This window comes from Malaclemys terrapin, chromosome 20, assembly GCF_027887155.1.
Source record: "Malaclemys terrapin pileata isolate rMalTer1 chromosome 20, rMalTer1.hap1, whole genome shotgun sequence".
NCBI lineage: Eukaryota > Metazoa > Chordata > Testudines > Emydidae > Malaclemys > Malaclemys terrapin.
Window position 1 is genome coordinate 13,647,503 of NC_071524.1, and position 104,451 is coordinate 13,751,953.

The following is a 104,451-nucleotide window of genomic DNA, read 5'->3' on the forward strand; positions in this document are numbered from 1 at the left end:
CCCTTCCCAGCCACGTCACCCTCTCCCTAGCCACCAGGATGCCCCACATCCGGCTTCATGCCTTGGGGCTCACTGGGCCGTGGAGGCCGATCCCCGGGGCCCCGGGCCCAGCCCTGCAGGGCTTTCCCGTCATCCCTGTTTGCTTTGCTGCGAAGATTTCCTCCCATGCCTGCGCGAGTGCAAACAACGGATCCTGGGGAACGCCCGGCTACCCGGACACACCTGAGTCAGCCCAGCCCGTGCGGCCCCGGCCGTGTGAAACCGGACCCGCCCCAGGCCAGCGCTGCAGGGCGGGGCCGGGATCCCAGACGGGCTCTGACCTTTCACCCCCGGGTTTGGGGCCCCGAAGCACAGGGAGCCCACCCCAGCTGGGCTTCGCTGGAGGATTTGCTGCTCAGGAACAACTGGACAGGCAGACCCACACATGTACAGAGACACGTACAAAACATGCAGACACACACAGAGACATGTACAAAACACGCAGACACACATGCAGGGTCACAGCTGCACACACGTGCAGAGACACACGCATGCAGACACGGATACACAGACGTGTGTGCGTACACACCCACCCACACAATGCGGTCCCCCGAGTGACACTGCCTAGCTGTCCCGCAGCCCCGGGGCGATGCTCGGGGGGTTACCCCCAAACCCCAGCGGATTGTGCCCCAAGGGGCCAGCCGTGCTTGGAGGGGCGTGACAGAGCAGCAGTAGCGGGGGCAGCCCAGCACCCCCACTATCCGTGCAGCCGTCCTGGATCAAGTGAGTTTCCCTTCGGCGGTGGCGGGCGGGGGGCGCAGCCCGGCCATGGGCAGAGGCGACGTGGAATACCTGCCGGCGGTTATAAATAACCGACAGGACGGCCCGGCAGCCGGCTCCGCTGAGACTACAATGGCCCCTTTGAGGCTCCCAGCCCAGTGCCTCCGTCACGGCCACCCCAGCCCCGTCACTGCCCAGCCGACACCTCCTCCGAACGTAGCCTGGTTCAAAGGCCTCCGGGGCTGGCCAGAAACGGCTCCCCCCATGCGTTCTCCTCTTCCTCCCATCTCTCTATCTCCGCTCTCCCCTCCAGCCTCCAAACACCAGTCCAGCCGCCACAGCCTTCCCCTCAAACTGGGCCAGAGCCAACCCTCAGTGCCCCCCTCCTGCCTGCGCCCCCTTTCCGTCAGTGGGACCTCGCCTTGCTCAGAGGGGAAGGCTGGAAGGGTCGACTGCTAGACACAGCCGGACTCCATAAACTAGAGCCACAATCCTTGCTAGTTACCTTCTCTCTATTCCATGAGCAGCTACAGTCCCCAGGTGAGACCAGGCCCCCCGCACAAACGGGTTACTGTGTTTGTGCAGCGCCTGACACAGGCATAGGGTAACTGATATCAGGGCCCCGTCCGGCCGGGTGCTGCCCAGACACACAGTGACCAAGACCGGGGCCCCGTCGGGCCAGGCGTTGCCCAGACGCACGGTGGCCGAGATCGGGGCCCCGTCGGGCCGGGCGCTGCCAGACGCACAGTGACTGAGATCAGGGCCCCGTCGGGCCGGGTGCTGCCCAGACGCACAGTGGCCGAAATCAGGGCCCAGTCGCGCCGGGCGCTGCCCAGACACACAGCTAGAGACAGCCCTGCCCTGAAAGGCTCACAGTCTGAGCAGACAAGATAGATTATTGCACCCATTTTACAGCTGGGAAGCCGAGCTCATTTGCCCAAGATCCCACAGGGTGTCAGTGACACACCCAGAAACTGAACCCCGGTTTCTTATACCCCAGCCCAATGCTGTGCCACACTGTCTGGGCCTCTCTCTGCTCCCCGTGTATCTCCAATAGGCATTACTTGTGAACCGCGGCCAGTGCACGGGAGGCCTCACCCGTCAGAGGCGCCAAACATCCACAATTCCAGCTGAAGCCAAGAGGTGCCCAGCACCCCTGAGAGTGCGCCCCTCCCCCAGTTGGGTCCCCAATATCTGAGGACACTAGTGGAACAGACTGGCCTGTGTTCTTGCGAGGTGCCTCCCAACTGCCTGGGGCTCCGAGCCAGGGCCATGACCCTCAGCCTGGCTACCATAGAGGAGATGGGGAATTGGCATGGGCACAGAGAAACGGGGCGTGGGTGGGGATCACAGCACCCCCTAGTCCCTGCCATGGGCACTGAGAAACGGGACGTGAGTGGGTGATGGAGCACAGCGCCCCCTAGCCCCTGCCATGGGCACTGAGAAACGGGGCGTGGGTGGGTGACGGAGCACAGCGCCCCCTAGCCCCTGCCATGGGCACTGAGAAACGGGGCGTGGGTGGGTGACGGAGCACAGCGCCCCCTAGCCCCTGCCATGGGCACTGAGAAACGGGGCGTGGGTGGGTGACGGAGCACAGCGCCCCCTAGCCCCTGCCATGGGCACTGAGAAATGGAGCGTGGGTGGGTGACGGAGCACAGCGCCCCCTAGCAGCCTGCTGGGGAGCTGCTCCATGTCTCACGCCCCACTACGAAAACTAAACGACTAAATCTTTCCAGTCTCCTCGGCTCCATCCTTCCCAGGAAGCGGCCGTCGCACTCGGCTCGGCAGCCGCGGGCCCCGCGTGAGGCCAGGCGTTGGGCCGCCCCTGGGCATGCCACGGGCCACTGGGCCAGCTCAGCTCCTGCAGACGGGGCCACGGGCGGGTGTGAAAAAAGCACCTGACCGGCCCTTCTGCCGGGCGAAGCGCTGGGAAGCTGCCGATCCTGCCTTCCTCACATCCTCACGCGGCTTCCCTGAAAACATCCGTCCCCCGGCCCGGCTGCTGGGAGCAGTTTTATATATATCCATACATTCTTAAATCAACACGGGCCCTGTGTGTTTTCCAGGCAGCCAGAGCTGGGCGAGGCGGGCAGGCCGGCTCCGAACACACGGGCCTTTGTCTCCGGCAAGGTGGGCCGGGTGCGGGCACGGCAGCGAGTATAAAGATGCTCCTGTCAGAGCTGCCAGTTTCCTTCCAAGGTGTGAGACAGCGGGACACTGAGACAGGCAGAGGCCGGGGGAGGAAAGGGGGGGAAAAGAAGGGAGCAGTTGATTCCAGGGAGGTGGGTTTCCAAGCCTGGGGGCGGGGGGAGTTAAACTTGCCGTGTTTTGATTCAATGGACCTTTCACGCGTGATGGAATTAGCTCCTTCCGCTCAGTCGGGGGAAGGCGGCCCCAAAGGGCCCTGGCACCCCCAGCCGTGCCAGGGCAGGGTTTGGGGACAGCCCACCACCCAGCCCCGTGGCACAGCCCAGCCCCTGAGCTGGCTGGCTGGGGGCAGGAAGAGTCAGGGGGGAAGGCTAAATATCTCAACCAGTTCTCAGTCTGACCCTTCGCCCGTCCTCCTGCGGCTCGTAGCTCTTAGAGGCAGGGAGCCTCTGTTCTGTGTTTGTACAGCACCGAGCGCGGTGTGGGGAGGGCGGTGCTGGGCCATACCTGTGATCACAAAAAAGGGCTGGGGAGAGGGACGCAGGCCCTGCCAGAGTGGATCCAGTCTCTGACAGCGGCCTGCGGGGAGGGAAGCTGCCCCGCAATCTCCATCCTAGGTCTTTTCCTAATGATCCATCTGAAGACAGGCTTGAACTCCCCAGCCTGGGGGTGAACAGGGGAGGAAGAAGGTGGTGGGCGCCTCCCAGCAGTTCGGCGACCCTAGCCTGCCCGTGGGTGCTGGCAACGCCCCCAGCCAGAGCTAACCGCAGCAGGGTTAATGGTTAACCGGCAGCCGGGGAGCATGAGCCGGGCTGGAGCCGCCTCGCCCTGCGGAGGGTGATGGGAGAGGAGCAGCTGTTTGCCTCCAGCGAGCGCCGGCCCCCCCTCCATCGCCCCGCGGGGCCATCGCTCGGGCACACAAGCTGGGGACAGGGGAGGATGGCCAGTCCCCGGGAGCTGGGCACAGGAGCTAACTGGGTAGGGAAACAGCCCCTTTGGCAAACATGCCCCAGGATGGGAGGGCCCGAGGAGCCCCCAAAGCCCCCCACACTTGTGGAGCCGGTTTCACCTCCCAGTCAGGGACAGGTCAGGGCATTGGCTCAGGAGTGTTGGGTAGAAACCCAGCCAGCGCCCGGGGTTCATTGGCTTATGGGGTGGCCATTGTGTTTTGGGAAAGCCAATTAACACCCATGATTCCTTCGGTCCTGAAGCAGCCATTTTGTTTTAGGACACCCGTCAGCTCCCATGATTCCTTGCCTCATGGGGCAGCCATTTTGTTTTGGGCAACCCAATCAACTCCCATGATTCCTTGGCTCCTGGGGTGGCCATATTTTTGGGGGGGGAAACCCAGTCAACCCCCATGATTCCTTGGCTCGTGAAGCAGCCATTGTATGTTGAGGCGCCCAGTCGGCGCCTGTACTTCTTGGCTTGTGAAGTGGCCATTTTGTTTTCAAACCTCAGACATTTCCCATGAGCCCTTGGCCTGTGCGGCAGCCATCTTATCCTTCCCCTGCTGCCCTCCTAGGATCACATGGGTGATCATTTCGTTACCAACGCTGCTGTGTGGTGACGGGGGGCAGGGCCTGATTTGGGGGCCGCTAGGACAGGCCTGAGACACCTTGGTAAAAAGTGGTGGGCACGTGGGGGTGACCCTGGCTGTGTCCCATACAGGAGCCTGGGCTGCAAGGGGCCATGAAAAGGGACCTTGGTCGAGCCCTAAATTCACCAGGGCCACAACAGGGGCTGCACCTTCCCCCAGGAGCAGCGCCAGCCCCATGCCTCCAGCCCTGCCGTGGGATGGCCCCCTTTGCCGCAGGGAGCTCCCCGCCTGCTATCAACCCTTTTATATCAGCAGCTGCTGTTTGCTCAGGGGGCGGATCCCCGGCTTCAATTAGCTCCCGGGAGCAGGATCCGGCCACCGCCACAGCAAAACCAGCCCGGGCAGGGCCCGCCGATGGGTGTGGGCTGCAGAGTCCCGGTGCCCAGCAACCAAGCAATGATCTGGGGGCCCCGGGCTGGGGCTGCGCCCTGCGACCCATCTCCCCGGGCCCCTGCTGGAGATCTGGGGGGAGCCCAGCACACGGAGAGCTTTGCAGGGGGTGGCGTAGGAGCCCTTCCCTCCCGCGAGGAGGCTGCATCCTGCTGTGCCCGTCACATCCCTCCCCGCACCCCCACAAGCCCAGCCTCTCCATAAACACCTCGGAGACATTTACAAGCTGTTTGCCCAGGGCTTTTATAGGCGGTCATTATGCCGTAAAGGGCCAGGGTGCTGCAGACAGGAGCTGCCCATCACTACCTGCTCTCGGGCACCAGCCCTTCCCTGCAGGAGCACTGCCCACAGCCAGCCAGGCTGCTACACGGCGTGGGCATGGCAGAGGGGCTGCAAGTGTGAATTCTGGCACTAGTGCCCACGTGTGTCAGGCATCTGGCAGCTAACTAGCCCCTGGACCCCACGCCAAAGGCAGCTGCATCTCAGCGCCAGGTGAGGGGTCCCTGTATAAACAGTCCCCACGCCCCACCCCAGAGGTGGCTGCATCTCGGCGCCAGGCGAGGGGTCCCTGTATAAACAGCCTCCATGCCCCACCCCAGAGGTGGCTGCATCTTGGCGCCAGGCGAGGGGTCCCTGTATAAACAGCCTCCATGCCCCACCCCAGAGGTGGCTGCATCTCGGCGCCAGGCGAGGGGTCCCTGTATAAACAGTCCCCACGCCCCACCCCAGAGGCAGCCGCATCCCATTGCAGGAGAGAGCATTCCCTGTAAATGTATAGTTGTCATTTCAAGAGGCAGTCGGAGGCTTTCTGTAAATAATAATAATAAATAAATAGTTGACTTTAATGTGATGCTTTCCATCTTCAGTGAGACATTAACACGCCCTTCCGGCTCCCCTGGGATCCTTGTGAGTATTTCACAGGGAGGGGGGTTGAGGCCCAGTCTGGGGAAGTGACCTTCCCACAGTCACAGCAAGGTGGAGCTGGCATTAGAACCCAGGTGTCCTGACTCCCAGCTCTAACCACTACATCCCACTCCCCTCCCAGACCTGGGAATAGAACCCAGGAGTCCTGATTCCCAGCCTCCACTGCTCTAACCACTAGACACCACACGCCTCCCGGAGTTGGGGATAGAACCCAGAAGTCCTGATTCCCACCCCCCATGCTCTAACCACTAGACAGGGTGCTGCCCTCTCTCCTGCTGCTCGTTCTGAGCTCTCTGTGTTGGAAAGGTGATTTCCCCAGCGACTCCCCCATGTGATCGGATTGGCAGGAACCCTCCCCCCCGCTTACCCTGCCCCCACTGCTATGAGTGCACCTGCCCCCCCGTCCATCATGTGCTTCCCCCCAGCCAGGCTGTTGTTTCCAGGCAGAGACGCAGAAGCCCCGTTCCTTTGCGAGAGCCGGCTGGGACCGCTCTGCGCCTGGCCCGCAGCCTCCCCCCGCCCCGAGCCAGCACACCTGGAGCAAAGGTTAGTGAGCGGGAGAGGCCCTGCCCTTCCCTCACTCCGGCCAGACCAAACAGTGAAGGCTGAATCCCTGCCCAGCTCCGCCCGAGCGCCGGCACCGCCACAATGGCACTGAGCACTGAGCGGGCGCTGCTCAGCCCTGCACTGTGTGGGCAGGCCCCATTATCCCACCATCACAGATGGGGAAACTGAGGCACGGAGCGGTTTGTTTGTTTTTTAAGACAAAAACTGCCCCCCCCCTTGTGTTTGGGTGTCACTTTATTCTGGGGGCTCCCCCGCGGTGGGAGGGGGAGTGGCTGCTCAGTGCTGTTGAACACCCTGAATGCCAGTGGGTGCCATGGGCACTCAGCACCCTGGCCCACCCAGGGTGGCAATCTGGGCTCCTTTCAGGGGCTGCGGCACCACCCACATCTCAACCGGAGTTCTATTCCCAGCACCTCCCCTCCCCGCTGGGGTGAGCCACCTTCCCCCGTGCCTCAGTTTCCCCATCTGTACAATGGGGCCAGCTATGGATGGAAAGCCCTGTTCCTGCCAGGGAGCTAGCGTGAGTTGGGAGCAGGAGCCAACTCGTTAGCCACAGGGCTGTTGCCCCTTAGGCCGAGCAGGGAGCCGACATGCCAGGGGAGAAGCCGAGGGGTGAGTTGTTTATTTCCAGAAATAGCGACGGGGCCCTGGTTCTCTGGCCGGCGGGCGGCATGCACAGCGTCCAGCTGGGTGTGGAGCTCGGATGCCTGTCTGTCTCTGAGCCCCCGCCCCATTTGCTTCTCCTTCTAGGCTCTTGCGGTCGGACCCCCAAGCCAAACTGCCTCCTGCCGCTGAACGCCTGGGCCCTCCCGTTCTCTGGTTACTTAACTCGCAGGTTTTAACGCACCAGCCCCTGAGACACACGGTCTGGACCTCCCTGGAGCTGGACACACTTATATAACGCACCCAGTTGCAATCAGCCGGTGTAAGACCCCCTTCCGGGTCTGGAACGCCACAGTCCGACGCAGTTCTCCAGTCCTCCGGGGAGACTTCCAGGAAAATCAAGTCAGATGAGGCCTGACTAATGAATAGGGCAGAACAAGCACAGAGGGGGGCCCCCTTGGGGCTTTGTGAGCCACCCTAAAGATTAAAAAAACCAACAACCCAGGGTACGATCTCCGTTTTGTTTCCCAGGACAGGTCCCCTTGAGAGGTCGGGGACACAGGTTCCCGGCTGCTCATGGCCAGGTGTTAGCTTATCGGGTGTTTATTTCCCCCTGCCCCGAGGGGTCGGATCTCTCTGCTCAGGACGCTGGCGGAAGATTTAGCCCAAGGATGTTGGATGCCCCCGTGCGCTCGGTCCCTCGCGCTGAGCAGTGAGGACGCAACACAACCGCGGCCTGGGCATGCGGGTGCTGGGGAACACGAGGGAATCAGGAAAGCACCTCCCCCCAAGGAGAAGATTGACTGCGTCTTGTCGTTACAAAGACCACCCAGGGGCATGGAAAACACTCCTCCGACCTAGGAGAGAAGTGGAGTCTAGTGGTTTGCACAATGAGGCCTGACCATCAGGACGCCTGGGTTCTCTTCCCAGCATTGGGAGAGGAGTGGGGTCTATTAGATAGAGATAGTCTCTGCCCGGAAGAATTTATGGTTTAAGTAGACAAGCCAGAGAAAGGGTTGGAGGCGGATGTTAATATAATTCCATGCTATTGACTTGCAGCGAGAAAGAAAATCAGAGTTGTAGCCTTTTGACGCCTTTAATTTTTTTTTAACTTCTTGCTGACGTGTGATGGATATTTGCTAGGAAATATCAGGACGGTCAAGTCTGTTCCTTCCCTGGTTTTCCAGCCAGGGAGGGCCGAGGAATGAGCAGTGGGAGATTGGTTGAATCTTTCACAAAGAACGTTTTTCTCCAAAGTGTTTCTCTGGTGTTTGAGTTAAAGAACAGAGTTTTCAAGCAGACTGACTACGAATGAATAGAGTCCTTCCCATCTCAATGGTCGGCAGTTCGGCGGCGTGGCATCTCTCATGCCAGTTCTCCAGTTATCCGGACAGTCTTGTGGGGGAAGCAGGGTAATCGGAAGCGTAATTAATACCTAGCTCTCGTATAGGGTTTATTTACAGCTCAAAGCAGACAAGCCCTGGGGAGCGAATGGCAAACGCAAGCAGAAAAAATAACGAGAGAGAAAAATAGGTCCGGCGAAAGAGGGCACAGAGCCCTTTCGTAGCATCGCTGCTCCCTTGGCAGGTTCCTGTACCTGTTTGTGTGTGAATCACAGCTCCTCAGGGAGGTGCCTAGCTCCCATGGGAGCCTGGCCGCTAAGCACTAGACACTGAACACACACCTGGAGTGAAACAGCTCCTGCCCCGGAACAGGCGAGCGAGGACCACGATCCCCATGGGACAGATGGGAAAGCTGACACCCAGATCTCCAAAAGGGTTTAGGCGCCTAACTCCCATTGGCTTCAGTGGGTGGGGAGCTGGGCCTAAACAGAGAATCTGGCACCCAGTGCTCCTAAGAGCCCGTCCAGGGCTTTCCCGGCAACCCCACCCCTCCCGGGGAGGGCTCTCTCACAGCCAAGGGGGGCTGAGGGTTGTAGCTGGAGGGATGGGGAAACCAGCCCCCACTGCCTTTCTGTGGGACCCCAGCCCTGCCTGAGGGCTGGCAGGGGACTGCCCAAGTCGGAGGCTGACACAGGGACTCCCGCTGCTGATGGGGATTATTTGGAGCTGGGCTGAGACCCAGCAGACTCGTTCCACACACAAGTCGTCGCGTGGGACTGGCTCTGGGCACCAGCCACTGGGATACTCAGCTGGGACGCTCCAGGTCCCCTTCGCGTTTCGCCAGGAGGCCTGGCCCCAGGGCTCCACTCTCCGAAAGGGTTAAGTGGCTCTGTGCCATGGGACCTGCCCCAGCACGCCCTGCCCAGGGCCCTGGGTGAGTGCTTAGTCACAAGAGGGCTGGGTGGAGCGCTGTGCGGTCAGCTCTCCTGTTCCCAGAACAGGCTGGCAGCCCGGACTCTGGGACAGGAGTGGGGTCTAGTGGTTGGAGGGGCTTAGGAGCCAGGTTCTGTAACCAGCTGTGGCAGCCTGTGGTTTGCGTGGGGGTGGCTAGGCATCAGGACTCCTGGGTTCTGTTCCGGGCTCTGGAAGGGCAGTGAGGTCTAGTGGTTAGAGCAGAAGGGATTCGGAAGCAGGACGCCTGGGTTCCATGCGCAGTTCTGTGGCTCATTGGCTGGGTGGCCTAATGGTGCTCTCCATTCCTCAGTTTCCCCTCTCTGAAGCAGAGTGGATCGCCCAGACCCACAACCCCACCCCCCACACACTTGGCAGTGGTGGGAGGGGTTAGCGAGTGTCCTCAGAGGGCTTTGGCCAGAGACAGGGCTGTAGAAATGCAGACTTGCTCCTGGGTGGATTCAGCCCCCCAGCCCCTAAGTGGAGCACGCTCTGGCGCCCCCCTGCCCCGGCCAGCTCGGGCGATCCTTGGACGCCAGCCACGGGCAGTTCTGCTTTTGTGCCGCGTGCTGGCTGCTCCGCCCCTCTTATTGCCGGGGGGGATTTGCATGGACACAGCAGCCCAGTGTCTCATGGACCTGCTGCCGGCTGACCAGGAGGGCTGGGACACCACCGCCCACACTGGGCCATGCGGCAGCTTGTGCTCTCACACGCAGGGGGCCAGGTGTGAGTTCCTGGGGCCAGACTGGCGGCAGCCACAGACAGGGCTTCCATGGAAAGGCAGTCGGGGCTAGTGAATAGAGCACTGGCCCAGGACCCCTGGGTTCTATCGCCAGCACCACCCCTAACTTACTGTGTGAGCCTGGGTATATTATATCCCCCTCCTGTCTCTCCTGCCACCCTTAGACTAGTTAGCTGGTGAGTTCCACAGGGCAGGGACCATCTCTTGTGATGTCTGTGCAGCGCCCGACGCGACGGGGCCCTGATCTTGGTCGCTGTGTGTCTGGGCAGCGCCCGGCCTGCCGGGGCCCTGATCTCGGTCACTGTGTGTCTGGGCAGCGCCCAGCCTGATGGGGCCTTGATCTCGGTCACTGTGTGTCTGGGCAGCGCCTGGCGCGACGGGGCCCTGATGTCGAGTGAGGTCTCTAACCATTACCATAATACGAGTAATAATAACAACCTGCTAATTCAGTCTGTGTGGCACAAGCCCCTTGGCTTGAGGAGCTCCCTGACTGATATTGGGGCCCTTCCATGCCAGGCGCTGCACAGACACCCAGCGAGAGATAGGCCCTGCCCCAAAGAGCTTCCAGTCTAAACAGAGAGGCATAGGAAGGGTGGATGAGTCTGCCACAAGTGGGGAGGAGTCTGGGGCGAGCAGGGAACTGACCCCTGGACTTCTGAGTCCCAGCCAGCACTCTAACCACAAGGACGCGCTGCCTGTTCCCTGTATCTCTGCCTCTGACACCTTTCTATTTGCTTGCCACCAGTCTCCAGCTGGCAGCATTGTGTCCATGTCTCCAAGCCCTATTACAGGGCGTTATGGAAGCCAGTCGCTGGGCCAGTGATGCCAGCAGGTGCCACCCTGATAAGCGCCCCCCACCAGCTTTGCGTTGGCCTTTCTTCTTCTTTTTCTCTTTCTCGTTCCCCTGTTCGGTCCTGCTGCGTTTGGCGGCAAACAGGAAGTCCTGGTTAATGGTTAACGCCGTCGGCACCGCACTGACAGGTGCGGGCCAAGGACATGGCGAGATAAGGGAACAGACGGTGGCAGCGGTGGGATCGCTGTGGGGACCCGCCCCTGCGATAACACGTCGCTGCCCCGGTTAACTCTTCACTTCCCTGCACTGAAAGGGCTGAGAGTGGGGAGAAATGGGCGCCCGGCTGGATCGGGGCCTAGCACTCGGGGGGATCCAGCTCTAGCCAGACGGGCACTAACGCCAGGCTGGGCTGTTAAATGCATCAGGCGGGTTAGCGGATGGGCCCCACCTGGCCACGTGCACCGGCTCAGCAGCTGTCACCAAAGGCTCCTGCCCTGCAATGGGCTATCGCCCCCTGGTGGAGTCAGGAGGGAACTGTGTCCTCACACTCATTTCCTCCTGGGGAGAGGCCAGCAAAGATCCCAACGTGCTCAGCTCACCCGGGGAAAACTCCCCCCTCCGCACCATGCTGCCCCCCACGGCCGTCACTTTAGAAGATTGCTTGAAGAAGCTAAAATAGGAGTTGGTTCAGCCCTTGGGTCCCCCCCCACTCACCATCCCAAGGGAGGGATCTTATCTGGCAGGAGGCACCTTTCCCCTACTCCCTAGAGGTGAGTGACTGATTAGGAGGCCGGGGATGGACTTTGGCCCCCCAGCCCAGGGGACGTGGGCTCCGTGTTTGCCTTCGGCCAGGGGACCCGTGCAGGGGTCAGCGCCAGGAGCCGAGCCATTGGGAAAGAGGAGACAGCTGAGGGGGGTGGGGATTGACCAGGGCACGGGGTGGGGTGCGTGTGCACGCGTGTGATTGTGTGCACGCGCTGTGTGTGAGATTATGTGTGTGTGAGACTGACTCTGTGTTCACGCACACGTGTCCCTGCTGCCCCCTGCTGGAGAGGAGGAGCCCTGATCTCTCTGTGTGTGTGTGTGTGTGTGTGTGTACATGCATGCTTTGTGCGTATGTGTGTGACTGAGTCTGTGTGTGTGTGTGTGTGTGTGTGTCCCTGCTGCCCTCTGATGGGGTTGCGGGGGGTGGGGGAACGACCCCTGCTCTGTGGGGGGGGTAGGTGTGTGTGTGATTGTGTGCACACGTTCTGTGTGTGTGAGAGAGACTCACTCTGCATGTGTGTCCCTGCTGCCCTCTGCTGGGGGGACGAGCTCTGCTCTGAGTGTGAGTGTGGGTGTGTGTCCCTGTCCCAGATGTCCCCTGCTGGGGGGGAAGGGGAGGGAGATGAGCCCTGCTCTGCGTGTGTGTGTGTGTGTGTGTGTGTGTGTGTGTGTGTGCAGTGTTGTTGTATCTATGTCAGTCCCAGGATATCAGTGGTTCTCAACCAGGGGTACGCGTCCCCCTGGGGGTACTCAGAGGCCTTCCAGGGGTACATCAACTCATCTAGATATTTGCCTAGTTTTACAACAGGCTACATAAACAGCACGAGCGAAGTCAGTACAATTTCATACAGACAATGACTAATTTGTACCGCTCTATGTACTACGCACTGAAATGTAGGTACAATATTTATATTCCAATCAATTTATTTTATAATTAGATGGGAAAAATGAGAAAGTCAGCGACTGGTCAGTAACTGTGTGGCTGGGACACTTTTAGGTCTGATTTTGTAAGCAAGTTGTTTTTAAGTGAGGTGAAACTTGGGGGTAGGCCAGACAAATCCGACTCCTGAAAGGGGTACGGTCGTCTGGAAAGGCTGAGAACCACTGGATCAGACAGACACAGACAAGGTGTGGGAGGTACAGTATATCTTTTATTGGCCCAACCTCTGTTGGCGAGAAGCTCTGAAGCCACACCAGGGCTGGGAGAAGGGCTTAGAGCGTCCCAGCGACATACAAGGTAGACCAGACGGTTTAGCGTAAGGAGTGAACACAGATTTCAAGGGCCCATTCAAGGCAGAGTGGCCTGTTAACGCCCCTGCAGTCACAGGACACAAAGAGGGGTTGGTGGGCTACCGATTGCTGTAATAAGCTCTGTGCTGGGCGCCTGCCAGGCTTCCAGTGGGGAGCCGAGAGGCTGGGCAGCACCCGGGCTCCTGGCGGGGAGTGGGGAGCTGGGCCTGCACAGCCCGTCTGGGAGCTGGGAACCCGGGGGGTAGCCGGGCTCTAGCTGGAGCCCCCCACCCGCTGCGGGGTGACAGCCCGAGCAGCGAACAGTTTTCTTGTCAATTTTGGACGCGGAGCCGTGCTACTGACAAGAACGCCAGCCAGGTAAGCGAGGCCCTGTCTACACAGACGCTGCGTGGCGCTAACGCCGACGGAAGCCCTACGCCTCTCGTGGCGGGGCAGTTATCAATGTGGTAGGGCGCTGACATCAGCGGGACAAGGCCGTAGTGTGGCCGCTGACATCATAAGGCAGTTTACGTCGCCCGAACGCTGGGGTGCAGCCGGAGCTCCCAGGCCGGGCGATAGAAGGTGTTGAAGGTTTATTTGAGGCCGAGGCCAGAGAGGGCAGACGATCGCTGTGTGGACAGTGCTCACCCCCAGGGGCAGGGGTCCGGCTGTTTATTAACCCGGGGGAGTTCACTGGAGAGCGCAGGGGTTGTTTGGTTTCAGGGGCACTGGGTGCGCTGCCTGAGGCACACCACACGTTGGGCTAGGCATGGGTAGGACCCATGGAGCTGGAGCGGTGCCTTGCTGGCGGTGGAGGGAGGCGTCGTAGCCGTGGGGATATGGCTGTGGGTTTTACATCTGTTGTTCTGCCAGGACGCCTGGGTTCTTCCACCAGCTCTGGGAGGGGAGTGGGCAGGGCCGGCGCTTCAACTAGGCAACCCTAGGTGGTTGCCTAGAGCAGCAGGATTTGGGGGGCGGCATTTTGGCGGCGGGGGGGCCTTCCGCTCCGGATCTTCAGCGGAAATTTGGCGGCGGGTCCTTCACTTGCTCTGGGACCCGCCGCCAAAGTGCCCCGAAGACGCGGAGCAGAAGGACCCCCGCCGCTGAAGACCCCAGACTCCCTGAATGCTCAGAGGAGGAGCGCTGCTGCCTAGGGCGGCACAAACCCTGGCACCGCTCCTGGGAGTGGGGTCTAGTGGTTAGAGCAGGGGGGCTGGGAGCCAGGACGCCTGGGTTCTGTCCTCAGCTCTGGGAGGGGAGTGGATCTAGTGCAGAGGTGGGCAAACTATGGCTGGGGGCCAGATCCAGCCCGCGGGACCCTCCTGCCCGGCCCCTGAGCTCCCGGCCCCTCCCCTGCTGTTCTCCCTCCCCCGCAGCCTCAGCTCACTGTGACGCCGGCGCAATGCTCTGGCTGTGAGCTCTTGCCGGGCCGCGCAACTGCAGAGCCTCGGCCTGACCCGGTGCTCTGTGCTGCACGGTGGCGTGGCTGGCCTGGCTCCAGCCGGGCGGCGCGGCTGCCTGTCCTGGTGCTCTGGGTGGTGCAGCTGTAGCGCCGCCAGCCACCGGTGCTCCAGGCAGCACGGTAAGGGGGCAGGGAGCAGCAGGGGTTGGATAGAGGGCAGGGGAGTTCGGGGGTGGTGGTCAGGGATGTGGATAGGGGTCGGGGCAGTCAGAAGGTGGGGAACAGGGGGGTTGAATGGGGGCAGGGGTCCTGGGGGAGCAATCAGGAAGGAGAGGGGGGATTGGATGGGGCAGTGGGGGGCAGTCAGGGGCAGGGGTTCCAGAGGCAGTCAGGGAGAGGGGGTGGTTGGATGGGGCAGGGGTTCCGGGGGGCAGTCAGGAATGAGAGGAAGGGTTGGATGGGGCAGCAGCGGGGAGTCAGGGTACAGGGAGGGGTGGATGGGGCAGGGGTCCCGGGGAGGCCATCAGGGAACAGGGAACGGGGGGGGTTGGATGGGGCAGGAGTCCCGGGGGGGCCATCAGGGGGCAAGAAGTGTGTGTGGGGGGGTCAGATATGGGGCGGGGGCCGGGCCACGCCTGGCTGTCTGGGGAGGCACAGCCTCCCCTAACTGGCCCTCCATACAATTTCAGAAACCCGATGTGGCCCTCAGGGTGAAGTTTCCCCACCCCTGGTCTAGTGGTTAGAGCAGGGAGGCTGGGCACCAGGACTCCTGGGTTCTCTGCCCAGCACTGGGAGGGAAGTGGGTCTAGTGGTTAGAGCAGGGAGGCTGGGCACCAGGACTCCTGGGTTCTCTGCCCAGTACTGGGAGGGAAGTAGGTCTAGTGGTTAGAGCAGGGAGGCTGGGCGCCAGGACTCCTGGGTTCTCTGCCCAGTACTGGGAGGGAAGTAGGTCTAGTGGTTAGAGCAGGGAGGCTGGGCGCCAGGACTCCTGGGTTCTCTCCCCAGCACTGGGACAGGAGCAGGGTCTAATGGTTAGAACAGATACTCGCTGACTCCAGCTGGGACTGCGCCCCATGTTGCTGCTGCCCATGCCGGGGCAGGTGGTTGGAGGGGGCTGGGACATGTCGGGGGAGGGGCAACTCTGAATCCCCTCCCCCATCCTGCTGAGGTTCCCCAGGAGCACAACGGCCAAGAGTGATGGGGTGCTGGGGCCCTGGGCACTGGGCGTGGGATCCAGCCAGCCCTGACCAAGAGGGGATCACAGCTCCCCAGGGTTTATTGGGCAGTGAGGGGGGTGGGCTGTGGGCAGGGGGCAGGGTGGGCTCCATCCTGGCTGAGACCGTCTGGGGCTGGGGTGAAGCAGAGACTGGAAGGGCCTGGGGGCTGCAGGGGGGAGGCGGGGCAACATTGGTTCACAGTGGGGAGGTCGGGGGGACACACTGGCTCACGGGGGGGGGGGGGGAAGTGGCCCAGCTCCCTGTGCCCTTTGGCCAGCACTGCCATCACCGAACCCCCAGGCAGCGCAGCCCCCCTCCCTGCCCCTGGCCCCCAATGCAACCCCATGGCCTCGGCCCCTCTAGACTGCTCTGCACCGACAGCCCATGCCAGCCCTGCCTAACGGGGCACAGCCAGAGGTGGGGGGAGCACAAGACACTGCCCCGGCCCCCCAGGCAACACCCAGGGCCGGTGCAACCCATTAGGCTACCTAGGTGGTTGCCTAGGGTGCTACAATTTGGGGGGCGGCGACCGCGGCGGTATTTCGGCGGTGGGACCTTCCGCCACCTCTGGGGGGGGGCGGCATTTCGGGGCGGGACCTTCCGCCGCCTAGGGCGGCAGAAAAGCTGGCAGCGCTCCTGGCAATATCCCCTCTGCCCCCAGTCCCCCGGATGGACCCAAGCAGGGACACAAGGAAACCACCACATGAGAGCCCAGTTCTGGGATCAAAGTGGGTTTATTGTCCCCCCGTGACACAGGGCACAACCCCCCAGCAGATATCCCAGGATTGGGGGCAGCTCCTCCCCAATCAGGCTCCCCTTGGCAATCACACCCCAGAGCAGAGCTGGATTTGGCAGAAAGACGGATTCTGGTCTCTGTGTCAAACCAGAGTGACTCCATTTTCTTCAGTGGATTGAGCCCAGATCTACATGGCTATTTCTGACATCAGACTCCTGCCCTGTCCCCATTGCAGTTGGGTTGACTCCAGATTGACCCGGTGGGGGGAGGCTGAGATCTGAATTCAGCCCTGTCCCCATTGCAGTCGGGGATGACTCCGGATCGACCCCAGGGGGGCTGAGATCTGAATCCGTCCCTGTCCTCATTGCAGTCGGGGTGACTCTAGATTGATCTGGGGGGAGTTGAAATCTGAATTCAGTCCTGACCCCATTGCAAGTCGGGGTGACTCCGGATTGACCCCGGGGTGGCTGAGATCAGAATCTGATTCCTTGTGTGTCACAGACACGGGACAGTTACGGGTGGGTGGGTGGCGGGGGAGGGTAACGCCTGTTCAGTCTGAATCCCTTCAGCTCAAGCCAAAACGTTGTCACTGGCTGAAGACTTGGTGGAGGCTGAAGATCAGAGGCAGGGATCGGGCTGGGGTGGAAACATCCTGCCTCCCCTCCTCCCATGTTCTGCACAGTCATCCTTTGCCCTTGAACGGAGGTTCGGGTCAGTGCTGGGGACGGGGCCCAGCAGGGGGCGCTCCAAGGTAGAGGGGCCCCAGGGTGGGCCAGCAGGAAGCCCTGGCCTGGAGTGCTAATTGTGCGGCTGGTTTTGAAAGAGAGTTGGGGGAAGGGGCCAGGCTGAGGCCCCCCCCAATTCATTGCACACAGGAGGCACCAAGCAGCCGGGCCGGATGACTCCTGTGTCTGCGGGTGTCAGTCCTGCCCCCGCCCCCCGAGCGCAGTCAGAGTTTGGGGTACACATCCCGGCTGGGGAGTCAAATTCTGGCTGAAGATTTGGGGTGGGAGGGGGACCGGTTTGCAGTTGCGGAGTGGGGGGGGACTGGAGTTTGATGGGTGCCCTGTAACAACAGGGTGGAGGAGGTGCACAGCCCATAGGGGGACCATCGCCCCCAATCCAGGGGCCCCCCAAAACGGCAACTCCAGACCTCTTTGCACCAGAAATGGCCCCGTTGTGATCAGACACCTGAGGCTGCGGCGGCTCAAGGGGGCAGCGTCTTGGCACCGCCCCGCCCTGGCATTGGCGCCCGCCTGAGGGGGGCAGAATGGGCCGGCTCCGCCCCCTCCAGGGCAGTGCTGCTGGTTGGCTGTTCCTTCAGGCAGTCCCGCCTTTCCCGTGCCCGCCGGTTCTGGAACCAGATTTTCACCTTGGAACAAACAATAGCAACAGTCACTGCGAATGTGGCGCCCAGACGGACCGGACACCTCCCTGGGTGCCATCGGCCCCAGCGCACAGACAGGGAAACTGAGGCACAGAGCTAGGGACACAGCTGGGAATTCAGCCCAGGAACCCTGATCCCCAGAGGCTCACTCGGGCCGATGGAGACCCCCCCAGCAGGGAGCGCCGTGGGAGCAGGAAAGCTGGGGACTTCGAGTCACCAAGATACTCCGGCAGGGATCACGGACAGGCTGGCTGCCCCTGGGCTCCCCCTCTTGGGGGATCCCCATCACCGACAGGCCGTCTGCCCCTCTGGTGTCCCTTGCTGGGGGATCCCCCTCGCCGACGAGCTGGCTGCCCCAGGGCACCCACTGCCAGGGGATCCCCCTCGCCGACGAGCTGGCTGCCCCAGGGCGCCCACTGCCAGGGGATCCCCCTCGCCGGTGGGCACTGCCCCTCGCTCTAACAGGTGCTGATAACTGAGAGGATCCGTCTGGGGTTAATTTCCCGCCCAGCTCCCGGGGCCAGAGCCTCCTACCTGGGTCTCGCTGAGCCCCAGCAGTGCCGACAGCTCCCCCACCTGCCCGCTGCTCAGGTAGCGTGTCTGCCGGTAGCTGCTCTCCAGGACGCCGATCTGGGCCGCGGAGAACGGGACGCGGGGGCTGCGGGAGGCCCGGCCGGAGCTGCCCCCCCGCTTCGCCTCTGCTGGGAGGGGAGAGGGAGGAGGTGAAGCGGGGGGCGGGGCACAGCACCCGGAGAGGAAGGACCAGGGCCGCCAGCCCCCCTTGCTGTTAATACCAGCCCCACTCATTTCCTTCCGGAAGCCACAGCCCCAGTGCGGCGCTAGGGGGCGCTGTGCTGCAGGGAGCGGTGGGGAGCTCAGCAGGGGGTGCTCTCCCCTGGCAGGCAGGGCAGGCCCCAATGGGGCACTAGGAGACGCTGTGCTGCAGGGAGCGCTGGGGGGCTCAGCAGGGGGCGCTCTCCCCTGGCGGGCCCCAATGGGGCACTAGGAGACGCTGTGCTGCAGGGAGCAGTGTGGGGTTCAGCAGGGGGCGCTCTCCCCTGGCAGGCCCCAATGGGGCGCTAGGACGCACTGTGCTGCAGGGAGCAGTGTGGGGTTCAGCAGGAGGCGCTCTCCCCTGGCGGGCAGGACAGGCCCCAGTGGGGCGCTAGGGGGCGCTGTGCTGCAGGGAGCAGTAGGGGGCTCAGCAGGGGGCGCTCTCCCCTAGCGGGCAGGGCAGGCCCCAATGGGGCGCTAGGGGGCGCTGTGCTGCAGGGAGCGGTGGGGGGCTCAGCAGGGGGCGCTCTCCCCTGGCGGGCAGGGCAGGCCCCAATGGGGCACTAGGGGGCGCTGTGCTGCAGAGAGCAGTGTGGGGTTCAGCAGGAGGTGCTCTCCCCTGGCAGGCAGGGCAGGCCCCAATGGGGCGCTAGGAGGCACTGTGCTGCAGGGAGCAGTGGGGGGCTCAGTAGGGGGCGCTCTCCCCTGGCAGGCAGGTCAGGCCCCAGCCTGTTGTGGGAGGGGCTGAGATCCTGCTCACTCAAGCTGCTTGGAGGCATCTGGGGGAGCCGGGGGTGAACCCCCACCGTCCCGGCCATGCCCGGTGCCTCGCGGCACTGCCATTCACAGGTGGCTGCAGGGCTCAGTCAGGGGCCCGGGCCACAGTGGGGCTCACCCCAAGGGCACAGGAAGGGGGGGGAAATCTTACTTGCCAGACGAGGCGGCTTGAAGCGGGAGCAGTGGATCCAGGCGTACCCCGGCGGGGTCGACCCCCACGCCGCAGCCCCCTCACCCAGCTCCTCCTCGCGCTCCCCTTCCCCCGGCCCCTCCGAGCTGCCCAGGGCCAGGAGAGAGCAGATGGAGAAGTCGGCCACCCGCCGCGGGGGCTGGGCTGGCCGGGCTGGGGGGAAGCCTAGGGCTGGATCCAGGGGTCCTGCTGGGGGGGCAAAACCGGGGACCCCCTGTCTGAGGAGGAGGGGCCAGGAGGTGAGCACCCCAAGCTGGGCACTGCCCTCCAGGCTGCTGAAACTACCCATGGCTCCTGCGAGTAGGACTAGGGGACGGCAGAGCCCGGGAGAAGGAAAGGGGGAGAGTAGAGATCTGGGGGCCACAGGAGTGTCCACTGGGGGCAGGAGGGCCAGCCACGGGAATGGGGGGCAGGGGGAGCAGAGCCCTGGGGGGCAGGGCCCAGCCAGAGGAGTGGGGGGCAGGGGGAGCAGAGCCCTGGGGGGCAGGGCCCAGCCAGAGGAGTGGGGGGCAGGGGGAGCAGAGCCCTGGGGGGCAGGGAGGTTAGCCGGGGGAGTGGGGGGCAAAGCCCTGGAGGGCCAGCGGGGGGAGGGCACTCTAGCAGCACTGGCTGAAGCCCCGGCCCCTATTTAAGGGCAGAGCGCTGGTGAGAGGAGCTTTAGCGGGATTTACCTGGGACCAATCAGGGCGATGGGATCACCTGGCAGCAGCGAAGGGAGAGGAGGGGCCAGGGACACTGGGTTCCCAGCATGAGTTCCCAGTCCTGGGAGCTCTGGGCCTGAGCCCACAGGGAATGTGGTTCCCCCCCCAAACCTCACAGCTGGACGCTCCCCCAGTGAGGGGGCCTGTGACAGCCCATGGGGAAGGGGGCTGCTGGCATCTCAGCGCTAATGCGAGTCGAGCCTTGCCGTGAATTATGGATGGGTTTCAGGGATCCCTCGTCCGGCGCTGAGATGCAGCCACCTCTGGGGTGAAGCGCAGCAGCTATTTAAAAGATGCAACAACACCACACTGCTGGTTGGAACCGAAAGCGAAGGAGGATCCCATATCCCCGTTCACAACCCCCTATGCGTTTCTAGCCCTGGGCTCCCCCCACACAGCTCTGCCGGTGCCCCTCACTCCCGACCTGCATTCCCCTGCCAGCCCAGCCCTGGGTTCATCGGCTGGCATGTGGGGCAGAGGTTGGTAATGTGACAAGCTTTCTTTCCCCCGTGAGAATGGGCTGAGAACTGTAAACTCATTACCCCTCTGCCCCCGCTCCAACCTGAACCCCAGAGCTCGGGTTCCCAGCAGAGGCCCCCTGCCCTGGGGCCAGTGTATCTCCCCCCTCCAGCTCCCACCTGCCCTCCCCTGGCTGGTTACCTGCCTTTGGCTTCATCTCTCCCCAAGGCTCCTGTTACCCTGCTGGTTCCCCAGTGCCCCGGCCGTTGTCAGGAGAACGCTTGATCCAGCTGCTGGTTTCGGGATTAAGGCACCAGAAGAAGCACAAAAGAGTCTGCGAGCCGAGGGGCCACAATTAACTAATTACCTGCTCGACCTCTAATCCCCGGCGGGGAACGCTGGGGCGCCCGTAACCCAATCGCCCCCCACCCTTCCCATTATACAACGGGGCTCCTGGGAGACCGACTGACGCAGGCACAGCCTCTCGGCCCCTCCGCAGGGAGAGATTTGCTCAGAGCAGAGGGCTCCCTAATCCAGCAGACAAAGGCAGAGCAAGATTGGATGGCTGGGAACTTGAAGGAGAGAAAACCAGGCTAGAAATAAAGTGCACATTTTTCAAAGGGAGGGGAATTAACCATTAGACAGAACCCAGGAGTCCTGGCTCCCAGCCCCCCTGCTCTAACAACTAGACCCCACTCCCCTCCCAGAGCTGGGAACAGAACCCAGGCATCCTGGTTCCCAGCCCCCTGCTCTAACCCACTAGACCCCACTCCCCTCCCAGAGTTGGGAACAGAACCCAGGCATCCTGGTTCCCAGCCCCCTGCTCTAACCCACTAGACCCCACTCCCCTCCCAGAGTTGGGAATAGAACCCAGGCATCCTGGTTCCCAGCCCCCTGCTCTAACCCACTAGACCCCACTCCCCTCCCAGAGTTGGGAATAGAACCCAGGCATCCTGGCTCCCAGTCCCCCTGCTCTAACCAATAGACACCACTCCCCTCCCAGAGCCAGGGAGAGAACCCAGGAGTCCTGAACAATGGGATGGCAGCAAACAGCATCTTAATTTGGGTGGGGTGGGTTTAGTTCAGAAGGGATAAGCTAACTGCAAAGAGAAGGGAAGGGTGGGCGGGGGTCGAGGGGGCTGAGTTGAAGAGACGCTGGGGAGTGGGAAGGTTGGAGCAAACACCCAATCCACCCAGGGCAGAGAAAGCAACAGCAAAACTGCAAAAAGTTCTTTAAATCACAACTGGGCGTCTCTCTATCAAAGTGCCCCTCTAGCTGAACCACCAGATCCGGGCTGGCTGGATTCCCTGACCCTGGCCAGGAAGGCCTCAGGCAGGATAATCAGATCGATCCCTTCTGGCTTGAGAATCTCCGAGTCGTCCCACGTGCTGTGACCCAGGGAGCTGCTGGTGCCGGCTGGCCGCAGATCACGGGGTTCCCTGGGCTGGTCTCTACATAGTTCCTCAGAAGGTGTCGTGTGAGATCTCGTCTCAAAGCCTGCGTCACGCCAGGCGCCATAATCACCGCGAAACCAGCGTGCGGCTAATGCGCAGGGATTTACGCGTCTGCGCTGAAAATCACGCTCGCAAGGGCTGTGTGTTGGGGCCGGTCCCCAGAAGGCGATGAACAAATTTCTTTCAGGCAGGAGACGCTTATCTGTCTGCCTGGCTGCATGTAGCTTGCGCATGGAGTGCTTCACCGTGAGCGCCGGCGTATGGGCTGAGCAAAGTGCGAATTGAGTGAGGGCAAAGTCTGCAAAGGAAAAAACAAGCTGCCCGGTTTACCAGTGAAGACAACGAATTGTTGGAACTACATCCGGGGGTGCAGAGGTACACCCCACTATCCTACCCCTAGCTTGTCTTCTGAACGGAGGATTCCAGCTGGTCCGGCGGTTTAACAAGAGCGGCTTGTTATGTGCAGACTCGAGAATGGGGGCTATGATTTGATTTTATACGTGCCCGTTTGTTTCCATTAATTCTACTTGCTTCTTCTCAAATCTCTATTCTGCGTTAAAGAAACGTACACCTGTTTTCGCTAAGACATATCTAAGTGCTAGACACAAGGTGAGTGAGGTAATATCTTTTATTGGACCAACTTCCGTTGGTGGAAGGTACAAGCTTTCGAGCTGGTGGAATCAGGGAACTGACCCCTGGCAGGCACAAATAAGGTTTCCTTACGGGTGGTAGCGAGGTGTCCCGTAATGCTGGGTATCCCCGGGAAGTGTCGGACATGCATGGGGCAGAGAGACTGGCTGCAAAGCTGATCTAACATGTGGACAAGATTCTCAGGCTACAAACTGCTTTAAACTCGGGAGGGGAATATCTATCACGTCTGTGATTAAAAAAAAAAAAAAATCCCAAATCATCCAGAGAGGAATGTTTACTGTACTCTGTAATCACCAACATCTCCACAGTGGGAAATTCAGGGGAAATTAAAGTGGAAGCTTCCGGTTAAAAAAAAATAAAATTAGAAAATTATTAAAAAAATGTACAGTTGAGGACACCAGATTAACCTTAACTCCACCCCCAGGGTCAAGCAATCTTAACTTCATCCCCTCCCATGATACTTTCACCAAAACAATGGCAAGTAGCAGATATACGCAGGTAACTGCACCAGATCAACCTTAACTTTGTGCTGTATTGAGTCAACCAGCCTTAAATCCACCTCCCTTCCCATCTCATCAAATAACCTTAACTCTGCCTCTACTTCCTGTTTTATTGGAAAATATGAACAATGCACACCTCAACCTTAACTCTGCCCCTTTGTGACAAAACCCCTTTACTCTGTTCTTTTCACCAAACAGCCTTATAACTTTGGGGGCACAGTATACAATAACTGAATTAACTTCCAGAATTAACACCCTCAAGAATGGCAAAGACGCCACTCTTAACGACATTTGTACTGAACAAATAAAATGTGCCGGCCAGCAATAAAAAACTAGTTACTTAAGTTGTTTAACACATGCTCAGTCACATACAAAGTACCCAAGATCTGGCAACAAACACAGGTTGTGGCTCTCCTGAAGCTGGGGAAGGATGCAACGGAGCCAAAGAATGTCAGATCTATATCACTCCTATGTCACCTCTAAAAACTGTGAGTGCCTCTCATCCTAAACCGCCTATCATAATTCATTGAAAAGCATCTAATCCCAGAGCAAGCTGGATTCTGCCCAGGCAAGTCACGCACTGGTCAAGCACTGAACATCACTGAATACATCACAGATGGCTTTGAAACGAGTCTGGTAACAGGCGCCATGTTTGTCGACTTAGCAGCAGCACATGACACAGCGAATCACCGAAGGCTTCTCGCTAACAACATGATGAAAGATCAGTGCCTCGCCCGAATGATACGGTCTCCGCTAGAGACCCAACGTCTTTACGTCGAACTATACGGGAAGTGGAGCCGATGGAGGGCAACAGAAAACCAGCCAACTACAAGGGAGCGTTCTCTCGCCAGTACTCCTCGACATCCACCCGAATGATCAACCGATCCATCTCAGCACACGAAGTTTTATCTATGCCAGACTGAAGCAGCGCTGACATCAGTGCTGTCCGGGCTCTCAGTCTATTATACCAAGAACCAGTTGCGTGCCAACCCAGCCAGAACACAAGTGAGTCTCTTCTATCTGTGCAGCGGTGAGGCCGGTAGACAACTTAACATCTGGAATGGGGTATCACTTGCCCACTGTCACACCCACTGCTGGATTCCTGTCTACCTTGGAGTGACGCTAGCCTGCACTCTCTCCTTCGAGGCACACATGGAGAAGGTAAAAGGCAAAGCGGGACCCAACTGAGAGTGCCAATTCAGGACAAATTGCTTAGAGCAGGGAAGTTACAGCCCAAGGGGTTTCTCCACTTCTAAGGCAAACCAAACCAGCCTAACAAAGAAGATTTTGTTTTTACCCCACTGGCTAACCATAAGTCACACAAGCAATTCCCTTAGACACTCCAGTTTCCCAGTATCACCACCAGTGCCACTGTTATGGGGACGAATAATTATGAAAACCAATACCCCGGTAAAAGAAAAAAGGTTCTCTCGATCCCAAAGGACCAAGCCCCAGACCCAGGTCAATATACCAATCAGATCTTACCTACAAATCACGCTGTTGCCAATCCTTTAGAATCTAAAATCTAAAGGTTTATTCATAAAAGGAAAAAGATCTAGATGAGAGCTAGAAATGGAATCAATTACATACAGTAATGGCAAAGTTCTTGATTCAGGCTTGTAGCAGTGATGGAATAAACTGCAGGTTTAAATCAAGTCTCTGGAGTACATCCACAGCTGGGATGGGTCATTCCATTCTTTGGTCAGAGCTTCAGTTTGTAGCAAAGTCCCTCCAGAGGCAAGAAGCAGGATTGAAGACAAGATGGAGATAATCTTGCCTTTTATAGTCTCTTGCCATGTGGTTTCTGCTTTCTTTGTCCCAAGGACACACCATCCAGCACATGGCATAGAAAAACCTTAGAATTCTGTCCATTAGCAGGTCCCTGCATACCTTGCTGAGTCACAAGGTGTATCTGCCTTCTCTCAATGGGTCAATTGTATAGCTGATGGTCCCTAATGGGCCATCAAGCAGGCTAGGCAGTGCTGACACCAAATTGTCTGGGGTGTCACCCAGAAACATAGCATAAGTTTGAAATACAGACAGTATAGAGCCAATACTTATAACTTTAAATACAAAAATGATACATGCACACATATAGCATAATTATAACCAGCAAACCATAACCTTGTCTTAGACACCTTATTTGACCCCCTTTATACAAGATTTGGTGCCACTACAAGACCTTGGTTTCACCAATGATCTATACGGTCCCAAAAATAACAAGGAGTCCGGTGGCACCTTAAAGACTAACAGATTTATTTGGGCATAAGCTTTCATGGATAAAAAAACCCACTTCTTCAGATGCATGGAGTGAAAATTACTCCTTGTTAGTCTTTAAGGTGCCACCGGACTCCTTGTTGTTTTTGTGGATACAGACTGACACGGCTACCCCCGATACTATACTGTCCCAGTTCATGTCAAGAACGTCACACTAGCACCTGGTACAACATACCCAGGAAGCGTGCCAATTCAAATTCGGGAACCAACCCAGCTGCAAACCACTGCGCTTGCACTTCGCTATTCAATGGCTGAATACACCCGTCCGGCGTGGGAAGATCGGCCCACGTACAGAAACTGGACCCTGCGCTGAATGGGATCATAGGATGTCTAGAACCCACCAGTGTGAACAGCCTTTATGTGCCTGCCGGAATGGCTGCCCCGGATGTCAGGAGAGAGGCCGCAAGCACAATGGAATGATTATGACAAGTTGACCTGGAGCCGGCAGCTTGAAAGTCACCCTGCTATTCCAGCAAGCCAGACTCAGGGGACTATGGCGACCCACGGACCAGCTGTTGGCATGCCAGCTCCCGGAGGAGTCACACACCGTGTAAGATCTCGCCAGGGCTACGTGCCGGGCCGTGTCAAAGGCCGTGGTTGTGGTGGAAGGACATGAGCCGAAGAACCAAACAACCTCCCACCCCCATACAGGTTGGGCCTGATGGGGCCGCCCGCGCGTTGGGAGGGGGCCGGAGTCCTGCCTGGGAGCTGGGTGCAAGGGTGGAGGAAAAAGGTCAAGGTCATCTATGTCCAATGGGGTGGGAGAGAGGGAGATGACTGGGATTGGGGCTGTGGGGTCAGGGGTCAAAGGGCATTGGGGAGTAGGGTGACCAGACGTCCTGATAAAATCGGACTGTCCCAATATTTAACTCTTTCTCCCGCGTCCCAACCAATGTCCGATCGGGACACCATTAGTTCCGATAGTGTAGGGTCGCCAGGCGTCCGGTTGTTGCGGAGCTGATCAGCTCCCTACCCGGCTGCACGCAGCTCCCCAGAAGGGGCCACATCTCCCTCTGGCTCCGAGGCACAGGGGCGGCCAGGGGGACTTAGGGTAACCAGATGTCCTGATTTTATAGGGACAGTCCTGATTTTTAAAAGGCAACAAAGAGTCCTGTGGCACCTTATAGACGAACAGACGTATTGGAGCATAAGCTTTCATGGGTGAATACCCACTTTGTCAGACGCGAAAGCTTATGCTCCAATACATCTGTTCGTCTATAAGGCGCCACAGGACTCTTTGTTGCTTTTTACAGATCCAGACTAACACGGCTGCCTCTCTGATCCTGATTTTTGGGTCTTTTTCTTATATAGGCTCCTATTACCCCCCACCCCGGTCCCGATTTTTCACATTTGCTGTCTGGGCACCTTAGGGGGGCTCCGCGCGCTGCCCCCGCCATGAGCACCAGCTCCGCAGCTCCCATTGGCCGGGAACAGGGCCAATGGGAGCTGCAGGGAAAGCGCCTGCCCACTGGCAGCTTCCTAGGGTTGTGCGCCCCCCTCCCCCATGGCTCCGGGGGGGGTGTGAGCCTGTGGCTGCCCCCCGCCCCCCCCCCTGCGATGTGGTCACCCTATTGGGGGGGGCTGCTGAGATTGGGGTCAGGGGTCAAAGGGCATCAAAGGGAGAGTGCTGTGATCAGGGCAGCGGGGCCAAGGGTCAAAGGGCACCGAGGGGAGGGCGCTGTGGCTGGGTTCATGGGTCAAAGGGCAGGACGGAGCTGGCAGACTCGGTTACCCAGCCCCTCCCCGCGGCGGCCCCGCCCCGCCCCTCAACAGAACTACATGACCCAGGCGGCCTTGCGGCGCGCGCGCCTGCGCAGTGCGCACCGCCCGGGCCGGGGAAAGATGGCGGCCGGGAGGGGGCCGCGGGGAGCGTGAGGGGCCGCGGCTTGGGGCGGGCGGGCGAGTGAGTGAGCGCGGGAAAGGGGGGTTGCTAGGGGGGCGGGGGCCAGCGGGAGGGGGGGTTACGAGGGGGCCGACGGGAGGGCGGGGGGTTACAAGGGGTGAGTTGCGAGGGGGGTGGCCTGGGGGGGTTGAGAGGGGGGTGGCCTGGGGGGGCGGCCTGGCCTGGGGGGGTTGAGAGGGGGGCGGCCTGGCCTGGGGGGGTTGCGAGGGGGGTGGCCAGAGGGGAGGGGGCTGGCGGGGGGGACTAAAGGGGGCTGCCCAGGGGTGATGTGATCCCTGGGGTGGTGCTAATGGGGGCTGGGCTGGGCTGGGCTGGGGGGAGCAGGGGGCAGATAAGTATCCCATGGGGGCAGTGGGGCAGGCTGGGGTTCCTGTGGGGTGACGGGGCATCCAGGCCTGGGTGGTGCCAGGGAGGGGCTGGGGGTATCTGGGTGGGAGGATGTTAGACTGGGGCAGTGGGGTGGCCTGGGCTTCCCTGGGGGGGGGCTAGGGATTGTGTGGGGCAGGGTGCTAATTAGTCTCCTCGTTAGCAGCCGGAGCAGAGAGCCCCTGGGCCGGAGAGACGGAGCTGCCCTCTCACCCATCCAGCCCTGGGCACAGACACCTTGGCAGGGGCATCGACCCGCTCTCGGCTGGGAACGGCTCACGTGCCGGGTGCCCGCGTCGCCATGGCCAGTCGCGCAGGGGAGGGCAGCAACGCCCGCATGAGCATCGCCTCCCAGTTCTTCACCCAGGAGGAGGGCAGCGGCACAGACAGCATGACCACCTCGGAGAGGGTGCGTGGTGCGGGGAACAGTCAGTGAAGGCTGAACGGTCAAGTGGGCTGGGAGTCAGGCCCTGGTCCCTTCTAGTCCTAGACCAGGGACAAGAGAGGTGGCTCTGATCTGGCCCCAGGTCTTGCACACTAGCAGCCCAGGGGTTGGGGTAATGGGATACAGAGCCTTTCCCCTCTAGGGGTCACCACTCCCAGAGCAGGGGGAGCGGCTGGCTCCTGGGTGTTGGGACTGGGATAAGGCCTTTCCCTGTAGGGAGCGCCGGCTCTATTCCAACCCCAGGGCAGGGGGAGTGGCTGGCACCTGGGATTGTGGAACAGGTTACAGTCTGTTCACCTCTCTTGCTAATTACAGTCCAGTTTCGAAGCGTATCGTGAAGGGCTAAATGTTGGGGCCATGTGACATGCCCCTCAGTGATCCTTCTGCACAGTGTGTTTATTGGCTCTGTCTGGTTCTTGCGAGGCAGCGTAGTCCGGGGGCAGGGCACCAGTCTGGGACTTGGCAGACCTGGCATCTATCCCGGCTCTGCCGCTGCCCCACTGGGTGAACTTTGGCACATCCCTTCCTCTCCCTGGGCCTGGTTCCCCTCCCGCCTTTTGCCTGTCTTGTCTGCACGGCTTTTATCCCTGGGGCGGGATGGGTTACTTTTCCTGGTATATTGCACTGGTGCAACCTTGGCGTGGACTCAGTTGCTCTGGCATCAAAGTGCCTTATCCTAGAATTCCCCTTCCCCATACCAATAGAAGCACCTTTACACTGGTACAGCGGCATCCACGCTGGAGGGAAACTAGACTGGTGTGGGTAGCCTAGCACAATGAGCACCTAATCTTGGGGGCTCTAGGCACTACCATAATGCTAGTGGGGTGGGTGTCCGTCACCAGGGCAGCTGTCACCTTTCGTGGCGTACCCGTCCCGAGCTACCTGTGTGTCGCCCCTCTGTACCGGGCAGGACTTCTAACTTCGTTGCCATCTCTGCTTGCGGTGCTGCTTTGTGCCGCATGAGCGGTTAACTTAGGACTGTCCTAAGCTCCCAGCCTAGCTTGGCCCTTGGGTGTTGCCTCCTTTGTCGGTTTGCTCTGTCTTGCGAAAGATTCCTCGGAGCCAGGCCAGTCTTCGATTCCTTTGTGCCTCCTCTCTCTGCAGGTGGTGGATCTGTTAAACCAAGCTGCCCTGATCAGCAACGACTCTAAAATCAACCTCCTCAAACAGGTGAGCTGCTCCTCCCTGCAGCAGTGGGATGACAGCGGGCTGGAATGCAGGGAGCTGGGAAGAGCTGTACAGGGGCACGAGGCCCCGTGCCTGCCTGTCGAAGATGTAGCCAGCAGGGCCAGGGTCAAATAGCATCCGCTTTTCTTTCATGCCCCCCAGATTCCTCCCTGGCCTTCTCCTAAGGACCCACACCTTCCCCATCTCTCTAGCCATTGGCCCCTCTCTGGCTTCCCCGGGATTCTCTGATTCCACCTGGCACCTTGCAGGGACAGGACCTGCTGCTGGGCTCACTTGGCTCTGTGCGGAGCTCCTTGGTGTTGCAGAAACACTGGACAGCGGCTGGGTCCATGGGGCAGGGTGCTGCGCTGGGGGGAGGCAGAGAGGCGATGGCTGATGCCGCAAACCCCTCCATCTGCCTGGGTCTCACCTCCTGCCATTCCGCTTTCCCCACAGGTCCAGGAGCTAATTATAAACAAGGACCCCACGCTGCTGGATAACTTCCTGGATGTGAGTAGCCCTGGGCGCCACGTTGGGGTGCCGGGGACTCCTCTGAAAACTGCCTTTCCTGACTCTCCTTGTGCCCATGGCAAGGGCCGGTGCAGTACCGCTGGTGCTGCAGACCCTTCACTCAGCGCCCCCCACCCCCACCCCCTGACGGCTGAGTGAGGTGGAGAACTCCTCGGATTGACACAGAGCATTAACTGCCTGCTCAGCGGGGCTATGGTGGTGGGGGGGTTTGAGGTATGAGCGGCTGCCTAAAGGCTGCCTGGGTTTCCAGCTGGAGCCCCAGACGCCCCTCAAGCCTGCTGTGTCCTGGGCAGTGCCAGGGCTGGCAGCTTAGACCGCTCAGTGTCAAACACAGGCCCGTGGCGTGTGAATATTCTCACCTGGGCCTCACCTAAAGCTTTCCGCAGCCGCCACCCTGCCCTGACTCAGGGCAGCCTAGCCCTGCCCTGCCCTGGCCCCCTTCCCCCTCTCGGCCAGCTCTGCTGCCTGGTGGGCAGCTGGGGCCGGCCCTGACCGCGTCCCTCTCCGGCTGCAGGAGATCATCGCCTTCCAGGCAGACAAATCCATCGAGGTGCGGAAGTTTGTCATCGGCTTCATAGAAGAGGCCTGGTAAGGACGGATTTGCTGCTGCCTCCCAGAGCCACTGGGTGTAATTCTCCTTCTCCTAGAGCTTCCAAGCCCTCAGGGTGCTACAGGTCTGTACGGCACCTAGTTGGGAGCCCCAGCCAGCCAGCTCCTGCCCCACGCCCCACAGGCAGCAACCGCTGGGACTCTCCCATCCCGCTCCCTACAGCGTCCCCTGCTGGGAGGGACTGAGTCTGGGAGCTCCCTTCAGCCAGCCTAGGAGCGTCCCAGCAGCAGCCTGCAGAAGGGAAGTCAGCTACCTACGGACCGGAGTGACTGGGCTTTTGCCTGGGGGGTGGCATCCGGGGCAGGGCAGGCGCTTATCCCTTGTCTCCAGCTAAGATCCCTGTTGTGAGCAGGGCCTGGTGGGCTACAACGAGGGCTGCGAAGAGTCAGGACTCCTGGGTTCTATTCCCAGCTGTGGGAGGAGAATGGAGTCAAGTGGTGAGGGCAGGGGGGCTGGGAACCAGGACTCCTGGGTTCTACGCCGTGATCTGCCATTGACTCCCTGTGTGACCTTGGCAAGTCCCTCCCCTGCCTCAGTTTCCCCACCTGTACAAGGGGAGAGGTTTCCGTAGAAGCCAACTGCTCTGGTCCAGGATGAGGGTCTGGTTGCTGCAGTAGCTGCTTGCCCCACCTCCAGCCAGCGCTGTCTGTCTCCCCCCTGAGTTTGCTGTCTCTCTCTCTCCCCCCCGCCCCCCCCAGCAAACGGGACATCGAGCTGCTGCTGAAGCTCATCGCCAACCTGAACATGCTGCTGAAGGACGAGAATGTCAACGTGGTGAAGAAGGCCATCCTCGCCATGACCCAGCTCTACAAGGTGGCGCTGCAGGTGAGTGCCCCTCAGCCAGCCTGCGCAGCCCACTGCTCTCCCAGCAGGGGGCGCTGGCTGTCGGGGGAGCTCCCGGTTACTGCAGCCCCGGCCTCTCCCAGCAGGGGGCACTGCAGGGCGCTGGCTGGGGGCGGAGCTCCTGGCTACTCCAGCAGGAGGCGCTGTGGAGAATGGGATGGGGCACTGGGTGTGGGGAGAGCGCCTGGCTACCCCAGGCCCGGCCTCTCCCCGCAGGGGGTGCTGTGCTCGGCAGCCGGCCTCGTCAGTGCTCGGTGGCCGGCCTCGGCGCTCACCCCTCCCTTCTGGCTCCCGGCAGTGGATGGTGAAGTCCAAGGTCATCAACGACCTGCAGGAGGCCTGCTGGGAGATGGTGTCGGCCATGGCTAGCGATATCATCCTGCTGCTGGACTCTGACAACGACGGCATCCGCACCCACGCCATCAAGTTCGTAGAGGGGCTGATCATCACGCTGTCGCCCCGCATGCCCGACTCGGACGTGCCCAAGCGCCACGAGAACGACATCAGCCTCGACCGCATCCCCAAGGACCACCCCTACATCAAACACAGTGAGTGGGGGCCCAGCCGGGCTCTAGGAGCTGGGGCGGCCCCCTCACCCCAACAGCCTTCCCCCACCCCTAACCTGCCTTCCCCCACGTGGCCCCTGGCTTGTGGCCCGTGCCATGACCCTGCCTGCTCCTGCCTTTCAGATGTGCTGTGGGAGGAGGGCAAGGCGGCCCTGGAGCAGCTGCTGAAGTTCATGGTGCACCCGGCCATCTCCAGCATCAACCTCACGGCGGCGCTGGGCTCCCTGGCCTCCATCGCCCGCCAGCGGCCCATGTTCATGGCCGAGGTGATCCAGGCCTACGAGACCCTGCACGGTAAGCGCTGGCCCCGCCAGGCCGGGCTCCGCCTCGGAGACCCCCTCCCTGGCCTGAGCTGCTGGGCCCGGCACTCGGCCGGGGGCTTCCCCTGGGCCCTCTCCGGGGCCTCAGCTGGGGAGCCCAAAGGGCTTTGTGTGTGTTAATGAACGAAAGTCCAATGCTTGTCCTGACTCCCAGCCGCATCCCCCACTCCCTGTCCAGGAATAGAACCCAGGAGTCCTGCCCCTCCCACCCTTTGCACCCCACTCCCTACCCAGGAGTCCTGACCCTCAGCCCCTCCCTCACCCTGCACCCCACTCCCTACCCAGAGCCAGGACGAGAACCCAGGAGTCCTGACGCTCAGCCCCTCCCTCGCCCTGCACCCCACTCCCTACCCAGAGCCAGGACGAGAACCCAGGAGTCCTAACCCTCAGCCCCTCCCTCGCCTTGCACCCCACTTCCTACCCAGAGCCAGGACGAGAACCCAGGAGTCCTGACCCTCGGCCCCTCCCTCGCCTTGCACCCCACTCCCTACCCAGAGCCAGGACGAGAACCCAGGAGTCCTGACCCTCGGCCCCTCCCTCGCCTTGCACCCCACTCCCTACCCAGAGCCAGGACGAGAACCCAGGAGTCCTGACCCTCGGCCCCTCCCTCGCCTTGCACCCCACTCCCTACCCAGAGCAAGGACGAGAACCCAGGAGTCCTGACCCTCGGCCCCTCCCTCGCCTTGCACCCCACTCCCTACCCAGAGCAAGGACGAGAACCCAGGAGTCCTGACGCTCAGCCCCTCCCTCGCCTTGCACCCCACTCCCTACCCAGAGCCAGGACGAGAACCCAGGAGTCCTGCCCCTCCCTTGCCCTGCACCCCACTCCCTACCCAGAGCCAGACCCCAGGCTTAGCCCAAGCCTCCGTCCTACAGCGGGTCCCTTCAAGGGCAGCCCCCCTCCCGCGTACCTGACGCCCCTTCCATGTCGCCCTCCTGCCAGCCAACCTGCCGCCGACACTGGCTAAGTCCCAGGTGAGCAGCGTCCGCAAGAACCTGAAGCTGCACCTGCTGAGCGTGCTGAAGCACCCCTCGTCCTTCGAGTTCCAGGCGCAGATCACCACCCTGCTGGTGGACCTGGGCACCCAGCAGGCCGAGATCACCCGCAGCATGCCCAGCCTGAAGGAGCCGCGCAAGCGCCCGCGGGACGAGAGCGACCCGGCCCTGAAGAAGATGAAGATGGGTGAGGGGGCGGGGCGGGCCTCGCTCTGCTGGCAGGCCCCATTTAGCAGCAAGCGTTCCTGGGGGTGGGGTGCCTTGGGAGACCGGGTGCTGGCAGGTGAGAGCTTGTCCCAGTTCCCAGAGGGAGGTGATCAAGGGAACAGCTCAGTTACTCCAGTCCCAGCCTCCCCCAGCAGGGGGCGCTGTGGGGGGAGCTCCCAGCTACTCCAGTCCCAGCCTCTTCCAGCAGGGGGCGCTGTGGGGGAAGCTCCCAGCTACTCCAGTCCCAGCAGGGGGCGCTGTGGGGAGCAGGCAGGAGCGCTGGCTGTGGGGGGGAGCTCCCAGCTACTCCAGTCCCAGCAGGGGGCGCTGTGGGGGGAGCTCCCAGCTACTCCAGTCCCAGCAGGGGGCGCTGTGAGGGCATGGGAGCACTGGCGTCCCAGATGTCATCTGAATTGGGCCCCGGGGTGCACCCTGCACAGCGAAGTCAGGGATCCAGAGGCGCGGAGCAGCCAGTCGTTTCTAAGGCAGTGAAATCCCTCCCCAGGGCTGGGTAAGGTTGGCAGGGGGCAGCGTGTGGGGCGGAAGCTGCCTCCCTTCTGCTGGGGCCTTACCAGCTGTGGACCCTAAGGTGCCGGTCCCAGGGGCTGCCGGGAAGGTGTAGCTCTGTCTGCCCTCTGCTGCCAGGCCTGGGATGGGGATGGCGCCAGCCCTGGCTGTCTGGGGCTGGCAGTGCCCCTCGACTCGACTCTAACCCCAGGCTCTCCGGCACAGAGCCAGCTCTCGGGGAGGATGACGAGGATAAGGACCTGGAGCAGGCGGCCGCGCCACCGCCCAAGCCCTCTGCCCAGACCAGCACCCATTCGGACACGGACATCACGGCCGAGTTCCTGCAGCCCCTGCTGACGCCGGACAACGTGGCCAATCTGGTGGGTGAGGCTGGGCCCTGGCTCGGTGCTGGCGGGTCCCCGGGCCCCCTGAAATGCACACACACCCCCTCTCCACGCTTAGACACGCTGCCGGGGGACGGGTGTGTTGGGCTGCAACTGCCAGGCCTTGAGCAGCGGCCAAAGAGTGTCAGGCCTGCTGGATGGGAGACCTGTGGGGAAATCCAGGGGGTTCAGGGCGTGGGACAGCTCAGCAGGGGGCGCTCTCCCCTCACAGTCAGTGCTGACCTCAATGCCATGGAGCATGGGGTCGCTGTGCTACAGGGAGTGGGACTGCTGGGGGGTGGTTGGGCGGGGGCTCAGCAGGGGGCGCTCTCCCTGCAGTGTGGTCTCTAACCTGCTGGCCTGGTGGGAAGCTGGGGAGGCCTCGCTGCTGGAAACAGCTCTTGGCCTCAGCTGGCTGGTGGGGGGGGCTGGGCCTAGAGTGCAGGGCCTGGGGCCTGTAAGAGCAGCGCCCTCTGCAGGGCGTCCCCTGGCGGGCTGTGTCACGGCCATGTCCTGCCTCTCCTGCCCCAGGTGCTGATCAGCATGGTGTACCTGCCCGACACCATGCCCGCCTCCTTCCAAGCCACCTACACCCCCGTGGAGTCAGCTGGCACAGACGCCCAGATCAAGCATCTCGCCCGCCTGATGGCCACCCAGATGACAGCCGCAGGGCTTGGGCCAGGTACGTCTGCTGGGGGGAGTGGGAGGCTCCCTTGTAGCACAGGTAGAGCTCTGGGGGAAGGGTAGCTAACATCGGGGAGACCTCAGACTCGTGCCACCTCCCCTGCTTCCCCAGCCTTCAGGAGCCCTCCCCGTCCACAAGATGCCTCGCTGCCTGCTGGGGGTGAGTGCTTTCCAGAGGGGGGCGGGGGCTGAAGGTCGGGAGTGAGGAGCACTGGCTGAGCTGTGGGGGGAACCCAGGGCTGGGCTAGCAGGGGGCTGCAGGTCGGGAGTGAGGGGCACCGGCAGAGCTGGGGGGGGTCTAGGCTGGCAGGGGGCTGTGAATTGGGTTTGAGGGGCGTCGGCAGAGCTGAGGTAGCTGAAGCTCTTGTTTCCCGGCTCCACTCTCCTTTCCTTGGGGCTGGTGCCCGGGGGCCGAATGGCTCTGCCTGGCCTCGCGTGGGCACCGTGAGTGAGCCGGCTCCTTGGCACAGGCTCCTCTCCCCGTCCCCCAGGCGTGGAGCACACCAAGCTGCTGAAGGAGGAGCCGAAGGAGGAGAAGCTGGTGAAGCCCGAGAGCGTGCTGATCAAACGGCGCCTGTCCTCGCTGTCCCAGGGCCAGGCCATCTCCGTGCTGGGGGCACAGGGCTGCGTCACTATCCTCCTGGAGCAAGAGGCCCCCCAAGCCAAGCGGCGTCCGGAGCCCATCATCCCGGCCACCCAGCCCAGGTGAGGCCTTTTCGGGGGAGGGCACTCAGGGTCCGTGCTGAGCCCGGGGTTTATAGTCTCCCGGGAGGTACCCCAAGAGGTCGCGCCCTTTCCAGGGCTGCCTGGCGGCGCTGCAGATACTAACAGGCACTGATCCCCGATGGGGTAAAACCTCTCTGAGCAGGAGTCTGCCCGTCACACCGGCTGGGCAGAGCTCCCGGCGGGCAGCAGGGGGTGCTGCCGAAGAGCCAGCTCTGAGTCCCTGCACCAGAGCATCATAGAATCGCAGGCCCGGGAGGGACCTCGAGAGGGCAACTAGGACCACGTAATAACTCGCCCGCCCCTGCCAGCTGTTCGTCTTAAAAACCTCCAGGGACTGAGATTCCCACCCTCCCTGGGCTTAGCTACCCCGACAGGAACTTGTTCCTAATGTCTGACCTAAACCGCCCGGGCTGCAATTCAAGCCCATTGCTTCTTGTCTTATTCTGAGAGGTTAACGAGAACAATTTTCACCCTCCTCCTTATAACAACCTTTTATGTACTTGAAATTGTTATCATGTCCCTGCTCAGTCTTCTCTTCTCCAGACTAAACAAACCCAATTCCTTCAGTCTTCCCTCATAGCTCATGTTTTCTAGACCTTTCATCATTTTTGTGACTCTTCTCTGGACTCTCCAATTTGTCCACATCTTCCCTGAAATGTGTTGCCCAGAACTGGACACAATACTTCAGTTGAGGCCTAATCAGCACGGAGCAGAGCGGAAGAATTACTTCTCGTGTCTTGCTTACAGCACTCCTGCTAATACATCCCAGAATGATGTTTGCTTTTTTTGCAACAGCGTTACACTGTTGACTCTCTGGCCCCCAGATCCCTTTCCGCAGTACTCCTTCCTAGGCCGTCATTTCCCATTTTGTACGTGTGCAACTGATTGTTCCTTCCTAAATGGAGCACTTTGCATTTGTCCTTATTGAATTTCATCCTATTTACTTCAGACCATTTCTCCAGTTTGTCCAGATCATTTTGAATTTTAATCCTATCCTCCAAAGCACTTGCAACCCTGCCCAGCTTGGTATCCTCCTCAAACTTTATAAGTGTCCTCTTTATGCCATTATCTAAATCACAGAACCGATCCCTGCGGGACTCCACTCCATGTGCCCTTCCAGTTTGACTGTGAACCACCAATATCATTGGGAGGGCTTTAGGTCAGCGAAGAGGCACGGAGGTTATGACTTTGTCCTGGCGGGAGCCATGCCAGGCTCCTGTGGGGTCCCTCACGGGCTCTCTCTATGTCCCCATTGTTAACACACCTCTCTGCCCAGTCCAGAACGTTGTCCTCTGGCTGCCAAGCCCTGTTGAGTTCCTGGTCCTGCTGCCATTAACACTCAGGTGCTGATTTTTCCCAATCCCCCATGACGTATGTTGAGTCCAGCCAGTTCTTGATGGCACGTTCCCACTGCCCAGACGCCTGGCCCCTTCCTGCTTTGCTCAGTGGGTAGTGCTGCCAAGCCGAACGGGTAATCTGAGGCATGGGTGGTTTGTGAGAGCGTTACAAACCATGCCCGCCTCCGGCGCTGAGCCGCGCTCTAACTCCCCGCTCCAGGCTGGCAGGCGCCGGCGGGCGCAAGAAGGTTTTCCGCCTGAGCGACGCGATCAAGCCGCTGACGGACGTGCAGATGGAGAAGCTGAAGCTGGGAGCCGTGAAGCGGATCCTGTGCTCAGAGAGAGCCGTCGCCTGCAGCGGGGCGGCCCAGGTAGGCACCGGCTCGGCCACAACGGGGCAGGGCCTGGGTACCGTCCGTGCCTGACCCTCCCCTTCTCTCGTCCCCAGGCCCGTGTCAAGATCCTCTCGTCCCTGGTGACCCACTTCGACATGCCCCTGAAGAGCGAGGTCTTGGCCTTCATCCTGGACGACATCCGCAACCGGCTGGACCTGGCCTTCGCCTGGCTGTACCAGGAGTACAACGCCTACCTGAGCACGTACCCGTCCGGCTCCCTGGACAGCTACGACGAGTGCCTCATCGGCCTGCTCTCCGGCCTGCAGGAGAAGCCAGACCAGAAGGATGGGTGAGTGGCCCCGCTGTGGGAGAGGAGCTGAGAGGCCGAGTCTTCCCGGCCTGGGTCACTGGTCTGGACCCAGACTAGCCTGGGTCAGGGACACACGCTTGGGGTGAGCTTAGCCTGTCCCATGAGCTGCGACCCTGCTGGGATGTCAGTGCTGCGAGCTTCCTCCCAGCGGTGTCTGCGGCAGCTAGGGCTCCATCCGCGTGACCAGCCGGGATTCCTGCAGCGTAACTAACACTCCTGCTGGGACCAGCTCCCTGCCGTGTCGTGGGACTGCCAGCCTGGCCTTCCCCGCCACGCTAGGAAGGGTTTCCAGGGGGCAGATGTCCCCATCACGCAGCAGTGAGCATCCTCGCTCCATCCCAGCAGGGGGGCGCAAGGGCTCTGGAGCCGGCACTCTCAGCTGGAGACATCTGCCTGCACTTCCTGTCCTAAGCATCCTGGATAATGTCATGGGGCAGGGGTTCTCTCCCTTTTCCAGCTCTGGTCCACCCCAGAGGTGGCCGCATCTCAGGGGCAGGGGAAGGGCCCCTTTTCAAAGGGAACCTGGGGGCTGCAGCCCGGTGGTGATGGTCTGTGTGTGCCCCCTGCAGGATCTTCACCAAGGTGGTGCTGGAAGCCCCGCTCATCACAGAGAGCGCCCTGGAGGTGATCCGCAAGTACTGCGAGGATGAGGTGGGTTCGAGGGGCAGGGAGGGGAGAGCGGCTATTAAAGAGGCACCGTCCTTGCCCAAGAAGATTCTAACCGACTCCACTGATCCCTCTTACAGGGGGGCAGGGCGGGGCTGGCATCTCCCCATCACATGGTGTGTGCACCCAGTATCTGCGGGCAGAGTCCTGTGGTTCCCGCCCCACTGCCCGCGTCCCTCGCCTGGCACTTGCCTGTCCGCATTAGATCAAGCTGCTCTGGCTGAATGCATGGAGCCGAGTCCCAAGCCTGTGCGGGGGGGTGGGGGGTGCCGAGCCGAGCCCCTTGGGGACCATCTGCTCACTGGGGTTGTCTGTCGCAGAGCCGCACCTACCTGGGGATGTCCACCCTCCGGGACCTGATCTTCAAGCGCCCGTCCAGGCAGTTCCAGTATCTGCACGTGCTGCTGGACCTCAGCTCCCATGAGAAGGACAAGGTGCGTCAGGCAGCCGGGGGCCGGTGTCTTGTGGTATTGTCCAGCCCCTCTGTGCATTCATTCAGCCCGGCTCGTCCCCCCAGATACTGCCTCAGGCCAAGAACCCACCACCCTGGCCGCGAAGTCTCCGGAATCCTGCCAGTGAGACCCGTAACTCCGCTCCTCACTGCTCCCCCGGTGTCCTGAGCGAGACGGAGGGTTCCCAGTGGCGTCCTAGCCAGATCCCAGTCTGTCCCCAGCAGCTAGCCACGATTCCCCGCCTGGAGCGCTCGTGTGGCATTGCTGTGTAACTGTCTTCAGCTGCCCCCTGCCCCAGCGGTGGCCACCCCTCAGTGCTGAGTGAGCGCTCCCCTCACACGCCGCGTCTGCCCCGCAGGTCCGCCAGCAGGCGATCCTCTTCATCAAGCGTATGTATGAGAAGGACCAGCTGCGGGAGTACGTGGAGAAGTTTGCGCTGAACTACCTACAGCTCCTGGTGCACCCCAACCCCCCGTCTGTGCTCTTCGGTGCTGACAAGGACACAGGTAACAAGGCGGGGCCACGTGTGGGGTGGGGATGACCAGTGAACGTGGGGTGCTCTCCCTGGGGGGCAGTCCTCAGTGTCGCTAGTTGGTGGGTCAGATCTCCCCTACAGCGCTGGGCTGCGGCACCAGTCGTGTGGGGATCCCCCAGCCTGGTGCTGGTGACTGTTCCCTGCTCGGTGATCAGAGGAAGGAGACCTGTGCTCGTAGCCACGGGGAATTCCAGGGCATCTCAGGCCCATGGCTGGGTCCTGCCCGCGAGCCGGCATTGCCGTGGTTAGCGCTGCAACCCCGCTGTGCTGGTAGCCGTCTGCTGCTTCCACAGCCGCGGATCCGAGAGCCCCTCCTTAGAGTTAATGGGGCCAGCCGCTGGCCCCTTCCTGCAGTCTGAGCCCGTCCCTCGGTTCCCTGCTGGGCTGTCGCCCTGGGTGCAGGCTGGCTCCGGAGGTCGGGGCGGCCGCTGCGCTTCCCCTGGTTCTCCCGCTGCGGTCGTTCGCTGGGAGCCCCGCGACCGATCTCCCTCCCTTGTGCAGAGGTGGCTGCTCCCTGGACCGAGGAGACGGTGAAGCAGTGTCTGTACCTGTACCTGGCCCTGCTGCCGCAGAACCACAAGCTGATCCACGAGCTGGCGTCGGTCTACACGGAGGCCATCGCTGACATCAAGCGCACCGTGCTGCGGGTCATCGAGCAGCCGGTGAGCACGCCGGGAAAGGCTCTGCGGGGACCCCCTGCAGCCGTACAGGGCTGTCTGTGCAGGTGGGACAGAGAACTGTGGCCACTGCAAGGCCGACCCCAAAGCAGGGCTGGAGACCGAATTCCAAGCTAGGCTCTTGGGGCAGGGGCCATCTTCATGCTGTTTGTACAGCCCCTAGCACCGTGGGGGGCTGCTCCGTGACCAGGACTCCTAGATGCGCCCGTAATACACCTAATAGCAAAGCAAAAGTACAGTGCCTCGCACAATGGGGTCCTGGCTGCGACTGTGGTTCCCAGGCACTACCGTAATATACCTAATAATGATCCAGGCAGATGGGTCCCACTTTCTATTAAGGTTCAGGTTAGAAATAAAGGGTTAATGGATGATTGACAGCTGGCTTAAAACTGGGTTGATCAGCTGTTCTGGAGTCCAGAAATCCCCAGCTGGAAGGGGCCTCAGGAGCTCATCAAGCCCAGCCCCCTGCGCTGAGGCCGGGCCAAGTAAGCCTAGACCAGCCCTCACGGGTTCGTCCAGCCTGATCTTAAAATCCAATCTGGACGGGGATCCCACAGCCTCCCTGGGAACCCTATTCCAGAGCCGAACTCCCCTGAGAGTTGGAAAGTCCTAATATCTCACCTCACTCTCCCTTGCTGCAGATTAAGCCCATCACTTCTTGTTCTCCATGTCCACTGAAGGTAGGACGATCGATCCCCGTCCTCTGTATACCAGCCCGTAACGAATTTGACAACTGTTCTCCACTCCCTGCTCGGGCTTCTTTTCTCAAGGCTAAACGTGCCCACTTTTTTTAACCTTTCCTCCTCGGCCAGGTTTTCAAAACCTTGGATCGTTTCTCTTGCTCTTCTCTGGACTCCCTCCAGTCTGTCCACCTCTTTCCTGAAATGCAGCGCCCAGAACTGGACCCCGTTCTCCAGCTGGGGCCTTCCCCGGTGCCGAGTACAGCAGGGCAGTTACGCCCCGTGTCTTTCCTGCGACACTTCTGTGAATACACCCAGAACAATGTTTGCCTTTTTCACGGCTGCATCAAATTCTTGGCTCACGTTCAATGTGCGATCCGCTCTACTGCCCAGCTCCTTCTCAGCAGTACGACCCCCTAGTCATTCCCCATTTTGTAGCTGTGAGTTCGATTTTTTTTTCCTTCCTAGGTGCAGTACTTTGCACTCGTCTTGATGGAATTTCCTCTAGCTGAATTCTAACCCTCTCCTCCAAAGCGCTTGCACCCCTCCCAGCTCGGTGTCAGCGGCAGGTTTTATAATCCCACTCTCCACTCCGTTCTCTGGCTCAGCAATGAAAATACTGAAGGGTAGCGGCCCCAAGACCGACTCCTGTGGGACCCCGATAGAAACGTCCTCTCAGTTGGGCAGCGAACCATTGATAGCGGCGCTTTGTGCCCCCACTTTATAGCAATTCCATGTCGAGCGCGTTTCCCTAGTTTGCTTCTGAGACTGTCAGGTGGGACTGTCAAACCTGACTAAAATCAAGCTGCATCCTGTCTGCTTTCCCCTACCTGTGAGATCAGTACCCCTGTTGGAGGAGGCAATGGTCTTGACAAATCCATGCTGGCCATTCCAGACTGCTCCTGACCATGGCTCAGAGCCATCTCTGGTGGGCAGCCCGCCTGGGGTCTGTGATCTGCTTGCAGCCTCTGTCCACTCCCCTTTGCCTTTTCTGAACAGAACCTAAAGCAGGAGCGTCCCGTGCAGACTCCAGCCTCTGGCAGGGAAGGTACAAACGAAGAGCGTTACCTGGCCGCGCTGCACGGATCGGGTTAGCCGGCTGCTGGGGTCCTAGGAGTGTGCGGGTTTGGGGGTTTGCGCTCCACTGGCTGGGGGGGTGGGGCACGGCCGTGTTGCGCGTGCTGACTCGGCACGGTTGGTTCCTTTCCCCCGCGATCCGTGGTGATTCTCCTCTGAGGCTGCCTCTTCCTTCTCTCCCCCTCCTTGCCCAGATCCGTGGGATGGGGATGAACTCCCCGGAGCTGCTGCTGCTGGTGGAGAACTGCCCCAAAGGGGCTGAGACCCTGGTGACTCGGTGCCTGCACAGCCTGACGGATAAAGGTATCAGGGCCCCGCCCCACACTGCCACTGTTACCCCCCCCTCCCCCAGCAGGCACTGCCCTCTAGATGGGTGGGCATTCGGAGGGCTAGAGCAGGGCTGTTGGCTTTTCTCCCTGGCTGGCTGTCCTGCCCCGTGCCTCAGTTTCCCCTCAAATGGGAATGTTGCTTCCCCAAGTGTTCTTCACACACACACACCCCAGCGCTGGGCTTCCCCGGCTGCTCTCCAGCCCCTCCCCCGGCGCTGACCTGCCCTTGCTCTTGCAGTGCCCCCGTCTCCCGAGCTGGTGAAGCGAGTTCGCGATCTCTACCACAAGCGACTCCCGGACGTCCGGTTCCTCATCCCCGTCCTCAACGGCCTGGAGAAGGTAGGACCCCGTGGGGCCTGGCGGGCGCTGCTGAGCTGGGCAGGGCTCCTGGCATCTTGCCTGGCCCAGCTACTGCCACGGCCGGAGTGGGGGTAGTGGCTGGACAGCCACTGCCTAGGGGAGACTGTTCTTATGGAAGGCAGTGGGCTCTAGTGGTTAGAGTGAGGGGTGAGGTCTAATGGACAGACCAGGGAGTGGGGTGGGAGCCAGGACTCCTGGGTTCCATTGGGAGTGGGGTCTAGTGGTTAGAGTGAGGGGTGGGGGTCTAATGGACAGACCAGGGAGTGGGGTGGGAGCCAGGACTCCTGGGTTCCATTGGGAGTGGGGTCTAGTGGTTAGAGCAGGGTAGGGGGCTGGGAGCCATGATTCCTGGGTTCCATCCTTGGGGAGGGAGGTGGGGGAGCATCTAGGGATTAGAGTGCGGGGGTGGAGGGAGCTGGGAGCCAGGGCTCCTGGGGTCTAGAGGTTAGAGCAGGGTGGGGGGCTGGGAGCCAGGACTCCTGGGGTCTAGTGGTTAGAGTGGGGTGAAGGGCTGGGAGCCAGGACTCCTGGGTTCCATTGGGAGTGGGGGGAGTGGGGTCTAGTGATAAGAATGAAGGGGATGGGGAGGCTGGGAGCCAGGACTCCTGGGTTCCGATCCTGGCTTTGTCACTGGCTCAGTGTGACCCCGAGTCCGTCCTGTCCCTTGGCCGTGCCTCAGTCTCCCCTGTGTTAAATAGGCCGGAGGGTTGTGTGGCATAACCGATCTCTGCCAAGATCTTCCTCTCCCTCTCCCTCCCCCAGAAAGAGGTGATCCAGGCTCTGCCCAAGCTCATCAAGTTGAACCCCATCGTGGTGAAGGAGGTGTTCAACCGCCTCTTGGGGACGCAGCACGGTAGGTGCCGAGCCGAGGGGCCGGGATTTCCCCGTTCTGCGGGACCAGCTGCCGATGTGATGCTGGGAGATGGGCTGGTGCCGACAGACCCCGGGGGGCAATGGTGCCATGACACTGGGTGGGAAGACAATTGGGGTGTCAGTCCTCCCACGTCCATTCCAGGCGGGGGTAGGAGCTTCACGGCCCAGCCAGGGAGAAGCCTGAGCCTGGGAAGTTTCAGGGGCCCCATCTCGTGTCTCTTGTGGGGAGCCTGGGGGAGAAACCGATCTGGGCAGCAGGGCCCTAGGCCACCCAGCACAAGCCTCCCACTAATGGGTCTGCACAGACAGCCCGGCCTCCCCGCTCAGCCTCCCCCTTTGCCCTGTGCAGGCGAAGGGAATTCGGCCGTGTCCCCCCTGAACCCTGGGGAGCTGCTCATCGCCCTGCACAACATCGACTCCGCCAAGTGCGACATGAAATCCATCATCAAAGGTAAGGGGGTGCCGGAGCCCTGCCCCTCCGTGTGTCTCAGCCACACCCCCAAATCCCCGGCGGCCTCGGCTGACGTCATCTCTTCCTCCCACAGCCACCAACCTGTGTTTCGGGGAGCGGAACGTCTACACGTCGGAGGTGCTGGCCGTGGTGATGCAGCAGCTGATGGAGCAGAGCCCCCTGCCCATGCTGCTCATGAGGACGGTCATCCAGTCGCTGACCATGTACCCACGCCTGGGCGGCTTCGTCATGAACGTCCTGTCCCGCCTCATCATGAAGCAGGTGGGAACTCGGCCCTGCGGCCTGGCCAGGCAGCCTAGCGCTGGGACCCCGGCACGAGCTAAGCTGGGTTGGGTTAGCCCCGGAAATCCCAGGGCTTCGAAGGAGTTTATGGAGGGGGTGGTATGATGGGATAGCCTAATTTTGGCAATTAATCGATCTTTGACTATTAGCGGTAAATATGCCCGATGGCCTGTGATGGGACACCGGATAGGGTGGGATCTGAGTTACTACAGAGAATTCTTTCCTGGGTGTCTGGCTGGTGAGTTTTGCCCACATGCTCAGGGTTTAGCTGATCGCCATATTTGGGGTTGGGAAGGAATTTTCCCCCAGGGCAGATTGGCAGAGGCCCTGGGGGGTTTTCGCCTTCCTCTGCAGCGTGGGGCACGGGTCACTTGCTGGACGATTCTTGCACCTTGAAGTCTTTAAACCACGATTTGAGGACTTCAGTAGCTCAGACATAGGTCAGGGGTTTGATACGGGAGTGGGTGGGTGAGATTCTGTGGCCTGCGTTGTGCAGGAGGTCAGACTAGAAGATCATAATGGTCCCTTCTGACCTTAAAGTCTACGAGTCTATGAGTGGGGGGGGATGATCCACTAGAGGGCGCTCTTCTTGCTGAGGCCCTGTTAAGCCAGTGCACTGGAGCTAGGGGGCTCTGGAGCTGGCATTGTCATCTCCCAGCTGAGCCGTCCCCCTAAGATCCCATCGCTGGCTTCTGTTCAGTCCACTGTCCTGGCCCATTCCCCCTCTCCTTTCTTCGGCCTCCCTCAGCCCCACTCCTTGCACTTAATCTGCACTTCCTGTCCTAAACTGCCATGCACTGGTGGCATCTGGCTGTTGATCAGCCGCTAGGTTCCTCCCCAGAGGTGGCCGCATCCTAGCACCAAGGAAAGCGATTTTTCCGAAGTAGGTGAGGGAGGGGCAGCTCTTCACCTGTCCCCCCAGACAGCCCAGGTCTCCATTTCTCAACCCTGCTCCCCTTCGGGTGCGGGCTCCAGAGGTGCATGTGACACTGCCAGGCCTCTGCCCCGCTCCAGGTGCACCTTGCCCCCTTGCTCCTCCGCCAGCCGCCCTGGCTTTCAGCACTGCCTCTGGGTGGGCATCTCCCCAGCTCTGAAAGGGCTGCCGATGGGGATGCAGGTGGCTGGCTGCTTCCCAGCAGAGGGACGCCTGGCTCATGCCCCAGCAAAGCCCTGGCCAGAGCCAGGGTGACCCGCTGACACGTGGAGGGCTGGTTGAATTGGCTGCACCTTGTGCCCACATGTGGGTGTGTGGGGGAGGGCATAGTGGAAAGGCCCCTCTCTTAACCCTCCCCCTTCACCCTCCCAGGTTTGGAAGTACCCTAAAGTGTGGGAGGGCTTCATCAAATGCTGCCAGCGCACCAAGCCCCAGTCCTTCCAGGTCATCCTGCAGCTCCCTCCGCAGCAGCTCAGCGCCGTCTTCGAGAAGTGCCCCGAGCTGCGGGAGCCCCTGCTGGCCCACGTCCGCTCCTTCACCCCGCACCAGGTACTGGCCTGCCCCCTGGAGGGCAGGGGGAGTCGTGCAGAAGATTGGGGGCTGAGTGTAATCTGTAGGGGGGGGGCGCAGGGGAGGGCACACAAGTGATGGTGGGGTAGGCAGCTGCCCTTCCCTTTAATAATTAGGGACAGACTGCAGGGCCCCAGCATGCAGTGCGTCCCTTCAGTCTAACCAAGGTGGGGGTGTAGGGAACGGAGCTTCCTTTAGGGTTTGTTCTCACCCACTTCCCTCGGGGCTCCAGTGCCCCCACCATCACCCTCCTGCCCCCCCTGGAGCCTGATGAAAGTTTGCTCCCTAGTGTGCTGGGCTCTGCCCCTGTTTGGCCGTGTCCCCCCAGCAGTGGGGCTCCCAGCTCTCCCCTAGGGGACATTGCTCCCCAGCCCCCCAGGTGCGGCTTTCAGCCCTTGCTCAGCCTTTAAACTCACCTGCTGCGACTAGTGACTGCCCCCGTGCCAGGGTAGGTCCTTACGGGCCGGCCAGTTCTCTCTCTAGTTGGGAGCTGGCCGTTCCCAGGGCAGGGGAGAGGCTGGAGCTCCGGACCCAGGGCAGCGGGCACTGGGTGCCTGGACCCGTGCTCCCGCATGCCTCACTCACCCGGCCCGTTTCCCCTCCCCACCCCGCACAGCAAGCGCACGTCCCCAACTCCACCATGACCATCCTGGAAGCCAGCAGCAAGCAGGAGGTGGAGGTGAAAGACTCCCAGCCGCTGGTGGAGGTGAGCGGAGACGCCTGGGCTGGGAACCGGGCCGGGGAGGGAGTAAGCCGGTACCCGAAGGCACAGAACAGAGCGTGCGCTCAGGGAGGTGCTGCGGGGGGGCTCTCAGACCAGCCCCGTGGCTAATGCTCTGCTGCAGAGGCCCAGGGGAGCGGGGTCTCCAGCCCAGCCTCTCTGAGGGGAATCCTTTGCTACCCCGACTCGATGGGATGGGGAGGGGTCCCTTCCCTGGCTGACCGTGCTTTGTCCCCGGGCAGGAGGAGCTGGAACCGGTGCCCCTCCTCCCACGCATGTCCCAAGACATGATCGCTCTGCGGCTGGCCCAGGAGAAGGCGCTCAAACGCCAGCTGGAGGAGGAGCAGAAACTGAAGCAGCCGGCCAGCCAGCCGCGCCCTGCCCACGCCCTGGCACCGCTGCCCGCCGAGGAGCCCATGGACTTCCGGGAGGAGGGTCCCGAGGTGGAAACGCCCACCATCTTCATCAGCATGCAGGAGGAAGAGGAGGGGTCAGGCGGAGACGGGTCCCTGTTGGACTCCAGCGTGGAGGGGCCCCTACCTGCGAAGGTACGTTCTGGGGGCGGACGGGCACTTGGCAGAGCTCGTGCGTGGACTCAAGGCTGCACCCAGCCAGGGTCCCATTAACCCCTCGCTGGCCTCAAAGCTTCCTACTTCTTCTTGGCCCCCAGTGTCCCCTAGCACAGAGGCGGGTACGGAGAGCTGTTCTGGCCACGAGGGGGCCCTCCCCAAACACTGCAGCATCAGGGGCCTTGCCCCATGGTGGTCAACGTGGCTCCCCCACCGAACCCCTGTGCAGCCACTGACCCTGCCCTGGGGGCAGGGCTGCTCCAGCCCCACTGGTCTCATTGGCCAAAGGATGGAGCCAAGGGCCTGCCCAGTGCCTTTGGCCCCTCCCCTTCCTCCTTGAGGCTGGGAAACCAAGGCTGATGTAGCGATCTTGGAGAGGGGGGGTGGGGAGTGCCCCAGGATAAGTGAGGGGCGGTTGAAGAAATCCCAGGTGGGGATGACGTGATCCCCTCTTCAGGGTCGGGGTGGCAGTTAAAGCTAAAAGCCACTCAACAATGGGTCCCTTGGTCTGTCCGGCTGTGGGGCTGGGGTGTCTCCATTCATGAGGCGTCTCGTCTGCCCCCTTTCCCTGCCCTACACCAGGAAGCGAAGAGCAAGGAGGCGGGAGCCAGCAGCACCGCTGACGAGGGAGCCGAGAGCAAGCCAGAGAGCCTCACGCCGGAGGAGCCGGTGCCCGGCGGACCCCAGCCCGTCAGCCAGCCGGAGGAGCTGCCAGAGCCTGGGGCGGAGCAGGAGCAGAAAGCAGAGAGCTGATGGGGCGGGGCAGTGCCAGCCCCTGCAGGGCAAAGATACTCTGGGGGGAGGGTGGGGAGGAGCAGAAACTGCACAGCTAACAGCCTGGATCTGGGTTAAATAAAGAATCGCTGTTCCTGGGCCCTTCTGCCTCCTTGTGTGCGTGGGGCGCGTCCCTCCCTCCAGCTGGGTTCATCTGCCGGACCCTCCAGAGCAATCTCCCCCAGGAGAGAAAGGGGGTGAGAGAGGGGGGTGGGGCCTGGTGGGGTGTGAGGGAGGGTAGATGAGGGATCAGGGAGGGGCAGTGGGTGTGGCTGGGAAGGGTGGGTGATGGGGAGGGGGCAGTGGGTGGTGCCTGGTGGGGGAGGAGGGTGGGGGTGGATGGCAGCTGGTGGGGTGTGAGGGAGGGTAGATGAGGGATTGGGGAGGGGCAGGGGGTGTGGCCTGGGGAGGGTGGGTGATGGGGAGGGGGCAGTGGGTGGGGCCTGTTGGGGGGTGAGGGATGGGACAGTGGGTGGGGGCTGGGGAGGGTGGGAGGGAGGGGAAGGGTGGGGCCTGTTGGGGGGGCAGTGGGTGGGGCAAGGGGGGGTGAGGGATGGGTGAGGGGCAGTGGGTGGGGCCTGGTGGGGGGGAGGGGGCAGTGGGTGGGGCAACGGGGGCTGGTGGAGTGTGGGGGAGGTTGCTAAGGGGCGGAGCTTAGGGAGGGGGCGGAGCCCGGTCGGGGGTCGCTAAGGGGTGGAGTCTAGCGGAAGGCCGCTGGGGGCGGGGCCTAGGGAGGCTCATGGCAGGGGCGGAGCCAGGCGGGGGCCGTGTACGGTTGCTACGGGCCCCGCCCGCGTTGCTACGGCCCCGCTTCCGGGGGCGGGGTCAGAGGTGGCTTCCGGCGGGAAGATGGCGGCGGCGGTCGCGGCTCCGGACGGGCCCCCCCCGCTGCTCCCCGAGCTGAAGAGCCAGTTCCGGACCCGCGAAGGCTCCTACCGGCTCCTGGCGCCGCCGGGGCCCGAGCCCCGCAGCCGGGGGGGCCCCGCCGCGCCGCCCCCCGGGGGCCCCTCCCCGCCCGGGCCCCCGGCCGCGCCCCCGCCCGGCCCCGCCGCGCTGCCCCCGGTGCGGCTCTCGCTGGTGCGGCTGCTGCTGCCCGAGGGGCCGGGGCCGGGGCCGGGGCCCGAGCCCGCCGAGCCGGGCGAGCCCGCCGAGCGCAGCCGCCTCTGCTGCAACCTGGGCCGGGAGCTCTTCTTCTACTCGGGCTGCGGGCCGGGCCCCGGCGGCCGCGCCAGCCGGCGGGTGAGGGGGGGCGCGGTGCTAACGGGGGGTGGGGGGCAGGACGGGAGCACCCCATGGGCGGGGTACGGGGGGGGAAGGGGGGCCTGGGGGAAGGAGGGGGCTGGGGAAGTGGGGGGGGGGGAAGGGAGGACCCGGCGGGGGTGAGGGGGTAACGGGGTATTGGGGGGCAGGACGGGAGCACCCCCATGGGCAGGACGGGAGCACCCCATGGGCGGGGTACGGGGGGGCGGGGAAGGGGACCTGGGGGAAGGAGGGGCCTGGGGAAGTGAGGGGGGAAGGGAGGACCTGGGGGAGGGGGTAACGGGGTGTTGGGGGGCAGTGGGGGGGAGCCCAGAGCAGAGGGGGCTGGGAAGCGATCTCTTGGCGGGTGGAAGAAGGGGTCAAGGAGAGGGAGGGGCAGGGGAGTAAGCGGATGCCAGGGGGACCTGGGGGTGGGTGGGTGGGTGGGGAACAGGTACAAGGATTGGGGGAGCAATTAGGTCACGGGGTGCAGGCAGGTTGGGAGGATCTGAGAGGCCTGAGGGGAGCAAGTCGGTAATGGGGAGAGTGGGAGGGGTTGGCAACTCGGGCTGGAATCAGCAAATCCCCAGGGAAGGGAGTCGGTTCCCTCCAGAAGTGAGAGTCGCAGGGACCCCTGAAGTGAAGAGGGAATCTGGAAGGGGAAGGGGGACCTTGAGGCTGGAGGGAAACCCCTGAGAAAGAGGAGCGGGATGGAACCAGGAATCCTGAGGAGGTTTGGGGGGGGTCGGGAGGTCCTTCCCCGGGGAAGGCGAGGGGGATAAGCTCCTGCAGAAGAGCTTGGGAGTTGTGGGGTCGGATTCCAGACAGCGGGAAGCGCCTCCACTGCGGGGGTGCTTGGAGGCCCCAGAGCTCGTGCGCTGTGAGGGATGCAGGCAGAAAGAGTTTAGGACAGAGTGAGCTGTTTAGCTCCAGTGAAGGCCAAACATGGCAGCCACAGGCATCTGTCCTGTTCGCTTTGGGCCTCCGCCCCATGCTGTTGCTTTCCAACAGCTGCACAAACAAGCTACGCGATCAACCCCTGGGGAATTCTGTGTTGGTGCTGGGTGCCAGGCAGCCGAACCGTGCTGGGTCCCACTTCGCTGCTCTGCAGTCCCCCCCGTTGCCACAAGATTTAGCAGTGGAGATTCTTTCTACTGCGCATCTCTGACATACGCTCCAGTGCAAATATTTGTGCAGTAGCAATTGGGATGCAAACTGCAGGCGGGGGTGGGGGAGGTGCTGACTTTGGACCTCTGAGCTTTTAGTTGACCGTCAGGGTGTTGGAGATGTGAGGGAACTGGGCCCGTTCCCAGAGAGATCTTGGCGGTTGGGGCCAGACTGTGGTATCAGTTACTGAGCCTCACCAATTGTCGGAGAAAAACTGCTTCCCCACAATCAAAGTGCATTCAATGATGCAGCATCCTTGTGGGTGTTTGCAGCGTGTGTTAATGGGCGGTCTCCAGCTGCTCTCACAGGACGGTGGGCGAGCATTGGTGCTTCAGACAGACAAGATGACTGTACACCTGAATTTAGCATCTTAGCTGAAATTGGGAGCACTGAGGTTCTCGATCTATCCCTAGGGCAACTGAGGGAGGCTGTGTGGAGACTGGCACTTACATGGCTGGCGCTCTTCCACGTCAGAGCCCTCGCTGTGCCAGTTCTCTCTCGATTCTCCCGGGAGAGGGGAAGGGAAAGCAGAGCTGCTTGAAAGGGGAAAGGTTTGGCCTTCTTTAAAAGGCTTGTTTGGGATCTTGTGTGGGTTGAAGAGGGTGCCGGGAAGTGTTGTGGAGAGGCCTTCTGGGGGTTAGATGTAATTGGGGTTGTGTAAGCAGTTAGGCAACTGTTTGAATCTTTACTGCAATGTGATAACATCACTGGAGATGCAGATGGAAATGGTGTGAGAGCAATTGGCCGCTTAAGGCAGACTGAACGGCTGACTGGGAAGGGGATGTGTGTTAGAGTTAGGCAAAGCTGGTCGTAATCCCTGTCGCAGGCACGTCAAAAGTGGTCATGATTGGGCAGGAAAGCGGGGTCTAGTGCTTAGAACAGGAAGAAGCCGAGAATTGGGATTCCTGGGTTCCATCCCCCAGCTCTGGGAGGGGAGAGGGGCCTAGTGGTTAGAGCAGGAAGGGGCTGAGCGTTGGGATTTCTGGGTTCTGTTACTGGCTCTGTCACTTCTTGACACTGAGAAAAATCACTTCCCTTCTTTGCCTGAATTTCCTCATCTGTAAAATCAGCCGGATGGTACTGACCCGGGAGGTAGTGGCTGGGCCTCAGTAACCAATGTCTGTCCACACTCTGAGTCCCTTGGCAGTAGGGCGCTGCAGAAGGGAGGGGATTAGCTGTCCTGAACGGTTATTGATTTCAGTTGCTTCCCTGGGGGATCCTACCCTGAACAAGAGCAGCAGCGATATCCCCTGTTCCTGCCAGCACCTCGCAGCGTGTTCTCCATGCAGCGTGCTGGATCCTGTACGGTTCAGGGTCCCAGTTGCTCTCTAGATCACGGATTCTCAACCTTTTTCTTTCTGAGGCCCTCTTCTCCCCCCCCCTCCCCCCCCCACTGCCCAACATCCTATAAAAACTCCACAGCCCACCTATGCCACAACAACTTTTTCTGCATATAAAAGTACAGGCTGCCATTAGGGGGTAGCGAAGCTAAGTTGCTGAGCCTTCAGGTGGCGGAGCTCAGAGCCCAGGGCTTCAGCTTTCTGTTCTGGGCCCCAGTGAGTCTAATGCTGGCCCTGCTTGGTGGATCCCCTAAAATCTGCTAGCGGTCCCCCGGGTGGCCCCGAACCCCTGCTCTAGATCCACTCCTGCAAAGCGTGTAGGGTTACGGGGGGGATGTAACTGACATTTCCTCTTTCAAAGCCAGCGGCTTCTCACCCCTCCTGGTGTTGTTGAATTCCAGTCCCTCGATCTGAACAAGCCCATCGACAAGCGCATCTACAAAGGCACGCAGCCCACCTGCCATGACTTCAACCAGTTCACGGCCGCCACTGACAGCATTTCGCTGCTGGTGGGCTTCTCCGCCGGCCAGGTCCAGTACCTGGATCTCATCAAGAAGGACACCAGCAAGTTGTTCAATGAGGAGGTGAGATCCCCGCTGCTAACGAGCCTTTTGCTCCCTCATTAGCCCGGGCAGGATTTCATTCAGCCCCCCGGAGCCGATGGGTCTTGTGACTCCCCACCATCCTGTTCAGAGCCCGGCTGTGCTAGTCCCCAGATTGGCCGCTAGGGGACGCCAGACAGCAGTGCAAGGTTTCCCACGCTCCTGGCACCATGTCGCATTTCACAAGCTAAGCAGGGTTTGGCTGGGCCAGAGTTTGGGGGAGGCTCTGTTAGGCAGTTCTCTTCCCTCTGATTGGTTACTGAGCCCTGTGTGTTTCTAGGGGTCACCGGGCCCTCATGGGGAGCCTGTCATTCTAAACCATCCTCTGAGGGCGTTAACGTTCTGTCCGTTACCTGAAATAACCCCGGTAGCAGCAGCGACCAGAGCGGGACTTCACAGCTGCTCTTGTTTGCCTGGGTGATGTACTTTGCTGTGGGGGTTTGTGCCTGACTCTCAGCTAGCAAAACACTCCCCTGCTGCAGCCTGGGCCTGCTAAAGGCTTCCTGCCGTAACTGTTTCTGTTTTAGCTGCAGGGGTTTTCAAATGAGGCTGCGGTTTGCGTGGGGAAGGGTTAATGGTGAGGCAGAGGGCTGGGAGCAGGCTACAGGCCCTGGAGGTTCCTGGTTCAGGTCCAGCCCAGTGTGGGACGCAGTTGCCATCGGTCCCTTGGTCTGTATGCAACAAGTTGGGGGAGTTCTCAGTCTAGGGTCCAGCAGGCCACGGCACAAGCCACTGTCCCAACCAGCCCCAGTGGAACAGTCAAGGACTGGACCAGCCCCAGACCTGAATTCCCCTCTCTGCCCTGGGGAAGGTCTTCTCAGTCTGATCCCTGCTCTCTGTTTCCCATTGCCCCAGCGGCTCATCGACAAGACGAAGGTGACCTACCTGAAGTGGATCCCGGAGACAGAGAGCCTCTTCCTGGCTTCCCACGCCAGCGGGCACCTGTACCTGTACAACGTGGAGCACCCTTGTGGCTCCACCTCGCCCCAGTACACCCTCCTCAAGCAGGGCGAGGGCTTTGCCGTCTACGCCTGCAAGAGCAAAAGCGCCCGCAACCCGCTGGTGAAGTGGGCGGTGGGCGAGGGGGCCCTCAACGAGTTCGCCTTCTCGCCCGACGGCCGCTACCTGGCCTGCGTCAGCCAGGACGGCTGCCTCCGCGTCTTCCACTTCGACTCCATGCTGCTGCAGGGCATGATGAAGAGCTACTTCGGGGGGCTGCTGTGCGTCTGCTGGAGCCCCGACGGGCGCTACATCGTCACCGGCGGCGAGGACGACCTGGTGACTGTCTGGTCCTTTGCCGAGGGCCGGGTCATCGCCAGGGGGCACGGGCACAAGTCCTGGGTCAACGCGGTGGCCTTCGACCCCTACACCAGCAGCGTGGAGGAGGAGGAGCCGCCGGAGCTGAGCGGCAGCGACGAGGAGCCCCAGGAGCCGGCCCACTTTGGCCGGGTGCGGACTAGCAGCACCCTGTCCCGCCTCTCCAAGCACAGCGCCAAGAGCTCCCCCTCGGTGACCTACCGCTTCGGCTCGGCCGGGCAGGACACTCAGTTCTGCCTGTGGGACCTGACGGAGGACGTGCTGTACCCCCACCACCCGCTCTCCCGGGCCCGGACTCTCACCAACACCTTCAGCACCGGCATCCCCTCCTCGGTGAGCGGTGGGAGCAACCTGGCCGGGGAGCCGGGGGGCAGCAGCGGCGGGTCCATCCTGCCCCGCTCGCTCTCGCGCTCCAACAGCCTGCCCCACCCGGCCGTCACCGGTGCCGCCAAGAGCCACGTGACGGACAGCGCCGTGCCCTTCAGCATCGGCAAGTTCGCCACGCTCACCCTGCAGGAGCGCCGGGACAAGACCGCTGAGAAGGAGCACAAGCGCTACCACAGCCTGGGCAACATCAGCAAGAGCAACGACAAGCTCAACGGGGCGCCCCGGAGCAAGCTGGACACGGCCAAGGTCCTGGGCACGGCCCTCTGCCCTCGCATCAACGAAGTGCCCCTGCTGGAGCCCCTGGTCTGCAAGAAGATCGCCCACGAGCGGCTGACGGTGCTGCTCTTCCTGGAGGACTGCATCATCACCGCCTGCCAGGAGGGGCTCATCTGCACCTGGGCCAGGCCCGGCAAAGCCGTAAGTACAGCTGCCGGGGATTGCAGGGCTGCCCTGGGAAGTGGGAGGCCTGCACGTACTGATCCCAGAGCGGCCAAGGCTTCTGCTTCCCCTCTGGCGGGCTCCTCCAAAGCCACTGGAGCCCTGCAGCCCGTGGGGAATGGCTGGGGGACCACCCAGGGGCAGCGCTCTGAGCAGAGGTGGGGCAGAGGGGAGGGAAGTGGGAAAGGCTGTTGTACTCAGGAGGGCATTTGGCGCAGCAGCTAAGAAATTAGGGAGTGGGGTCAGGACCCCTGGGGTCTAGTCCCGGCTCTGGGAGGGGAGCGGGGACCGGACGTCACTGCGGGGAGGGGCCAGGTGTCAGGACCCCTGGGGTCTAGTCCTGGCTCCCGAGCGGGGACTGGCAGTCTCTGCTGGGAGGGACCAGGTGTCGGGACCCCTGGGGTCTAGTCCCGGCTCTGGGAGGTGAGTGGGGACTGGCTATTGGAACAGGGACTGAGCGTCTGGCTCTAGCTATTCACTGCCCCAAACTTTTTCACCCAGAGCGCGGCTGGCTGCTGCTGCAGGCCGAGTGCCTAGACATAAACCTCTGCCAACGGGCCAGCTCGGCCCCCCAGCTCGAACTCTGCTCTCCCCCCCTCCACTCTGCCCTTCCCGACGGTACCCAGTGAGGTGGGGACGCTGCACACGGGACAGCAGGAAGCTGTCTGAGCGTGTCCTCACTAGGGGAATAGTCATATTTAGGGCTGGCTTATGGCCACCAGCTACGCCGGGGCTGGACTTGCCTACGCTGCCCAGACCACCCTGGATGCTGCTCCCCCGGCCTTCATCCAGGGGATTCTGTTGGGCACGTCCCCTGCACGGGGCCCAGTCATCTTCCAGACAGACCAAGTGAGCAAGTGGATTTTAGAGCTTTTAGCAAAATCAGCTGTTAGCGAGTCTCAGGCTTAGCTCTAGGGGTGCTGCAGCTCCGGGTGACTCCTGTCTCTGCCGCTGACTCGCTGGTTTGGTTTCCAACCCTGGGTGCAAATCACTTCATCTGCCTCTGGATTGACTCTGTTTTGGAGTGCTGGGTGCCACCCGCTTTGAGACCCTCTGTCCAAAGGCTCTCCAGCCGTGGGGCGCTGGGAGAGACTTTTGGCTTCCACTTCTCCCACCTTCAGCCCTCCCGCTCGCTGCTGCTTTCCTCCATGCCCTGTTCTATCAGAGCAGTGACGCCCCCTCTGCATGTGTCTTGGGGTCTGGAGGACATCGGCAGACACAGCTCTCTGCAAAGCGAGCCCCGGCGGGGCTGTGATTTCACTCGTGCTTGGCAGGGGTAGGGATCTTTCGATGAGGGAGCAGGGGGGCGGGGTGACGAGCTTCATGACTTTTCGGGTGCAGGTTTCTGAGATCTGCCGCATGTCGCTCTAGCCCCATCACCAATCGACTTCCCTGCCCCACCTATGCCAGCTCCCCTGGGTTGGCTGGCTTTTTGCCTATCACCTAGCTCTGCAGCTAGCCCTAGTCAGTTTCCCTCTGTGTCTAGTCAGTTTCGCTTCCTGCTTTTCTTGCATGCCAACAGGTGGCCCTCTGCCTTCCCCAGCCTGCTGGGGAAGGTCCTACCCCCCATTCTCAGGTGTAATATGAACCCCCTCTTCTGCAGTCTTCTCAGGCCTTTCTGTGCGTCAGGCAGTGCCCCCTCCGTGGTGCCAACTCTCGCCATATCTCCTCTTTTCATAGATTCTGAGGCCACAAGGGACCAGCGCTGTCATCTAGCCTGACCTCCTGTGTAACACAGGCCGTAGGAGCATTAGCTCCTGCGGGAGGTAGAGCAGGTCTGTTAGTCCTGATTTAAAACCGCTCTTAAAGCCCCGGCTGCCGGCGTCTCCTGGTGACCTGAGAATCACATTTCAAAAACAAAAGTAAGTTTCTCACCCTTGTGGTTGGGAAGAAAAAGTTGCAACCGTGAAGCAGGGGACCCCAAAAGGCTCAGACACCAGGAGGCTAATGACATCCTCCCCCCCTCCGATTATTTAAAAAAATCTCACGAGTTTGAAGCGAATCTTGTGATTTTGGGGAGGCAGGTTCCTGATTTCTGAGCACCTGGGGTTAACTTGGCCCTTCCCTGTCTCCCCAGTTGGAGAGGCACATCTCCGCCCTTCCCCCCACCCTTTAACTGCTGCCTTGGAGCACAGAGGTGTGAAATCGGGGATGCCTACAGCGCTCATCCTCGAGCTCCCATTGGGGCGCTTCCCACCCCCCACCCCCACACACACGCATTTTGTGCTGCTTGCTCTGAGCCGATCCATGCAATTTGCCCTCTCTTGCATCCCAGGCTGTCGGGCCTGAGACAAACCATCCTCGCAGCCCTCCCGCTGCCCCCTGCAGCTGATTTCAGGAGCGGCCCCGAGACGCGGCTAGTCCAGAACCAACCAGGTCCCGGGCGTGGGAGAGAAGCAGAGACCAATGGGGGGGCGTGTCTTTGGGTACGTCCGGACTGCATCTGGCAGCGAGCCTCCCAGCCCGGACTGACACTCGCGCCGTGTGGAGGTTGCAACCCCGGCAGAGAATCGGGCCCTCCCGACCTCCTGGCCGGCCCAAATCACCGCCGGAGCCGCAGCCTGTGCAGTGCCGGGCGTGAGCCCGCTAGCTCCAGTCGTGTGGAAGTCAGCCTGGCGTAGTGTGTTCCCCTCTGGGTCCTGCCGCTGGTGTGGGAGGGGCTGTCCCTTTCCACCCATCTCCATGGCGGTTGTAGCCTGCGAGCGAAGGGTTCACACACCAGGCTGCTGGTCCGTCACCAGCTTTGCCGCGAAACAGGACTGGTGAGTGATGCGCTTAAAACCCAGCAGGACCCACCTGTGCGCCCCAGCTCTGCCCGCTGTCAGTGAGGGCATCGGGGCTGCGTGATCCCAGGGTCACCCGGCCCCTCAGCTGCCCTTCTTGAAGTTCTTAAGCAGTTCCTTGTCATCCCCCAGCCCGAGCCTTGGGACCACCCCCCCTCGGAGCCTGGCACCCTGTGTCCAGGAGACGGTCGCTGGCTCTGAATCAGGCAGGCGGGGGGTGTCGTGTGGACTCCCATTAGCGCTCTGAATCCCATGGGCTGCAGCCGCTTCTCTCTGGAGCTGCCTGGCCCCTCGGTGCTGTGGGGTCGTTGGCTTCTCCCCACATCTTGTGCCAACAGGAGCCTCCGGCTAGAAAGTTTTGGGTGCGCAGGGCAGCCTGGGAGACTGAGCCCCCTTAGCAGGATGGGGAGGGGGGCTGGTGAGCCCTGCCCTGGGAATACAACAAGGGCTTCACAGCTGCCAACTCGGCCCTGATTTCACCCAGATGCCGCAGCTGCTGACGCGTCCGCTGCCTCCCCGGTAGAGGCGCTTCCAGTGGCTTTGGGGTGTCTGGGACCGGAGGGGGGGCTTGTCCAGCAGAAGAGCTTTGCCTCTGGAAGGCAGTTTCCATCCAGCCCCACACCTCGTAGCGCCCCACCCCCCTGCGGCCGGCCGGTCCCTAGCTGTGCTGGGACTCCAGATGGGCTCGCGAACTAAGGCAAGCAATGGGATCTGATACTCGTCGCCAGCCCTGACAGCTGCTCCGGGGCTCGGCGCGGGGAGCGGGGCTCTCTCGGTCCCACCTGTCGTCTCCAGCAACGGAGGTTCTGCCCCCTGCGTCAGGGCCGCGCTGCTGCCTGCACGGCCCCCGCCGCCTTCGATGGATACACCCCTTGATGGGGGCTCTGGGTTTTGCTGCTGGGTGCCTGTGCCTCAGTTTCCCCACCTGTGCAGTGGGGCTAATGACACTGACCTTCGTAAAGCTCTTTGAGGTGGATGTTCGGAGGGGGAGGGGCAGCATTGTGCCGGGTGCTGTGTAGACCCAGACAGAGATCGGGGTGTGTGTGTGCAGGGGGGTTCTGTGGGGTGCAGGGAGAGACAGTCCCCACCCCAAAGAGCTCACAGCTGGAACAAACAAAGTTTGTTCGCCTGGCCACCGCCCCCAGGTTGGAGGGTGGGGGGAAGGGGAGCGGGTCTGTGATGGGCTGGGCTGGCAGATGTCTGCTCTTCTGGGCCAGGGCCAGGAATCAGGCACAGGGACCGGGCCCCTCTGGCTCTGGCCGCTGCAAAAAGGTTGGGCCCAGATCCTCCAGGGTGGTTTGGTGCCTACTTGCCGTTGGTCTGGGTGGAGTTTGGGACCTCGATCCCTTTGCCGGGCTGGGCCCTGGTCCGTGCCCAGGTTTCAGTCCCTGGCGACGGGGCATCGGCCTGGAGTCCTGGGACTGGGGAGGTGCAAAGTCCTGACTTGTGGGGCTGGGTTTGCCCCCTTGTGGCCTGTTGTCCCTGTCTGTTGTTGTGGGGTGTGTCTGTCCCCCCCAGTTCTAACCATCTCCCCCTTCCCTTTCAGACCCTCACCTCTCAGAACGGCAGCTCGCCCAGCGGCACTGTGGTATAACCCGGGGAGCGCCCGCCCCCGACTCGGTGCCAGCTTGGCTGCCTGGCACTGCCCAGACTCCGGGCCCTCGTTATTTAACGCTAATTGACACTGTGTGACCAGACGCTTCCCATGGTTGTGAGCCGCTAACAGAGGTTTAATATATAGATCCCCGTCTACAGAGCACAGGCCCCTCCGCTGGCCCGGCCCACCCCCTCCCTTAACGTATTAATAGCCCCGTTTAAAGCTTTGTGGAACTTGAGCCCTGGAGTGATGGGAGCAGAGCCGGTCTCCCCAAAGCCCTCACTTTGCACAACAGCCTGGAGTGCTGGAGCTCCGAGCCGCCCAGGGCTGCGGGGGGCGGGGGGTGTGTGCTTTCTGCTGCCTCAGTTTCCCCAGAACACTCTGGAGTGGCCAGAAGGGCCCCTACAGGCCGGCACTACCTGCTCTTCCTCTCCCAAGGGACGCCCACCCTGGAGCATACACAGTCCTGGAGACCTGGTACCCTGCCCCCACGTGGCCACAAGCTACCGCCGGCGTCCCTGGCACCACGTGCCGCTCTCCCAGATCCCTTGCAGGCAAGCCGGGCTTTGTCCTGAGCCAGCGCTCGCTCTGGTGGCTGAGGTGAGGGGAGCCTGCCTGTCTGTCCTCACCCTGCAGGGCTTCTGCGCCGGCTGCTACTACTGATCCCTGGGCCCCCAGGCGGCAGGGCTGAGTGGAAAGGTGCCCAGAGGGCAGCAGGTTGGCAAATATCACCTCCTCCCCTCCGTGTGAGTGACCCCCAAAGAGCTGGAGAAACTCCCAGGCTGCTGTGCCAACACCCTGCGTTGTACCCGCTCTGGGCATCTGCGCTGTGCCCGGGCAGAGCGGGGAGCTGGCCTCCCTACGGGCAAGGGCACTGCCACGCACCTTGGCTCTCGCTGGCCTCCCTGGAGCTGGGGGTGCTCACGGCGCTGCCTGGCTACGACTAGCCCCCTGACTCTAAAGCCTTGGCCCCGAGCTCCAGCTGGGGTTGCCTGTGTGCTCTGCTGAGTTCCTGTCCCCAGGAACGGCCCCTCTGGGTTCACGTAGAATCAGGGGGGGGGGACACGTTGGGTGAGACTCGGCCCCAGCTGCCTGAGTGACAGCCGCTGCCTCCCCCACTGTGGGAAGGTTGGGAGGAGGTGCACCTTTCGCTGGGCCGGGCCTGGGGAACTCCCCACCACTGGAGCAGGTGACCCACCCCCCCACCCACCCCGGGAGCTGAACCAAACACCCTGTGAATCCGTGCGGCTTGGCTTGTCCTCGCCCCTGCTCGCCGTACACCCAGCCTGGGCACTGGGAGAGCCTGGGCAGCACAAAGAACAGTATTAGCTTTGGTGTCCCCCCTTTCCCCCCCATGGCCACTCACCTGTGCCCTCCAGCCCCCTCCCCCCCTGGCAGCCCTCTGGGGCTCTGTGCAGGCACCGTGTGGCCCTACTACTGCTGGCCCTGGGGCGCCTGCCCACTGGACACCACCCAGCAGCTGACGCCCCTTGTCCCCCCCACGTGGGAGGCAGGGCCCGCAGGGAGTGGGACCCCTCTGCCGCCTGTTCCCCTTGTGGCTGAATGTCTAAGTTATGGAGCTGCGGTTCTGCAAGTTCTTATTTATACTAAAGAAACAATTTTCACAGCACTGCCCCCTGCCTCCGCTCTGTCTGCGCCTGCGCTGCCCATGGGGCTAGGACAGGGCCAGCCCCAGCTCCTCTCGTGGTACCAAGGCGGGGCCGGCTGGGCCCAGCTGACCACCTGGCTATTTAAAATAATTCCCTTTGTAAGACAGGTGCCAACCAGGAGCAGGGCCCCTTGGGCTGGATACTAAACAGACAGTGACCGAGATCAGGGCCCCATCAGGCCGGGCGCCGCCCAGACACACAGTGACTGAGATCAGGGCTCCGTTGCGCTGGGCGCTGCCCAGACACACAGTGACCGAGATCAGGGTCCCGTCACACCGGGCGCTGCCCAGACACACAGGACCGAGATCGGGGCCCCGTCGGGCCGGGCACCACCCAGCCACACAGCAACCAAGACCAGGGCCCACCGTGCCCAGCGCTGGCTAGACACAAGTGGTAGGAAAATACGTAGGGTTCTCTGCCGCGGCCACTGAGATGCAGCCACCTCTGGGGCAGAAGACGGCAGCTGCTGTAACTCACAGAGCAACATGACATGACAGTGAAAATATCTGGGCGCGTTTGAAGCCATGGGGGCCTTGAGCGGAGCTGGAGTTCAGCCAGGCCCCTGGGTGAAACAGCTTGGTACCGGGCAGCGTCTGTCCTGGGCCCCCCCTTCCTCCAGTGCTGCCGGTGCCCCTCCCAGCCCAGCCCTGCTGGTGCCCCTCACTCCCAACCTCAGCCCCTGGCTATCCCAGCGCTGCCGGTGCCCCTCCTGACCCACAGCCCCCTGCCAGCCCAGCCCTGGGCTCCCCACAGCCCCCTGCTAGCCCATTTCTTCCCCAGCATCAGCACCCTGCTCAGGTCTCCCTGCGTGGGGCTGGCAGCATGGGCCGTCCCAGCTGGGCTGCGGCAGGGCCCAGCAGTGGCTGTTGGGGCTCAGTGGGGCAGCTGCTCATGCAGGACGCCCCTGGGCTCCCCCCCACCCTGACCCAGTAGCCTGAGCCAGGCAGGGCGAGGGGTGATGTGACTGGAGTCTTGGGGGGGGGGGGGGGAGATGAGTGAGTGGCTGCATGTGGGGCAAGGGGGATGGGTGGGTGGGTGCTGGGGGGATGGGTGCATGGGATGGGGGGCTGGTGGGTGGGTGCACATGGGAGGGGGGTGAGTGGGTGCCTGGTGGGAGGGTGGCTATTGCAGGTGCATGAGGGGGGGTATTGGGAGTGGAGCTGGGGGGGGGTATATTGGGGTGGCCGGGTGTGGGGGGTGGCTGAGTGTGTGCACCTGGCCTGTTCCTCTGTCACTCAGCTCTTGGCTGGTGCCCGCTGCCCATGGGCCTGGCCCTGAGGCCTGTTGCCCACCCCACGCCCCAGCCCTCTGCCTTGCTGTGCATGGGGGGGGGGGAGGGCTTGCTGGCCTGTTCCACACACCCAGGCCCAACCTCCACCAGGCCTCATTTGGCCTGTGGGTAAAGCCCCATCGTCCCCACTCGGGAGCACTGGCTTGGTCGGCCTGCTGGGCTGGGCGTCAGCCCCATTGAGCGTAACCCCCCCAGCAGTGGGCAGAGCTCGGCCCCAGTGGGGTTGGGGCCTCAGGGGCAAGCACAGCAGCATCACGCTGAGCCAGGAGGGGGTGCCCCTGGGCCAGCCAAAGGGCCGCGGAGGAAGCCTGGGCAGCCGCGCCTCCCGCCCTGGCAGGACGGGCCCTAAGGGGCCTGGTGGCACAGCCGCTCAGGCTGAGGGGCCCTGGGCCGACCCCCCAGCAGGGGCCGTGTGGGGCCCGGATCCCCAGCCTCTCGGCACGTCCACCATGGCAGATCCCTTCAGCCCAGGCAGGGGCGGCCCAGGCTCGGCTACCCCCGGTTGGTGCTGGGGCAGGCGGCGCTGAGCCCCCCCATGCTCACACACGAGGCTGACGCCGGGCTCCCCGCCCCCGGGACGAATTCAACTTTTTTATTTCCTCTCCACAGTTCAGACAAAGCCTCCAGGCCGGGGCCCTCGTCCCGCCTCCGACCCCCGGGCCCGGCTGGCGCCGAGGGCCAATAAATACACGGGGGGCAGCAGGTGGCTATACATTAACAGGGACAAAGTGCAAAACTGCCCTTTGCGGCTCCGCCGGGATTCCCCGCCCCCCCCCAGGGCAAAGGGGATTCGCCCCCTAAGAGCCCCCCCAGGTGTGCAATGGAGAAGGGTGGCTGGGGGGGAGCCAGTGGGCTGGGGGTGGGTCAATGGGGGAGGGGAGATGCCAACACTAGAAATAAATTACCATGGTGGAAGGTGGACCAGCAGGTGATGGGTGATTTAGCAGCATAAATTCAGCCTTTAACGGCGGTGCCACCCCTGTGCCCGGGGCTGTCACCCGCTGGGGGTCCCTGGTGCTGAGCGGGGCCCCTCAGACCCAGCGCTCCCCCGCCTGCCCGGAGCCCTGCTGAACAGCGCCCGGGGCTGGCGCTGTGGGGGGAGCAGGGCACCCTGGGCAGCAGGCCCCCACCGGCTGTCGCCACCTTGCAGCTCTGTTCCGGCAGGGAAGGGCATCCGTGGGCTGCATCTCTGCAGGTCCCAGCCAGCCCCTCCGCTGGGCCCCTCCCCTTCCCCATGGAGCTGCGGTGGGGGACACAGCTGGTGCCAAGGACCCAGGATCACCGGGGCAAAGGGAGCTGGGAGCAGTGCGGTGAGGCCTTCGGAGAGCCAGGGTGCTGGAGCAGGGCGGGGGGACTAGGAAACACCAGGCTCCTGGGGGGGAGGGGGAAAGTGTAGCGGGCTGCCCAGCCTGGCACGACCCCCTGGCGTGACCATCACTTCACCCCCCAGGAACTGGGGTCACTTCCAAAGTGACATGCCTCTTAGAACGACCTGGGATGTAGTGGTTAGAGCGGGGGGGGGGCTGGGAGCCAGGACTCCTGGGTTCTATCCCCAGATTTGGGAGGGGAGTGAGGTGTAGTGGTTAGAGCAGGGGGGGACTGGGAGCCAGGACTCCTCAGTTCTATCTCCAGCTCTGGGAGGGGAGTGAGGTCTAGTGGTTAGAGCAGGGGGATGCTGGAAGACAGGACTCCTCGGTTCTATCCCCAGCTCTGGGAGGGGAGTGGGGTGTAGTGGTCAGAGCAAGGGGATGCTGGAAGACAGGACTCCTCGGTTCTATCCCCAGCTCTGGGAGGGGAGTGGGGTGTAGTGGTTAGAGCAGGGGGATGCTGGGAGACAGGACTCCTCGGTTCTATCCCCAGCTCTGGGAGGGGAGCGGGGTGTAGTAGTTTAAAGAAGCAGAGGCTTGGAGCCAGGACTTCTGGGTTCGTTTGTCAGTTCTGCCCCGACTCGCTGCGCGTCCTTAGGTGACGCTCTTCCTCTCGCTCTGCCTCAGTTTCCCCAGCTGACGCATGGGGCCGTGGGGTGGCTCCGTGGGAGGGAGTGGCGCCGGAGCTGGGCAGGGCAGGGGCAGCCTGCCTCACGCAGAGGGGGCTGGCCGGGGTCCGCAGTAGGGAGGCCAGAGGGCTGGCAGGCAGGAGCAGACGCACCCAGCCAGCAGCCCAGGGCCAGGGCAGGCCCAGGAGGGGACTGGAGAGATGGTCCCCTGATGGCAGGGGGGGGCCGAGCCAAACAGCCTGGCTCTGGGTGGGAAGGGGCCCGTGGGCCTGGGGTGCTGGCACCCAGGCGTCCCCAACTCTGGTGTGAGACCTCCCGGGGAGGAGGGCTGACAGGCACTCCCGCAGTGCTGGCCAGGCGGTGACGGGGACGGCGGGCGGGGGCGGCGGGGCGAGCGCCCGGCCTCGCTCAGGACGGCTCCCCTGGGTCCTGGCCGGGCGCCGCCAGCCCAAAGCCGCCGGTACAAAGGAGCAGGTATCCCGCCTTGGTGATGCAGGGCCTAGGTACCTGAGAGGGAAACGCACCGTCAGCAAGGGCACCCCCTAGCGGGCAGAGGGGGCTCAGGGGCCGAGGGCTGCTCAGCGGCTGCCCCCCCCGGCTCATTATTCCCACTCCCCACCCCTCTGAGCCAGCCGGTCCATGCCATGGGGCTAGCTGGGAGCTGGCGCCCCCTAGACGGGCCCTCGCCCGCTCCCCACAATGTGGCACGTTCACTATAAACACCCGCCCCACAGAGGCCGAGCAGGGCTGTCGGCGGGAGCCCCCTGGGTCCTGCTGGCGGGAGGCCTGGGGGGCCCGGATGGAGGGGGGGGGTCACACTGGAGGGGGCTGGAGCTCATGTGGGAGAAGCATGGGGTGACAGATGGGGTTAGTCGGAGGGGGCAGGAAAGCACCTTGAGCCAAAGGTTAAGCAGGTGGGGACCCGGGGGCAAGCAGGGGTCAGATTGCAGCTGCCACCAGCACAAGTTGGCTTTAAACCAAACCCCAGCCTGAGCCCCAAAGGTGGAGCCGGGCAGGGTGGGGGCAGGGCAGGCACAGAGAGCTGGGCACAGAGGTGGGCAGGTGAGAAATCAGACAGGGGGCAGGGTTGGTGAGGAGCCAGGCAGGCGAGGAGTTGGGCAGGGGCAGGGCGGGCGAGGAGCCGGGCGGGGTCAGGCAGGTGAGGAGCCGGGCGGGTGAGGAGCCAGGCGGGTGAGGAGCCAGGAGGGCGAGGAGCCGGGCGGGGGCAGGGCGGGTGAGAAGCCAGGCGGGCGAGGAGCCGGGCGGGGGCAGGGCGCGTGAGGAGCCGGGCGGGGGCAGGGCGGGCGAGGAGCCGGGCAGGTGAGGAGCCGGGCGGGGGCAGGGCAGGTGAGGAGCCGGGCGGGTGAGGAGCCAGACGGGGGCAGGGCGGGCGAGGAGCCAGGCAGGGGCAAGGCAGGCGAGGAGCCAGGCGGGCGAGCAGCGGGGGCCGACGTACCCTAGAAAAGAGCAGCAAGTGGCGGTACAGAGGTACCACAAGCGGGTATTCACAGCGTCGCGGTGCCATGGTGCCGCCTTGCTGGAAGGAGAAAGCAGAGATGCCCGATCAGCGGAGCCGGCCGGGAGGGGGGCACTGGGGCTGGACCCAGGCCAAACCTCCTCCCAGACCTGCCCCGGCAGGGGGAATCGGACTGGGCCCTGCTCTCCACCCCAGCCCTGGCACAAGCGGGCAGAGATCCCCGACCTGCCCACAGACGTGAACCACGTACACCTCCCTGGTGTGGGGCCCTGAGTGGCACAGTTGGGTTGTAGCCTGGTGACCAGCCCCGGTGCTAAGCCCCCGCTCCCCCCTCCAGACCGTGCCCCCAGGCAAGGCTTACATCAGCGGGGTGCTCCGTGCGGCACGGCCAGGGGGCAGCGCAGCCGGGGGGCCGCCCCACAGCAGCTGCAAGGAAAAGAGAGAGGTGGGACCGTGCGTGGCCCGAGGAGGCCAGCCATGCAGGGGTCACCCCCCCCCCGGGCAGACTGGCCCCCACCACCCAGCCGTGCCCACTGCTCAGCCCCGGTGCCTGCCATGCAGAGCCCCCGCCCCAGCCATGCACAAACCTGTCCCGCAGGCAGGCTCAGCCCTAGGTGAACCGAGGCCCCCACCCATGCGGGCACCAGGGGTGGCACGTCAGCTCCCCAGCTCAGGAACTGGTCGGTCTGGCCAGGCACGGGGGCTGGGGAAGGGCACCGGTCGGGAGCGTGTGTGTAACCTGCCCCACGCGGGAACTCGGCTTCCCTGGCCGTGCCCGGGGCTCTGGGGCCAATTCCCGGCTCACCCCCACGGCTGCAGGGGGCAAAGCCCAGGCTAGCACCGGGACAGATGGACGTCACCAGCCTGGAACGGTCCCTGCCCCCCATCCTGCCAAATTAATTACAGTCCTGCCCATCCCTGGTCACTTCCGTAAGCCTTGAAACCCCCAGCCCCCCATAACTCCCAGAGGTCGAGCTGCTTACAGCGGGGTCCCCCAGCCAGCACGGAGACGTGGCCGCCTCTGCGGAGGGACATGGCAGCCATTTAAAAGTCACACAAGGGTGGGCACAGGAGGCCTGTCACAGGCCGATTTCCCCCGGCCCGGGGCTGGGGCAGGAGCAGGGGAATCGAGGGGAAAGTGGGGGGCGGGTAAGGAGCAAGAGGAGGGTGCAGAGAGGGGAGTGACGGGGAATGGGGTGCAGAGCGAGGGGCGTGACACGGGGGTGGACAGGGAGAGGCCCTGAGGGGAGGAGGGAGAAGGGTCTCGGGGGGCAGGCCCGGGGCAGGGCCCGGAAGGGGCAGAGCAGGGCGGGTAGGGGGTGGGACAGGGCAGGGGGGTAGGGGACGGGTTAGTGGGGGTAAGGGGGGGGTAGAGGTCCTGGGGCAGGACCTGGAGGGGGCAGGGGATGCAGGGAGATGGGGCAGGGCACAAGGGGGCAGGGTGGGCAGGCGGGGCAGGAGCCAGAGCATGAGGGGGCAGGGGGTAGGGCAGGGTGGTAAGGGGAGTAGGAGGCGCGGGGCAGGGCCCGGAGGGGGCAGAGGAGAGCAGGGGGGCAGGTGGGGTAGGGGGCAGGGCATGAGGGGGCAGGGGTTAGAGCAGGGGGGTAAGGGGAGTAGGAGGCCCAGGGCAGGGCCCAGAGGCAGCAGCGGAGAGGAGGGCGGGGCATGGGGCAGGCGGGGGAGGGGGCAAGGCTGGAGGGGGCAGGGGGCGGGCCAGGGGGAAGGGCAGGGGGGCACTTGCCTTCCTCCCCGGGCGGTTTCATCCCCTCGATTTGCGCCTCCAATCGCTTGATCTGAGCTTCCAGTTCCAGGTTGCGGTTCTCGGCCTCCTGCAGGCGGCTGGGGGGGTGAGGGGGGCGCATCAGGGGAGCCGAGCCCCAGAACCAGCAAATCCCCCCCCCAACCCCCTTCACATGGGCACCGCTGGCTGGCAGGGGGAGCTGCCACACACCTCAGGGGGGCAGCATTGGAACCCCCCCCCCCCCCCAGGCAGCTCCAGGCCTCTGATCCCCCTGCCCATGCCCCCGGCTCTCCCCAGGAGTCCCCCCCCCCACTGCCCATGCCCCCAGCTCCCCCCGAACTCCCTGCCCCTCACTTGGCGAAGGTCTGGTTGGCCACCTTGACCATGCTCAGCTCCTGGCGCAGCCCCTCCCGCGTGTGCAGCTCCGACTCGAAGGCCGCCTGCAGCTCCAGGAAGGCGGCGAGATCCAGCTTCTGCCCGTCGGGCGCCTTGCAGACCTGGCCGGGAGAGGGCGGCTGTGAGGGGGGGCGAGGCTGGCCGGGCGCCATGGGGCCAGGGCACCCAGCCGGGCAGAACTGGCCCTGGGGCTAGATGTGTTTGGTCGCTCCTGGGTTCAGCTCCATCAGGGGCCATAACGCCCCCCCGCTGGCCCTCACCCCCTGCCCAGGGCTGGGCTAGAAGGGGCCTGCGGGTCAGGCGTGAGGGGCACCGGCAGGGCTGAGGGGAGCTCAGGGCTGGGCCCATGCCCCTGTCTCTGCCCAGGGGTCCCCCCCCATACTGCCCATGTGTCCCCCCCCCCCCCCCCGGGGTCCTTGCCCCTCCCCCCACTGCCCATTACATTTTTCTTAAAAGAATCCTCATGATTTTAAAGCCAATCTCGTGATTTCGGGGGGTCTGACTCATGATTTTCCAGTGGGGAGGGTGGCATCACTGAGCCGTTAAGGATGATTATTTAGCATTTATATTACAGTAGGTTTGGGGGGGGAAACAATCAGGATTGGGACCCGTGTGCCGGGGGCGGCATGCCACCTAGTGCCTTGTCTTGATCTTACAAACCCAGATACATGGACCGTCGGCTGGGTGGGGAGAAGTCTATGGAACTCATGCAGTTGTTGATACGCGAGTGACCTCAACTATTACCAACCCCCCCTCCAAAAAAAACCCCAACCAACCATCTCCCCAACAGCCCCGCAGTCTGGAAAGCATTCGTCCCTCAGACTGTGGAAAAGACAGCAGAAAGAAGGATCCCAGCTTCTCAAACTGGGGGGCAAGACCCCTCAGAGGGTGTCATGGAGTATTGGGGGACTCAGGGCCCTGCACCCCCGGCTTCCTGCGATTCACCATGACTCTCAGCCAGCCAGTAAAGCAGAAGGTTTATTTGGATGACAGGAATACAGTCCAAGACAGGTCTTGCAGGCACAGACAACAGGGGTCCCCCTCAGTTAGGTCCATCTTGGGGTCCCAGGGCATCCCAGCCCCTCTCTGCCTCCCAGCCATCTCACCAGCCAGCTTCCAACACTCTCCCTTCAGCGACCCCTCCCACAGCCTTTGTTCAGTTTCCCGGGCCAAGGTGTCACCTGGCCTCCAACCCCTTCCTGGGTTCTCATGTTACATGCTCAGGTATTCTCCTTCGGGCAGTCTCCCATCCCCCAATGCAGACTATCCTAGCCACACTCCCCTGCCAGCATTCACAGACCACAGTAAGAACAGTCCCAGTTCGTCACAGGGGGTCACGAGGTTATTACATGGGGGGGTCACGAGCTGTCAGCCTCCACCCCCAACCCCACTTTGCCTCCAGTTTTTATAATGATGTTAAATATATTTTAAAAAGTGTTTTTAATTTATAAGGGGGGGTGGCACGCAGAGGATTGCTGGGTGAAAGGGGTCACCAGTACAAAAGTTTGAGAACCACTAGCAAGACAAAGAACCTCACGTCTATAGACTCACAAAACGCCCCCAAGAAATTGTAACAATCAAGAAACCAAAGTGCTTCAGACGTCACATTTTTCAACTCTTTTGAGGCACGTTCCCAGAGGCACTGCAATACCAGGTCAATGCGGGGAGTGGATGGAGCGAGCGCCTCACCCACCCCCTGCTCCAAAAATTGGTGTAATACACACTCCGCACAGAAAGGACATAAGAGATTAAGGTCAAAGAACAAATTTAAAAATCTTATTAAAGTTAATGTTGAAAATTAAATAGACAAGTGAAGAGGGAAGGTATTGACTATCTGGGGTGAAGTTTGAGTGATGAGAAATTTGCAAGGGTGAAAAGATACATACACATCACATAACCAGCACAGTCCCACACAGAAAAGCAAGAATTTTTAGAAAGTCAGTAGATATAACGTAGAGAATTTTTTTCATTTCAAGGTCCCAGAAACAAAGGCAAGGTTTTCATCTCAAGGCCAAAAGACCAAAAACATCAAGACACTTGATCACGGCCTTGGATAGACCAAGAGACTACCTACACTTGACCAGAGCTCGGAGAACCGGGAAAAGGGCACTTGACCCTGCAGTGCGCGCCCACCCCTGCCCCCAATGCTCTCTACCTCGCCGTGACCAGCTCCCAGCCAGGCACCAAACACTACAACTGAGGATCACTTCCCCGACATGACTCCAGTGGCAGGATTCAAAGCAAGAACCCTGAACACACAATTCTGTTCAAAGACAGCGAAGTCTTGCAGGCGCCTGCCTCTCGCTGGTTTCCCTGTACGCTCCTAATCTGCATAACCCCACCCACTGACCGGTGACGAGCAATCTCTCCCTGTTCACTCTTACAGCAAAACAGGGCAAAGAAAGCCTCTGCCCGCGCTCTGCCGCAGAACCCTTTTCTGCACCTTCCCATGAACCAGGACTGGCTTTCCAATGGTGCCATGGCGCCAGGTCCCGGCCCCAAAGGGGCCCCAGCCTGGCCTGCTCTCGGGGCAGGGGGAGGGCTAGGAGCACCCCCATGACCCCAGCCCACACCCCCAGCCCTCTGCCCTGACTCCTGCACCCACCCAGCCCCTGCACTCCCAGCCCCGAGCCCCCTCCCGCATCCTAACTCCCTCCCAGACCCTGCACCCCCAGCCCCGAGCCCCCTCCCACACCCTAACTCCTGGCCAGACCCTGCACCCCAACCCCCAGCCCGCTCCTGCACCCTAACACCCTCCCAGACCCTGCACCCCCAGCCCCCTCCCACACCCTAACTCCTGGCCAGCCCCTGCACACCCAGCCCCCTCCCGCATCCTAACTCCCTCCCAGCCCCTGCACCCCCAGCCCCAAGCCCCCTCCCGCACCTTAACTCCCTCCCAGACCCTGCACCCCCAGCCCCAAGCCCCCTCCCGCACCTTAACTGCCTCCCAGACCCTGCACCCGCAGCCCCGAGCCACCTCCCGCACCCTAACTCCTGGCCAGACCCTGCACCCCAACCCCCAGCCCGCTCCTGCACCCTAACACCCTCCCAGCCCCTGCACCCCCAGCCCCCTCCCACACCCTAACTCCTGGCCAGACCCTGCACACCCAGCCCCGAGCCCCCTCCCGCATCCTAACTCCTGGCCAGCCCCTGCACCCCCAGCCCCCTCCCGCACCCTAACTCCCTCCCAGCCCCTGCACCCGCAGCCCCGAGCCACCTCCCGCACCTTAACTCCCTCCCAGACCCTGCACCCCCAGCCCCAAGCCCCCTCCCGCATCCTAACTCCCTCCCAGCCCCTGCACCCCCAGCCCCGAGCCCCCTCCCGCACCCTAACTCCTGGCCAGACCCTGCACCCCAACCCCCAGCCCGCTCCTGCACCCTAACACCCTCCCAGACCCTGCACCCCCAGCCCCAAGCCCCCTCCCACACCCTAACTCCTGGCCAGCCCCTGCACCCCCAGCCCCCTCCCGCACCCTAACTCCCTCCCAGCCCCTGCACTCCCAGCCCCGAGCCCCCTCCCGCACCCTAACACCCTCCCAGACCCTGCACCCCCAGCCCCAAGCCCCCTCCCACACCCTAACTCCTGGCCAGCCCCTGCACCCCCAGCCCCCTCCCGCACCCTAACTCCCTCCCAGCCCCTGCACTCCCAGCCCCAAGCCCCCTCCCACACCCTAACTCCCTCCCAGCCCCTGCACCCCCAGCCCCGAGCCCCCTCCCACACCCTAACTCCTGGCCAGACCCTGCACCCCAACCCCCAGCCCGCTCCTGCACCCTAACACCCTCCCAGACCCTGCACCCCCAGCCCCCTCCCACACCCTAACTCCTGGCCAGCCCCTGCACACCCAGCCCCCTCCCGCATCCTAACTCCCTCCCAGCCCCTGCACCCCCAGCCCCAAGCCCCCTCCCGCACCTTAACTCCCTCCCAGACCCTGCACCCCCAGCCCCAAGCCCCCTCCCGCACCTTAACTGCCTCCCAGACCCTGCACCCGCAGCCCCGAGCCACCTCCCGCACCCTAACTCCTGGCCAGACCCTGCACCCCAACCCCCAGCCCGCTCCTGCACCCTAACACCCTCCCAGCCCCTGCACCCCCAGCCCCCTCCCACACCCTAACTCCTGGCCAGACCCTGCACACCCAGCCCCGAGCCCCCTCCCGCATCCTAACTCCTGGCCAGCCCCTGCACCCCCAGCCCCCTCCCGCACCCTAACTCCCTCCCAGCCCCTGCACCCGCAGCCCCGAGCCACCTCCCGCACCTTAACTCCCTCCCAGACCCTGCACCCCCAGCCCCAAGCCCCCTCCCGCATCCTAACTCCCTCCCAGCCCCTGCACCCCCAGCCCCGAGCCCCCTCCCGCACCCTAACTCCTGGCCAGACCCTGCACCCCAACCCCAGCCCGCTCCTGCACCCTAACACCCTCCCAGACCCTGCACCCCCAGCCCCAAGCCCCCTCCCACACCCTAACTCCTGGCCAGCCCCTGCACCCCCAGCCCCCTCCCGCACCCTAACTCCCTCCCAGCCCCTGCACTCCCAGCCCCGAGCCCCCTCCCGCACCCTAACACCCTCCCAGACCCTGCACCCCCAGCCCCAAGCCCCCTCCCACATCCTAACTCCTGGCCAGACCCTGCACCCCAACCCCCAGCCCGCTCCTGCACCCTAACACCCTCCCAGACCCTGCACCCCCAGCCCCCTCCCGCACCCTAACTCCTGGCCAGCCCCTGCACACCCAGCCCCCTCCCGCATCCTAACTCCCTCCCAGCCCCTGCACCCCCAGCCCCAAGCCCCCTCCCGCACCTTAACTCCCTCCCAGACCCTGCACCCCAGCCCCAAGCCCCCTCCCGCACCTTAACTGCCTCCCAGACCCTGCACCCGCAGCCCCGAGCCACCTCCCGCACCCTAACTCCTGGCCAGACCCTGCACCCCAACCCCCAGCCCGCTCCCGCACCCTAACTCCCTCCCAGCCCCTGCACCCGCAGCCCCAAGCCCCCTCCCACACCCTAACTCCCTCCCAGCCCCTGCACCCCCAGCCCCAAGCCCCCTCCCGCACCTTAACTCCCTCCCAGCCCCTGCACCCGCAGCCCCAAGCCCCCTCCCGCACCTTAACTCCCTCCCAGCCCCTGCACCCCCAGCCCCAAGCCCCCTCCCGCACCTTAACTCCCTCCCAGCCCCTGCACCCCCAGCCCCAAGCCCCCTCCCGCACCCTAACTCCCTCCCAGCCCCTGCACCCCAACCCCCAGCCCGCTCCCACACCCTAACTCCCTCCCAGCCCCTGCACTCCCAGCCCCAAGCCCCCTCCCACACCCTAACTCCCTCCCAGCCCCTGCACCCCCAGCCCCAAGCCCCCTCCCGCACCTTAACTCCCTCCCAGCCCCTGCACCCCCAGCCCCAAGCCCCCTCCCGCACCCTAACTCCCTCCCAGCCCCTGCACCCCAACCCCCAGCCCGCTCCCACACCCTAACTCCCTCCCAGCCCCTGCACTCCCAGCCCCAAGCCCCCTCCCACACCCTAACTCCCTCCCAGCCCCTGCACCCCCAGCCCCAAGCCCCCTCCCACACCCTAACTCCCTCCCAGCCCCTGCACCCCCAGCCCCAAGCCCCCTCCCGCACCTTAACTCCCTCCCAGCCCCTGCACCCCCAGCCCCAAGCCCCCTCCCGCACCCTAACTCCCTCCCAGCCCCTGCACCCCAACCCCCAGCCCGCTCCCACACCCTAACTCCCTCCCAGCCCCTGCACCCCCAGCCCCAAGCCCCCTCCCACACCCTAACTCCCCCCCAGCCCCTGCACACCCAGCCCCGAGCCCCCTCCCACACCCTAACTCCCTCCCAGACCCTGCACTCCCAGCCCCTGCACCCCCAGCCCCAAGCCCCCTCCCACACCCTAACTCCCCCCCAGCCCCTGCACTCCCAGCCCCAAGCCCCCTCCCACACCCTAACTCCCCCCCAGCCCCTGCACACCCAGCCCCGAGCCCCCTCCCACACCCTAACTCCCTCCCAGACCCTGCACTCCCAGCCCCTGCACCCCCAGCCCCAAGCCCCCTCCCGCACCCTAACTCCCCCCCAGCCCCTGCACACCCAGCCCCGAGCCCCCTCCCACACCCTAACTCCCCCCCAGCCCCTGCACCCCCAGCCCCGAGCCCCCTCCCGCACCCTAACTCCCTCCCAGCCCCTGCACCCCCAGCCCCGAGCCCCCTCCCGCACCCTAACTCCCTCCCAGCCCCTGCACCCCCAGCCCCGAGCCCCCTCCCACACCCTAACTCCCCCCCAGCCCCTGCACCCCCAGCCCCAAGCCCCCTCCCGCACCTTAACTCCCTCCCAGACCCTGCACCCCAGCCCCAAGCCCCCTCCCGCACCTTAACTGCCTCCCAGACCCTGCACCCGCAGCCCCGAGCCACCTCCCGCACCCTAACTCCTGGCCAGACCCTGCACCCCAACCCCCAGCCCGCTCCCGCACCCTAACTCCCTCCCAGCCCCTGCACCCGCAGCCCCAAGCCCCCTCCCACACCCTAACTCCCTCCCAGCCCCTGCACCCCCAGCCCCAAGCCCCCTCCCGCACCTTAACTCCCTCCCAGCCCCTGCACCCGCAGCCCCAAGCCCCCTCCCGCACCTTAACTCCCTCCCAGCCCCTGCACCCCCAGCCCCAAGCCCCCTCCCGCACCTTAACTCCCTCCCAGCCCCTGCACCCCCAGCCCCAAGCCCCCTCCCGCACCCTAACTCCCTCCCAGCCCCTGCACCCCAACCCCCAGCCCGCTCCCACACCCTAACTCCCTCCCAGCCCCTGCACTCCCAGCCCCAAGCCCCCTCCCACACCCTAACTCCCTCCCAGCCCCTGCACCCCCAGCCCCAAGCCCCCTCCCGCACCTTAACTCCCTCCCAGCCCCTGCACCCCCAGCCCCAAGCCCCCTCCCGCACCCTAACTCCCTCCCAGCCCCTGCACCCCAACCCCCAGCCCGCTCCCACACCCTAACTCCCTCCCAGCCCCTGCACTCCCAGCCCCAAGCCCCCTCCCACACCCTAACTCCCTCCCAGCCCCTGCACCCCCAGCCCCAAGCCCCCTCCCACACCCTAACTCCCTCCCAGCCCCTGCACCCCCAGCCCCAAGCCCCCTCCCGCACCTTAACTCCCTCCCAGCCCCTGCACCCCCAGCCCCAAGCCCCCTCCCGCACCCTAACTCCCTCCCAGCCCCTGCACCCCAACCCCCAGCCCGCTCCCACACCCTAACTCCCTCCCAGCCCCTGCACCCCCAGCCCCAAGCCCCCTCCCACACCCTAACTCCCCCCCAGCCCCTGCACACCCAGCCCCGAGCCCCCTCCCACACCCTAACTCCCTCCCAGACCCTGCACTCCCAGCCCCTGCACCCCCAGCCCCAAGCCCCCTCCCACACCCTAACTCCCCCCCAGCCCCTGCACTCCCAGCCCCAAGCCCCCTCCCACACCCTAACTCCCCCCCAGCCCCTGCACACCCAGCCCCGAGCCCCCTCCCACACCCTAACTCCCTCCCAGACCCTGCACTCCCAGCCCCTGCACCCCCAGCCCCAAGCCCCCTCCCGCACCCTAACTCCCCCCCAGCCCCTGCACACCCAGCCCCGAGCCCCCTCCCACACCCTAACTCCCCCCCAGCCCCTGCACCCCCAGCCCCGAGCCCCCTCCCGCACCCTAACTCCCTCCCAGCCCCTGCACCCCCAGCCCCGAGCCCCCTCCCGCACCCTAACTCCCTCCCAGCCCCTGCACCCCCAGCCCCGAGCCCCCTCCCACACCCTAACTCCCCCCCAGCCCCTGCACCCCCAGCCCCGAGCCCCCTCCCACAGCCTAACTCCCCCCCAGCCCCTGCACCCCCAGCCCCGAGCCCCCTCCCACACCCTAACTCCCCCCCAGCCCCTGCACCCCCATGTTTTATAAAGGGCTCTTATCCAAAGCACTTTACACTAGTTAGCTAATGGCACAAACCGTATTTGGAAAGATCATTACGTGGTTCGCCGAGCCCCCCAGCGATTTTCAAGTGGTCTGTGGAACAGTAAGTTAGACTAGAAAACCAATCAAGGTACCTCACTTTCTTTTCATTGACTTGCTGTTACTTACAGGAGGAGGAGGAAGGAAAAAAGAATGACAACCGGGGGCGGGGGGAGGTCAGAGAGAATGGTCGTTTTCTTGGCTGGGTCCCAAGGGGGGGCCCCAAAAATGAAGCTGGCGCCAGGGCCCCACAACCTCTAAATCGGCCACTGCGGGGCACTAGCAGAGCTAGGAGGGGGCTGTGGGTTGGGACCCCACAGCAGGAAGTCAACTGAGCCCCCCAAGTGCAGCCACTTACCAGGTCTCCAGAGGGCAGGTTGGGGGGCTGCTCCTGCAGGGGGGGGGCCCGGTCGCAATCCAGCTCCATGGCAATTTCCCGGCCCCTGTCTCCCGGCTCATTCTGTCTGAGAGGAGGGAGAATCTCACGGCCCCGCCTGGAGCCCCAGGGCCAGCCCCAGCCCCCAGCCCCCAACCCCACTGCACCCCCTCCCAGGGCCGGCCCCAGCCCCAACCCCACTGCAACCCCCCCCAGGGCCGGCCCCAGCCCCAACCCCACTGCAACCCCCCCCAGGGCCAGCCCCAGCCCCCAAACCCACTGCACCCCCCCAGGGCTTGCCCCGGCCCCCAACCCCACTTTGCCCCTCACAGCTGGCCCCAGGCCCCAACCCCACTGCACCTCCCCACAGCTGCCCCCCCGGGACCCCCCAGCCCTGTCAGAGACGGCCCCAGCCCCCAAACTTAATATGCCCCCCCCACAGCCAGCACCTCAGTACCCAGCCCTGCCAGGGTCACCCCCAACCCCATGTGCCCCCCCACAGGCGGCCCCTCCCTCCAGCACTTACCCTGTCCTGCCAGGCAAGCCCCAGGCTCCCACCCCCCACCCTGCCAGCTTCCTGTGCCCCACCCCAGCCGCATCAGGGTTTCCTGCACCCCCGCACCCTGACAAGCAAACCCATGCTCTGCCCGCCCACAGCCCCCCCCCAGGGCTCCCCCCCAACCAGTCCTCAGCCCCACCCCCAGGACTCCCCTTGCCCCTTGCCCCAGGAAGGGGAACCCCCCATTTCTCCCCAGACCAGGCCCAGCCCCTGAGCAGGCTGCCTGTGCACGGACCCTGCGAGCTGGGCCAGGGGGAGGCCCCGTGCCCCCCCACGCCCCCCAGAGGGGACAGGCCCCGTGTCCCCCCTCCCATACCCCGAGCACCCCCTTACTTGAGGCTGGTGCTGGTGTAGGAGAAGCCCACGAAGGGCAGGTGCACGCCCAGCGGGGAGCTCTCCAGCATGTCCGACAGCGTCTCCTGGGGGCGACACCGAGGGGGGCCCTGAACTGGGGGGACGCAGCTCCACCCCCATCCCCGGCAGGGCCTGCCCCATGTGCCCCACACAGCTCCAAACTCTGCTGCCCAAACGGCCCTGACACGCCCCCTGCCGACGCTGGGCCCTGCGCCCCACATCCCCCCAGCGCTGGGTCCTGCCCATGCTGGGCCCTGCCCCCCACGCCCTCTGCCCGCGCTGGGCCGGTTGCGTTAGCCATGCAAGCAAAAGCCAGACACGTGTGCAGGTGATTCCAGGCTCCATGTGGACATGCGAGAGGTGGGTGTGGGGGGGTGGGCGGGGCTGGTTTGAGGGGCGGGCAGGGGATGGCTGGGGAGCTGGCGGGCGGTAGGTGGGAAGGGTGAGTGGGAGGTGGGAGAGGCGGTGGATGGGGGCCTTAAGTGGGGGCTGGGGGACAGGGTGTGGATGGGGGTAGTAGGTAGGTGGGGGCTGGGGAGACGGGTGTGGATGGGGAGCAGTAAGTGGGGGCTGGTGGGCAGAGGGTGGATGGGGGCCAGTAGGTCGGGGCTGGGGGGCAGGGGGTGGATGGGGGTGTAGGTGGGGGCTGGGGGGCAGGGGGTGGATGGGGGCAGTAGGTAGTTGGGGGCTGGCGGGCAGAGGGTGGATGGGGGCCAGTAGGTAGGTAGGACTGGGGGGCAGGGGGACTGGGGGGCGGTAGGGGGGGGCTGGGGGGCAGGGGATGGGGGTTGGGGCAGGGTGTGGATGGGGGCAGTAGGTAGTTGGGGGCTGGCGGGCAGAGGGTGGATGGGGGCCAGTAGGTAGGTAGGACTGGGGGGCAGGGGGACTGGGGGGCGGTAGGGGGGGACTGGGGGGCAGGGGATGGGGGTTGGGGCAGGGTGTGGATGGGGGCAGTAGGTAGTTGGGGGCTCGGAGGAAGGGGGTGGATGGGGGGCAGTAGGTGGGGCTGGCGGGCAGAGGGTGGATGGGGGCCAGTAGGTGGGGACTGGGGGGGAGGGGGGCTGGTGGGCGGTAGGTGGGGACTGGGGGGCAGGGGGTGGATGGGGGGCAGTAGGTGGGGGCTGGGAGCAGGAGTGGATGGGGGTGGTAGGTGGGGGCTGGTGGGCTGGTGGACAGTAGGTGGGGGTCGGGGGCAGGGGGTGGATGGGGGCAGTAGTTGGGGGCTGGGGGGCAGGGGGTGGATGGGGGCGGTAGGTGGGGGCTGGGAGGCTGGGGGAAGTAGGTGGGGAGACTGGGGGGCAGACAGGGAAGCTCTATGTTGGCTCAGTTGGGAAAGGGACGGGGATGGCGCTGGGAGTTCATGTTATTTTGCCCCCCCCCCCCAGGGCAGGAGACGAGGGCAGATCTCAGCCTGCAGCAGGGCAAGGAACCCCCCTCCCTGGGGGCACCCAGGGTCTCCCCAGTCCCTGGCCTCACTTAGTGCAACCTCAGGGCTGCTCTAACTCGTGTTCTCCCTCTCTGTGCCCCCCCCCACCTCCCATCTGCCCCCTATGGGCCCTGGGGGGCAGGGAATAGCCCCAGCACAGGGGCTGGGAGCAGGACCCTTACGCCAGCTCCATGCCAGCCAGTGGGGGGATACTTGGGGGGCCCTTCCCCCCACTTTAGGGCCATTCTGCAGTGCCAGGGGGACTGAGCTGGCCAGAGATGTGGCACATGGCGATGCCAGGCCGAGCGCGCTGCACTCGGGCACGTCCCACCGTCGCACGCCCAGAGCGTCACCGGGACCAGCCCGAGTGACCCTGGGGGCAGCCCAAGGTGAGAGGGGGACGCAGCAGGGGGAGGAGGGCAGCCATGCGGGGCGCGGACGCGGGGTGGGGCTGAGAAATGAAAGGTCACGTACCCCGCCCCCGCTCACCATATCCGTCAGGCAGTCGTCCACCACGTCGAAGTTGGAGGTGTCGGTGGCGTTGGCGAACTCGGGGGCAAAGGGCGGGGTGAACGCCCGCAGCCCCTCCCAGTCCACACCGGCGAAGAAAGGGTGCTCCCGGAAGTCCCGCACCCCGTTCCGGCCCAGCCGCGTCTCCCGGGGACAGAGCAGCCCTTGGATCAGAGCCCGGGCGTCGTCTGGCACCTCCGGCGCCGAGAGCGGGAAGCGAAAGTGCTCCTGAAAGGCGGGAGGTGGGCGGCTCAGGGGAGCTGGGGGGGCAGACTGGGTGTGGAGCGGGGGGGCCAGGGGGGGCAGGTGGAGATGGGGAGAAATGAGGGTGCAAGGCACTGGGGCAGTGACGAGGGGCAGAGCACTGGGGGTGGAGATGGGGGGGCAGGACACTGGGGTGGAGACTGGGGGCGGGGTGCTGGGGCAGAGATGGGGGCAGGGCTGGGGCAGAGATGGGGGGCAGGGTGCCAAGGAAGAGATGGGGGCAGAGCACCAGGGGCAGAGCACCAGGGGCAGAGATGGGGGGCAGGGTACTGGGGCAGTGATGAGGGGCAGGGCGCTGGGGCAGAGATGGGGGCAGGGCTGGGGCAGAGATGGGGGGCAGAGCACCAGGGGTAGAGATGGGGGGCAGTGCTGGGGTGGAGATGGGGGCAGGGCACTGGGGCGGAGACAGGGGGCAGGGTTCTGTGGGGAGGCGAGGGGATGCCTGGCAGTGGGTGGGGACTAGAGGAGACTGTGCACTCTTCCTAGGGTCCCAGGTGCCGGTGCTGCCTCCCTGCCCCACTGCCCCCGCCAACCTTGAAGTGGATGATCTTGCCGTAGGTCTCAACGATGGAGTCGGCGAAGAAGGGCGTGTGCCCAAAGAACATCTCATAGGCGAAGACGCCCAGGGACCACCAGTCGCACTCGGTGCCGTACGAGTGGCTCCCATCCTCCACGGCCTGCAAGATCTCGGGGGACAGGTAATCGGGGGTCCCCACTGCCACCGACGAGCAGATCTGCCGGGTGGGGGGGGGGGAGAGGATTCAGCAGGTGGGGGGCACCATTTCGGACCCCTCCCTTGTCTTTGGTGCTGCAAGGCCCATGGCATGGCAGGGTCCCTTTGCCCTCCCCACACTGTCTGCTCCCTGCATAGAGATGCAGAGCTGCTTCGGCTGACTCACCCGGACTCCCGGACCAGCCGTGTCCTAGCTGCACAGTCCGGGAGCGTGGCAGGGTGAGGCAGAGCGAACTAGAGGCAGGGAGTGTGGACAGGGAGCCCCCCCACCCCAGCCGTAGCAGAGAGGGGTTTGCCAGTCGGCAGATCTCCGGCGGGAAGCTGCGTCGTTTGCCTCGGCGTTGTCGCCCGAGGCGGCCAGCGTGGGGGCGGGGGGCACTGAACTCACCGTGCCGTCCTCCCGGAGCTTGAGGCAGGAGCCGAAGTCCCCCAGGCGGATGTGCCCGCAACGGTCGAGCAGGATGTTGTCGGGTTTGATGTCTCTGGAGGGGGGCGGACAGAAAGAGACTGTTGGGGGGTGGGGGAGTTAGGGAGTCACCCCCTCACTCCCAGGTGACGTTCGCTTCCCCCAGCCCTGAGGGGAGCCCGGCAGCTTTGGGACAGGAAGTGGAGGACCATGCCCCCCCCCCCGGCCCCGAGAAGACATCGGGGGCCCAAGCTGCCACGTAGCCAGGACGCCGGGAGAACATTTCAGCTCCTGCCAACAACGTCTCAGGCGTGTGAATTCTGCCAATGGCACGTTCAGCAGCACGGCGCCCCCTAGTGCCAGGCTGGGGCACCACTGAACGAGGGGAGAGTGTTCCCTAGTGAGCCCTGCTCCCTGCAGGACTGCGCCCCCTAGTGCCAGGTTGGGATCCCACTGCCCGAGGGGAGCGCGCCCCCTCCTGTGGCTTCACCCCACTCCCTGCAGCACAGCGCCCCCTAGTGCCAGGCTGGGGCACCACTGACCGAGAGGAGAGCACCCCTTCCTGTGCCTTCACCCCACTCCCTGCAGCACAGCGCCCCCTAGTGCCAGGCTGGGACCTCACTGACCGAGGGGAGCGCGCCCCCTCCTGTGCCTTCACCCCACTCCCTGCAGGACTGCACCCCCTAGTGCCAGGCTGGGGCACCACTGACCGAGGGGAGAGCGCCCCCTCCTGTGCCTTCACCCCACTCCCTGCAGCACAGCGCCCCCTAGTGCCAGGCTGGGGCACCACTGACCGAGGGGAGAGCGCCCCCTCCTGTGCCTTCACCCCACTCCCTGCAGCACAGCGCCCCCTAGTGCCAGGCTGGGGCACCACTGACCGAGGGGAGCACGCCCCCTCCTGTGCCTTCACCCCACTCCCTGCAGCACAGCGCCCCCTAGTGCCAGGCTGGCGAGAGCGCCACCTCACTCTGCCCTCCCTCCCCGCGGGTTCTGCCCGGAGGTTTCCCATCCCGGGCCAGGCCCATGTACCAAGGTCCCTGCAGGAAGCCAGGGGCCCAGACGCTCCCCTTCAACCAGCGTTAACGCAGGGTCCTCCCCAAACCCAGGGCCCGGGTCTCGCTCCCCGGTCATCTCCTCCAGCTGGCCTAGAATCCGCCTGTCTGTCTGTCCGTCCGTCCACCCCGTCTATCTGTCCATCCATTGCTCCATCCCCCATTCCCATCTCTCCAGCGCTCCTCCCTCAATTCTCACCCTCCCCGGGACCTTCCCCGGCCCTCTCGCCTGGCCCTGAACCTTCCCAGGCCTTGGGGGCTCATGTGATTTGGAGCTGGGCCCGGCCCAGATGAATCTGAATCTAGGACAGTGTTTATGGTTGTTCTGGCTCAGGCAGGCGCGTCCAGGGGCAGAGCCAGCATCACAGGCTCTGGGGGTGGGCAGGGGACAGGGGTGGTTGCGAAAGCCAAGAAATCCGACCTCGTTTGGTACCCTGGGACACTGCCTGGCTGGCCGGGGCCCTGTGCAGCGCACGGGGGAACGAGAGGGCGTCTGGGAGCTCTGAGCGCCCACGTGCTCCGGCCCTGGGGGCTGCAGGTTGGGGAGCAAAGGGCTGATCTGATGCTCTGTTCCGACAATTAGCAGCCCCCCGGGGTAAGGGGCAGGGGGTGTCTGGCTGGGGAAGGGGGCCAGGGGAGGCAGGCGGTATCTGCCTGGGGAAGGGGGGCTGGGGGGAGGCAGGGAGTGTCTGGCTGGAGAAGAGGGGCTGGGGGGAGGCAGGGAGTGTCTGGCTAGAGAAGAGGGCTGGGGGGCAGCAGGGGGTGTCTGGCTGGAGAAGGGGGTGTCTGGCTGGCAAATGGGGCTGGGGGAGGCAGGGGGTGTCTGGCTGGAAATGGGGGCCAGGGGAGGGAGGGGGTGTCTGACTGGAAAAGGCAGTTGGGAGAGGCAGGGGATGTCTGGCTGGAGAAGGGGGCCGGGGGAGTCAGGGGGTGTCTGTCTGGAAAAGGGGGCTGGGGGAGGGAGGGGGTGTCTGACTGGAAAAGGCAGTTGGGAGAGGCAGGGGATGTCTGCCTGGGGAAGGGGGCTGGGGGGAGGGAGGGGGTGTCTGGCTGGAGAAGGGGAGCTGGGAGAGGCAGGGGATGTCTGCCTGGGGAAGGGGGCTGGGGGGAGGGAGGGGGTGTCTGGCTGGAGAAGGGGGGCCAGGGGGAGGCAGGAGATGTCTGCCTGGGGAAGGGGGGCGGGGGGTGACAGGGGGTGTCTGGCTGGAGAAGGGGGGCCGGGGGGAGGCAGGGGATGTCTGCCTGGGGAAGGGGGTCGGGGGGAGGCAGGAGATGTCTGGCTGGAGAAGGGGGGCCGGGGAGAGGCAGGGGGTGTCTGGCTGGAGAAGGGGGGCCGGGGGGAGGCGGGGGGTGTCTGGCTGGAGAAGGGGGGCCAGGGGGAGGCAGGAGATGTCTGGCTGGAGAAGAGGGCCGGGGAGAGGCAGGGGGTGTCTGGCTGGAGAAGAGGGCTGGGGGGAGGCAGGGGGTGTCTGGCTGGAGAAGAGGGCCGGGGAGAGGCAGGGGGTGTCTGGCTGGAGAAGAGGGCCGGGGAGAGGCAGGGGATGTCTGGCTGGAGAAGGGGGCCAGGGACCTGTCTGCCTGATGCTCTAGACCAGTGGTCTCCCAAGTGGGGTGCGCGCACCCCAGCGGGTGCACAAGAGGATTCTTGTGGGTGCATGGCAGGAGGAACGCTTTTTTTTTTTTTTGCTTCGGCAGTTCGAGTTGGAGTCCGAGTTTGTTTGTTTGGGTTTTTTTGCTTCGGCGCGGCAGGGGGTGCGTGCTCAGAATTTTTTTATGGATAGGGGTACGCGATCAAAAAAGTTTGGAGACCACTGCTCTAGGAACTCGGCCCCTGGCCAGATCCCCGGATCTCACCGCGGGTCAGCCCCAGCTCAGATCCAAGGGGCCGCACTCTGATGCCCCCTCCCCCAGCGCTGGCTGCCCCCTCTGCTCGCAGGGCTCCTCCTGCCCTCCGGGGGTGCGCTACCTGTGCACGTAGCCCAGGCGGTGGATGGAGTCGATGGCCATCACCATCTCGGCCAGGTAGAAGCGGGCCATGTCCAGGGGGATGCGGTCCCCGAATTTGCTCAGCAGCGTCAGGAGGTCGCCCCCCACGTAGTACTCCATCACCAGGTACTGCGGGAGCGGAGACGAGGCGTGACAGCGCCCCCGACAGGCCATCTTCGAGGGCAGCCCCCCACCGGGGCCAGAGCACCAGGGGAGAGACTGCCCTTGGGATGACCAGCACCCGCTGTGTTAGCTACACTAGACCCCATAGCCCTCCCTGAACTGGGGATAGAACCCAGGAGTCCGGGCTCCCACCCCCCCTGCCCCGGCCCCAGCTGTAATCTCACAGCTGGTGGCGGGAGGTCTGGAAGATGTCTCATTCATAACATCCCATGTCGGGGCATTCTGTCCCCTATAGACATGTCAGGCTATAGGGTCTACAGGGCCCAGAGTGGCTGGCCCCCAGTGTGTGTCCCCTCTCGAAATCTCAGGCTATAGGGTCCATAAAGATCACAGGCCAGGTCTCTATATGGTCTGGAGTGGCTGTGGAGACCCCAGGCTCTCAGGTCTATAGGGTTTGGAGTGACCCGTCCCTAGGCAGATGGTCTGTGAAGGGGGCAGGGTGGGAAGTGCTGGCGATGTGCCCTGCCCCCCCAGTGTGCCCCCTGCCCCCCGCCTGCGGTGCCCGGCGCCGGCTGCTCACCAAGTAGTTCTCGTCCTGGAAGGCGAAGTGCAGCTGGGTGATCCAGCGCTTGTCTCCGTTCACCAGCACGTCCCGCTCCTCACGGAAACAGGACACCTGCCCCCCCGGGAGAGACGCTGAGCCCGGCTGGGTGTGGGAGGGGGCCACCAGGGCCCAGGGGATAGGGGGTGAGAGGGGCCGGCCAGGCTGGGGGACGGTCTGGGACCCACGACAGGGCCCCCAGTTCCTTGGGACCCCACAGCGCAGCTAGGGGCAGTTGGGCGGGGATAACAGAGCTGGGGAGAGCCCTGCCACGGGCGGGGGGTGGGTGGGTTGCAGAGATGGGGCAATGCCATGGGGAGGGGTGTGCAGAGAGAGGCTCAGGCCAGCATCACAGGGGGTGTTTGTGTTGCTAGTTGGGGCGATGCCCTGGAGGACGGGGGTGGCTAGAAGGGGCCATGCCATGGGGGGAGGGAGGTGGGAGAGGGGGCAGTGCCAAGGGGTGGAGAGATCGGACACTTCTACAGCGGGTGGGGACATAGGGCTCGGACAGGGCAGGATCCCAGCAGCGATCGTACCAGGGCCAAATACTGCACCTGTTGGAAATTGCCCTGGTCATGGTGCTGGGTTACAGGGGCAATGCCGGAGGGGGCAGAGCAGGCAGATGGGGCAATTCAGAGGCTCTTACCCTGCAGGCCCAGACACAGGGCAGGCCCCGGGGTGGAGGGCAGAGGGGCCTCTGGACAGAGTGGGGGTGGGAGTTATTGCTGGGGGGGCAGACAGATGAAGACACTGTCCAGAAGGAATTAGCAATAGGGCATGCCATGGGTGGGGGATGACAGCTGGGTCGTGCTGTAGTGGGGGGCAGAGATGGGGCACGCCATGGGTGGTGTGTGGCAGCTGAGTTGTGGCAGGGGTGGGCACGGACAGGGCATGCCATGGATGGGGGGTGGCAGCTGGGTCGTGCTGTGGAGCAGGGATAGGGCTGCCATGGGTGGGAGATGACAACTGGGCCATGCTGTGGTGGGGGGCAGAGATGGGGCACGCCATGGGTGGTGTGTGGCAGCTGAGTTGTGGCAGGGGTGGGCACGGACAGGGTATGCCATGGATGGGGGGTGGCAGCTGGGCCGTGCCATGGTGGGGGCAGGAATGGGGCATTGCCATGGGCGGGTGTGGGTGTCTGAGCCATGCCATGGGGGGCAGGTAGGGGTTGTGGTAATGTTCCAACCCAGGGTGGCCACGGATGGGCACCAGGGAGAGGCACTGGAAAGGGGGCATCTGGACCTTCAGGGAAGCCCAAGGCCCGTTTGGGAGGAGCCCCCAGCACCCAGTGCCCCCCAGCGTCTCGCGCCTCCGACTCACCTCGCCCCGCTTCAGCATGTCCCACTTGTTCATGATCTTCATGGCGTATACCTGCGACGTCCTCTTCATCTTCACCACCGCCACCTGTCAGAGGGGGGGGACGACACGGTCCGTGGCTGGCACAGAGACACCCCAGCGGGAGGGGGCAGGCTGGCTGTCTCAGTGCAGCTCCCAGCAGGAACAGAGCCCCACCCCCACCCCGGCGCCAGCATCCACAGCCTGGGATGGGCCGGTCACAGAGCCGGAATAACGCCCCTCTAGGAATCCAGGGTAGGGTTGGGGTGCAGTGGGGGGTTGGGGGCTGCAGTGCCACCTCCCTGGGGGGCAGGGAGCGAGCAGGGCAGAACCTGCCAGCTCTGGGGGGAAGGTTATGAAGTGGGTCACTGGTGGGAAATGGGGCTCCCCCTTACCAATCGGCCAGAGGGGCACTGGCCACCCCACGCTGCCCAAGCTGTAGGGCAGAGACGACACCGCTGGGTTCTGCAGCACTTGGTCCCTCTCCAACCCAGCACACCTGGGGATTGAACCCTCATCCTTAGCGGGAGGGACAGGCCCTGATGCCAAGGCTAGACCTTCCTCCCTGGAGTGGGCAGGCCAATGGGCCAGCTAGGCCAGTATCTTGACCCTGAAAGTGGCCACTGCCAGAGGCCAGGGAATGACCAGAACAGGGCAATTACCGAGTGATCCATCCCCTGTCGTCCAGTCCCAGCACCCGGCAGTCAGAAGCTTAGGGACACCTGCCCGTTTTGGCTAATTGATGGACCTATCCTCCAGGAATGTCTCGCATTCCTTTCTGAACCCACTTGTACTTTTGACTTCCACAGTATCCCCCAGCAGTGAGTTCCACAGGTTGAGTGAATTACTCCTTCCTTTTGTGTATTACTGACAGTTAGAGCTGGACAAACTTTTCCACCCCAAACCATTTTTTCTGTGAAAAAATGCAGATTGGAGAACTCCAGGACACACCGTGCATTTGTGTCGCCGAAGAGTTTCAGGTGGCGGGGCGGGAGTGGACACTAAAAACAAAAATACCAGGAAAAAAAGGGAAATCAAAAGGTTTCGTTCCATCATTTCCAAGACCAAGCGTTTCCCGCGGAAGCGACTTTACGTGCCCCATGGTCCTTTTCTTTCATTTCGGTTTTTAAACTTCAAAAAAGCTCAGAACCATTTTTGTTTTTTAACTTTGCAAGTCACCCAAAATTGCATTTTCGGCTTGATACAAAACCATTTTTTCTGGCTCCTTTGGGCTGGTCAGCGAATGAATAAGGGCAGCTCTCCTGCGGCTCCCTGGGGCAGCCCTCCGCACCCCGCCGGGGGCTGGCAGCGGGGGGGCCCGGGGCAGGGGCTGTGTTGACGCAGCCGGACACATGGCAGCTGCGACCTCCCCCCATGCACAAGGTCAGCGCCGGGATCCCCACGGGAAAGTGCTGGCCCGGCTGCCCGGCCCGCGGCCCCTTCTCACCTCGCTGAACGCGCCGCGCCCGATCACCTTCAGGATCTCAAAGTCGTCTCGCTGCAGCTGCAGCTGCTTGAGTCGGGTGGTCACCGGCTCGGCTGGGGGGGCACAGGAGGGACACGGGTCAATAAAGCTATTGCGGGGGGCGGGGAGTCACACCGCAGTTGGCCCCTTCTGCCTTCCTCACCACCCGGAAGCCATCGGCCCCGTGCGCCCCCCTCACCTGCCCCCCACAGCCCTCGGTTCTCCACTCCTCCATCCCCCTCACAGCCAGCCCTGTGCACCCCCCTCACCCGCCCCCCACAGCCATTGGTCCTGCACCTCCCCAGCCCCCCCACAATCAGCCCTGTGCACCCCCCTCACCCGCCCCCCACAGCCCTCGGTTCTGCACACCCACATCCCCCACACAGCCAGCCCTGTGCGCCCTCCTCACCCACCCCCCGCAGCCCTCGGTTCTCCACTCCTCCATCCCCCCCACAATCAGCCCTGTGCACCCCCTCACCTGCCCCCCACAGCCCTCGGTTCTGCACACCCACATCCCCCACACAGCCAGTCCTGTGCGCCCCCCTCACCCGCCCCCCACAGCCATTGTTCCTGCACCTCCCCATCCCCCCCCACAGCCAGCCCTGTGCACTCCCCTCACCCACCCCCCAACAGCCCTTGGTCCTGCACACCCCCATCCCCCTCACAGACAGCCCTGTGCAGCCCCCTTACCCACCCCCCACAGCCCTCGGATCTGCACACCCCCATCCCCCCCACAGCCAGCCCTGTGCACCCTCCTTACCCACCCCCCACAGCCCTCAGATCTGCACACCCCCATCCACCCCACAGCCAGCCCTGTGGACCCCCCTTACCCACCCCCCCAAAGCCCTCAGATCTGCACACCCCCATCCCCCCCACAGCCAGCCCTGTGCACCCCCCTCACCCGCCCCCCACAGCCCTCAGTTCTGCATCTCCCTATCCTCCACACAGCCCCCACTCTCCCCACAGCCAGCCCTGTGGGGAGGGTAGAATGGGGCCCTGGCACTCACAGGGGTTCCCCATCCATGCACACCCCTTCTGGGGGTCCCCCCTGAGGTTCCCCTCTCAGGCCCCTCAGTCTCCGGCGGCTAATTGCTTGGTACTGAATGCAGGCCGGGCTTGGGTGCTGGGGAGTAAAGTCTTTCTCATGCGCCTCTCTCAGCCCCAGCCTTCTCAATACGCGCCTGCATCGAGTGCTTTCCTTTCTCCAGGGTCTCCTGCCCTGCCAGAGCCCCAAGCGCTCCCGCAATGCAGCCACCTCTGGGGCAGGACGCAGCAGCTGTGTTAAACGCTCACGCTGCGACGCTGCGCAGCAATTCAGCACGAGGCATGACGGAGAAGCCGGCGCAACCCTGAGAATGTGTCAAGTCACAGCAAAAAAAAAAGGTGGGTTTCTTCGCCCAGCTAGCTAGCGCCACGTGAAATCCTAGAGGAGGCAAAGCAAAGGTAGTTTTTACCTGGCTGGCCTGGACGGAAAGTAGCCATGTCCTTTCCACCCAGAACGGCCTCTGCTGGCTGCCTCCAGGGAAAAGCCACAGCACAAACTGGACATGCCACCAGGGCTCTGCGTGCGCGCGTGGGGGTGAAATCCGGGCTGCCGCCGGGGCAAGGGTAGCACCATGGGCCGTGGTGCCATCTAGGCGCGGTGCAGACAGTCCCCAGGCCCAGGGCAGCGGGGCTCCAAAGTGCATCGGCTGCTGGTCCCAGGCCCTAGCCAGCGATTCCTATCCACACCCCGTTCCCCGGCCGTTCTGCTGCGGGAGAGGTTCCCAGTCATTTTTCACCAGGGTCAGTGACAACACCAGGGGCCTGGAGCCCCGGCAGCCAGAAACAACAGACGGTTTTACCCCACATTCGCTAACACCCGAGTGCGGACAAGGCAGTTTGGTTCACACACATTAGCCGGCCGCGGGAAACACGACGGGGTCTGTCTACACTGCAGTGGCAGCCCTGGGCTAGTGGAACTGGAGTGAGCAGACGCCGGGTTTGTTACCCTAGGGCTTGAGCGTCGACACCCGTTGGTAACCCCTGGTTAGGAAGTGTCGAACCCGGGGCCCAACCTGGGGCTGCAGCATCTACACTGCCGTAGGCTGGCCCGAGCCCCACCACCAATATCCCACAATTCCTAGCATCCTCCCAAAATGGGGCCGCTCTAGCTCTTTGTGGTGCAGGGTAGGAAAACTTGACTGCCCAGAGACAGTCCGCCGGTGGGATTGTGGGATACTTTTGGTGGACTCCCAGCACACACGTCCAGCGGGGCTGAGTCTACACTGCAGAGCAACAGGACTCGAACCCTGGGTCCTGGCGTGACTCAGGCTTGGACACTCTGCCCTGGAGGGTCCTGGGAGGCTGGATCCGAGTCCTGGGTTAGCACAGTTTGTGTGTAGATGGAAGGTGGTTTAGTGTGGAGCCTGAGTTCGAATCCCGGGCTCAAGGGGCAGTGTAGACCTCCCCGGGGAGGGGAGCCTGGAGCAGCTAACGCGTGGGAAAATTACAAGCTACCCTTGTCCGTGCAAAGATTTTACCGTGCGTTCAAAAAAGCCCCTTTGTCCTAGTGTGGACGCAGCGCTGGAAATGGCACTGAACTGGATGCAGTAATAACACCGGATCTACCTGGGGCTCCATTGACTCCGGTATCCTGCCTCCAAAACACACACAAATCAACCCAGAGCTCTGTCTTGGCCAATATCCTGCCTCCAACCACACAGGGCTCCATTGACTGTGGTATCCCACCTCCAGCGGTGGCCAAGCGAAGGTCTCACCCGTGCATTCCCCTGCCGGCTGCGCGGTGCTATTCCATGGGAGCAGTGGCCTTCCTGACCCTGCTGGTGAGCAGCTCCCAGCTGAAGCATGAGGATGGGGAGTGCTGGTGCTTTTATCCCACCCGCAACTGCTGCTGGCCCCCAGAGCAGGGCTGCAAGGGGGTCCCGGGAGATCCCGACCGAGGCTTATACCAGCCACCCCACGTCCTCTGCTTCCCACGTCCGCCCTGGGGCCTGTCCCTGCCAGCCCAGGACGTAGGACCTCTGCGTTGTCCCGCCGTGTCTCGCCTGTAGCCCCGCAGGGTGCGATCGGGGCGGGAGACATCCGGGAGGAGGCCAACTGCGGTGGGACCTCGCGGCACTGATCCAACAGCCCATCGTGTGGCTGGGCTCGTCGTCTTCTGGATGGAAAACGGAGCCGCTGACATTTCCAACTGGATAACGATAGCCCTGGCCGAAATCTATCGTCTCCTTAAACTTCTGCTGTTTGTTAGCTATGTCCCCTCCGCTTCTGTGCTGCGTCGTGGACAGCTGCTGCGTCCCACCCCAGAGGTGGCTGCCTTTTGGTGGTGGGGCGAAAGGAATCGAGGTGAGAAAAGATTATTAGGAAGCACACGCCTGGCCTCTATTCTCAAAAGAGCGTGTAAGCTGAGGGGTCAGGTCTGTTTGCTCGTTGAAGAGGGGATGGTGAGTTAGCATCTGTCAGTACGAGGGGAGGGCTCCAGGCCCGGAGAGGAAGGCAAGCAGCCGTCACGCACGCAAAGTCCCTTGCCTACCATCACCAGGACTTCTGAGGCCGAGCTGGGACCAGACCTCCCACCTCCTGGCTCGTAGCCATGGGCGTTAGCTCCTTGAGTCTCTCACTGTAGGGCAGGTTTTCTAATGCTTCGATCATTCGCACGGCTCTTGTCTGACCCCTCTGCAATTTATCAACACCCTTGAATTGTGGGCACCGGAGCTGGACCAGGATTGCAGCAGCGGTCGCACCTGGGCCCAGCCCAGAGGGAAAATCGCCTCTCTGCTCCTCCGCAAGACGCCCCTGCGGGTGCGTTAGCCTCTTCGGCCCTGGCATCGCACCGGGAGCTCGTGTTCTGCTGATCGTTCCCCCCCCCCCGTCCTGTGAGCACGGCCCCCAGTCTTTGTTCCCAGACGTTTGGCCGCGTTAAAACGCTCCGTGTCCATGACCGGTCCCCTTCCTTCCGAGCTGCTGGAGGCTCCCCCGTCTCCGCCAGTCTCTCAGGGCGCCTGTCGCCGCAGCATCGAAACACGGGTGAGGCGCTAACGCCCCTGTGCAGCCAGCCTCACGTTCCCCAGGAGCGGCTGCTTTACTAAGAGGATAACGGCCAACTACTGCCGCTGGCTCGCATCCCGCGGAGGGGGAAGAGCACGGGAGAGTTGCCCTAACTCCCGCATGGGACCACAAACTCCCGCGGGGATAACGGCCATCGGGCAAGCGATGCAGGCCACTGTCTTCCTGGAGTAAGGATCTCCCTCCTCCCCCACCTCCCTGCAAGCAATTGGGGGCAGGAACCAGCCTGGGTCCTGCTCCCTTGGCCGAGACTACGGCCAATAACGACCCATTGCTCTAGGCCGAGCCCCCCACACCCAGACCTTAGCCGCAGCCCAGGGAGCAACTAATCCACCTGGGGCATGTCGGCTGCTTTAGCCCCAGATGGGGAAAGATGCTGGCAGGGCAAGCACTGAAAGACAAGGACAGGAGCTGTGTCCCAGCCCCCCACCAGAGCCCTCCCCCGCCCCTCTGGAGCCAGCAGGGGGAGAGATTTATCTGGGGCCGATAGGCGATGGATGAAGCTTAATGGTGTGTGTGGGGGGGGGATAGAGAGGGAGGGAAGAGACCACGCCAAAGGGGCAGGGTCCCGTGCATGGACGGGGCATATCACCCATGTCTCCACGCATAACCCGGCGAGCAAACGGGTCAGCCTGGGCTGAGTGGGGGGAGGGTCGGAGGGTGCTGGGGGGGGGGTGACTGGCTGGATGTTGGGGGCCATTAGCCCCTGGGCAGGTGGGGGCCCCTATGCTGCTAGTTCAATCACCTCAGGCCTGGGCTTGGCGGGGCGGGGGATGGCGGGTGCCTTAACCCGAGCGGAGGGGGGAGAAAGCGCGCTCCTAACAAGCTTTGGGGGGTGGTAACGATCGCTCGCTGCTAATGCTCGCCCGTGCTCCCTGTCCGCAGCTGGGACGAGAACCCAGGAGTCCGGACTTCCCCCTGCCCCATGCTCTAACCCCTAGACATCCTGAGCCGCAGTCCCCTCCTCCTGCCACGCAGGAAGCAAGGTCAGGGGGCCGAGGTGCCCTCAAGCCGGCCCTCGGCCGCCCGCCTTCGCCGCCAGACCATTCTTTGGACGCAGAAGTTTGAAAATAGCCCGAGGTCTGACCTGGGGCGGGGACCAGGGAGGGAGATGCAGCCAGGCGAGATCCAGCGCTAAATCCGTCCCCTTTGGCCGGGCAGCAGGCGGGGGGCCAGGTCGTGACAGTCTATTAATATCGGCGAGTGTAAACACCGCGGCGGGCAGGGAGGGGGCATTGTTTGGGGAAGTGGAATGGGGAGGGTCTGGCCCCCTGGCCACGCCTGGCACCGCGGGAGAGACAAGGAGCCAGGAGTTGTCTCCCTCTGGGGCCCTGCCCCGGGTGGGTAGGAATCCGGGCCGGAGCAGAACTCAGCGAGCTCAGAGCCCCGCTAAAACCCCTATAGCACACGCCCCGCCCTGCACGCCCCTCCACCCCCGCAGCGCCCCGAAGGCCCCTGCCACGCCACGCCCTGCACGCCCCTCCACCCTCGCAGCGCCCCGAAGGCCCCTGCCACGCCACGCCCTGCACGCCCCTCCACCCCCGCAGCGCCCCGAAGGCCCCTGCCACGCCCCGCCCTGCACGCCCCTCCACCCCCGCAGCGCCCCGAAGGCCCCTGCCACGCCCCGCCCTGCACGCCCCTCCACCCCCGCAGCGCCCCGAAGGCCCCTGCCACGCCCCGCCCTGCACGCCCCTCCACCCCCGCAGCGCCCCGAAGGCCCCTGCCACGCCCCGCCCTGCACGCCCCTCCACCCTCGCAGCGCCCCGAAGGCCCCTGCCACGCCCCGCCCTGCACGCCCCTCCACCCCCGCAGCGCCCCGAAGGCCCCTGCCACGCCCCGCCCTGCACGCCCCTCCACCCTCGCAGCGCCCCGAAGGCCCCTGTCCCTGCCACGCCCCAAATGCCCCTCCACCCCGGTACTCCCCAAATGCCCCTGCCATGCCCTGCACACCCCTCCTTCCCTGCAGCGCCCCAAAGACCCCTGTCCCTGCCACACCCCAAATGCCCCTACACCCCCACAGCACCCCGAATGCCCCTGCCACGCCACACCCCAAACGCCCCTCCACCCCCACAGCACCCCAAGGCCCCAGTCTCTGCCACGCCCCAAATGCCCCTCCACCCCCCGCAGTGCCCCGAATGCCCCTGTCCCTGCCATGCCCCACACGGCCCTCCATCCCCACAGCACCCCGAATGCCCCTGTCCCTGCCACGCCCCAAATGCTCCACAGGCCGCGGCTTCCTAGCGAGACGATGAAAAAAACCTCATGGAAAAATGGAGCAGAGCCAGGAGGGGGCTAGGTCCGACCCGCTCGCTTTAGAGACACCTAACAAATCTAGTGGTTAGAAGAGGGGGGCTGGGAGGCAGGACTCCTGGGTTCGCTCCCCAGCTCTGGGAGGGGAGTGGTGGTTAGAGCAGGGGGGCTGGGAGCTAGGACTCCTGGGTTCTGTCCCCAGCTATGGGAGGGGAGTAGGGTCTAGTGGTTAGAACAGGGGGCTGGGAGCCAGGACTCCTGGGTTCTGTTCTCTGTTCTGTGACAGCCCCTCCTTGTGCCCCACTCTCCCGCTGGTGGCAATGAAGGGGGAGGGCCAGGAAGAGGAATTATGAATATCACGCTTGCACCCCTGAGCCCTGGGGGGGATCAGCGCGCCAGGCGCTGCACAGACCCGGGAGGGGCAGAGGCCCTGCCCTGTGTGCCGAGGGCTGCCCCCCACCAAAGCCTGGCGCTGGGAGGAGAGCAGTGGCCAGCAACAGTTTAGTGAAGACGTGGGTCTATTTTTGGACAATTCAGCCCCCCGCCCCCTCGGTGGGGGAGGAGGCAGCTTCGCGGGAGGCCTTGGAGCGCTGACAGGATCCCCCCCGCCCCTTCCTCCAGCTCCTATTTCGGGCCGCGGCCGGGTTGGGAATCTGGGCTCGCTGCGATTCTCAGATTCCAGCCGGGCCTAGGCGGGGCTTGTGCCCGGGACGGAAATTCCTGAGCCTCAAACTTTCCATATACAAACTACGGCCTGGAGGGGCTACACTCCGCCTCGCTCCCTGCCCCCGCCAGTGCACCACAGTGCCCCCCAGCTCCCCGCCAGTGCACCACAGCCCCCCCCAGCTCCCCGCCAGTGCACCACAGCTCCCCCCAGCTCCCCGCCAGTGCACCACAGCCCCTCCCCAGCTCCCTGCCAGAGCACCACAGCGCCCCCCAGCTCCCCGCCAGTGCACCACAGCGCCTCCCCAGCTCCCCCTCCACCCACTGATCCCCACCCCCGCCAGTGCACCACAGCGCCTCCCCAGCTCCCCCTCCACCCACTGATCTCCACCCCCGCCAGTGCACCACAGCGCCCCCCATCTCCCCCTTCACCCACTGATCCCCACCAGTGCACCACAGCACCCCCATCTCCCCCTCCACCCACTGATCTCCACCCCCACCAGTGCACCACAGCGCCCCCCATCTCCCCCTCCACCCACTGATCTCCACCCCCACCAGTGCACCACAGCGCCCCCCATCTCCCCGCCAGTGCACCACAGCGCCCCCATCTCCCCCTCCACCCACTGATCTCCACCCCCACCAGTGCACCACAGCACCCCCCAGCTCCCCGCCAGTGCACCACAGCGCCCCCATCTCCCCCTCCACCCACTGATCCCCACCCACACCAGTGCACCACAGCACCCCCCAGCTCCCCGCCAGTGCACCACAGCGCCCCCATCTCCCCCTCCACCCACTGATCCCCACCAGTGCACCACAGCGCCCCCCAGCTCTCCCTCCACCCACTGATCCCCACCCCCACCAGTGCACCACAGCACCCCCCAGCTCCCCGCCAGTGCACCACAGCGCCCCCATCTCCCCCTCCACCCACTGATCCCCACCAGTGCACCACAGCGCCCCCATCTCCCCCTCCACCCACTGATCCCCACCCCCACCAGTGCACCACAGCACCCCCCAGCTCCCCGCCAGTGCACCACAGCGCCCCCATCTCCCCCTCCACCCACTGATCCCCACCAGTGCACCACAGCGCCCCCCAGCTCCCCCTCCACCCACTGATCCCCACCCCCACCAGTGCACCACAGCGCCCTCCAGCTCCCTGCCAGTGCACCACAGCGCCCCCATCTCCTCCTCCACCCACTGATCTCCACCCCCACCAGTGCACCACAGCGCCCCCGAGCTCCCCGCCAGTGCACCACAATGGCCCCCAGCTCCCCCTCGACCCCCCCTCCCTGCCCCCACTAGTGCACCCCAGCTCCCCCTTCATCCCCCACTCCCTGCCCCTACCAGTGCACTAAAGCGCCCCCCATCTCCCCGCCAGTGCACCACAGCACCCCCAGCTCCCCCTCCACCCACTGATCCCCATCCCCACCAGTGCACCACAGCACCCCCCAGCTCCCCGCCAGTGCACCACAGCACCCCCAGCTCCCCCTTCATCCCCCACTCCCTGCCCCTACCAGTGCACTAAAGCGCCCCCCATCTCCCCGCCAGTGCACCACAGCACCCCCAGCTCCCCCTCCACCCACTGATCCCCATCCCCACCAGTGCACCACAGTTCCCCCCCAGCACCCCCTCTACCCCCGCTTCCGCTAGTCCACCACAGCTCCCCCTTCACATCCCAGGAGTCCATCCCAAAGCCTCCTGCCCTCCCCCTCCACATCACCAGGATCCCCCCAAGGGATGACGGAGCCACTGACTATTGTAACCACACGCTGGCCCCCAGGCAGCAGGGTCAGCCCTGGGCCTGGTGACCAGAGCCCGGAGAACTGGGTGGGGCGGAGCTGATTCTACAGCAAGGGACCTAGTCAGGGCCTGACCAGAGCGCTGGTTAGATCACGCTCCCCTCCCGGCGCTGAGACAGAACCCAGGAGTCCTGGCCCCCAGCCCCCTGCTCTAGCCACCGAGCCCTACTGCAGCTTTGTAAACTTGATGCCCCGTCCTTCCTCCACTGAGAAGACAAATCAGCCCCAGCCTCTCCCAGAAGGGGGCGCTGTGGGGAGCGGGGCGGGAGCACTGGCTGTGGAGGGAGTTCCCAGCTACTCCAGTCCCGGCCTCTCCCAGCAGGGGGCGCTGTGGGGAGCAGGGCAGGAGTGTTGGCTGTGGGGGGAGCTCCCGGCTACTCCAGTCCTGGCCTCTCCCAGCAGGGGGCGCTGTGGGGAGCGGGGCAGGAGCACTGGCTGTGAGGGGAGCTCCTGGCTAGTCCAGTCCCAGCCTCTCCCAGCAGGGGGCGCTGTGGGGAGCGGGGCAGGAGCACTGGCTGTGGGGGGAGCTCCCGGCTACTCCAGTCCTGGCCTCTCCCAGCAGGGGGCACTGTTGGGGGCAGGGCATTGCTCTGATATTAAGGCCACTGGGGGGCGCTGGAGCCTGCTCCCCTGAGCTGGGCTTTGCTGGTTCCCCGTAAGCAGCGGGGCCTGGGCCTGTGTTTAGCCTGGCACTGAGCTCCCGGCGCAAAGCGAAGGGGGCGGGGGGGGGGGGGCAGTGGCGAGAGCAGCCGGCCTTTTATGGCATTGCACAAACTCCCAGCACGCAGACAACAAATCCCCCTGCAGCAGCGCGTGGCGCAGGCCGGGCCCGAGGGCAGGGGCGGCTCTGCCAGCTTGTCCACATAAGGAGCGGATCCAGCGGGCCTGGCGGAGCGGCCGGCAGCCGCTGCCAAAACCCTGGTGCTGTGAACTTCCAGGCAGCAGTGCCCTACTGGGCCCCCGGCACTGCAGGCTTCCCCCGGCTCTGGCCAACTGGGATCCCCAGCACTGCAGGCTTCCCCCTGGCATTGGCCAACTGGGACCCCTGGTGCTGCAGGCTTCCCCAGCAGGGCCCCATCAGCACAGAGCTGGGGAGCTCCAGTGCTGCGAGCTTCCCCACAGCAGTGCCTTATCAGCACAGAGCTGGGGGGCTCCAGCTCTGCGAGCTTCCCCACAGCAGTGCCCCATCAACACCACTTGGGGCAAGTCACCCCTGGCCAGTGGGGCTCGGAAGGGAACCCACCACCCTGGGGCAGTGATGGCCAGGTCCCATGTAGCGAGGCCCAAAGAGTGGGGGTGCCCGGTCTTTGGATGAGGCTGGAGGGAGGGGTTTGGTGGGTCCCCACCCTGCCAACCAGCCCCAGCTCAGCCCCACAAGGGCTCCCCCTAGAGGCGGGAGAGGGAAGCTCCGCCTGCGGCCTGTTCAGGGATTGGCGTCTCCGGGGAACCAGCGGCAGGTGCCCATGAAAGCTCCCCGGTAACCCCATTCCACCGCCTCTCACTTCCACGCTGCAGCGCTGGGTGGCTGTTACACAGCTGCTGCGCCCCACCCCAGAGGTGGCTGCAATTTTCATTCCTTGAACACCTTCTGCCTGAGGGCCTGGCTGCTTTCTCCAAAGGTTTATGGGTGTCACCGGCTCCATTGTCCAAACAAGAAACTGAATCCCAGAGCAGAGAAGTGCATCAAATCAGTGACAGAACCAGGAACAGAACCTAGGAGTCCCGGCTCCCAGCCCCCTGCTCTAACCCTTCGACCCCTCTCACAGCTGGGAACAGGACCCAGGAGTCCTGGCTCCCAGCCCCCTGCTCTAACCACTTGATCCCTCTCATGGCTGGGAACAGGACCCAGGAGTCCTGGCTCCCAGCCCCCTGCTCTAACCACTTGACCCCTCCCACAGCTGGGAAGAGGACCCAGGAGTCCTGGGTGCCAGTCCTGTCCCATAATCCTGAGAGCAGGGACAATGTCTTGGCTGCTTTGAAGTCTCCAGGACGGAGAGATTCAATAGAGAACGGGGCAATGCCAGCAGCCTGTGGGTACAACCTGTGCCCCTTCTCCCGGCTCTCTCAGCTGCCTCCGGGGACCCCATCACTGCCTGGCCAGGATGCCAACCCCCCGGGGACACGGGCTCGGCTCTGCCCAAACTCCCCCCTCCCCGGGACAGCTGGCATGCCTGTGCCATGAGGCTCCATCCAGGCTGAACGGCAGCAGCTGTGTGATGCTAATGGGGGTCTGGAATGCACCAGGCCTGGTTGGGAAGGGATGCGGGGGCGGGGGGAGGCCAGGGGCTGCGGCTTCTTGTAGGTTCCCAATGCAAGGAGGGAGCAGGGGAGAGGGACCACACAGAGGGGCACAAGAGAGAGTTGGGGGGGTGGGCAGCTGGCCTTGGAACGTCAGAAAACTTTGGGGGTCAGTTTGGGTGGAGATCTGCAAGCTAGTTTTTGGGGGGGAACCCCAGGGCTGGGCTAGCAGGGGACTGCGGGTCGGGAGTGAAGGGCACCGGCAGAGCTGGGTGGGGGGAGCGCAGGATGGGGACAGCAAGGGGGGCTGCCCCCCGGGCTATGAGTCTTTTCATTTCCAAGGCATCACCTGACAGTTGCAAGATTCCTCCACTTCAGAAGACAACACCCCTGTTACCCCCAGACCAGCCCCCACCCCGCCGCCGCGCCCCTGCTATTCCAGCCCTGGGCTCCCCCCAGCTCCATGGCCTCCATCCTGTCTTGTGGTTGGGGGGTGAGTTCTCAGGCCCCCTGGGTTCTATTCTCAGATCACACGGCACCTGTCCAGGACGCCTGGGTTCTCTGGTTGTCATGTGGCCTCGGGCAAGTGGCCTCTCTGGGCCCCCTCATCCGCATTTCACGGAGGGGGAAGCCAGCCCCCCCCCCCCCCCGCAGCTCTGCAACGGGCTGGGGGAACGCGCCAGACAATTCTCCTTAGTGCAGTAACCACCTAGCCAGAGCCCATCCCAAGGCACCCAGCTCCAGCCCTTACGCAGGGACACAGGAGCCGGACGCTAAACTTTCCCAGCTGGAAGCACACTGCCCCACTCCCCTCCTGGCTCCCCCCCCCCCCCCGCTCTAACCACTAGGCCCCACTCCCTTCCCAGAGCTGAGATAGAACCCAGGAGTCCTGGCTCCCAGCCCCCCCCCCCCCCGCTCTAACTACTAGAGCTCACTCCCCTCCCAGAGCTGGGATAGAACTCAGGAGTCCTGGCTCCCAGCTCCTCTCCTGGCCTAACCCCTGCGTCTGCCCCAGGGCGGGGGGAGGGGAGAGAGCATGGCTGCTGCCAGGTGGGCTGGGCCATCCCCTCTGCCCACAGCACGTTCCTGTGGCTGAGCACTTGGGCATGGCCCTGCCTGGTACCTGCTGCGGGCAGCTCCTTAGTGTGGCCACCTGCGCCAGCCTGTCCCCCACCCGCCAGGGACAGAGCCAGGGAGGGGCGGTCTAGGGAATTATGGGCACCCTCTGCCCTAGGCAAGCTCCCCCCCCACCCAAGAACTCCACCCTGACCAGGAAAAGAACCCCAGGGTCCTGACTCCCCTCCACACACATGAGAGGCAGCAACCTCCCCTGAGGTCAGTAATGAACCTTCCTTGCCCTCCCTATTCATTGCCACCGGCGGGAAAGTGAGTCACAGAGATGGGAAGGGACTTGACTATGGGCTGTGGCAGAGCAGAGACTAGAACCCAGGAGTCCTGACTCCCAGCCCCCCTGCTCTAACCACTAGACCCCACTCCCCTCCCAGAGCTGGGGGAAGAACCCAGGAGTCCTGATTCCCAGCCCCCCTGCTCTAATCACTAGACCCCACTCCCCTCCCAGAGCTGGGGGAAAAACCCAGGAGTCCTGATCCCAGCCCCCCTGTTCTAACCACTGGACCCCACTCCCCTCCCAGAGCCCTCAGTGCCAGCTAGTGTTCTTGGCCCGGCAGCCCCCTCCTCATCCCCTGGGAGCGCCGAACACTGACTGGGCAGCAGGCCGGAGAGAGGCCTGGATTTGGAGCATCCCCCAGCCAAGGGAACCGCACTCCATGGGCCAGCCAGGGGCTGGGAGCTCACACGCCGACTCGGAACTGGGCTGAGAGTCCAACAAACTCGCTTCACGCGTGGGGGGTGGGGGTGGGGATCGGCCGGGGGAGGCTTTGGTCAACGGGGGCCAGACTGGAACCGCCGGGGGGACCCCTCCCCTGACACCCAGCGGCCGCCCATCCGATCTGGTGATACCAGGCTGGAGTTGTCCCCCCGCCCTGCCCTGAGCCCCGTCCCACGCAGATCCTGCCACCACCCCACGGTATGGGCTTCAGGCAACCAGAACTTCCACACCCTCGACCCGGACCCCCAAGAGAGCTCGGATCCACAACGCCCGGGCATCCCCCTACCAGGCCGAACCAGACCCGCCCCAGCTCGGATCCCCTTGTCGTTGTCGCTGATTTCACTGGGGGGTGGATCTTGATACAGACCCCCTGCCCCCGGCACTGGAGGGACTTGCCCCACACCTGGTAGCCTTCTCCTCAGCACCCGAGCCGTTTGCCCTTCACCGGGGGGCCCGCTGTGCCCGGAGGGCGAGGGGGCAGGGACAGCGGGGTCATGCCCCAGTTCCCCCCACCCTCGGCGGATTGTCCAGTGCCCTGGGGCCTGCTGGGGTGACTCATCGGCTCTCCTCCATACGTGGGGGGGCAGGGCAGGTTTATCTTTGCTCCTGGCCCACCCTGGGCCGGGCGTTAGGGGGGTTAGGGGAGATGCCAAGGAAAATGCTGCCAAGAACGTGAGACCCCTCCTACCCCCCCTCCAAACTCACGACACTGCCCGGCCACCAGCCCCCCCCCCATGGCCTTCCAGGCACCCCCAACTCATCACAGCACCATGCTCCCCTGCATCATCACTCCACAGAGCTGTGTGCCCCCTAGATATGCCACCCTGGCCTGGGAGGGACCCAGGTCTCCGGGTCATGGGGGGTGGCCAGGGAGGGACCCAGGTGTCTGGGGTGTGAGGGGTGCAGCCAGGGAGGGACCCAGGTGTCCGGGTCATGGGGGGTGGCCAGGGAGGGACCCAGGTGTCCGGGGCATGGGGGTGGCCAGGGAGGGACCCAGGTGTCCGGGGCATGAGGGGGGCAGCCAGGGAGGGACCCAGGTGTCCGGGTCATGGGGGGTGGCCAGGGAGGGACCCAGGTGTCCGGGTCATGGGGGGTGGCCAGGGAGGGACCCAGGTGTCCGGGGCGTGAGGGGGGCGGCCAGGGAGGGACCCAGGTGTCCGGGTCATGGGGGGTGGCCAGGGAGGGACCCAGGTGTCCGGGCGTGGGGCGCGGCCAGGGAGGGACCCCGGCGTCCGGCGGACTCACCCCAGCGCAGGAACTCCGCGATGTATTTCTCGTGGGCCAGGGGCGAGGCGCCCAGCTCGTGGGAGACGCAGAGCAGGAGGTCCAGCAGCGTCTCCAGCCCCAGGAAGTTCCGGTCCAGCGCCAGCGCCTCCAGCTGCTTCAGTCGCACCTCGGCGGCCATCGCGGGCGCTCGTGGGGAGGGTCCCCCGCGCGTGGGTCGGCAGAGCCCTCGCCCCCTCCCTCACATCCAGCCACGCGCGCCAAAGCCACGGGGATGGGCGCCCGGCTCAGCGCCCCCTGCCCCGGATCGGGCTCATCGCAGCCCCCGCGCGGCTCCCCGGCCTGGCCCGCGGCTCCCTGCGCCCTGCGCCCCGCTCCGGGCTGGCAGCGCAGCGGACGGAGCCGCCCGGGCCAGGGGGCGGGGGCTGGCGGGGCCGCACCCACTGCTCATGTACAGCTCCCGGAGCGGGGGGCGCTTAACCCCTTCGCTGCCGCCGCGCCCTCTCCGGAGCCAGCCCCCCCCCCGCCACGGAGCCAGCCCGTCCGGCCATCCCCGGACACAGCTGTTCACCCGTCCGTCCGTCCGTCCGTCCGCATCGATCCATCCACCCATCTATCCATCCGTCCGTCCATCCCGGACACAGCTCTCTGTCCGCCCCCCTATTCACCCATCCACCCGTCCGTCCGTCGTCTGCATCGATCCATCCACCCATCCATCCCCGGACACAGCTGTTCACCCGTCCGTCCGTCCGCATCGATCCATCCACCCATCTATCCATCCGTCCGTCCATCCCCGGACACAGCCGTCTGTCCGGCCGCCTGTTCACCCGTCCGTCCGTCCGTCCGCATCGATCCATCCACCCATCTATCCATCCGTCCGTCCATCCCCGGACACAGCTCTCTGTCCGCCCCCCTATTCACCCATCCACTCGTCCGTCCGTCCGTCTGCATCGATCCATCCACCCATCCATCCCCGGACACAGCCGTCTGTCCGGCCGCCTGTTCACCCGTCCGTCCGTCCGTCTGCATCGATCCATCCACCCATCCATCCCCGGACACAGCTGTCCGTCCGCCCCCCTATTCACCCATCCTCCCGTCTGCCCCTCCCCGTCTGTCGTTCCCCCCATAACCATCCACCCGTCCGTATCTATCCATACACCCATCCCCGGACACAGCTGTCCGTCCGCCCCCCTATTCACCCGTCCGTCCGTCCGTCCGTCTGCATCGATCCATCCACCCATCCATCCCCGGACACAGCTGTCCGTCCGCCCCCCTATTCACCCATCCTCCCGTCTGTCCGTCCGTCCACCCATTTATCTGTCTATCTCTCCATCCGTCCGTCCTCACATAAACCCATCTATCCACCTGCACACACCTATCCATCCATCCCCAAACACCCCCAATCCATCTGTCCATCCCAAATACACTCATCTAGTCCATCCATCCCCAGACACCCCATCTATCTATCCCCATACACTTCAGGGCTCCATTCCACCCTGCCGGCCCCGCATGGTGGTGACCCCTCAGTGGAGCGGGGGCAGAGTGGGCAGGCAGGTGGCATTAAGAGGTCAGTGCCTGGGTCCCTCTGTGTGGTTGGGCAGTGTTAATTCCCCCCCCCCCGGCTGTACACAACTGAATCGGGAGGGGGTGGAGGGGGGTGGGAAGGAGAAATGATACTGCATTATAGAACAGAACCCAGGAGTCCTGGCTCCCAGCCCCCCTGCTCTAACCACTAGACCTCACTCCTCTCCCAGAGCTGGGAATAGAACCCAGGAGTCCTGGCTCCCAATCCCCTCTGCTCTAACCACTAGACCTCACTTCCCTCCCAGAGCTGGGAATAGAACCCAGGAGTCCTGGCTCCCAGCCCCCCCCGCTCTAACCACTAGACCCTGCTCCCTCCCAAAGGTGGCGCTAGAAGCCAGGAGGGAGGCAGTTTGGCCAGCTAGCCAGGTCTGTCACCACTGGCAGTGCCCAGCACCAGCCGCTTCAGAGGAAGGTGGAAAACCAACTCTAGTGGGCAGTGCTGAGAGAACTGGCCCAGGGCACGTTACCTCCAAACCCCCCGGGCCCAGGGCCTGTCTCTTCTTAACCCTCTGTAGTGTCGCTCTGCATGTCCCGTAACCAGCCACTCCTTGGGTTGGATTCTGCTCAGCTCGGGGGGGGGGGAGGCTCCCTGACATCCAGTGGCTGTGAGTTCCACAGGCCCATTGCGTAACCAAGTCCTTTCCTTGTATCATTCTAGAAGGGTTTTCCATTCAGCGTCGCCACGCGCCCCTCATCCTTGTGTTGTGGCTCATATCGCAGCCCCTTTCTCTGCCCCATGCCTTAATCCATCTCCTGCCCTCCCCTCTTCCCCACCTCTGCCCTAAACAGTCACAGGACCATAGGTCTTGCCGGACTGGATCCAATCCCAGGTCCCTCTACCCTGGGAACCCACCTCCAACAGCGGCTGGCTCCAGATGGAGACGCAAAACAGCCTCTTCGACCCTGATAGCCAGAGCTTCTCTGAGCCTGAAGCATGAGGTTTCTATCTCCCTTCGGAAAAGCGTTAGCATTAGCTGTTGAAACTGGGAATATAGTTGGGATCCATCTTCCCGCTTGGAATCTTGTGACGCTCTTGGCATCAGCGATTTCATGAGGCTGGGAGTTCCGCAGGCTAATCCCGTCTTGTGTGGCGACGTCTTTCCTTTGGAATTTGCCATCTTTTGATTTCACGGACCGTCCCCTTGTTCTTGTGCTCTGAGATGGGGGAAGCAGAAGCCCCCAGCCTCCCAGGCACGACCTATCCTGTGCCCTCTTCTTCATCCCTGGGCTAAGAGACCAATTGCTGCCTTTGAGACATGCTCCAATTTGCCCTTGGTGAACTCTGAACCTGCCCTGGGCTGTGGGACATGAGGTGATCCTGACCACACAGCTCAGGGCACCGAGACAGGGCTGCCCCCTTGGTTCGCAGAATATGGGACGATTTTGCCCAGGGTTCATGTCAAGGCTGGCTGCCTTTGAGGGGGAGGGAGGGGGTAGATGAACACAGGTGTCTGGGAGCTGGGAGCCCTGCCTGAATCCGGGCCTGAGGGCTAGACTGGGGGTGGAGCTGACAGAGGTCAGTCTGGGCCTGGCCTTGCAGCCAGGGTGGGGCTGGCAGCCCAGAATGCAAGCGCCCAGCCGCACCCCTTGGGCAGAGCAACACCCGCACCCAGCGGCATCCTGGCAGGTGCAGGGGGGCTGGGAAAGGGCAGGACTAGAGTAAAAATAGGCCCCCCCCCAGCTGCTCTGAGCAGTAGGCCCCCAGGGAGACCCAATGCAGCAGGGCCAGGAGTGGGTGGGGAGACCCAGGAGGGCTGGTGTCCCTGGGAGCCAGCTCTGAATGCTGAAGCTGGGGGGCGGGGGGAGGGGGCTGCTCGGCTTTGGAGGCAGGGAGAGGAGGGGGCACAGCTAAATAATCTCATGCTTATCTTGTGGACATATGCTGGGGATGGAACCCAGGAGTCCTGGCTCCTAGCCCCCTGCTCTAACCACTAGACCCCACTCCCCTCCCAGAGCTGGGAATAGAACCCAGGAGTCCTGGCTCCCAGCCGCCTGCTCTAACCACTAGACCCCACTCCCCTCCCAGAGCTGGGGATAGAACCCAGCGGGTTGAAGGTTCACACCGTAGGCTGCCCCCCCCCCCCACGCCTGCTAGAGACAGTTCAGGCCGCAATGCCTGACCCGCCCCCTGCAGGAGCAGTGCCCCCCTGTGCCCTTCGGGGGAATTGCAGGCTCCCCAGCTCCCTTAAAGCCCTGGCCACCAGCGCTCACTTCCCCGGCCTTGCACCTGCTGCAGGACCTACCCCCCCGGCTGAGGGAGCGGCAGTGTGGGGGTTTGGGGGAGAAGCAGTTGCGTAGCCAGCTTCTAAGAGCAGGGGTAGCAAACATAAAAAAGGCCCCTCCCTTGGCTCCTCCTCCGGTCACACCGCCCCTCCCCCCCATGGCTCCGCTGGCCCTGCCGTGCCACCCCTGTGGCCCCCTCCCCTCGCTTCTCTGGCAGCGGCTGGCGGTCGCCACGCTGCCCCCTCCCCACTCCTCCGGCCGTGCCCGCCGGCCCCCCCCCCATGGCTGCGCCCTCCCCGCTCCGCCAGCCAGTGCCCCCCCTCGCTCCTCCGGCCGCTTTTGGAAAGGCGCCGCTTATGGAACGTGCTGAGGGGAAGC

The 104,451-nt window shown here is 63.6% G+C and overlaps 4 protein-coding genes and 1 long non-coding RNA gene across 18 annotated transcripts; 3 read left to right on the forward strand and 2 right to left on the reverse strand.

The window, feature by feature from the left end:
• The first annotated feature begins 6,281 nt into the window (after positions 1-6,281).
• On the forward strand, positions 6,282-7,496 carry LOC128826453 (uncharacterized). Its single transcript, XR_008442846.1, has 2 exons — positions 6,282-6,367; positions 7,139-7,496. It is a non-coding gene; the product is annotated as an uncharacterized LOC128826453 (long non-coding RNA).
• Positions 7,497-15,815: 8,319 nt separating this feature from the next.
• LOC128826451 (homeobox protein MSX-1-like) lies at positions 15,816-19,668 on the reverse strand. The gene is made up of 3 exons (XM_054009738.1): positions 19,260-19,668; positions 18,092-18,258; positions 15,816-17,542 (listed from the first exon to the last, which is right to left on the reverse strand). The coding sequence occupies exons 1-3, from the start codon at positions 19,585-19,587 to the stop codon at positions 17,378-17,380; spliced, it is 660 nt and encodes a 219-aa protein (XP_053865713.1). The 5' UTR covers positions 19,588-19,668; the 3' UTR covers positions 15,816-17,377.
• Positions 19,669-27,228: 7,560 nt separating this feature from the next.
• SYMPK (symplekin scaffold protein) lies at positions 27,229-47,710 on the forward strand. Of its 2 annotated transcripts, none has more exons than XM_054009717.1 (27): positions 27,229-27,244; positions 27,777-28,019; positions 29,160-29,225; positions 29,679-29,732; positions 30,268-30,341; positions 31,062-31,188; positions 31,505-31,754; positions 31,896-32,066; positions 33,036-33,275; positions 34,028-34,182; positions 34,717-34,867; positions 35,340-35,574; positions 37,153-37,303; positions 37,381-37,616; positions 38,207-38,288; positions 38,624-38,737; positions 39,114-39,261; positions 39,792-39,952; positions 41,919-42,027; positions 42,292-42,392; positions 43,176-43,266; positions 43,636-43,737; positions 43,832-44,019; positions 45,347-45,523; positions 46,161-46,250; positions 46,508-46,813; positions 47,417-47,710. In XM_054009717.1, exons 2-27 carry the CDS (start codon positions 27,912-27,914, stop codon positions 47,585-47,587), a joined length of 3,858 nt encoding a protein of 1,285 aa, XP_053865692.1. In that variant the 5' UTR covers positions 27,229-27,244; positions 27,777-27,911; the 3' UTR covers positions 47,588-47,710. The 2 variants fall into 2 exon arrangements, with proteins under 2 accessions (XP_053865692.1, XP_053865693.1); XM_054009718.1 differs by having other exon boundaries at positions 27,230-27,244; positions 35,361-35,574.
• A 747-nt stretch (positions 47,711-48,457) lies between these two features.
• Positions 48,458-58,809, forward strand: DMWD (DM1 locus, WD repeat containing). The gene is made up of 4 exons (XM_054009733.1): positions 48,458-48,847; positions 51,756-51,938; positions 52,812-54,077; positions 58,428-58,809. Exons 1-4 carry the CDS (start codon positions 48,458-48,460, stop codon positions 58,473-58,475), a joined length of 1,887 nt encoding a protein of 628 aa, XP_053865708.1. The 3' UTR covers positions 58,476-58,809.
• A 3,207-nt stretch (positions 58,810-62,016) lies between these two features.
• On the reverse strand, positions 62,017-100,667 carry DMPK (DM1 protein kinase). 13 transcript variants are annotated; one of them, XM_054009720.1, is made up of 15 exons: positions 100,288-100,667; positions 86,161-86,252; positions 84,699-84,782; positions 83,358-83,453; positions 82,635-82,783; positions 79,599-79,692; positions 79,011-79,211; positions 78,193-78,441; positions 76,257-76,342; positions 75,347-75,452; positions 67,008-67,150; positions 66,654-66,751; positions 65,274-65,338; positions 64,892-64,968; positions 62,017-63,942 (listed from the first exon to the last, which is right to left on the reverse strand). In XM_054009720.1, exons 1-15 carry the CDS (start codon positions 100,445-100,447, stop codon positions 63,372-63,374), a joined length of 2,271 nt encoding a protein of 756 aa, XP_053865695.1. In that variant the 5' UTR covers positions 100,448-100,667; the 3' UTR covers positions 62,017-63,371. The 13 variants fall into 13 exon arrangements, with proteins under 13 accessions (XP_053865695.1, XP_053865694.1, XP_053865696.1 ...); XM_054009719.1 differs by having other exon boundaries at positions 78,178-78,441; XM_054009723.1 differs by having other exon boundaries at positions 63,761-63,942; positions 64,892-64,972; positions 78,178-78,441.
• Between the last annotated feature and the right edge of the window lie 3,784 nt (positions 100,668-104,451).

Coding starts and splice junctions, on each gene's coding strand:
- SYMPK (XM_054009717.1), top strand. CDS start 27,912: ATGGCCAGTCGCGCAGGGGAGGGCAGCAACGCCCGCATGAGCATCGCC. Junction 29,226..29,678: donor AAATCAACCTCCTCAAACAG/GTGAGCTGCTCC, acceptor CTTTCCCCACAG/GTCCAGGAGCTAATTATAAA. Junction 34,868..35,339: donor AGCCGCAGGGCTTGGGCCAG/GTACGTCTGCTG, acceptor TCCTTGGCACAG/GCTCCTCTCCCCGTCCCCCA.
- DMWD (XM_054009733.1), top strand. CDS start 48,458: ATGGCGGCGGCGGTCGCGGCTCCGGACGGGCCCCCCCCGCTGCTCCCC. Junction 51,939..52,811: donor GCAAGTTGTTCAATGAGGAG/GTGAGATCCCCG, acceptor CCATTGCCCCAG/CGGCTCATCGACAAGACGAA. Junction 54,078..58,427: donor GGGCCAGGCCCGGCAAAGCC/GTAAGTACAGCT, acceptor CTTCCCTTTCAG/ACCCTCACCTCTCAGAACGG.
- LOC128826451 (XM_054009738.1), bottom strand. CDS start 19,587: ATGGGTAGTTTCAGCAGCCTGGAGGGCAGTGCCCAGCTTGGGGTGCTC. Junction 18,259..19,259: donor CAAGCCGCCTCGTCTGGCAA/GTAAGATTTCCC, acceptor CTCCCCTCCCAG/CAGAGGCGAAGCGGGGGGGC. Junction 17,543..18,091: donor TGGGGCTCAGCGAGACCCAG/GTAGGAGGCTCT, acceptor GTTTGTTCCAAG/GTGAAAATCTGGTTCCAGAA.
- DMPK (XM_054009719.1), bottom strand. CDS start 100,447: ATGGCCGCCGAGGTGCGACTGAAGCAGCTGGAGGCGCTGGCGCTGGAC. Junction 78,442..79,010: donor GCAAGATCATCCACTTCAAG/GTTGGCGGGGGC, acceptor CCCGCCTTTCAG/GAGCACTTTCGCTTCCCGCT. Junction 67,151..75,346: donor ACCTGCCCTCTGGAGACCTG/GTAAGTGGCTGC, acceptor TCTCCCGGCCAG/GTCTGCAAGGCGCCCGACGG.